Below are 144,179 nucleotides of genomic sequence, written 5' to 3' on the forward strand. Positions count from 1 at the left end.
GGCGCTGCAAGGCGGAGGATTAGCCTATTGAGCCGCAGCGCCAGCCATAGCATACGCATTTAATCTTTGTCATATATATGAATAATTTCAAGGATCCTTACCTAACTGAGGATCTTATCACCTTCTCCCTCGAGAGAAACAACCCCAAATCATGTGTCAGTGTGGCATATCTGGCTCAGGGACATTGCTCTGCTATATAAATGTTCTCACAACACTAAAACCCACGGTTTGAGTTCTGGCTCTGCTCCAACCCAGCTTCCTGCTAATGCACACCCTGGGAAGTAGCAGGTGATAGCCCACATACTTGGGTACCTGCAATCCACAGGGTAGCCCTAGGTTGAGTTCCTGCTCCTGGCTTTAGCCTAACCAAGCCCTGGTTGTTGTGGGTGTTTGGGGAGTGAGCCAGAGGATGGAGGATCTCTCTGTGTATCTCTCTCTGCCTTTCAAGTAAAATTAAAAACTCTTTTAAAATTTTTTAAAAATAATCCAGGGCTAAATGACAAAGTTAACTGACCACAGTATGTCTGATATAAATAATAAAGGGATGCAGAATAACAACAATGGAACTGCTCTTTGGTAAGCAAAGAAGAGAAAGCAGCATAAACACCATATGCCGTATACTGCAGGGCAGAAATCATAGGAATGGATGCCCTGGTGCTGGAGAGATTCTATGAGATTCTAGTCCTGCCTACAAGGCGAATCTCCTTTGCTCAGGGAACTCCATGACTCCCTTTGAGACAGGTATAAAGGGTCTCATTAACAGCCTAATACCAAGGTCTAAATATGCAGGCCTGGAAATTGCCTTAGGGATTGAGCAATCACAGATCCCTTTCTAGATGTGTGGTTTCCAGATAGCATAACTCCTTACAACTCTAGTAAGCTTTTAATGGAATCAGTTCTGGGAAAACTCCATTAGCTTGGAACCAATGCCAGAAATCTTAGCCAGTCACAATTTGTAAATCTGAATCCTGACTTTCAAGTTTCTGTCTCTTAGCAACAAACCTTGGTGCTCTGCCTGTGCTGCTAGCTCTCTGTTTCATGTGTCAGCCTTGGTCACTACTTTGGGACAATATGAGACAGTAAATTGGGGGGGCTCAGCAGAGCTAAGCTGGCCCCCAGACTGTATTCTATTAGATGAGATCTTCACATAGTGCTAATTACTCCTTTATTTAGCAGAGTGACACAGAGCAAGTATTTGGGAGCAGTCTCCATAATCCTCAGCCTTTCTCTAGTTGTAAAATAATTTCCTGTCTTTCTTTGTATAAATTGATAATAGGACAGAAGTTTGCAACATTTTCAATTCCAGAAATACACAATTATCTTGCCCTTAGTGGTCTTGGCTTTTGGGCTATCAGCAGATATATGCTGTTCTTTCTCTGCTTTTAAGCCCCAACCTGTCCCTTTTCTTTCAGGGTAATAGAGAAGACTGCAAAAGTAGACAACACCCTCCATCATTCTGATTTTTTTAGAGAATACTTTTCAATCCTAGACTTAGGAGGCTCATGGTGTAAAATTTCAAAGGTGATAATGAGCCAGCTGCTTTGCTAGGGTCTACCAAAAATTTGATCTTCCCTGTCTGGAAGCAGAGACTCCTCACACTTTCCTATTTCACCTCAACTCAAGTAATTTCACATTGTCAGATCTGTTCCTGGCAATCCCTACTTCTAGGTACCAATTTCTATGGTGGCCAAAAACCTCTTGCTTGCAAATGACAAAAATCTACTGTAAAGTAGCTTAAACACAAAGGAGAGCTGGCTCACATCACAAGTACTGTAGGCTTTTGCCACAATAGGACGTGGAGTAAAATGAGATCCTCAGGTCTTTACCTCTCAGCTCTGTATCTCTGGGTGTTGACTCTATTCTCACGTGACAGTGGGCCTTCCCAAGTGTGGTGGGGAGAAGGCCCTTGGCAGCCCCCAAACCTACAGCATCCAGGTACGGACATCCATTAGAATGAGAAGCATCTGTCCCACAGCAACCAGTTACTATTCCATGAAAAGTCTTTGGCTGGCCCTGATGGGTCATATGCCCAACTCATGTACTCCCACGGCTGAGGGTTGAGTGACAGGACATCTGCCATGACCATACGAAATGAGACAGAACATTCCTCCAAAGAAGACCACATCCTATTGCTAGGATAGGCATGGAGCAGATACAAAGAAGAGAAAAATGACACTGACTGACTTCCTTCAGGCTGAAATTCCTAATCTAACACATGTGCTACCTTCACTGAGAACTTGACTTTAGGGTCCACACAACACCTCAGTTCATTTAAAGAAAAATAAAGATAGAAAAATGGTTGTGATGCTCACACTCACGAAGATGTCTGATGCAGATATTTACATGTGAAGTAAGGAGAGATATCTCCATCCATGGGATCAGGACCAGGGAGCACTAAGACATGGTGTCCACCATGGCCTCCTATACGCCTGAGGTGGCATTCTCCCTGAGTGCTATGTTGCCAGACACAGGGACGACAATGTTGATCTTTGCATCCCTCCACTCACTTTTGGAGTGACCCTGAAATTGTGAGGTTCAAGTTCAGATGTTCTGCTGAGAGGCAGGAGTCAATCAGGCAGACAACTCCATTCAAGTCTACACCAGGCTACAGCTTCTGTGTGCAGGATCACAGAACAAGTGCAACTTGAGGGACAAGTTTTATTATAACAATGGGCTCATGATGGGCACCGCAGGGCACAAGCCCTGACTGCCAGACACAGGAAGGTACTAGAAGGTCAGGACAAGTGGTTTAGGACTAAGGACATGAGCAATGCCAGTCTTGAAAGTTGATTCTGTGTAGTTCCTAAAATTCCCAGGGAGGATGGGCTTGAGGATGAAAGAAACTGGAAGCAAAATGAGTGCAGCGGATTGTGTGTTGAAGTCACCATCTAAGTGTTCATTTGTTTTACTTTAAGGGTTTTTTATTTTTGCATATTTTGTCGATTATGATTTTGAAATGAAGAAAGTATATCTTGCATAATGACCTAGCATATTTTGCCTCAAGGCTATGATATTGCTTATTTTTATATAATTGGTATTCTAAACGTCATAGATTTACTTTCAGAGCACATAGAGCTCTATAGAGTATTTATCCAGTGGTTTTTCACTCTCATTTATTTTTTGATCAATGAAAGAAACCTTTTTCTCCTTCCAAATAAAACCTTACAAGAAATTCCAATCTGTAAGCTGCTGTCATTTATTCAACAAATATCAGTGTTCCAGACACCATGCTAAGCAGTGAACAGAGTGATACTCAAACAAACTCTATTAGGACCACTCTCATTGAAGCCAGGGTGGAGCCTAAAGGGTCCTGGGAGCCACCTGTCACCTCCTGCAACAGTTCTGGGGCCCCTGCAACACTGTGAAGATGGACTGAGGCCCCTTCCCTCACTCAGAAGGAGGACACCGAGGTCAGAAGGTAAACCATTCATGCAGCATTTCATAACCAAACTATCAGAGTGTAATTGCCTTTGTTATTTTCCTCTATTGCTATAAAATAAAGAGAACAGCAGATGTTGCCCACTTCCCCCTTTTTAAAAAAAGAAAAACCTACTCCTCCTACATCTGCCTTTAAAATTCTTTTGCTTCAGATGGAGGAACATGATCTTTTTTTGTTGTTCTTTTGGTACTCGCTTTATGCTGTCTTTTTGTTTCTTGAAGGAAGTTGACGTGGGAGGATGAAAGCAGAGTTAAGTTGGCAGAGTTAAGAAAGCAAATAATGGTCCCTGGGGTGGCAGAAATCTTAGGTAAAGGAGTAGGAGGTGACAAGATGTAATTATAGTAAAATTATAGAAGAAAATGTCTGAGAGTTGAAGATCAAGAGGAGGGTCACTCACTGAGGATGCTATGGGTAACCAGAGTCCAAGTTGGAAGAAGAGCACTCTCAATGAGGAATATGTTGAAGAGGCCATGGTTTGACAAAAAGAGATTTATATAATAAAGAAACTTCCTTGGCGTGGGAACACATTTCTTTTTTTTTTCTTTTTCTTTTTCTTAAGATCTATTTATCTATTGAAAAGTCAGAGCTACAGTCAGGAAGAGAGAGAGAGAGAGTATATGAGAGACCTGCCTTCCATTCATTGGTTCACTCCCCAGATGGCCATAATGGCCAAGGCTGAGCCAGGCCTAAGCCAGGAGCCTGAAGCTTCCTCCAGGTCTCCCACATGGGTGCAGGGGCCCAAGCACCTCAGCCATCCTCTGCTGCATTTCCCAGGCCATTAGCAGGGAGCTGAATCGGAAGTGGAACAGCTGGAACATGAACTGGCATCTATAAGGGATGCCGGTGCAGCAGGCAGCAGCTTTACTTGTCACACCATGATGTTGGCCCCTGGGAACACATTTTCTTCATGGATATTTTCTTGTCTTGCCACTTTTGCGATCAAAGAAGCACTCAAGATACAATCGTTGGTCAAACTGGTGATCTATCTGTGACTCTGAAATGGAACACAATGTCATTCAAAATATACTAATAGAACCTGTAACCGCATCACATACTGTGGGACACAAGGACAGACTAAAGGACTTACAGCCTTGCCCCTTGGGAACTCTCTAGATGCAGAGAGAGAAAAACCCCAAAGCAAACAAATATGACAGTGGCTCATTTGTCCCACCACTGTGTGCTCGGTACCCACTGTAAGCTAGCTGTTAAGCTGGGCAACTGGAAATACGTGCCAGCAACAGCAGAAGCATTTCCTCAACTCCTGGCACACACAGAGGTAGGACAGGCAGCCAAACAAATAATCACACGAACAATTGCCTCTGTGCTGAGGCTGTGAGGATGGGACCCAGGGAGCCATGCAGAAATAATATGAAGACTTTGATGTAGTCACAGAACTCAGAGAAGGCTCTCCCCAGATAAGTCTCTCTCCAATAGCAGTAAAGATCAGCCAGGAAAGAAGAGGAGAGAGGGCCTCCTGGCCGGAAGAAGCATCTCTGTTAAGGTCAAGGAGAGATCGTCGGTATGAGACTGGTCAGGAAAGGTGGGAGAAGACAGGAACTTGAAAAGCACATTGGGATTTCATCTTTATGCTAACAGTGATGGGAAATCACAAATTCTTCAAAAATGTTCTATGTAAGGTGTGCTATAGACATAGAGAGGATTTAATTCTCCTTGAGGGGTGGTGGAGTCTGAAAATGCTACTGAGAAGATGTGGCCAACGGGCTGGGATGTCAGATGAGTCACTATTTTTCCAGGTGATAAAACTGGGTAAAGCAGTGCTCACTTCAGCAGCGCATGTGCTAAAAACCGGGAAAAGCCTTTCCTGGCAAAGCCCAGGAGCCACCTGTCACCTCTGTTCCTGAAAAAGGGAACGCAGGAAAATAGGACTTGGACACGTTTGAAAAACATGGGCAAGTCATATGATACTCTGGTTGCATTGGCAAGTGTCTTCATGTGGCTGGAAGAAGGGCTCTTGGGTGTTGCTGAAAATGAGAAAGGAGTCAGAAATGATGTCAAAATGTTAAACTTGGACGGTTGAGGCATATGTCAGACATATGGAGGAAAGAAAGAAAAACAGATATGAAGGGAAAGACGAAGCCAGTTGGCCCCAGAGAGACAGTGAACTGGACTCTCAGTCTTCTACCTGTCAAGAATTGTTTCCCCTCCCTCCTCTAGGTAACTGGGTCGACAAAATTGCCTCTGCCCTCAGAAGTAGACTCTTTGCCTTGATGCCAGTATTTGGTAGCCTATATATTTTTTCCCATGGATCGTCAACCTAAGTCATGTGGACTCCTTCCTTCTTGCTTTCATTTTCAATGTTCTCATCCTGGGTTTTTGGTCATCCTGCCTGACTTTTCTACATCCTTGTCTGTCACTTCCTCACCACCAAATCTGACCTCTTTAGGCTGTTAAGACTTCATGGAGCCACCAGTACCATTTGGAGCCTTTCAATGCCCTCTCTACTACTTCCCCAGCCAATTCTTCAATCCAGTTCATCCTTGTCAATTTCTCCCTAGTACCACCCAGAATCTTGCCATATGGTACCATGCTCAAACCCAGTGGTTCTTAACTGGATTTATACTAGTTTATAACCTGGGTTTATACTATGCTAGTAGTGGTTCATACTACCCTCCAGGGATCTCACTATGACCCATCCTATCCTATATTAGCTCATTCACCTCTGCCCTTTAGACAGTTGAGGGGAATGCAGCATCTGAAACATTTCAGACATACATCACCTACACACACCAGGCTCCCTAGCAGCCAGTCAGTAATGGAATCAAATGAACAGAAACCTGATGCTGACATACATTTCTCAAGTTTCATGATTCTGGGAAAGCACTTTCAGTCAAATACTTTCTTTTTCAATCAGAATGGGGCAGGCACTGTCAGGGTTTCATGAGACAATATAGGCAACATATTTAGCCCGGAGGCTGACACCCAGAAAGCACTCATTGTGGGATTGTTGCTATTAAATACTTTGGCAACAAATATACACATTAATGTTCTTCTCCTTCATATTTTCCTGGGGCTGGGTTAGATGGCAACTGATTAATCAGCCAAACAAAAAGTGAATTATTTAGATCAGGAATGAACAACCTTCTTTTGTAAAGGGCAAGATAGTAAGTATTTTAGGCTTTTCAGGCATTATAATCTCTGTCACAATTACTCAATGCTGCTTTTGTAGAAAGAAATCAACCACAGGATATAGTAAACAACTTTGTCTGTGTCCCAATAAGCTTTATTTACAAAACAAAAGGACAGACTAGGTTTTAGCAAGTGACAATCCATGGTTTGCTAACCATTGCTATCCTGAGATGCTCTATGATGAGCTAACAAACCAACTATAAGTTGAAAATATCATAGTTCAAAAATACGATCAATACCCTAACCTGCAGAACATGATAGCTTAGCAACACAGAGCGCTGTAGAGCACTGATTATTTCCTCATGATCTCATGACAGACAGGGAAAGCTGCAGTTCTCTGCCACTGCCCAGCATCATGAGAGAGTATCCTACCACGTACTGATAGCGCAGATAAAGGTACCAATTCAAAATTTTGAAGAATATCTTCTATTGAATACATAGGGCTATGACAAGAATGTGAAGTCAAAAAATCATAATTCAAACCATCCTAAGTTGGGGCCCATCTGCAGATGTTTGCCTGTGACACCACATTGATCAACAGATTCTTTAACAAATATCCATTGAGAGCATAAGAAAATTGAGTACTGGGGATATAACAGTAAAACAAATGGACAGGAGTCTGTCTTGGAGATGGAATCTAAGTGGAGGAGGTAGATAGACATGAGATAAGCACAAATTTAAAGTTCAAAAGGTAGTTATGGCTATGAAGAAAAGCTAGTGATGCTGTGAGAATACTTCACAATGAGATTCTTGCTTGTTTATTTGTATGTTTGGTGGAAATTGGCTGAAGAAGCTTCTCTAAGGAATTGGTGCTGGAGCTGAGATCTGAAGGCTGAAAATGATTTCACCACATTATTGAAGTTTGGGGAGGAGACATGGAATAGCCAAAGAACTGAAAGAAGACTGTGTGTGCAGCAGGTACACGTAGTTCCAAATGTGATGGAGACTGGCAGGGGCCTTAGTAAGGACAATGGTCTTTAGTTTGAGACCAAGGGAAGCCAATCACAAGCTTATACTATGACCAGATTTGCATGTTGAAAATGTTATACTTCCAGATAGTGTTGAAAATGTATGGGAGGAGGACATACAACATTGAAATGAAAGAAATTTCCAGTAATGGATGGATTGTTCTTTTGAAAAAGGGAGATTGATTGATTTGATGATTTGCAAGTAAAAATTACTTTTCTACATCATGGAAAAGTCACTCAAACTCTTTCTGATCTATGGAAAATGAAGAAAGAAAAAATATTTGTATTTCATCAGTGCCAACCTTTTGATCTTCTCTGTGTTTCTCTTTAAGTGGCAAGATGCAGATAAATTTGCATAAAATTTATTCACACCTACTGACTCAACTTGTTTTTCAACTTGACTTATTTTCCACATGTGCAACATTTTGGCTCAGTTAGCAAACAGGTTGGATAATAAAATATCTCTCTGGTTGCCTGAATGAAAACACCATGAACCAATACTGTCTAGAAGTAAATTAAGAATTTTCAAAGATTAAAAATCAATAATCTGGCCAGCGCCACGGCTCAATAGGCTAATCCTCCACCTGCGGCGCCGGCACACTGGGTTCTAGTCCCGATCGGGCTGCCAGATTCTGCCCCAGTTGCTCCTCTTCCAGTCCAGCTCTCTGCTGTGGCCCAGGAGTGCAGTGGAGGAAGAACCAAGTCCTTGGGCCCTGCACCCGCATGGGAGACCAGGAGGAAGCACCTGGCTCCTGGCTTCGGATCAACGCGGTGTGCTGGCCGCAGCAGCCATTGAGGGGTGAATCAACGGAAAAAAGGAAGACCTTTCTCTCTGTTTCTCTCTCTCTCTCACTGTCTAACTCTGCCTGTCAAAAAAAAAAAAAAATCAATAATCCAACTGCTGGTTTTGTTATCTTTAAAATGAGGTTAAATAAAAGAAATAATCTGGGGCCGGCGATATGGAGCAGTGGGCTAAGCCTCCCCCTGTGGAGTCGGCATCCCATATGGGTGCTAGTTCAAGTCTTGGCTGCTCCACTTCCGATCCATTTCTCTGCTATGACCTGGGAAAGCAGTAGAAGATGGCCAAAGTGCTTGAGCCCCTGCACCCACGTGAAAGACCTGGAAGAAGCTCCTGGCTCCTGCTTTGGATCAGCTCAGCTCCGGCCATTGCAGCCATTTGGGGAGTGAACCAGTGGATGGAAGACCTCTCTCTCTCTGCCACTGCTTCTCTGTAACACTTTCTTTCAAATAAATAAATAAGAAAGACAGGAAGGAAGGAAGGAAGGAAGGAAGGAAGGAAGGAAGGAAGGAAGGAAGGAAGGAAGGAAGGAAGGAAGGAAGGAAGAAAGAGAGAAAGAGAAAGAAAGAGAGAGAGAAAGAAAGAGAGAGAGAGAAAGAGAGAGAGAGAGAAAGAGAGAAAGAATTTAAGGCAGGCATTTTGCAGAGTGGTTAAGATATCACTTAGGATGCTCGCATTCCTTATCAGAGGGCATAGTTTCAGTCCTGGCTCCATTTCCAATCCAGCTTCCTGTTACTGTGTACCCTGAGTAGACAAGAGATGAAGATTCAAGTGCTTGAGCCCCTGCCACCCACATGTGAGACTCACAGGAAGTTCCTGGCTCTTGACTTTGGTCTGGCCTAATCCTGGCTATCACAGGTATCTTAGAAGTGAACTAATGAAGGCCGGCGCCGCGGCTCACTAGGCTAATCCTCCGCCTAGCGGCGCCGGCACACCGGGTTCTAGTCCCGGTCGGGGCGCCGGATTCTGTCCCGGTTGCCCCTCTTCCAGGCCAGCCCTCTGCTGTGGCCAGGGAGTGCAGTGGAGGATGGCCCAGGTGCTTGGGCCCTGCACCCCATGGGAGACCAGGAAAAGCACCTGGCTCCTGGCTCCTGGCTCCTGCCATCGGATCAGCGCGGCGCGCCGGCCGCGGCGGCCATTGGAGGGTGAACCAACGGCAAAGGAAGACCTTTCTCTCTCTGTCTCTCTCTCTCACTGTCCACTCTGCCTGTCAAAAAAAAAATAAAATAAAATAAAAAAAAAGTGAACTAATGAATAGAAGATTCTCTCTCTCCTCTATCTCTCTCTTTCTCCCTCTCTCTCTCCCTCCTTCAAATAAAATGAAAATAAATAAATAAATTTAAAAATAAACAATTTGTCCATGTTCCTTTATGGTACCAAAAATATACAAAATCTAGAACAAAAGCTCCCATCAGTAGGTTGTTTTGCCTCCCCAGGGGAAATTTTTGATTGTCACAGTTTTAGAGAGAGGAGAAGAGGAGTGTACCACTGGTATTTGGTATAGTGGTGTGGGGAGCAACTCGGACTAGACTAAGTTACTGGAATTAAGACTTATTCTATGCATCTGCTCTCCCACAATATGGCGCTGAGAAGGGAGAAACAGCTTCTACACAGCTGCCTCCAGTTCAACCAAGAAACTGTAGGACCTGCTCCTGATTGGAGGAGAGCAGCGTGCTCGGCGTGTGGGTAGCAGAGTTGGGATTGGCGGAAGAGGACTATAAGGGAGGAGAGAGACAGCATGCACCAGGAACATCTAAGGGGAACATCTACCTGAGGAACACCTGTGCAGCCCCCGAGAGAGCCGGCCGGCGGTGTGCCGCTCCCCCGCGGAAGTGGGGAATGTGGCAGGGGGCACCGCCCTTCCACGGAGGTGGAGGGATGGTAGCCAACCCGGGAAGAACCAGCAGCAAACCCGGGGAGGGCCGAGCAGACGAAAGAACAACGCAGGGTCCTGTGTCGTTCCTCCACGAAGACGGGGAGCAACAAGTGGTAGTAATATATCTGCAACATATACAACACACATGCAGGTAGCCTTTTAAACATATATACAACACATCTCCCATCCCCCCAGAGGCCAGCTGTAGCATAGTAGATTAAGTCTATGCCTGCAGTGCTGGCATTCAATATGGGCACTAGTTTAGATTCCCTGGCTGCTCCTCTTCTGATCCAGCTCTGCTTGTGGCCTGAGAAAGCAGTGGAGAATGACCCAAGGGCTTGGGCACCTCAACTCACTTGGGAGTCTTGGAAGAAGCTCCTGGCTTCAGATCAGCCCAACTCTGGCTGTTGCGGCTGTTTGGGGAGTGAACCAGTGGATGGAAGATCTCTCTCTGTCTTTCCTTCTCTCTGTTGTAATTCTACCTCTCAAGTAAATAAGTAAATCTTTTTTATCTTTTTTTAAAGATTTATTTATTTATTTGAAAGGCAGAGTTACCCAGAGAGAAGAGAGGCAGAGAGAGAGAGAGTGTGTGTCTTCTATCCGATGGTTCACTCCCCAATTGGCCGCAACAGCCGGAGCTGCGCCGATCCGAAGCCAGGAGCCAGGAGCTTCTTCCGGGTTTCCCACGCAGGTGCAGGTGCCCAAGGACTTGTGCCATCTTCTACTGCTTTCCCAGGCCACAGCAGAGAGCAGGATTAGAAGTGGGGCAGCTGGGTCTCAAACCGGCGCCCACATGGGATGCCGGCGCATCAGGCCAGGGCATTAACCCAGTGTGCCACATCTCCCGGCCCCTAAATAAATCTTTTTTTTTTTTTAAAGAGTTATCCAGACCAAAATGTTAATAATGTTGAGGAACCTCATTGAGAATGATGTTAATCTACAAACTACCGTCAAGTCTTTTGCTCCTGGCGAACCCCGCAGCCCCTGCTTTCTCTCTGCTTCTCCTCCCCCTTCCTTTCCTCCTCCTCTTCTTCTTTCTCATGTTCTCAACTTCCATAGCATATAATCTAACTTCTGTGAGCATCTCTCTCTATGTACTTCATGTAACCCCATTGCATTTACTCCCCTTCTTTCCATTAATGTGTGTTGTCTGTGGGAAAGCAAATCAAACTAAGGTCTACTAAGATGTTGGTTGATGAGAATAGCTCTTGGAGCTCCTGCTTTGTGCAGAGTGTTACCCCGTCAAGAATATACTCCAGAAATATCACTGAAAATTATCTTACAGCCCAGTGCAACAGTGCCTTTCACTATATCTAGCAATTAGCCTCTGCCACAATACTCCTAATGAGCTTGGTTTCTCCATCTCACTTAGAGGCATTTCCAACTGTTAAACACTTCCTCTACATTTTGTGTCCAGATCTGCAGTCTTAATGGGTGACAGTTTGTGTTAACTCACCTGTAGGCCATCATCTGAAGTGAGACTATTCAGCTTTTTCAGAAGTCATCAAGATACCCCACGGGCACAGATCACTTCCACTTTGCTATATATTAGAATCCATAAATGATTGGCTCAGCGCCAATCCAATGACTTGTGTGTTCAGGATGCCAATCTGTATCTCTCACTGTGACTCACTCATCTCCTTGCATTCATTCCTATCCACTCTCCTCTGCCAATTAACCTTTAAACATGAAAATTTAGTCTTGTCAATCTCCTGTTACCAAAAAAAGAGAGTTCAATGGTTTTCCAAAATGTAGTTTACATTTTTTATTGGCCTATGAGACCCTTCATAATCTCTGTTCCACCGCCTCTCCCTCTGTCAATTTCATCTAATGCCATTCTTCCTCATGATAACCATGCTGAATTCTCTCAGTTCTTTGAGCATGCTCTGCTCTGGCTCAACCGTGTCTCACAGTCTCTTCCCTCTGCTTAGAGTGCTATTCCTTTTGTTTACTTAGCTAGCTTCTCCTTAATCTTCAAGTCTGAATTTCACCATAATCTCTCAAGCTTCCCTGTATTCAATATTAGATACATTAAAACACTAGAGAATATTTAACAATTTAAGTATCATACTTTTTCTTGTTAATGTTGGCCCTCTTCACCATACTACAAAGCAAACCATGACTGAATGTTTAAAAGAACCTTGCTTTTGGAGCCAGCATGACCTTGCATTGGGATTGATAACAGGTGTAACAGGTTAAGCCACCTCCGGCAATGCCCACATCCCATATAGGCACCTATTCAAGTCCCAGCTGCTCTGCTTCTGATCCAGCTCCCTGCTAATGTGCTTGGGAAAGCACTGGAAGATGCCCAAGTGCTTGGGCCCCTGTACCCACATGGGAGACCTGGATGAAGTTTCTGGCTCCTGGCCCAGCCTTGGCTTTTACAGCCATCTGGATAGTGAAGCAAGAGATGGAAGATCTTTCTCTCTCTTCCCTCTCCCTTTCTCTCTGTAACTCTGCCTTTCAAATGAAATAAAGTAATTTTTAAGAAAACCTTGCTTTTCAGTCAGTTGCAAACATTTTGATCTTTCATCTGTAGCCATATATCAAGAAGTTAATGTTCCCTCTAAGAAAAGAGTAGACTTCAGCAAAATTTGCAAATAATCCTGGCATCTCACAAGAGCACTGCACAGTGAGCCACATTTATCAATCCCAATGCAAGGTCATTCTGTACATTAGCCTGTTGACTATGTTACATAGCTAATGTGAGCCATCTCATTTTATTCTGCACCACTCTTTGCTCTAGCCATGGTGACAGCAATTAGCTGATGTAACCTTACCTTAGTTGCTTATACCTCTTTCATCTCTGGACTTTCATGATATGTCATGGGATGCCTGAGGGAACCTGCCTTAATTCACGAATATGCAAAAGATTCAGCACCCTGCAGGGCAACTCTTGGTCAATGGTTGACTGAGCTACTGTTCTCCTAGCAGCCCTACTACCTTGGGCAAACTATTCTGGAACAAACTCTGTCTTCTTCAGAAGATAGTGGCTGGCTCAAACTCTAGATGCCTACAGTGACAATCAAGCCAACCATATATCCTTTAATTGGTTTTATTCCTTTCCTCTTGTCTAAAGTCATCACCCATGTGCTCAGGAACCATTTCCAAAATAAATTGCGGACACATAAACCCTTATCTTTGGCTCTCGTTTTGTAAGAACTCAGTGCAAAACAATGGCATTGAATGTTGCAGGAGTTTGTAGGATCCACACAGCAAATGAATTCCACTTAATTCCAGAAATCCTGGATCCACCTCTGGTAGGCTAAATGATGACCTCCAAATCTGTCCAAATCCTAATTTCTGGAATGTGCCGTGCTACTTAACATAATAAAAGGGGCTTTGTAGATGGGATTAAGGCAATGATCTTCCAGAAGGGAGATTAGTTTGTACTATCCAAGTGGTCCCTAAATGTGACCAAATCCTTATAAGAGAGAGACAAGAGGTCAAAGTTAGGGAGAAGGGCAGGTGATAATGGAAGCAGATACTGAAGTGATGCATTTTGAAGATGGAGGAACCCCATTAATTCTGGTCACCACTAGAAGCTAGAAAATGCAAGGAAATAACTTCTCCTTTAATGACTTTAGAAAAAACCTTGACTTTAGCCAACTGTATCTGACTTTGGACTTCTGGCCTCAAGAACTAAGAAAATAAATTTGTGTTCTTTTAACCCTCTAAATCGGTGTTAATTTGTTAGTAGCTTTGATAATCTAAATAATCTTAGATTACTCTTAGCTCCATGCTCACAGTTTAAGAGCTGACCTTCCACATACTCTATTAATACTGCTTGGACTCTTGAGACATGAGCTGCAGCATAGCTGGCTCTTAATCATCTGTAAAAGAAGATCAAACATGTCATAAGTGATACAACTATATGCCTCTATTACTAAAAATAATGGTAGATGCTAATATAAGCCAATTGCTTACTTTGAGTCAAGTTGTTTGCCAATCATTTCTCCATTCTTTCCTTATCTTCACAGCAACCATTTAAGGTTGGTTTCTTCCATCCACCATGGTGAACATCTTCCTTATGAACCTCTAGATCAACTCTCTTCCCCTCTCTGCCTTACTCAGTGCCCCAAGAGGCAGAGCCCCATAGACAGCCTCAAGTGGCTCCATTTAATCTCTAGTTTCCAATTAGGTTTGGCCCAGGAGAGGCAACAACAGGAGATCTGGAGGGAGGACAGGGGTGCAATCTCTAGTACACTCCCTCCAGGGATGTCAGAGGTTAATAGCATTCCTCTCCTAATGTCAAGGAGCATGTCAGGCAGCTCCTACACACAGCCTGCTTCACAGGCTCCTACTTCCTGCTACCCCTGGGAATCGACCTATCATGTGTTGCCTTTCCAGAACACTGTCCAGACTTGTGTAAATAGGCTCTTTTAGATGCCCAGTTTGCATGTGCCTTTTGATTTCCGCCAGAACCCTACCTGATAATCTCCACTTTGCAGCCGTGAAAACTAAGGCTCAGAGTGGCTAGCACACTCACAGATATCATCTGAGTATAAAGCAATTAAAAAGCAAGGAAGGTTTCAGCTGCTTTTGCTGCAGTGGGCTAGCATTGCTGATCTCCTCCCAAACTTGAAGGAGAGAATCAAAGTTATCATTGTTAATACAAGGTCTATCATTAGCAAGTGCATTTCATCTGTCTGCATTTTTATCAGGATTGTTTCCGTTAAAGACTGTGTTCTCATTTCGTAAGTGCACTCTCTGATATTTTTTAATAATATATGCAAATTTTGTAAAAATATATAATTTCCTATCTTGTTTTGATCATCTTGACACCACATTTTCCTGTTACACAAACATTTCACAGTGTGGTTTGTCCTCAAAGACTGTGCCAATTGAGAGGAAATGTTTCTGTGAGTTGTCTGAGTTCTCTGCGGCCATTTTTGATGAAGTCTGCAATTCTAACAGCTGTGCCCTAAATAAGAAGATGGGCATTTCTCCAGAGATGAACCAATTCATCAAGAACCCATCTTGCACATAATACAAAGCTTTAATAATTCAGCCCCTATTGGGGGGCTGACCAGACTAAAACATGTTGTTTAAAGAAATTCAGCTTGATGTCTTTGAAATACAAACAAGAACATGAACTAGGTAAATAGAATGTGACCAAGCAAAGTTCTCCAGAAATCTGCTTGAGTGAATAGCTAAGAAAGATTTATAATTGGTGTATCAATTATTTCTATGGGAGTGGATGTTTTTATGAAGCTTGAGGGTACTTAAAAAGTTTGTTCTCATAAGTAATTTAAACATTCCTCTTGAAATACTGTTTGCACTATTAATTTATTTAGCAAATTAATCATAGAATCATAACATTTTAGAGCTGGAAGAGGCCTCGGAGAAAATCCAGTGCAATTCTTTTTGCAAACAGATTCTTGGATCACTCTTCATTCTGTACTCATAGTACAAGACCCAGCCCTCCGCAACCTCCACCTCAGTCAAGCGTAAACTTCCAAGACACTAGCTTTGGCACAACTGGATCCTTCTTGCCTACAAACGAAAGCCAGTTATAAATGATACCAGACAACACTCCTCCCCCTATCCCCCAAAGCCTTTATTCTGATCTACTCTCTCCTACCTATCTTTCCCACCAGAAGTGGCATGTCTCCAGGTCTTAGATTTCTTCCCACAGCTTCCCTTAAGTCCACTATAGAAGTCTCAGAGGAGGAACAGTTTTTGTGTCTTCCCTTGCTAATTCTTTTTCCAATCTGCAGCCCTCTGAAATCCCATTCCATTGAAATGACTTCTGCTGAGGTCACTGATAACAGTTCTCAAGACTCATCTTGACTTCAGCATTCTTTGGTGATATTTGAGATGATTGGCGTCTCCCTTCTTGAAGTTCTCACCTCCTTGACTTTTATTGCAGCAGCTCCTTGCCACTCTGATCACTCCTTCCCAGTCCCTTTTGCTAGCGTGCCTGTTTGCCATTGTCTTCTCTTTCTAACCTGATGTTCCTCGTGGACAATCAACATCCCTCCCACCAGTCCCTCTACCAGTAGTCTGTCCACTCTCAGATTTAAGCGTCTGACCCAAATCTTTCTCCTGAGCTAACCGCCTGCTGACACCTCCCGAAGTTCTACAGGCTCCCCAGACTCAGTAGATACAAGACAGAGCTATTATTGCCCACAAATGTGTTCTCCACTCAATTTTTTTCTGTTTGAGTAACCATAGCATTCTACACAGGTACTCAAGCCAGAAGTACTGACTGTTAGTAGATCCATATATCAATGGTTCCCCTTTTCTCCCAATACAAAACCCAAATTTGTCAGTATCACATATATGGGAGGCCTATTAAGATCTGTTTACTGCCTACTGTAATAGCTTCATTTCATAAGTCTCCTAGTCAGTCCTCATACTCACTCCAGCTACATTGTCCCTTCCATAACACTTAGACTAACCCTGACTCATATCCCAAGTGTGATTTTGAGTATTATCTCCTTTTTAAAGTTTGTGGGGCAACCACCTCCCACTCCCACCCCACCCCACCCCTGCTCTGGAAGATTCAGCCTTCCCTGTGTGTCTCCCTCTAAGACACTGAGCTACACGTATTGCTCCACATGTCTCTTTTTCTCTACAAGATTAAAAGCATCTTCAAGTTGGAACCTTGCATAGCTTGTCTTGATGCCCACCAGATTTAACCTAGTTGTTTGTACTATTTCTTCAAAAAATGTTTGTGAAAAGACAGCGACACTAAATGGATGAGTGCACTGATGGCTGGATAGATGGATGACTAATCGGACATAACTGGAGGTTTTTAGCTTCCTGAGATTTCTAGCACAGATCCCACTGAGCAAGGCTTTTGTTCCTAGAATTTTTTTTCTTCTCATTTTTTTTCAACTTTTATTTAATAAATATAAATTTTCAAAGTACAACTTTTGGATTATAGCAGCTTTTTCCCCCATAACCTCCCTCCCACCCACAACATCCGAACTCCCACACCCTCTCCAATCCCATTCTTCATCAAGATTCATTTTCAATTATCTTTATATACAGAAAATCAACTTAGTATATACTAAGTAAAGATTTCAACAGTTTGCACCCATACACATACACAAAGTGTAAAGTACTGTTTGAGTAGTAGTTTTACCGTTAATTCGCATAGTACAATAAATTAAGGACAGAGATCCTACATGGGGAGTAGGTGCACAGTGACTCCTGTTGTTGACTTAACAATTGACACTCTTATTTATGATGTCAGTAATCACCCGAGGCTCTTGTCATGAGTTGCCAAGGCTATGGAAGCCTCTTGAGTTCAATAAGCTCTGATCTTATTTAGACAAGACCACAGTCAAAGTAGAAGTTCTCTCCTCCCTTCAGAGAAAGGTACCTCCTTCTTTAATGGCCTGGTCTCTCTGCTGGGATCTCACTCACAGAGATCTTTCATTTAGGTTTTTTTGTTTGTTTGTTTGTTTGTTTGTTTGTTTTGGTTTGGTTTTTTTTGCCAGAGTGTCTTGGCTTTGCATGCCTGAGAAACTCTCATGGGCTTTTTGGCCAGATCTGAATGCCTTAAAGGCTGATTGAATTTTAAATGTCAGTAGCTGGGGCCTGCGCTGTGGCACAGAGGGTTAACACCCTGGCCTGAAGCGCCAGCATCCCATATGGACGCCAGTTCAAGACCTGGCTGCTCCACTTGTGATCCAGCTCTCTGCTAGGGCCTGGGAAAAAAGCGGAAGATGGTCCAAGTCCTTGGGCCCCTGACCCCGCATTGGAGACCTGAAAGAAGCTCCTGGCCCCTGCACCCACGTGGGAGACCTGGAAGAAGCTCCTGGCTCCTGGCTTCGGATCTGTGCAGCTCTGGTCATTGCAGTCAACTGGGGAGTGAACCATCAGATGGAAGACTTCTCTCTCTGCCCCTGCTCTCTCTGTGTAACTCTTTCAAATAAATAAATAAATCTTTTTTAAAAAAATGTCGGTAGCTTGGCTCCAGAATTCACCTAGGGTCTTCCCCAGAGGAGAAGGGAAGGGAATTATGATGACTGAATTAAGCCTGTGGAAAGAAAGTTTTTTAAATGTTGAAGAAGTAATGAAAAAAGTCTAGAAAGACAGTTGCAATCAGCCTACGATGAACCTTGAATACCTGGGTAAAGTATATGAATGTTGAGAAATCATTCTAGGCTGATAAATAGCAGAAGAGCATGGCTTTGTTATTGGTTCATGAACAGCAAGAGAAATAATACAATGAAAAGCATATCCCAAGAATTTTAATGTTGCCTCATTGTGCAGGAGGAACTAAAGACTAGAGTTAGGAGGAGGAGAGGCATGTGGTGGGGGTGGGGGTTTCAATGGACCAATTTAAAGCCTAAAGTAAGATTCTAGATGAGGTTATTTCGTAAGATCCAAGTCCAATGAAGAATCAATAGTTTGGGGGAAATTAAAGTTGTCTCAATTAAAGTAAACTATGCTAAGTAACCAGCTTTAAAAATGAGAGATGTTCAAAATTATTTCCTTAATGGTGCCTTTTTTTTAACTGAAAGTGAAATGGCTCTATGGCTCTGTTTCATAACTGTGGTTTCTTTTCTCTGGCTACTGATCTCTGCAGACAAACATCTTTGAGTTCTGTTAATAACAACCCTGTTAGTAGGGAGGAGATAGGAAGGATGTAGGTTGGGGACGAATAAAGATATGTGTTTCCCTATCTGATGTCTTCAATCTAAAAAGGCTAGACTCGTGGGAAGAAGCACATTGAATGACAAAAGATGCCAAGAATTCATAGGTGCAGAAGAGGGAATTTCATAGAACCAACTGCCCAGTGAAGGATAAAGGTTGGTGTGAAGAAGTGGAGGAAAGGATGTTTCTACAAAGAAACATGCTGTCTACAAAGAGCCGGGATGGAGCTGTCCATGATGCTTGTGCCCATACTGTCTAATCAAATATCCAGACATCAATGCAATCTGCAAAGATTTTGCAAGTCACATCATTCTTTGTTTACTGTTTTCAAATTACTCTCAAGACCTCAAAGAATCATGGCTACTGAAGTCAGAGTTCTGAAGCCTGGATATAGCAGTCAGACCCTATGCCACACTTACTATGTATACATGGGCATTTTATACTCTATCTCCTGGGTATTAAAATATGTCACATGGTTTTATCTGACTCTTGTGTAACAGTTTGTAAAAGTGGGCATCCCATCTAAAAATACTTGATACATGATATCTGTCTGGGTTGGAAATAGAAATGTAAGGAACTCCTGAAATCCAAACTGGAGAAGCAAAAGCTTTCACTGCCATGTTTACCTGAGCAAGTCTTTTGGAGGTTTCTTACACTAAAAGGTAGGATAAGTGAGCTGCGAGAAAATCAACAAAAGCCCTGGGAGTTAAGGAGAAAGGAGGAAGCTCCTCCCTCAGTTAACATCACCCAGTTGAATTGAGAGTTTCTGAATGATTAAGAAACTAAACTTGACTAAGTCAGAAACCATGTGGTCTATAACAGAGAACCTTCTAAATGAAAACAACATAAATTTACAGATGAAGCTAACAGATGAGTTCTGTAACCTCATAACTAAGTCTAGAACTCCTGTTTGTTCTCAGTTCTGGATAAAGTCCCTGAACTGAGGTCATTCCAGGACAAGAGGGTGAATGTTCACCCATTGATTTCTTGGAAAGGGAAACATTATCTATTGAAACTGAATCCTCTGAATTTTTTAATCGTGTCCCTATTTCAGCCAGCTGAATGAATGTGAAAAAGTGAATTTTCAGTTGCCTGCTTGGCTAGTATAAACGGTTTGTAACTTGTATTTTTTTCATGAGAAGGAAAAACATGCAATTCTCACTAGAAGAAACAGTCCTAACCTTTTCTTGAGTCTGCCATGGGCTAGATGCTTTAGAAAGGTCCTTTTATATACGGTCTCACTTTTAGAAATAGTAACAATGATGGAACCTGCTGGTATAGTTATCACTGATTAAAAACTTCCCAAGTGTTAGTCAGTGCTGTTGTCATGCTTCACCACGTAGTAGCATGTATCAACCCTTCTTTCCTTTTTTTCATTACCTTAAATTCACATAAAATTAATTCACACTGTGAATGTCTTCTCCCATTGTAGCATCATTAGCACCTCGTGTAAAGAATGGTTTCCAAACAATCTCAGCAGCACTCACGTGAGAACAACCATACTCTCATTATGTATGTAAATGTATGTATATATTAGAAGAGATACAACACTGTGCATCTTTCATTACTTTCTTTTTGAGCTCCCAGGTTAGTTGATATATATCACCCATTTATAAATAAAAAAACTTAAGAACAAAAAGATTCCAAGTCTATCATAACTAAGAAGGGACAAGAAGCCAAATAAGGGGAGTCATTTTGTTTAATGTCTGTTGGGCCATGTATATTTATTGCCCCCTGCTTATCAGGTATTTTGCTCTAGGAACACTAGTTCCAATTCATGGAAATTTGGGACTCCCACAAATTTCCTGTTTTGATTCAATTATCTGACTTTTTTTTTTTATTTATTTATTTGAAAGGCAGAGTGACAGAGATAGAGTGTGATCTTCCATCTGCTGGATCACTTCCGAAATGACAGCAACAGCCAGAGCTGGGCCAGGCCAAAGCCAGGGGCTAGCAGCTCCATCTGGGTCTCCCATGTGGGTAATGGGAACTCAAGTATTTGGGACCATCATCTGCTGCCTCCCAAATAAATTACCAGGGAACTAGATAGGTAGTAGAGTAGCCAGGACTCAACTGGTACTTCACTATCGGATGTGGGTGTCCCAGGAGGTGGCTTAACTCACCATGTCACAACACTTGCCCCATCATTAACTGATCTTACTGGTACAAAAATTCACATCAAGCAGCCGGATTAGAACTGGGCTTTTTTCTTTCACCTTCATTAGATAATGTAGTCAGAAGGACTCATAGTGTTGATGTGACCTTGGACAATTTTAAGAGGTCTATCAGTCACACAGCCAGTTTGCAGCAAAGCCCAGGGTAGATCCAAGGGGTCAAGTGATTTTTCTCTCATTGTTCTTTTCTTTTCTTTTCTTTTCTTTTTTTTACAGGCAGAGTGGACAGTGAGAGAGAGACAGAGAGAAAGGTCTTCCTTTGCCTTTGGTTCACCCTCCAATGGCCGCCGCAGCCGGCACGCTGCGGCCAGCACACCACGCTGATCCAAAGCCAGGAGCCAGGTGCTTCTCCTGGTCTCCGATGCAGGTGCAGGGCCCAAGGACTTGGGCCATCCTCCACTGCACTCCCGGGTCATAGCAGAGAGCTGGCCTGGAAGAGGGGCAACCGGGACAGAATCCAGCGCCCCGACAGGGACTAGAACCTGTGGTGCCGGCGCTGCTAGGCGGAGGATTAGACTATTGAGCCGTGGTGCCGGCCACTAGATCAGTTTTAATTATTTAAAACAACTATATTTTTGGAATTTAGATAATTTAAATGAATTAGCATTTAACTATTAAGTTCTTTTCAACAACAAAAACTTTATATAGCGTGATGACAAAGATGATATGTGAAGTACTAAAACATTGATATAAAGTTTGTAATTGTGGTTATCCATTTGAGAAAAATTGTACCATTGGCAATTCTTGTCGCTCCCCCTCTTCGTGGAGGAACGACACAGGACCCTGCGTTGTTCTTTTGTCTGCTCGGCCCTCCCCGGGTTTGCTGCTGGTTCTTCCCGGGTTGGCTACCGACCCTTCCACCTCCGTGGAAGGGCGGTTCCCCCTAGCCACTTTCCCCACTTCCGCAGGAGAGTGGCACACCGCCGGCCGGCTCTCTCGGGGGCTGCACAGGTGTTCCTCAGGTAGATGTTCCCCTTAGATGTTCCTGGTGCATGTTGTCTCTCTCCTCCTTTATAGTCCTCTTCCGCCAATCCCAACTCGGCTGCCCACACACCGAGTACGCTGCTCTCCTCCAATCAGGAGCAGGATCAGCTCCTGGAGGTCATCACTCAAGTTGGCAAGAGGCAGCTGCGTAGAAGCTGTTTCCTCCTCTCCCAGCGCCATATTGTGGGAGAGCAGGTGCATAGAGTAAGTCTTAATTCCAGTAACTTAGTCTAGTCTGAGTTGCTCCCCACAATTCTGACTTTTCTTCATTTAAGGCTCTGAGTGAGAAAGATGAGGTCATTTTTCTTGATGAACAGAAAGCAACATGAATGTTCTTCAGAGTCAAAAGATCTAGCTTTGAATCTCCAGTCTGCCACTTCCTAGCTATTGGAACTTGCACCAGTTATTAAACCACTTCAAGTCATGTCTTACCAAATACTGCACTCATTCAAAGTCTAAGTGCTCATTAAGTGTTAACCACAAACTTCTCCAGGTTAGGGCACTTTGATTTTGGACTTTGAGAGGTCCCTCCCAGGTAGTTGGCCAAAACCCCCAGCTTCGGAAGGCTTCCTCCACTTCCAGAGCAAGCACACCGGTGGTGGGCGCTCAGGTCACTAGGACGATGCCCTTTGGTGAGTTGTAACCTCGGTGTCAGGTTCCACGTGCAGAACATGCAGTGTGAACAGAAGGAAGCCCATCCAGGAGATGCTTCATTTCAGTCCTGAAATCAGCAGTCATCTCTACCCCGATGTGGTTGCTACACCCTGAGAAACTCTGGTAGACTCCTGGGAAGTATTTTTAATAGAAAACAAAAGTTTATTGTTCCCACTTTATGATTCCCGAGGGTGAACATGAACCCAGAATGCTGCCTAAATGCTCTCTTAGGCCCCAAACACATTACACGATCATATACAACCCACTCCTTGTAATTGAATCATATTACAGTCACAGTTTTCCCATTACAAAATATTGTCTTAATTTTCACTAACATGCTTACTCCTCAAGAATCTAACTAAAAACTTTTCGTGCTACTAAAATATGCCAGCCAAGTAAACATATAGGCTCTATCTTGCAGTAATGTTTCCTCTGAACTTCCTCCTTTTTCATAGGTGATTGACCCGGGGTACTTTCACATGTTGCTACTTTCCCAGATGTGAGTCTAATTGATGCTGAACCATATTTTCCTCAGCTTGTGAGCCTTTACCCCTCCATTAACAGGGCTACTGCCCTGCTACTGTTGTTCCTCTTAGAGCTGCTCAGTGATACTCCAGAGCTTACTTCAAAACTATTTGCCTTCACCATACCTCTGCTTCAGTCACACAGAAGAGAAAAAAAGGAAGCAATATCTACTGACAACCAACTATTCAACTTTTGAGGTGCCTATTACATGTGAAAACTCAACTAGATCCTGGCACTTGAGAGGTGATCTAGAACTAATTACTTAACATTTCTAGGCCTCAGTTTTTTTTATATGAAGAATGGAGATAGTAATAATATCCATCACACATGGGATGGTTGTCCAGTATGAAGAGAGGTCATGAATGTACAAAAGAGCTTGGGTAGGTTTCTGGCACATGTAAGGATCAGTACTAGCCGGCGCCACGGCTCAACAGGCTAATCCTCTGCCTAGCGGCGCCGGCACACTGGGTTCTAGTCCCGGTCGGGGCGCCGGATTCTGTCCCGGTTGCCCCTCTTCCAGGCCAGCTCTCTGCTATGGACCGGGAGTGCAGTGGAGTGCTTGGGCCCTGCACCCCATGGGAGACCAGGAGAAGCACCTGGCTCCTGCCTTTGGATCAGCGCGGTGTTCCGGCCGCGGCGGCCATTGGAGGGTGAACCAACGGCAAAGGAAGACCTTTCTCTCTCTGTCTCTCTCTCTCTCACTATCCACTCTGCCTGTCAAAAAAAAAAAAAAAAAAAAAAAAAAAAAAGGATCAATACTAGAAGGTAAAGAGGGGTCTGGCACTGTGGCATAGCAGATAAAGCCACTGCCTGCACTGACAGCATCCCAGATGGAGACGGGTTCCTGGCTTCTGATCCACTCAGTTCTGGCCATTTGGGGAGTGGAGCAGCAGATGCAGGACCTTTTTCTCTTTCTACCTCTGCCTCTCTGTAGCTCTTTCAAATAAATAAATAAATCTTTGAAAAAAATTTATTGTTGTCATTAAACAATGAGCAATACAAAGATACATAAGATATATTTCTTAACCTCAAGAGCCTTATAAAGATACAGAAAGTGACAAGACATAAGCATGTGATAAGATGACAACTCGAGAAATACTTGGATAAGTAGTGATACTGTTTGTTAGATGAGTGAAGGATACAGTACTTTGGGCTGGAATAAAACCTGGGAGGCTACAGGAGCAGACTAATCAAGAAGTAAGGAGCTGGGTCTTGACAGAAGAATTGGTGGTGAGGAAGATGAGAACATTCCAGACAGATGAAACAGCACTAAGCAACATAAGAGATGCAAATGTGCAATTGGCTGGAAGACTATGAGAGACAGAGTAAGTGGAGAATTCATGTCAGTATAAGCTTAAGCCAGATTTTAATATGCACTCAACGTAAATGCACACTGGCCTTAGCCATTTAAAATACCACACCACAAAACTCTGGAAGCTTAATATGGTGACATATATGGAATGGGTTTAGGAGAGGGAAACTGCAACAGGAAGTGAGTATCTTATTGCAATAGTCTCATTTTTAGGGTAAAGGGCAGAGATTTGGGTGACTGTCTGGAGGTAGAAGGGAAGCCAGATCAGAAATACCTTTCTGAGAGGGAAAAATTGTGTCCTAATTTAATAGATAAGTACAAGATGGGTGGGGGTGTTATACAAGGGGAAGGCAAGCACAGAATACACGAAGGCTTTAATCCCAGGAGAGAGGGAGGATGGAATAGCATTATTAATGAACTATGAGTATCATTCATTCAGTCATTTGTTCAAAAACATTACTTCTGCATTCCTTTTTTTTTTTTTTTTTTTTTTTTTGACAGGCAGAGTGGACAGTGAGAGAGAGAGACAGAGAGAAAGGTCTTCCTTTGCTGTTGGTTCACCCTCCAATGGCCGCCACGGCTGGCACGCTGAGGCCGGCGCACTGCACTGATCTGATGGCAGGAGCCAGATACTTATCCTGGTCTCCCATGGGGTGCAGGGCCCAAGCACTTGGGCCATCCTCCACTGCACTCCCTGGCTACAGCAGAGAGCTGGCCTGGAAGAGGGGCAACCTGGACAGAATCCAGCACCCCAACCGGGACTAGAACCCGGTGTGCCGGCACCACAAGGCGGAGAATTAGCCTACTGAGCTGCAGCACCGGCTACTTCTGCATTCTTTACCCCAGACCCTGTGCCAAGTCCCTGGAACCCAGAGACAAATACAGTAGTTGCTATCTTCAAGAAACTAACAGTCCAGTCGAAAGCAGACACTCACTTAGAGAAGAAAGATAAATATCTATTCATAGAATGATAGGTCTGAACAAACCTAAATGTCCTCTAGAGCAGTCTTCACCATGTCCCACCTGAAACAGACTTAAAAGGTGAGAAACTGCTATCCAAAGTCAGGAAGTGGTTGCCAAAATTCACACATCTAGTTACTGTCAGCTCAGAAGGTGAGCCCAGAATTCTTGATTTCACACTATGGTGCCATTTTTCCCCATACGTAGCACTGACTACTGGGGCCAGATGCTTGACACTTGATCATGAATTCCCTTATGACATTGGTGTCAAGCAAGGAAATGGAAGCCATGGCAAAGTGAAAATTGGGAGGAAGGTAAACTACTAATAATTCACTTCTCTCATGCTATGCTTTCCACCCAAGAAGAGCCTAAGTTACTCCCAGGGCCAATGCAGTCAAAGTTTGTGGCAATAGGGTACCATGCCCCATCCAGAGGAAAGCCTGCCTCTCCCTCTCCCCCAATGCCTGTACCCAGATATTCCTGGAGTTACTTCACCCTGTCTCTTCAACGTTGTCCAAGCTGGCTATTTTGTTTATATGACTAACACTATTATCCAAGGCCAGGTCCTCATTAAAATTGTCTTCCAAGTTTGCCTCCCCCCACTATAATCTGTTTTTTACAATCTGCCATCAAACAGCCAAATATACCACTCCTCTGCTTAAAAACCACCAAAGTTGGGGCCAGGGCTGTGGCATAGCTGGTAAAGCTGCTGCCTGCAGTGCTGGCATCCCATATGGGTGCCAGTTCAAATCCTGGCACTTCTGATCTAGCTCCTTGCTGATGTGCTTGGGAAAGTAGCAGAAGATGGCCCAAGTCCTTGGGCCCCTGCACCCATGTGGAAGACCTGGATGAAGCTCCTGCCTTCTGGCTTCAGCTTGACCCAACCCTGGCCATTGCAGCCATTTGGGGAGTGAACCAGTGGCTGGAAGACTTCTCTCTCTGCCTCTACCTCTCCCTCTCTGTAATTCTGCCTTTCAAATAAATAAATAAATTAAAAAAAAACAAATATTGAAGTTTATTGACTAGAAGATAAGGTCCAGTCTCCTCAGTATGACCAAAAGATCTCTCCCTTTCTGAAGTTCCTTGTTACTCCTATGCCTCTAAAAATCTAGCCACCATAGCCACCGTGATCTCAACAGCCCAAGTTCTTCCACCTTCCTCTGCCTTTGTGCCTGCTATGTATTTTGTCTTTTTTCTCCTTCTTGACACTTTATTTCCTACACCTTCTCGGAATATAGATTTCTATTCATCGTATTATTCATGACACACACAGTGACAAAAACAAGAGTATATATTGTCATATACAGAGATACGAACTATAGAGCCAAGTAAAATATATGCAAGTTGGCAAGTGATAGGAAAGTAAGATGAAGACAGAAGAGATGTCAGGGAACTAAGTGCTTCTCATCAAACCCTCCACATTTGCTGGCCTTTCACCCTTATTCTCTTAAGCCTTGGAGGCCTTCATGCATTTATGGATCTTGCTCCTACTCTAGGCTGTGAGTTCTTGAAGACAAAAAAAAATGAATCATTCACTTATCCCCACTTTCTTAAATAATGCCTGGCACTTATTAAGCTCTCAATGGAAAGCTACTGAATAAATAAGTAAACGAATTAATAAATGGATATTGTACACATCTTTATGTCTTCCCATATTAAATTTTTATATATAATGTGTCAAATAATAGAGAGAAAGTCTCAGAAAATAACTAGGTACTGAGAGACACAGTCACCCTCTTTGGGAAAACAGATTAATCTTTGGGAATACATCAAATTAAGTACCAAAAGGGAAAATTTCTAAAGAAAAAAAATGGAGAAATGAATCTGTAAAAGGGGAAAAAAAGAGAGTATTCAAATAGGAAAGACAGAGAGAGGCAGGAAAAGTAGGCAGAATGATGGCTTAATAGCTGTGAATCCTCAAGACATAAAACTCTTCTTGAGTTTCACATTCTCTGTGCCCTGCGTAGAGTAGATGTTAAGCTAACATTGTCATGTAGGGAGTTGAACAGTGGGACTAGCCACCACTGTCAGAAGCACTGCCAGTTGAACAATTTCCTTCCCTCAGATCCAGTTTGGGCCTCTGACCATCTTCTTACAATATTCTGTACTTGGGTTTACTTCAGTTTTAACCCATTCCTGGCTAGCTGTTCTTCTAGGTTCTAAAGCTCTCAGAAGCTAACCCTTTATCTACCTGTACTCACCTCGATTACTAATTCCATTTATAAGCACTCCTTTTAAATCTTCACATATGGAGGAAAAGTTTCATCTTGCCTGATTTACATAGAGGTAGCCTGAGTGTATGAAAATAAGTAAAATGACCACACACTTCCAGAAATAAGAAAAACGATGCACAAAAGTTTGAACTAAATGGAGTTGGGGCCTCATTAGGACGAGATGTAGCAGCCTGACCTGCAACAACTCGAGGCTTCAGTTGGGAGTCACCGACAGCACACTCTCTCCTGTTCCCTGTGCCTGAGTACAGAGAAGCTGGGTGACATGACAGCAGTAAAGAAAGAAACTGGAAGTCTCCAAGCTAGTGAGAACTGGAAAATGGAGTAATGTGAGCTGCACAAGCCAAAAAACTCATGCTAATGACAAGAACAGCACATGTACTAATCTTAGACAAATTATTAGTGAAAATTGTACGACCACATTGTAAATTCTCTTTCAATCATGTAATTGAAAAAAAAAAGTCCTACCTTATTTTTTAAAAGAAAGTGTCATTTTAAAATTCATGTTTGTCCTTTTTTTTAAGATTCATATATTCATTTGAACTGCAGCAAGGCTAAGTGCCACTTGTTCAGAAAAGGAAGTTACACTATGGAAACAAGGGCTTAGCAAGAGCTTCAGTTTTATTCTTTGTGGGGGTGGCAGAGTTTCTAGATTATAGGCATCAGAACTTAGTCTCTTTATCTCTTCCGAGCATCATGTCCTATCTCTACTATGCCTCAAAGTACGCACTGCTTTTAAACGTCTCTACAGCCAGCGCAGGCTGAAGGCCTTTGTAAGAACAGCATGCAGGAAGAGCTTGAGTTCGGTGAGGTGCTTGCAGTTTTAATAGTCAGTCCTTCCAAGCACCAGCGTTTGCTTTTGATGATGAAAATCATAAAAGGTGTGTGGGGGAAACCCAAACAATTTCAAATAAACCTAAACTTCAAAAGCTTGAAAACCCAGAAGCTGGTAATTTGAGTTAAAGATCTTTTGTGGGTTGAGCTTGACTTAATTAATGCAGCACCCCTGCCTTTACCAACAATGCTCTTGCAAAAAGGAGCCATGTAAAGTGTCTTTGGGAAATCATATGGAGGAAAATATTGGGTCCATCTGGCCAAAGAAAAGAAGGTGGAGAAGAGGTTTTCCAGCCATCTTCAAGGACAGAACATGAAATCGTGCAAGAACAATGGGCCTGCTGCTGGTTTTTTTTTTTTTTTTTTTAATCACCCTCTTTTCTTGACTTCACATTTTCCTTCTGCCTTGGCTGATCATTTCTGTGTCATGTTCATCATTTATCCTTCCTCTTCTTCATACTCTTCAAAAATGGAGATGATTCCCATTTCAGTCTTCTTCACCAGTTCTTACCTAGTTATTTTTCTCTGGTCATGTAAATAGTACCTCCATATATAAACAATACATCCCTGACTTCCTTCAATATCAAATTGCTAGCTAGAAATCTGTAATTGGTCAATCTGTCAGTACTTCAAATCCATCATTTCTAAAAGTAGATTCTATATATCCAGACTGCCTTTGTGTTTTCTCGGTGTGTCCCTACATATACCCCTATTCTTTTTTTTAAAGATTTATTTTATTTATTTGAAAGATAGAGTTACAGAGAGAGGTAGAGATAGAGAAAGAGGTCTTCCATCCGCTGGTTTACTCCCCCGATGGCCACAATGGCCGGAGCTGCGCCGATCTGAAACCAGGAGCCAGGAGCTTCTTCCGGGTCTCCCATGTGGGTACATGGGCCCAAGGAATTAGGCCATCCTCCACTGCTACCCCAGGCCATAGCAGAGAGCTGGATTGGAAGAAGAGCAGCCGGACTAGAACCAGTGCCCATATGGGATGCCAGCACTTCAGGCCAGGGCTTTAATCTGCTGCGCCACAGCGCCAGACCCATCCCCCTATTCTATATATAGTTTATGTTGATCAGGGTTCAGTCAAGAAAATGAAAATTGCATCAACTTGAAATAGACAATTAATATGGGAAATAATATGATTGGAAAATTGAAAGGGAATATTGAGGTATAAAAATATAATAACTGCAGGAAGCAGCTTCCCCTTTTAGGGCTGGTGGAACAGCAGGAAGAGGGTAGGGTGATCAGAACCTAGAATCTCGCACCTCAGAAGAGTGCACTGCCTTGCTGATGCTGGTGCCTCAGGTACTTGGGGAGGAGCCTCATGGTGCCCAGACTCAAACTTCTGAGAAGTGGGCGCCAGCCAGCTGGCACTGATGCTTCGGAGGCAGCTTCATTATGACTGGGTTCTGGGAATGCGAGAACAAGCTGGAAACCAGAAGCAATTGCATCTGCCAAGGTCAAAAATCACTATCATGATGACTCTGATAAGGAACACCAAGCAAAATATGAAGGAAGATGCTACCGCAAGGTGCTGCGCGACAACATCCAGGGCATCACCAAGCCCGCCATCCGCCGCCCGGCCCGGCGCGGCGACGCCGAGCACATCTCGGGGCTCATCTACGAGGAGACCCGCGGCGTGCTCAAGGTCTTCCTGGAGAACGTCATCCGCGACGCCGTCACCTACACGGAGCACGCCAAGCGCAAGACGGTCACGGCCATGGACGTGGTCTACGCTCTCAAGCGCCAGGGCCGCTCTACGACTTCGGCGGCTGAGCTGCCCCCGCGGCCCGAGACCCCCAACCGAAGGCCCTTTTCAGGGCCATAAAAAAAAAGTTTGCCTATCCTTGGTTTAAACTTCCAAGGTTGTAAAACTTCATTACTTTGCCAATTCTCTTCCCTTGACCCTCAACAGAGAATCACCTGTCAAGTTCTCCTGGCTACATCTCTATGATGTTATTTTTTCCCTAACCTTGTTTCTTCAGTAGTTACTTCTCCTCTTGTCCATCTCCTTTCACTCTACTTACATGCTTTGCCAGATTATTATTTGGAAAACCCATCCCTGGAAATGTCTCCAACCTATTCAAACACCTCCAATTCTCCCTGTATTTAGTGAAAAGAAAAATTAAATTTAAAGCCCTCATCCATGTTTTGCCCCATTTCTCATCACTTTCATGCACACTTATCTCTAACAAACTCTATTCTTCACTATCTATTTTGCATTGGTTTCATTTATTTGAGAACTTCAATAATAATAATAATAATAAATTCCTATATATACATAAGATAAAATCCAATTGAGAAATAGACTATTAAAGGGAGACCAAAAATGGATATCAAGGCATAGTGTTTATTACTATAAAATCTAGAGTGTAATATGTGGCTCATTTACATAATAAAAAGTGCACTGATATTCCCTACAATACTACCTCCCATTCATACCACAAATCATAGGAAAGCCCATCCAAGGGTAAAATTTGAATCTACAAAATAAAACATTGTGCAGAATCTCTGCCTCACACTGATAAAGAAAACAAGAGACTAACATTCTATGCTGGGAAGTTAGTGATAAATTATCTCAATGAAATAGATAAACATGGAAGAGTAGATGCCTCTGACCAGTAAGACAGAGTGGAATAAGAAAGAAGGTGGGTAAAAGGCAACAGGGTTACTTAAGGATCCTCACATTAAAAAAAAAAATAAGAAGAAAAAAAAATAAGATTGATGAGGAGATATTGTTCCCTAATCATATCTTTTTTTCTCTTATCCTTTGGGACTATGAAGATTGTAAACCAAGAGTGTGACTGTCCTACACAAGACAGAGCAGCTAGGCATCAAACAGGTGGTTCTCACCTTCAGACAGTGCTTTCTCAGTACCTCCTGCTGTTCTTTCTTACCCTCCTGTGACCACTGGCAGGAAGCATAAAATTGCTCCCTGACAGCACACTAATTAGATTAACTCCAAATCCACACTGTATCCAAGGCTGAGAATTTACTCCCTTTTCTTTTTCCCATCCCAAATTATGCCCAACTAAACCACCCAATACAGCTCACCAGAGGTTATGCAATATGATTAAATGCTAACACTAATATATTCCACTAATAAATTCTCGACAACATAAAGATGCCCAAAATTTGCATATAAACTCCCTCACATTGTGAAATTCCCTGAAGAAATTGAAGTCCAAAGATTAAATTCTCTTGCAAGTTATAGAGCAAATAATTTTACGTGCAAAAGAATTAACATCCTTAATTCTTCCTCCCCAAGTTATTATTCAACTTAGGCTCAGCTAAAGGGTTTAGGCTCAAACAGCTGGTCAATTTCAGAGAGAAGACAGTCTCCAGTCCAGTCTTGCCAGGATGCCAGTCAGTTGACTAATTATCTAAAGTTCATAGCTATGAACATAAACCCAATTGGGAGAAATTTATTACATCTGAAGGAAAATCCAAGTACCTATTATCTCTTTTCTGAGAGACATACTGAAGACATTGTAGATTTCTTAGAAAGTTTAGAAATGTGCAGTGATTATAGTACCAGTCACAGGTCTTACTTCCATTTCCTCTTCAAGTCTTGTTTTTCTGGTGCCCTGGTGCCATATCAAGTGTGGTATCTATTAAGACTATAATTTCTTCACCTTCTACTGAGTAAGCATTTTCAGTCCTATTGCACAATGGCTGCTCCCTCTAACAGAACTGATGCAATAGAATTCCTTGAGCCAGTGGAACCCATTTCCTGGAAAAGATATTACTCTACTCTCTAAATTTTTTCTGGGGTGGTCTCAACCTTAGCACACCTCTGAACTGAAGCTCCTGCTGATATTTCTGAGTATTTTCCTCCTAGGAGCAACAGCTGATTTTCCTTCCCTGTATCCTCAAAGCACTTACTGTCTTCCATCAGCTTTAGGGTGCTCCAGGCTTTGCATGGCTTTGCATTCTGCTCCATATTTTTCTGCAATAATAGAACACATTTCTGGTTGTTCACGTTGTTCTTCTGTTCTTTCAGAAAAATTTAGTTGTATTCAACCTGATGCTTCAATGGATATTTTCCTATGTATCACAAGTAAAGATATCATGATAGTTGGACCTTATGTCTTCTTTCCTTTTCTCTTGGCTTTTAGCATAGACTTTTTCTTATTTGCTTGCATGTTTTAAATGATCTCAGATTTGAGACAAGAAAATAATCAGTAAATTACTGAGCTACCAAAAGCTCTCATTGCTCATGTCTTACTCACTTTCATCTACCTGACCTGGATAATCCCGTTCCCTGGAGATATTTGCTCACAAGACCAATATTGAACCCAGGTCATGATTTTAACCTATAACTTTCCTATCTTTAATAGACCTCACCTTGCTAGGGCCTTCCTTAGAATCCTAATTTCACAATCCAAAGCCTGTGATGTCTGTTCAATCCAAGAATGGCAATGCTATCTTAAAATTTATCCAATGATCCTTTGAGTATTTTATGATGATATTTTGGGTCTTCCCCATCCACATACATCCAAATTCTGTTTGGTTAGAGATTGTCAAGCGACAATCTTCTGATAATTCCAACCATGAAATTTCATCCCAAGGTTCTAAGGAAGCCCATAAATCACATAACATTTAATTTTTACCTGGCTCAGATACTGACCATGTTTTATAGTCTGTTTTCTCTCCCTTAGAGTTTGCTAGATCCTGGAAACTTCTAGATAATCATTCTGACAAGTTCTCTGAAAGATTGCCTCCTTTCTTCTGTTTGATTACAATAGGTTACAGGCTTGATTCTGACCTATTAACAAATATAATGCCTTCCCTCTCTTAATTTACTATTTAGGAACAGTTAAACCTAGATTTATTGCCTTTCTCCTTTATAACTCTTTTCCGCCTCCATATTGTCATCATCCAAAGTGTCACCATTTCCATTAAGAAAATATCTTGTCTCCTCCAGCTTAATAGACTGTCTTCCTCTATGATCTTCATTCATCCATTTGTTCCATTTCAAAAAGGAAGATCAAGGCATATTTTTCAAACTACTTCAGTTTCTTCTGAATTTCTTGAGAAAATGTTATTCCTAGGCAGTGTCATAAGAGGAGATATTTTTAATAGCCTTCTTAGCCTTGGGTTTGAAATAATTTTGGTGAACTATTTCATCAATCATGTGATGAAATAATCTCTTTATAATAAAAATAACATTTTCCTCTTTAATATCTTCATTGAAGTATAATTCATATACAGTAATATGCACCAATTTTTGTGTTCAGTTTCATGAGTTTTGACGAATCAATGCCATTATGTAACAACCATTGCAATTAAGATGCAGAACATTTCCATAACTCCAAAAGCTTTCTCATAATTTGCTCTTTACTCCTGGGTCCAGGAAACCACAGGTTTGCTTTCTGTCACTATAGCTTTGCCTTTTCTAGAATGTCATATAAATGTAATTACACAATATATTATCTTTCATGTCTGGTTTATTTCCATGAGCTAAATGTTTGGAGGATATGTTCATGCTATTTCATACATCGGTAATTTTTCCCTCCATTTAGTCAAGTATTATTCTATTGTATAGATCTTCTGTGATTAATCTATTCATTCATTAGTTGATGGACATTTTGGTTATTTTCAGTTTTAAATTATTATTAATAATGCTTTTATGAACATTTACATACAAATTTTTGTATAGACATATGTTTTCATTTATTTTGAAAGGATTTTCATGAGAGGAATTGCATGATAAAATTATGTCAAACTTTATTTAAGAGATTTTCAAGCTGTTTTCAAAAATGACATTACCATGTTGAATTCCCATTAGCAATCTCTGAGTGCTCTAGCTGCTCCATACCTGGCAACACTTTATTTTTAACCATATTTAACAATATATAGCCAAATGCTTATTGGGATTAATTTTTAATTTTTTTTCTTATTGTTGGTTTATAAGAAGTCCATTGTCGGAAGGGGAGAGGGAGCGGGAGAGGGGAGGGGTGCAGGTGGGAGGGAAGTTATGGGGGGAAAAAAGCCATTGTAGGCCAGTGCCACGGCTCAATAGGCTAATCCTCCACCTTGTGGCGCCGGCACACCGGGTTCTGGTCCCGGTCAGGGCGTTGGATTCTGTCCCGGTTGCCCCTCTTCCAGGCTAGCTCTCTGCTGTGGCCAGGGAGTGCAGTGGAGGATGGCCCAAGTCCTTGAGCCCTGCACCCCATGGGAGACCAGGATAAGTACCTGGCTCCTGCCATCGGATCAGCGCGGTGCGCCAGCTGCAGCGCGCCAGCCGCAGCGGCCATTGGAAGGTGAACCAACGGCAAAGGAAAACCTTTCTCTTTGTCTCTCTCTCACACTGTCCACTCTGCCTGTCAAAAAAAAAAAAAAAAGCCATTGTAATCCATAAGCTATACTTTGGAAATTTATATTCATTAAATAAAAGTTAAAAAAAAAAGAAGTCCATTGTTGGACATATGTATGAAAAGTATTTTCTATGGTGATGGAAAATGTTTTGATCTTTAAATCCCATGAAATCCAATCTAGGTATTCATCCTTTTAACAGCAATTTGTTTGGAATTATACAGAGAAGATTAGCATGACACCTGCACAAGGATGACACACAAATTCGTGAAGTGTTCCATATTTTTTGATTCCAATTCAATCCCATCAAGGTGGCATGTACCAATGCCATCTCACTAGTCAAAGTGATCAGTTTCAGTTCACAATTGATCCTAATGAAAGGATTAAGAGTCAAAGGGATCACATAAATAAGACTAATGTCTGCTAATACTAACTGAAAGAATTAAAAAGGAGAGAACGATCCAACAAGGGAAGCGGGATACACAGCAGACTTATAGAATGGCAAATGTCCTAAACAGCCCTCTGGCCTCAGAATCAGCCCTTAAGGCATTCAGATCTGGCTGAAGAGCCCATGAGAGTATTTTAGGCATGGAAAGCCAAGACATTCTGGCAAAAAAAAAAAAAAAAAAAAAAAAGGAGACCTAAATGAAAGATCTCTGTGAGTGAGATCCCAGTGGAAAGAATGGGCCATCAAAGAAGGAGGTACCTTTCTCTGAAGGGAGGAGTGAACCTCCACTTTGACTATGACCTTGTCTAAATAAGATCAGAGTTGGCGAACTCAAAATGCTTCCATAGCCTTGGCAACCCATGACAAGAGCCTTGGGTGATTACTGACGCCATAAACAAGAGTTTGAATTGTTAAGTTAACAACAGGAGTCACACTTACTCCCCATGTAGGATCTCTGTCCTTAATGTGTTGTACAATGTAAATTAATGCTATAACTAGTACTCAAACAGTACTTTATATTTTGTGTTTCTATGTGGGTGCAATCTGTTGAAATTGATCTTCTGTGTATAAAGATAATTGAAAATGAATCTTAATGTGAATGGAATGGGAGAGGGAGTGGGAGATGGGAGGGTTGCGGGTGGGAGGGAAGTTATAGGGGAGGGGAAAGCCACTGTAATCCAAAAGCTGTACTTTGGAAATTTATATTTATTAAATAAAAGTTTTAGAAAAACAGCAATTTGTTATAGAAAATATATTTAGATTATACTTCACAGATGTGACAATAATAGATGTACTTCTGTCTACCTACAAAATAAAACTCAAAATTTAAAAAAAAATGATTACCAGTCTATGACTTGTCTTTCATTTCCATCATAATATTTTTCAAAGAAAAAAAATTAAATTCACTACGTTTAATTGATAACATTTTTCTTTCATGACTTCTACATTCTTTGGTTAAGTTCTCTGACAGGGTTGAGGATCTCTCATGGCTCATGCTTTCTAAAACTTCCAAATCAAGGGGCTTCAATACTCATGTATTATTTATTGTTCAATAAATGTCCCAATGGACATCACTCATCAATCAGGTTGGGAATATGTGGCTCAAAAGCTAGGAATGTTACCATCATATATTTCCCTACACATGCAATAAGAGCAAACTGGGATAATTGTTTCCTTCTAGGCTTCTCCACGTGGGACACCCCTTCTACACAATGTATGTACTGAGACAACCCTCTTTCCTTGTGCAAAGCCCTGCTCATCCTTTAAGACTCAATTCACATGTGGATTATTATTTAAGATTCCTGCTTGTCTTGTATTTCCCAGTCTGTCAACAATATAACATTTAATTTTCATCTGCTTTGTGTATTTTCCTTGTTATATATGGTCATTAGATCTCCACTAAATTATAGTTCCTTGCAGGCACAAACTGGGATTTCCACTTCTTAAAATTTTCCTATGGCATCTAGTAGACTGCCTTGCACAACAGATACAACAGATGTAACAGTTTTGTCCTTGAATAAACAAGGAAGTGGAAGGAAGGGATAAGGAAGAAGAGATGTATAGGGCTATCATAAGGAAGGAGGTTTGTTTTCTTATTCTCACTGAGAATTATTTGGAATTGTCATAAAGTGGAATAGGTCCTCATGTTAAGGTGAGCTCTCTGTCACTAACTGTGCCCAAACAAAAGCTGAATGGCTCTTTCAAGGTTTATTAATTTTTCCTTTTTGCAGAATTTTAATAGAGAAAAGTTGGCATTGACTAAGCGGTCAGACCAGGCTAGATGACACATACATTTCCTCCCTATTGAACATTCACTGTCACTCACATGTTGACTACTCAGGCTTTTGATTATCCTAGACCTGTGTTGTCCATTTCTCTTTTACGTGTTTATTATTTTAAGCCTGATCTTCCTCAAACTGAATGTAGTTTCCCATCTTCTCCCTACTTGTTATCAAACATCTAACTTTCACTTGTGTCCTTCAGTTACTCAAAATGACAGACTATTTCATCAACATTTGAGGTATAAAGAAGCAAACACAAAGCAATAGCCATCAAGAAATAGCAATTATTTCATGATGCAATTATGCAATGAGAAAAGCTTTAATGCATCTCTACCTGGATCAGGAAACAATCCAAACTAGGGGCCTATATTATGATTGGTTTAGGTAAGTAGATATCACCTGATGGAGTTGTGATGGTAGAGGAAAATATTGATTCCAATTAGGCTAAACTTGAGCTCTGAAACTTTATGACTGACAGCATCCACTCATTTTGCTCCGAATGCTTACCAGAAGAAACCCTAGGCTGAAGGTTGATGTTAGCAAGTTATTTCTTGCTGGAGGGATGATGATAATTGCATAACTCTCAGGTTTTAGCAGACCTGAAAATTAACTCAAGGGACATCATAGGGAGTAAAACGGTAGGGTGTGAGTCCCAGAACTTGGAGATCTAGTCTTCATTCCCACAGATTCTTTCATTCAAAAGACACTTGTGTGGCAAGAACTTGGATGAGGAAGGGACTACGTGAGTATCTCTTGGGTGAGGGGCAGGGTGGGACTGGGGAGAACAATGGCCCTGGAGAGCATGGGTGTTGGGAGCTTCTGAGAAGCTTCTGCCAACGTTGGCCTCTCTCTACCTGCCGCCCTCCCAGAACCTTTTCCCCTGGCTTCCTTCTATATCCTCTTCCTAGTCCGCTTCTGTGGCTAGAAGGATGGAAGGTAATAAAGGAGAATAGAAGTGTAGGGAGAGGACACACACTGTGTGAAGTTGGATTGAGTAGGAGAAATGAAGTGGAGAAAGAGAAAGGCAATACTTTCTGGTCTGCTTCTGACACTCACCAGGAATGCAATCATGGGAAATCATTTCACTTATTTGGGCCATCTATGAAGTTTGGTTGAGGATCCCTGGAGAATTTGTGGTTGAGAGCCTCTGCCTTGCTGAGATTTATAATTATAATAGTATTTTTAGGTCTCTGTGGAACACTGTTATTAAAAGAGAAGTTTTAGTGCCAAAATTTCCAAATCTATACATAGTGCATTTATAATATGCATTTCCATAAACTTTCTGAAGACCCCTACACTGACTTGGATTCAAATGGTGCAATATTTTTGCATCAAAATAGATAAATCTTCTAATTCCATTTGCATGAACTTTTTGAAGTACTCTCATATCTACAAAGCTCAGCAGAAAAGAGACTGCTGAATCACCAAATCTCTAAGGATCGCAGACCCCTCCTACTTTTTTCCTGGGATCAGATTTGATGTCTCAGACCTTTCCTTCACTCACATCTAATTATTCTAGAGATTGGAGAACCTAGACTATTGGATTTCTGTAACATTTTGATTAAATGGATCAACACAATTCTTCCTTTAGGGTGAGAGAATGGAGTTAGGCAGGGGAAAGCAGTTTGATTATTTTAAATCACTCCTTTGATCATCACACACCAATGAGATTTACTCTCAAATCTTTGTTTGGGAAATGTTAGACTGGATCCAGGCTTCAGTAGGAAGGGAGTCAATGGTTCCCATACTTATGTTCATTCACTTGGGTTTCTTTCTGTAAAAGAGGAGAGCTTCCCAGAAATAGTCATTTTTCTTGATTGTTGCTAGGAAATAAACTCAGACACCATAGAATTTAATACAGATCAGGGAATGGAGAAAAATAGATGATACTCAACCTGATTTCCATTAGATGGAAAACTCTGACCCAAAATAATTGAATTAAGGGTAGCTCTCTTGCCACTTTAATAAAGTGAACAAGCATTAAAAGCTAATGTCAACTTCTTTTAGGATTTTGGCAGGCTCTGGCCTGCCAGACGAAACAAGAAAAAAAAAGCCTTTATATCATGATGATGGGGACCCAGTGACACCAAATGCAGGGCAGGCCCCTGGAGAAGTATGGCAATGGACTCTTTTCTAACACAGGCTCAGACTGTACTGCATCTCAAGTATAGTTTGTCTGCTGGGAATGTGCTTACTTCAGTAGGTTAACAAGAAAAGGAACCACTGGACCTTCAGGTTCTTTTGGTAGAAGAAACGAAAATGCAACTAGAAATGAAGGAGTTGAGTTCTCCATTACCCAAGGGACTGAAGTCCACACTCCCTGTCTTCCCTTTGCCCACTCTAAAACTGAAAGTAATGAGCTTCAGCTAGAACTTAAAGTTCTGTTCATAGACTCAGAACCTAAACCTAGAATACAGCCCACTGGGCAGAGAAAGAATCTAAAGGAGATAATAATCAGAGTTCCCTCAAAGAAGGGTATGGAGCTTGAGAGCAAGAGACTTAAGAGAAGGGGGTGATGAATCCCAAGTACAGAAGCTCAGGTTGGAGTAGGAGGAAAAGTACTCGGGGCATTCCCCCACCCACCCCCAAAAAGCCTCAGTCTCTAGGTTACTTTCTTTTTGAAGCTCAAAGCATAACGTAGTAGACAATGTTACTCAATAGAAACCAAACACAAGGTGAGAAGTACAATACTTTCTCAGGAAGTTCTGGCAGAATGACCATGTACATTGCACACAAGTGTGTTTAAGGAGAGTGGGAGGAAGATATTGAGAGGAAGCTTGATGGTAGGGGACTCTGGTAGGCTGGATAAAGCTTGCAAAAGATCTACAGGTCCTAGTCTCTTGAAGCTGTGAAATACTGTAAATGGCAAAAGGGACTTTGCAGATGTGATCAGATAAGAGACTCGAGATGGGGAGTTTATTTGTGATTCACTGGTGGGCACTAAATATAATCACGAATGCCCTTATATGAGCAAAGCAAAGGGAGACTCAACTACAAACGATTAGGCAGCAATGTGACTGTGGAAACAGAGATAAGAGTGATGTGGCCACCAATTTAGGAATGCTGGCAGCCACCAGAAGGTGGAAAGGGCAAGAAAATGGGTTCTTCCCTAAAACCTCAAGAAGAGCCAGCAGGGCTGGTCCTTGGACTTTAGCCCTGTGAAATTGATTCTGCACTTCTGATCTCCAGAATCATGAGAGAATAAATGTGCATTGTTTTAATCCACACAAATTCCCAAGTTTATGGTCATTTGTTATAGCACTTACAGAGAACCAGTATAGGAACCACGTGAATAAGGAAGAGAGAGAGCATTATAATTTATTAGCTGCCTTGAATAGGAAAACTTAGGCAAGAGATTCAACAGGTATGTAGACTACTTGAAGAGGATTTAGAAGACAGTGAAGGAGGTACTACTACAAGAACTGCCTCAAAGTGTGTAAGAGGTATTCAAAGAATTAAAATAGGTGTTGCTTTTTTAATTTACTTTTGCTATGTTTTGATAAAGAAACGTCCCCATTTTATCATGTTCTCAAGACTAGGAAAAATACACTCTGCAATGAACGTTTATTTCTGATTAACTGTCATTTCCTTGTAATCAGAGTGAACTCAGAGGTACCTGGAGCTTTTATTGGGAATGATAAAGGAATTTATGTGACATTTTGGACTTCCACTGGGGCAATCGGCCCCAGGAGGACATTTTCACCATGGTTCCAAATTACTGGAATGGTGATGGGAGAGGCTACCACCTTCGTTAGACATAAGTTGTCATCCTTTTGGATTACATCCATAAAGCTAAAAGAGTGGAATAGAAAGAGAACACATTAAGAAGAAACCACATTTGAGGATTCAGTATTTTTGTTGAAGAACTACACTTAGATGCCATTTTTCTGTTTGTTATTCTATTTGTTAAACTCTCTTCCATGCCAAACTAGATATTCGTTTTTAAACTCTGCATCTTGGATAGTCCCCTCTTCAGAAAGGAGCTCAGGTGTCCATAGCTTAGTTGAAGCCTTTGCCCAACTCTACTCTCAGAGACCAGATTCTTGTGAACTTCCCAGATCACAGCCTGCAACTTCTGGGGAATGAAAAATTCATGGGAAGCACTATGCCAAGGAGATGAAGGGAGAAAAGATAGGTTTTAGTCATGGTTAAAGCATGTCCCTTGAAATAATGTAAGCATGGTAAGATTTGGAAAGAAAGAAAAAATATGAGTCCACAAGGGTTGTTGTTAGGACTTATTTATAGGTTGGGCCACAGACCATCTCACTGCCTTAGAACATATGGCAAAGTTGTGAATAGTTTAAATTCATATGCTAAATTCATAAGCACTCATCAACAAGGTAGAAGGAAATAAAACATGGCATGGAGTGAAAGACATACAAACGTAAATGTCTTTTGGTAAGAAAGACAGCAAATGCACAATGTTCTTCACCTTCCTAAACACAGACCTCTGCGGAGGGGATTAAATGATGCTACAGAAGCGTTTATTCTCCTGGAAGATAGGTTTCATACTGGAGGACTGAACATATAAATTAGTGTCGAAACAGGTGATCAATATTCCCCCTACATATTTGGAGCCTATCAGCTCCTCTCCTTTAGTTCTTTATGTAGCATAAAATACAATTTTTTAAAAGTTTTATTTATGTACCTGAAAGTAAGAGTTACACAGAGAGAGAAGGAGAAGCAGAGGGAGAGAGAGAGAGGTCTTCCATCTGCTAGTTCACTCCCCAATTGGCCACAACGGCTGGAGCTGTGCTGATCCAAAGTCAGGAGCCAGGTGCTTCTTCCATGTCTCCCACATGGGTGCAGGGGCCCAAGGACTTGGGCCATCCTCTACTGTTTCTCCAGGCCATAGCAGAGAGCTGGATCAGAAGTGGAGCAGCCGGGACTTGAACCGTGCCCATAAGGGATGCTGGCATTGCAGGCAGTAGCTTTACCCACTTCACCACAGCACCAGCCCCATTAAATACAATATTATGATCTATAGTAGACCTAGTTTATATTATGTTAAAATATTACACTGTACGCCAAAAAGATGTGCAAGTATTACATATTAATCAACATTTAAAAAATAAATACTTGCCCAAAACACATGAGATTCATACAGTAAAAAAATTTATATATAATGAAAATTATATATAGAGAGAGAGAATATGAGTCAGTTTTCTCGTTATCAGAAGGACAAATAAAAGAAAGGATATATCTAGAATCAATCATGTAACATTGCATGAATATTAATGGCATGAGTGCAAACTCATGGATTTATAAATTAGATAGATGGATATATATATATATTCACACATACATTTGTATACACATATACATAAATATGCATATATTTTCATCTATGTTTATATTTACAGCTGTATCTAATCCAGCTGGATAAACACATGGTCCCAGCTCTGTCCACTGACAGTGCCTGGGAGCAAGGAAATCTCAATATAAGAGAACATAACTCAGGACTAGATGTTGGCTTCTAAGAGCATTTTCCACTCAAAGAGCCCAGAGCTCCCTGGGCAGCTTGATTCCTGCACTGAGATGGGAAAAACTCAAGCTGAAGCTGGAATATTTGTTCTGCCAGACAGCAAGGAAATGCTGAAAGAATGATGAAGACATGACAGAAGGAAACATGACCCAGACTGAATGGGCCCCCACTGGCCAGGGTTGGGATCATGTTAGCATTAAAACAGAAAAATAATAGTGATAAAGTTTTATTCTATGTTTAAGATAGGACACCATGATGCCACACAGATATAAATGAACAACTGAATATAATAAATTTTCATGAGGAACAGAAGAATTCCAAAGCCTCAAAGTCCTTTCCCTCAAAATCTTTATTAACTCTGCACCAGGGAAGCTTGAGAGACACCACCTTAGTCAAGTGATTTCAAAGAATATGAAGAGTAGTGTAACAAGTCAAAATTATGAGCTACCCTAGGACACAACCAAAAGAGTACAACACTACTTTGTGCTATTTCTGCCAAAGACCAATAATCTGATTTAATCATGAAGAAAGCAAAGACTCAAACAGGTGATATTCTACAAAATAACTATTTGTAATATTCAAAATTACCAAGGCCATGAAGACTAATTTTTTTATTTTTTAAAGATTTGTTTATTTTATGTGACAGAGTTACAGATAGAGGGAGGAGGTACAGAGAAGGAGAAAAAGAGATTTTTCCATCTGCTGGTCCATTTCCCAAATGGTCACAATGGCTGGGGACAGACCAGGCCAAAGCCAGGAGCCTGGAACTCCATCCGGGTGAAGGCCATGAGTTTAAATTGAGGAACTGTCCAGACTTAAGGACACTAGAGACATAGCAACTAAATGCTAAGGGAGATTCTGAAGTGACTCTTTGGCAACAAAAGACATAGTGGAGACAATCTGTAAATCTCGAATGCCATCTGAGGGTTAGAGGTAGCAATGTGTCAACATCGATCTTCTGGTGTTGATGACTGTATAGTAGTTACAGAGGACAGTGTACACGCAAGTACTTTTCCAAGGTGATAGGACATTTAGTCAGAAACAGGAAAAGCATAGTCCTTTGGCTATGCTTCCAACTGTTTTAGAAGTTTGTGGTTACTTCAAAATGAAAAAGTAACTGGTTTAACCCATGTAACTCTCATCCTGAACAGAGTCAAATTTGCAAGTGCTGGCTAAGGTAATCCGCTCCCTGCCCCAAGAAAACACTGTGAGGTACTTTCAGTTGCTGAATATCAGACGTTTATTCTTTAACTTCCTACTGTCACTAAAATCTACTCCGTAAGTGGCTCCTCTGACAAACAGTTTCCATTTCACAGAAATTCTGTTCTGTAATAATTCACTTGGAAATGTCCAGTGCTGGGGATGAGAATGCCTCAAGGCATAGCGTGGGATCATGAGATCCTAGGGGCCACCACGGAGGTCGTTCTCCCCATCCCCCAGCTGCCACACAACAAGCTGCAAGTAACACAGGGACCATCTCTGCAAGGCCATCCAGGTTGAACAGAGAACATCACACTTGATTCAAATTACACATTCAGTACTATACTGTACACATCTAGCATTACACATGCTTAAAATAATGTAAGTATGCATAATGACATATCGGGTCTCACTTTGAAAGTAAACTATTAGCAGGCAAGTACGTATTTGAAAACTTCTAAATAACATCATTTTATCTAAAGTTTACAGTGTTGCTGCACACCCATGGGCTGCTGCAGAAGCCCTGGGCATGCAGAAAGTGGCAGAGAGAATAATCACATGTTAACATGGATGTAGGAAGCCAAATCTGATTCTAAAGATGCCCCTGCCAAACCAGAGCCAGGCTCCAGGCTGAAGGGGGTCCTATGGGAGGGAATTATGCTTTCACAAAGGCAGACAGATGCACTCTGATTCCGGGGGTAACTGCGGCCTCGGGGTCGGGGAGGGCGGAGGAGCTGGCTGCCCCTTGCTCAGGGGTGTCTGTCAGACCTCGGAATTCCACCCTGGTCTGCAGGGCTGTGTTGGGCTGAATGAGATCCTTTGGACCTGGTAGGCCCAGAGGCACCGCAGCTATAGTTTGGCAGTAACCTCCAGTTCTTGCAGCTTTCAGACTAAATGGATAATTCGGTCTGCCCCCAGGAGAATGCTTGCCAATTATAGATGTTTTTATTTGTTTGTGATTTTAATATGATCTATAAAAATAGCAAACTTTGTAACTAATAGCACCATGAACACATGCATCATGGTAGAAAACAAGATAATAAAATGAATTGTTTTTGACTCAGAGCAATGTTCCCTGCCACTAACGTCAACAAAGTAAATCATTTTAACTGAATTTGGGGGAAATTAGATAACTTTCTGGAGCAAAAATATCCTTATAGGGAGAATATAACCAAATTAGATCATGTATAAATAGATGTATACATATACAGGGGCAGTTTTAAAAGGTATGGCAAGTGGAAGTAAAAGATGTGTTTATTTTGGTTGAAAACCAAATGTTGAAACCCATGCAAATGAGTTGCTCTTCAAAAAGTTCATGAAAAATGCACTCGAGGAAAATACCACGCATGGGTGTAACAAAATGTTTTAACAAAATAAACTTTCCTTTTTTTTCCACAAATTTTTGATGTATCCTAATATACATACATATACACTTCTATTGCACATCAAAGTGAAAAAGTGTAGGTATTTATAGCTCCCTATTCATAGTGACTGCAGGCTTTCAAGTAGTTGGGTAAAACTATTTACAGAAAGAAAATCAGGGGCAAAAGAAGGCATCTAACTCTTACTGATGGGTCAACTGGGTTTCAAAAATCGGGAGACAGTACTGTAGGTATTAATGTATTAGGACAGTAGAGCCTATGTGAACACCTGAGAGATAAGATAGCTACAGTTTTGAAACATCTCTTCCTATTGCCTGATTTTTAAAAGGAATGCCAAACCCCATAGAAAGAAGAGGGTCTGTTAGTGAAGTGAGTGAAGTGCAGACAGATGCTGGCTCTTGGCTGTCCATTTTCTTTGCAGATTAAGTTCATTTTTGGCATCTTTAAAGAAAAAAAAAAGACACTTGTTTTACTGGGTGGTGCATTGCTAGGAGTGGGCCTGGACACAGGGATTCCTTCCCAGTGAGGTGTGTTTGTTGAGCGCACATGAGATGGACTTTCTATAAAGCTAGTTGCAAGAAGGTGTTTGTTCTGAAAGAAAGCAGCAGCACCAAGGAAATCTATGCAAATCCTGCTGGCTTTTGGAGTCACTGGCCCAGATTGAACAAAACACCAGCAGGAGATGGATGTGGTCCAATCAAGTCAAGTCGAACTCTGTAGTCCAGGAAACAAGGGACTCTCACTTCAAGTTGGGGGGAACCGGCCAATGTGTGTCACGCCCGGGTGCCAGAGAGTTCTGTACAAAATAACGATAACAACAAATTAGCATAAATGCTTTAAAAGCTCCATGTGCCAATTCCCTTTACCAAGGGTTCGCCTTCTCTTTGCTTCCTGTCCACACACACACACACACACACACACCCCATCAAAAACTCATCTTTTTGCTTTAAGACCTAGCACTAGTTTCATGTTCTCCATGGTTTTACCCAGCCCACTCTCCACTCCCTATCAGACATTCTCTGAATTCTGCCCACCTCTGATCCCAGCTGCTGCACAGTCTCCCTGTGCTGGCACAACCCCACCTACAGCTCAGTTTTTCTGCCTCTGGACTTTCTCTGAAGACTTCAGAGTGAGCTTATCCCAAACACAGGGCTCAGCTCAGTGGTGAGCGAGAGCTGATGGCCCCTGCAGGCCGCCTCAAATGAGTTAGGATTGAGCAGTGGGCAAAAACCCCACCAGGCTCTCTTCAGGGGGACAACTCGGGGAAGCATCGGAACACTTCTCAGAGGTCTGGAGCATGCAAGGACTTCTGGGCCTCTAGGCTCCGGGGACTGGAGCTGAGCCCTCGGTATCACACCTTCATTTGCTTTTCCTTCTTGCTTGCCTCTCTCTCCCTGCCCTCATCCCTTCTTCCCCGGGGCCACCGCCCAAATAAATGACCTGCCCTGAATTGCCTATTTGAGGTTCTGCTTGGAGGGATCCAGACTAAGACAGAGCACAGTACTCTCAGCACAGGGGTGGAGAGAAAGAATGTAGCTTCTCAACAGCAAAGTAATAAAACACCAGCTCATTGCAAGGGTCGGGACAATGGGATGGGATTAACTGTCTGGGGGAAGCAAACGAGTCACTAAATTCTCTGAGCATCAACTTCTGTCACCCAAAAACTGAAGAGCTGGAATAAAAGAGCATTTCTGACACCCTTCCCATGCGGATTCCGTGACAACGGACATTGTGTTTCCCTTCTCTGCAGTGGCCTTAACCACTGATGGTGACAGAAATGCAGTGGCTTCTGTCTCATTATGCGCCTCACATCAGGCCAGCCTCAGTCTAAGACTCAGAAACTTTCCACAACAGACGCCTCAGACTTTCCAGGCACTCCTTGGACTTGACAGTGTGCTTTCCAACACTGATCAAAAAAAGCCCCATCCAATGGCCTTTTGAAACCACCCAAGTATTCTAAACATGTACACTCTTTACATGGAAGTATCTGGACTATTTCTCTTTCTTTCCCTTTCATGCCAGCCCAGATCGCTCTTCCTAATCTCAGTCCCAAATTCCCACACACCCTCCCGGAGTCTCACTCGGTAACTTAACACTTAACTGATATCCAGTAATTGCTCATCATATGACTTAACGAACTTTTCAGCAAAGAAAACTTACAATCACGCCAGTATTAGAAACATAAATTAGAAAGCTGTGTTGATACAATCATGGTTTATGATCTTTTCATTTGTTTTTAATAGTGTTTCTAAACATGGTTGTTTACTTTGAATATATAGTGCAGAACGTACAAATTCAGGTAAAGTGAAAACCCAGATTTTCATAGAAAACAGGAAAATTAGGTTTTGTTTTCCTTCGCTTTAAAATAAAAAAATTAAAATTCCTGAATTAAAGCGAAAAAACTTCTTCCCTACTCAAATTTCTACGTGGAACTGTACCTGGCGGTGTAGGTTTTTTAGCTGTGTTCACTGCTGCCATGAACATGTACTCACTATTCGGGTCATGCACACTGGACTGATACTTCTGAAAGAAAAAAATCAGAAACATGGGTTGTCACCTGCTCTTCCCCATCTTCATCCCTGCCTTTTGAAAGTCTGTGTAAAAGGCCTCTGACTTTATGCTAAGTAGGAGAACAATCAAAAAAAGACTTTAAATAAAAAAGAGCCTGCCAATCAACTTCCTTCCTCATTTTCACCATTTTGTTACTTCCCCAGCCGTTTTAGATCGTGGGCCCAATCTCCTCTCTCTTCTTTATCCCTCTTTTCAGTTTCCAACCTGGCACAGTACACACACTGTCTGATCCATGATCTCACTGTGGATATACTGAATATAGCATCCTCACACAATATGCACAATGATACTGAGAACCTGTACTGGAAAAAGCTGAAAAGAATATCCCACGACACAGGGTGATTTTTGTTGTCCATGTTTTATAATTGTTGTTTAAGTTTTCATCTATTTGAAAGACAGTAGAGGGAGGGGTGCAGGGGGAGAGACAGAGTCAGTTTTCCATCTGCTGACTCACTCCCTGAATGGCTGTAACAGCTCCCACACATCCCTAAATGGGATGCAAGTGTCCCAAGAAGCTGCTTAGCCCACTGCACCGCAACACCCATCCCTGTGGCCAATGCTTTAACTTTCTAAACAACTTTTTAGTGATGCGATTTAAAAGCAAGACCTCTAGGCCAGCGCCGTGGCTCAATAGGCTAATCCTCCGCCTAGCGGCGCCGGCACACCGGGTTCTAGTCCCGGTCAGGGCGCCGGATTCTGTCCCAGTTGCCCCTCTTCCAGGCCAGCTCTCTGCTGTGGCCAGGGAGTGCAGTGGAGGATGGCCCAAGTGCTTGGGCCCTGCACCCCATGGGAGACCAGGAAAAGCACCTGGCTCCTGCCATCGGATCAGCGCGGTGCGCCTACTGCAGCGTGCCAGCCGCGGCGGCCATTGGAGGGTGAACCAACGGCAAAAGGAAGACCTTTCTCTCTGTCTCTCTCTCTCACTGTCCACTCTGCCTGTCAAAAAAAAAAAAAAAAAACACGACCTCTAAGAATTTATCATGTAAAGAAGTTGGCCATTTCCTTCTCAGCTATCACTGAAGCTCGTTAAGACTTTTTTCACTTACTAGTTGAGTGAAACTTTATTAATCAGTTGTTTTATCTTTTCCCTGACTCTCAGGAAGATGAACTCAAATTTGCAACCTGCACCTAATAATTTTTAAAAGTCAGAGTTAGGAAGCTGGTGCTGTGGCGTAGTAGGCTAAGCCTCTGCCTGCAGTGCCAGCATGCCATGTGGTCACTGGTTCGTGTCCCAGTTGCTCCTCTTCTGATCCTGCTCTCTGCTGTGGCCTGGGAAAGCAGTGGAAGATGGCACAAGCCCTTGGGCCCCTGAACCCAAGTGGGAGACCCGGAGGAAACTACTGGCTCCTGGCTTCTGATAGGCCCACCTCCGGCCATTGCAGCCATTTGGGGAATGAACCTGCAGATGAAAGACCTCACTCTGTCTCTGCCACAGCCCCCGGAACTCTACCTCTCAAATAAATTTTTAAAAAATAATAAAAATAAATTAAAACAATTTAAAATCAGAGTTATTTTATGCATTGACCTTTCTCTTGACCTTTTGTCTTCCCTTGGCCCTAATAGGCTTTTTTAAAAAATAATAATAGTAATAATAATAATAATAGCCTCTTTGGAAGCAACAGAGTCTTTTTTGGAATAAAGTGGTCAACAAAATAAAGTAATAAATAGGCTTCTGTTCTGCGTTATTAGTTAGGTATAACTTGGAGAAAGTGAGTTGTCTACCTTTTGACCAAATTATAGTGAGAGCATTATGTTATTCTGATGAATAAATAACCATTGGCTTTCCTCAGTAACTCATATACATGACCAGATAGAAACTGCTCACCTTTTTTGTAAGCCAGAAAATAAATACACATCCAAAAATGTAGACTACTGCAAAAGCTGCGCATCCTATGGGTAACCAGAACTTCAGCTGGCAACAGAGCTGTGATTCTGTGTTGGAAAACAGCTATGTTAATACAAACTCTGCGAATCGAATCCCCCCCGTCAGAGCTGAATCACTAGTTCTTTTACCAAATTGAAAGGAGCCACTGAATCAAATCAAGCTTCTCTTCATTAAGATTACAAAATCCAGGAAATTGTAACTAACAGCATCTCAGTAGTACAGAAAAGATTCAGAAACTAAAATCAAAAGACTATGCACATACACGTTTATAAATGTGCTTAATACAAACGGCTTTTCTGCTTGTATTTTCACAAAAAGAATAAACAGGAAAAGAATGGTATAAACTATGACTTTCAATCATCTTACTTAATCCCCAAAGCCCTGCACAAAACCAAACCTTAAACCTTAGGAGAATAGAGATAATAGGCATTAAGCCTTGAGTTAGGGTATTTTTCTTAATTTTTTTCCTAATTCCTAATGGTATATGTACTTTAAAGGTAATAAGACCTTTTTCTAACTTAGTAGCCTTTGTAATTAAATGGCACATTACTGATTAACACTAATTGTCATTATTAATGATAAATTTTATATTTTCATCAAAAATGTTTCCAATCAACTACATGTAAATGAATTTTGGCATGAAACATATATATTTGTTTTAATTGTTTTCATTAGTGAGAAATGTTGTCAAAATGTGAATGTACTCTTAAGCCAGAGAGATGAAAGCAACGTCTTACCATAAATATGCAAATATTCTCCTCTAAGAATCTCTACTTGAAAAGGAGGAGGATCAAAAGTTGATAGTTTGCAGAAGTAATAGCTGGCATGAGAACTGTCCAAATTATACAGAAAAAAAGAGACGCTGTTGTTGAATAATTGATATTGACAGAATTTCAGAGCCTTAATGGACACTGTGTTTCCACTTTCCTTTGTCTGCCTGAGGTCACAGAGGACTTGTTCCCCTTTCAGTAGCTGCATTTTGAATTGTTGGACAATCTCGGGGTATTTGCATACAATTTGAACACCTCCATTGTGAAATGTAAACATCTCATACTTGGCAGAGTCATTGATTTCTCCTGGATAAAAAGAAGGAAAACAAAGCAAGGGTGACATTTTATAAATATATTGCCCTAATAATGATATTTAAACATAGAAGTAATCTCTTCTCTTCATTAAGTCACCTCCACTGTACTCAAATGAAAGAATTTCCATCCAAACAAAGAACACAGCAAAAAGTAAAACTGTCCTAGAAAAAAAAAAAAAAAACTAACCAGAAGCTTGCCTGTCATACATGAATATATAATTTGTAACACATTAAGCACTAACCTGTCATACATGAATATATAATTAGTAACACATTAAGTAACATTTACATCGTATGCACCAACTAGTATGGTGTTTGCCCTTTGCATATTATAGACTAATAATAAGCTAATAAATTTGGGCTAGGAATGGGGTAAAATTCTAATAAAGGTGGTACAGTGAGGATGGTTGCAATTTTGATCAGATCAGGAAAATCTCACTTTGAAGATACTACTTTTAAACTTGAAATTTAAACATGAGTAGCACTCAGCCAAACAAGGAGAGATTTTGGAAACAAAACTCAACACGAAGGGTCATATATAAATGTGTATTTCAATGATACCCTATTGTAAGGCAGCAAAAAAATGGAAATCATTTTTAAATGATAGAAATATGTCTTTTCTGAACCTCATCCACTGAGACTTGAACCAAAGGCTCATGATAAAAGTAAGGCCTTAGATTTATGTTTACTTTTTCACCTGTTGAGATATATTTTAAGCTTATAGGAATACAATATTGCTTTTCTGAGGTATATGTGGATGACAGAAGGAAAAAACTGAAATTGCTTTGGTTTGGTTGCAGATTTTGAACTATTAACCTAGAAATGCAAATTGCTCTGGGGCCAGCATTGTGGTATAGCAGGTTAAACAGCTGCCTGCGAAACCAGGATCCCCTGTGGGTGCCAGTTCAAGCTCCAGCTGCTCCACTTCTGATCCAGCACCCTACTAATGTGCCTGAGAAAGCAGCAGCAGATGGCCCAAGTGCTTGGGACCCAGACAAAGGTCCTGCAGCTATCTGGGGAGGAAACCAATATATGGAATTTCTCTCTCTCTCTCTCTCTCTCTCTCTCCCCCTATCTCTGTCTTTCTCTCTCTCTGTATAATGCCATCTTTAAAATAAATAAAAATATATCTTAAAAAATCAAATTGCTCTTGCTTTTCTGTTTGTTTTTTTTTTTTTTTCCTTTTTGCTTATTGTGATAAAGTTGTATACTGGAACTGGGAGGAAATATTAGTATGATGGTTTCTTGTCTAAGTTTAAAAATATCTGTGTTTATTCCAGAGAGAGAGAGAGAGATTTATTTGTTTATTTGAAAGGCAGAGTTACAGGGTTGGGGGGAGAAACAGAGCGTGCTCTTCCATCCATCTGTTGGTTCACTCCCCAGATGGCCGCAATGGCCAGGGCTGGCCCAGGCCAAAGCCAGGAGGCAGGAATGTTATCCAGGTCTCCCATGTGGGTTCAGGGGCCCAAGGACTTGGGCTATCTTCTGCTTTCCCAGGTGCATTAACAGGGAGCTGGATCAGAAGTAGAGCAGCTGGGACTCGGAACCAGCACCCATATGGGATGCTGGCATGACAGGAAACAGCTTTACCCACTATGCCACAACACTGGTTCCTTGCCTTTATTCTTGTGAAGGCTAGAGGTTAATCAACTATGCAAAACATTTTTAAGGAAACACAAGTAGCTAGTGGTCCTCTGAAATGGAAGTACTATTTGTATATTTTTGCTCCTTATGTTCTAGATCACATTTATATACTAACAAATTATGTGGTATTCTGCTATTATCATTTAATATTATATCATAAGCAATTATTTACAAAGGCATAATAATTAACCTTGAAGACTATGTAACAGACCACAATGCTAATCTATCATAATTTAAAACTAATTCACTAACATTGAATATTAGGGTTATTGTCAGCATTTTACTTTTGTGTAAATATTATGACATCTGGCCAAAATGTGTAAACACTGTTGTAACAAAATGTATCAGTACATTGCTTTCTTAAGGAGCTGCTCCAATTTATAGTAGGATGAGCATTAAGCAGGAGGATCCATTTGCTGCAACTCTGCTTGAATTAGTTGTGTTAATTTAAGATTCACCACAATTACTTATTTTTTAAAAATCTCTTTAGTTTATAGCTAAATTTAGTTTATGGTTCTCATATTACTAGAAAACAGATTTTTAAATTGGAAACATGCTTGCAAAACTGAGCATAAATGTTCTAGTTTTCAGCGATGACAGTCTAGATGATTCAAAATAATTCAAACAAGCAAAACAGCTAAGAGAATTACACAGTGGATACAAAGAGAAGGAATTTCCAGGTGAAATTTGAAGACAAAACCAGAACCCAGAGACACAGCTTGGAGCTGCTTTTGCTCTATGAGCATATGTTGCTCCCCTGAATTCAATCTTTTTTTATGCCTTATCTTATTTGCAAAGTGAGAAATCTAGAAGACTATCTCAGAGTTAAATTCCTAGAGAACAAGTAACCCAGAAGTAAATCAGCCATCAAGGACATTAGAGCCTACCTTCAAATCACTCCAATTGTCCAGAAAAATCTCAATCCTTGAACCTTAAAGTGATCTCAGACTATTATCACACTTAGGCTTTTGAATGTAAACTCTTCCAAGGAGAAAACATTTATATCCCAAGTCTCAAATCATGTCTATAAATATTTATGTTATAATGCCATGTAGCAATATTACAATGACAAGCACACCATAAAAAATACTAAGACACAATGAAAAAAGGTCAGCAACAAAAAAACACCCTATAGAAACGAATCAAGGAACAATTTTCACATATGTATTATCAGATCCCCAAAATAAAAAGCTGTGCTTATTATGTTTAAAGAAATAAAAGATAGGGTTGGCACTATGGCATAGCAGGTAAAGCCACCGTCTGTAGCACCAGCATCCTACACGGGCGCTGGTTTGTGTCCCAACTGCTCCACTTCCAATACAGCTCTTAGCTAATGTCCCTGGGAAGGTAGTGGAGGATGGCCCAAGTGTTTGGGCCCCTGCACCTATGTGGGAGACCTGGGGGAGGCTCCTGGCTCCTGGCTTTGGGCTGGTCCAGCACTGACCATTTTGGCCATCTGAGTGAATCAGCAGATGGAAGATAGATAGATAGATAGATAGATATCCCTGTAACTCTCTCTCTCTCTCTTTCTCTTTCTCTCTGTCTCTCTCTCTGCCTTTGCCTGTCTTTCTCTGTAACTCTGGCTTTCAAAAAAATAAATCTTAATAAAGAAAAAAGAAACAAAAGACAATCTTGTAATAATATCTGCAAAGCACAGAAAAAATTAAGTCTTCACTAATTTGAATAGGAACCAACTAAAACTGGCAAAAAAATCATGCACTAACAAATTAAAAATTCAGTGTATAGGTTTAATAACACATTAGCACTAAAGAGAAAGCTGATGAACTGGAAGGTCGGGTATATAAGGTATATAAGGTATCAAGGATCCAGCCATAATCCACAGACTCAAGCTCAACAAATCACAAGTGTGATTAAAAAAAAAACAAAAACCCAGGCCAATTTAGTAAAAATCCTAAAAGCAGCCAGAGGAAAAAAAGAGTTCACTTTCAAAAAAGCACCTACTAGACTGACAAATGATGCTGCAACATAAACAATAAAAGCCATGATACAGTGAAATTATATGTCTTCATTGTGTGTCAACCTACAACATATTGTCTAAGAGGACAGTAAAGCAAAGTGGGTCTGTTGTGATTTCTTGAAAAATCACTAAAATATTACAAATAGAACATATAACCAAATGAATATCACAAAAGTCAATATAATATTTCATCTGAAGAGAAAGTTTGATTCAGGAAGGCAAACACAGGGGTGGAAAGGTTTCAGTGTGCTGACAATGTTGTATTTCTTGACCCACAGTGATTGCAGGAGTGAGGTAGTATACTTTAATCATATTCAGTAAATTGAACATTTATGTTTTATTCATTTTTCTGTAGAGATGGTTCACTTTATAATGAAACTGCTTTTAAGCATACAGAAAGAAAATAATGCTTGTTTCATTTTTTTAAAATAATACAAAAGGCAAAAGGGAAGAGCGCTGACAGCATGAGAACAGGTGCAGTCTGCATTAGCTTGCATTGGGGACTTATTTGAGAGTGAACTATGTTGCACTACTGTTGTTTTGGTGCTTAAATCTTCTACTATCCGCTGTAGCAGATAAAATCAGTGGACTGGTTCTCAGTTCCTTTAGAAATGTTCAGAGCAAATTTCCCAGAGACTTTAGAATGGTAACAAGTAAACCACAAAGAGATATTGGGGCAGAGGTATCTGTGGCTAGTATGTACACGCACAGGCACAGGTATGTTGACTTCCATTTCCCAAAACTATTTTGTCAGCAGCTTTTTTCCTCTTTTGCATTCACTCTACAATCTTTAACCCAACACAAAACGAAATATGACGGTTGGGCAGTGCAGTGTGGTAGAAAAGAAACACAGTGTTTCCAAAGGAAAGCAGAAGCAAATCCTGGCTCTACCACTGGAAAGGTTCTGTGACTACAGTACCCCTCTGGACTTCAGTCTCCTCACCTGTGAAATATAAGACTGAAACAAAAGCATATGAAAGTTCTTGCCTGCATTTACTTGCTATGAATGCAGTACCCAAACATATTCAGGTCAATCTACAAACTGCAAACAACGACAATACTTTGCTGTTGGATGATTATTCCTTGTCAGGGAGGTCATGTTCCCATAATCCTCCCAGTGCTCCAGTATAGTAATGGCTATTCCAAAAACTCAGGAGATATTAGAATGAATGAGACTGTTTTTCTTGCCCACAAGAGTATCTAGGTAGGGCAAGGAGGGCTGTGCCTCAGTTTATCTTGAATGACAATGTCGAAGGTGTTATGCCATTGATATCAACTGGGGATCCTAACACGTTATTCTTATCAGACACAATTAACTATTCATATGTTCAATTTTTGAAATATTTTAGTTATTTATTTTAAATCGGAGTTACAGAGAAAGGAGAAACAGAGAAAGAAAAAAGAGATCTTCCATCTGCTGGTTCATTCCCCCAGTGGCTGCAAAGGCCAGAACCTGAGCCAGACAGAAGCCAGGAGCTTCCTCCAGGTTTCCCATGTGGGTGGCAGGGGTTCAAGCACTTGGGCCATCTTCTGCTGCTTTTCCTAGGCCATTAGCACGGAGCTGGATTGGGAGCGGGGCAGTCAGGACACGAACCGATATGGGATGCCGGTACTGCAGGTAGCAGCTTAACCTGCTATGCCACAACACCGGTCCCTATTTTTTTCATTTATAACCTTAATAGCTGCCGGATTCACCTTTTTATTATTAAATGCAGTAATAGGAAGACTAGTTCAGATTTTCATATACCCATTGTGAGTGCATTCCATCTGGAAAATATTTGACAACTCTAAAATTTCTATTTTAATGCTTTCAACTATGGTATTTAACCAGGCACTTAAAGACTTACTTTGGCATCTATAAAATAGGTATGCTCAAATACCAAATCACAGGCCGGCGCCGCGGCTCACTAGGCTAATCCTCCGCCTAGCGGCGCCAGTACACCGGGTTCTAGTCCCGGTCGGGGCGCCGGATTCTGTCCCGGTTGCCCCTCTTCCAGGCCAGCCCTCTGCTGTGGCCAGGGAGTGCAGTGGAGGATGGCCCAGGTGCTTGGGCCCTGCACCCCATGGGAGACCAGGAAAAGCACCTGGCTCCTGGCTCCTGCCATCGGATCAGCGCGGTGCGCCGGCCGCAGTGCGCCAGCCAAGGCGGCCATTGGAGGGTGAACCAACGGCAAAGGAAGACCTTTCTCTCTGTCTCTCTCTCTCACTGTCCACTCTGCCTGTCAAAAAAAAATAAAAATAAAAAAATTAAAAAATTAAAAAAAATTAAAAAAAAAATACCAAATCACAGATTCTCCTTAGCTTTTGGTAACATTTGACAAATAGTATCAAAGGAGACTATCCCTTATTACCATTTAATGAATAGCTGATTTAAAGAAAATCTGAATACATTAGTGTTTTATAACTGCAGAAGCTGCTAGCTACAATCTTTTTTTCTATCTTCTCTGGGTGTTCTTATCTCCAAGAATAATATTCAGCTTGGAATAGTGATATGAAAGCACCAGTTTTATAGCTGTTATCTGTTCTGAATTGTTGGGTATCAAATCTGTTTCATCAATTCCTCTGTCATACCAATAATTTAAAATTATTAGTGTTCCCCCTAACCAATCTCTCTCATCTTGCTCTTTGTTTCTCTCATGTTTACATTTTCTTCAAAAACCAGCTCTTAATGTAAAATCCTCCTCCAAAGCACCATCTCTCACACTATTCTTCAACATGCTCCTCACTCTTCACTCCATTAATTTCTCACAGACACTATCTGTCCATATTTCGGGCATCTGTAAACATCCTCTTCGCCACACTCTTTGTTTTCTGTAACATGATTCAGTCACTTCCCATAATCATACACCATCACACCTTGTAGACTTAGAAATCATACAGCAAGTCCAATTCTTTTTTTTTCTGCAGGCAAATGAAGGCTCAGTCAGGTTAAATTACTTGCCTGACGTCACACAAGCTTTGGCTGCATAAAAGATTTATAGGTCAAACCACAGTCAAAGAGCTGCCAGCAACAAGCAATGGAAGTGTAACAGAAGCAGGCAACCACATGAAGTCAGACAGTGGTAATTTATGATTGAGTGTTACAGGATCACTGCTAAATTCCCTGTCTGAGGGAAGAAGGCTTGATTTCCTATACTTCTGTTTTACATCCAACAGAATCTATTCACTGCCCCTCCACCTCGGCTACAATTGGTCCAAATCACCATCATCTTTTGGACCACAAGAGTTCATAACGTTTTGCTCTCTGCCTTGTCCATTTGCAATCCATTCTCCAGAGAGAAGACAGAATGATCTTCTAAGAATCATAACCATATAGTGTCATGATCCTGCTTAGAAAACCTCCATGGCCTTTCCATCTCCCTTAGAATAAAATATAACTCCTCACCCTGGTTTCCCATAACCTATTTGACCCAACCCAATCCCTCTTGACATCACTTTACAGCAGTTATTGACTACACACAGTCAGTCACACTGCCATCTTTCAATGCCTCAGACATGTAGAGATGCTTCTCAAGGTTTTGAACTTGATGGTTCTTTGCCTGGAATATTCTCTCTCATCTTCCCAGGGCTGCTTCTTTCTCAATGTTCAAGAGTAATGACACTTTTTCAGTGACCACCAGCCACCCAATCCAAAGTATACACTCAAGTAATAATTGTTTCTTCTACATGAGATATTTGTCACTGATTTATCAGTATTTAAAATCATCTGATTTATTTGTTTGCTTACTTATTTATTGACTTGTCACAACACTATAATATAATCTTTAAAATCAGGGACTTTGTTGGTCATTCACAGACCCATCCCAAGTGTCTACACAGCACCTGCCGTATAGCAAATTGCAATAAATATTTAACAGATGGTTGGATGAATGAATGGATTCATGGGTTGACAAATGAGTATGTAGATCTTGGTATTGTCAATCTAAGGAAACAAAGCATGGAATATAGAATATAAGAACCTAAAGTGCTCTTAGAAATAAACGTTAGATTTTTCATTTTACCTCTTGCATTTACATTTTTAAAGTTAAAACTGGAGCCAGCAAAATGTCCAAAATTACATAGCTTGTAGCTGGGATATGATCCTAGGTTTAGGTAAACTATGTTGTTTTTCTTCTGGAAACAAGTTAATCAAGATATATGAGTATAATCATGCCTACAAGACACCATCCCAACTGTGATATCAAGTTCTAATGAGAATCACCCATTGGAGCTTTTTTTTTTTTTAAAAAAAGATTTATTTATTTATTTGAAAGTCAGAGTTACAGAAAGAAAGGAGAGGCAAAGAGAGAGAGAGAGGTCTTCTATCCGCTGGTTCACCCCCCAACTGGCTGCAACGGCTGGAGCTGTGCCAATCCGAAGCCAGGAGTCAGGAGCTTCTTCTGGGTCTTCCATGTGAATGTAAGGGCCCAAGGACTTGGGCCATCTTCTACTGCTTTCCCAGGCCACTGCAGAGAGGTGGATTGGAAGTGGAGTAGCTGGGTCTCGAACAGGCACCCATATGGGATGCTGGAGCTTCAGGCCAGGGCTTTAACCAGCTGCGCCACAGCACTGGCCCCTCACTGGAGCTTTAAAAAGGATTCTTTACCAGAAAATATCCACCAGGCTCATTAACACTTGTTTAAATGGCTGATGACTCTTTCGGCTTTTTTTTATGCCCAAATAGGGGAGGAGAGTTTTAAACTGATTGATTCTCCAGATCTCCCCAAGTAAACAAAATTTGCCTCCTATCTGGCTACAGGGACCCCTGGACCAATGGTTGTTCTAGTACACTCAGAGGTTTATAAACCATAACATTTTAGTGATATATGGTATAAATACCTTGTTTATTATTTAGCATTTAATACACTGTTAAAATATGAATAAGAATATATTCTGCTGAATCCTGATGATGAGTAAAACCACAATATTTATATGGGGTGATTTCTTTAGGTTTTAAAAATGTTTAAAGGATAAGAGTATTTGCATATTCTTTTTGTGGATGGAGCTGTTAAGAAAAGCTCTGAAGAAAAATATCTTCCACCTAAGTATTGCACTGTGGTTCAGAACAATTTATTTCCATGTTGATTCTTATAATATCTGGACAATTTCATTTCTCCCATATAAGATGGTCTTTTTAGGGCACATCCTAGGACTGTGGCTGAAAGTCCTTTAGAGAAAGCACTGAAAGAACCCACATAATCTAGGGAGTATGAGGTGAATCAACAATGTGATTTTATTCTCTTTAAGGAGATTCCTAACCACAAACCTCCACAAAGATCACCAAGTGATAGAAAGATAAGATCTCCAGAGTTGGCAGTTGTTGATAGTGCTTATTAACCCATTCACTGTAGTCAAACAGTGATAAGCGCTAGCTTAGCACAGCACATGAACCTAGATAAAGTTGAATGGAGGTAAAGTTCTAAAAATTGCCATATCTATACTAAGCTTTAGTTACACTGATTTATTTGAAAGGCAGAATGACAGAGAGAGAAAGGGGAGACACAGAGAGAGATCTTTGATCTGCTGGAATACTCCAGAAATGCTGCCCAATAGCCGGGCCTGGCCATGCCAAAGCCAGGAGCCATGAACTCCAAGAACTTGGGCCATCATCTGCTGCTTCCCAGTGGCATCAGCAGGAAGATGGATCAGAAGCTTGAGTAGTTGGGACTCCTGGTGATATGTGATGTGGGTGACCCCACGCAGTGACTTAACCCACAGCCACAATATCTGTGCCATATTTGACGTCTCAACTAAGAAATTCTGGAATTTTCTAAAATGTGTGCTTCCTACCACTTTTTTTTCAATCTTCATAAAAGGCAATGTCCTTTTTTTATTTATTTGACTGGTAAAGTTACAGACAGTGAGAAAGAGAGACAGAAAGGTCTTCCTTGCGTTGGTTCACTCCCCAAATGGCCGCCACGGCCAGCACTGCGCCGATCCGAAGCCAGGAGCCAGATGCTTCTTCCTGGTCTCCCATGTGGGTACAGGGACCCAGGCACTTGGGCCATCCTCCACTGCACTCCTGGGCCACAGCAGAGAGCTGGACTGGAAGAGGAGGAACCAGGACTAGAACTGGGCGCCCATATGGGATGCTGGCGCCGCAGGCGGAGGATTAACCAAGTGAGCCACAGCGCTGGCCCTGGCAATGTCATTTTTAAATAATTCTACTTATACTAGCTATAACTTTTAAGATCTCTATACTTAAATTACTCTTCAAAAGAACCCATTGTCTAAAAAAGAGGTTGGAGTCAAAAAGGACATAGAGGGTGGGCAAGATAAACTGAACCAAATATAAATTCCTAGCTTGTGGAGGAAAGAAAGCCAAAAAATGTGAAGAAAAGTGAGGAGAAATCCAAAAAGACAAAAGAGTACACATGAACACACATACATACACATACACAAGATGTATGTCATTATTACTCTCTGAGGAACTCTATAGGAGAGACAAAACAGCCCTTTGTTCTCAGGAAAGTTTGATTTTTCTCCTAGTTAAAACCAGTTTTCTTCTAGAAAACAGAAAAATCCCAGAGGTGTTATAGAACTCTGTAACAATATTCACAGAGTAATTAATTTGCAAATAAGTTACTTTATTAGTTATTTCCTTGATGCTGATATGAAATTATCATACAAGGCAATCACATGAGATTAAACAGTCGACTTTGTCCCACAGAGGGAGAGAACTTTGTCAACATCCCTGAATGTCCACGGTGCTGCTCACTCATCGGCTGTGCAAAGTTGTGTGAGCACATGAACAAAACTGATTTACACCTGTGGCTGCAGCTCTCATTTCTGATTCAGTAACTCACTTCTTTATCTCCAGTCCTTGTGTCCAATTTCCTTTTTGGCATTTCTATGAGGATATACCCTTAAACATCAGTGTGTGCCATTTGCACACTAGACTTAATATTCACTCAGCAAACTCAAACACTAGCTTTTAGGGAGTCACTAGTCTGATCCTAGAACCTTCAGAATCTTCTTTTCTACCTCTCTCTGACTTTCCTCACCCAGTTGGCCTATGAGTCCAGTTGATTCCAGGTTTTAGATATTTCTTGATGTTGATCCTTTTCCCCCATGCATACTGTCAATACATACCATTCCCATGTCATCCCTCACCTATAGAACAATCTTCACACCAGTCTTTCTCCCCCCACTCCCTCTTCCATGCTTCTCTCAAAAATCATGTTTCTGCATTTCTACAAAGCATTTCACTCTCCAGCTTTAAAGTCTCCATTAGTCCCCTGGTGCTTATAAGAGGAAAGAAAGAAAAAGAGAAAAGAAGGAAGAAACTAACTCTTTGGCAAACGACAAAAAATGCTTTCACAATCTTGTAGACCATTCATTCAAACCATACTAAAAATTTAAGTCATCACTTTCACTTCATTCTTCTGTTTCCATAAACTAGCCTATTTTGCCTTTATCTAACAAGAAATCTTCATTCATTCTTTAAGAATCATTTTAAATGCCAACTAATCTCTTGGGGAATTTCTGAGACTCCCAGAGAAAGACTCCTATCTCTAGAATCTCAAAAATAAGTTGTTTAGACCAAGAGATTTATAATACATATTATCTTAGATCATAATTAATGTTATCTACATTCCTCATTTAGCTACGACTTCCCTAAAAAAATTTCCATCATGGTTGCCTAAATAATCCTAAAACCTGGAACATAGAAGAATCTCAATAATATTAAATGAATGAATGTTTAGAAGAATTAAGCATGGCTGGCAAATATCCTTGGAATGGGTCGAAGAGAGGAGTGAGAAAGTAGAGCAAGATTCTATGTGCTGAATATTGGAAAACTTGCTTCCCAATCCAAAAGCAAAGACTCAGACTGAATGATCCCGGCCAATTATCTGAAGCTCAGTAGTTTTCAGGGTTCCCATGGAACAGCAGCAGCAGCCACTTACAAGTGGTGAGTACTCATAGAGAGCAGAGAGTGCTAGGTTAAGCTAATTATACACAGTGTATCATCTGACTCTCATAACAATCTTTAAAGTCAGATTTTTTTTAAGTTTGAATTTTTCTTTTTAACTGACATAAAAATTGTACATATTTATGGGGTATTATGGGATATTTCAGCACATGTATACATTGTGTAATGTCCAATCCAGGTAAATGTAACTAACTCCTCATTTAACTTTTTTTATGGTGAAGCATTCAAAATGTTTCCTTCTAGTTATTTTACTGAAATCTATAGTATGTTAACATTGTTTATAGAAAAAGACAAAAGACATCAAGTGCTGGTGAGGACTCAGAGAAAAAAGGACTCCTCACACTGTTGGTGGGAATATAAATTAGTAGAGCCATCGTGGAAAACAGTATGGAGGGTTCTCAAAAAATTAAGAACTTTCACAGGATTCAGCAATCCCAGCACTGAATACATATCTAAGGGAAATGAAATCACCATAAGAGACGAGACATCTTCACTCCCATGTTTACTGAAGCACTATTCACAGTAGCCAAGAAATGAAAACCTAACTGTTCATCAATTGATGAATGGATAAAGTGTGGTACATATACACAATGGAATGTACTCAACCATAAAACAAAGATAAAAGGATGAAATATTGTCATCTGCAACAACATGGATGGAACTGGAAATCATTAGGTTAGGTAAAATGATCCAAACAAAAGTTGCCTATTTTTATCCCTATTTTACAACCTGGAATTTAAATAACTGGCACAAGGTTATAGAGTCAATGTGAGGTAGGTCATAATTTCAACCTAGATGTTCTGACACCAGAGTCCACACACTTAATGAATCTCTTAGTCTAATAACCAAATCCAACCTCCTCATTTTAGAGAAATTAAAGCAAGGAGCTAATGAGACTTGCTGCGAAATAAGAAACAAAAATAAGCTTTTAACATTAGGCTAGATATGGAGATGATGTGCAGATATTCTTTTCCTTCAATATGTGTTATTGCCATAAATCCTTAAAATAGCATTCCCATTGATAGCACATAAGTATTCTGTGTTTCAAAGCATTATCAATCACCAGAAAATATTTTAAAATTTCTTAGAGATGAAATTATATTATGCTTAACACATTCATTTCCCTGGACATTTTCATTCATCAACCATTGTGTAATAAGCTGCCTTGTGTATTTGAACCAGCAGCAAATCCTGGGTCCTTGCTCTGACAGAGTCTAAATTCTTAACGATTATCCTATAACTTACCTGCCTACAGAATAGATAAGTTACAGAAATTGAATCATATATATAAGAAAACATCAGCCTAATTAAATAAGGGCAGAGACTAATATGAGATTTTTTGCTTTAGTCATAACTAGTACAAAATAAACAGAACTTTGTGAGTGCAGTAGAGGCACTGTTGATGCTATATGAAACTGATTCTTTAATGCAGAGTCCTAGGAGAATATAAACACTAACTGTAAAGTCGATTCTCAGACTCAAAAGTTACTTTTAAATTATCTTTAATTGCTAATTGGAAGCTCTGTGCCTCCATCAACACGGCTGGAACATATTATATCAGCACTGGTGGTCAACTGAATCAAAACTCTTGAGTCCATTGCCCTGCTTAGGGAGAAACCTATTTCTTCTTTGCTTTTCCTCAAGCAAAACAGATACATCTTTATGTTAGGTGAGACCCACAGAAGTCCATATCCCCACTTTCTCCCTCTCTCCTTAAAACAGTCTTTGTTTTTGTTCAACCTTAAAGGCCAAACCAGTGAGGGAAAAATCATTTTTGACTAACAACTTGAATTTCTGTGTTATATTCTCCACATACTTATGTCCTATTTTCCAAAATATAATTTTTGAATTCTTATGCTTCAAATGCCAAAATTCTCATTTTATTTAGAATGATCAAAAATTGTCATTTAACAGCTTTTTCTCCAGTAGCACAGAGGTATGGTTTACAGAAAAAAGATGACCTCCTTTTTAGTTTTTGCAGCCTATAAATGGTTTTTGTTGTTGTTTTGCAGAACTATACAGCTTTACAGTTACAAATTTATTACACTTCATAATTACAACTTTAGGAACATGGTGATTCTTCCCACCATGCCCTCCCACCCATACTCCCAAACCCTCTTTAAAATACATTTCTGTTACAGTTACAAAGCCCAGCAAGTCATTTTATGTAGAAAACTCAACAGTCTTAGATTAGGGAGGTAGCATAAGTTGTAGGGTTTGGTCACTTTATAACTATGAACACTAGAGTGAATTTTTTATTTATGACTTTAATTTTATTTGAAACATAAAGTGGCAGGCACAGAGAAATGATCCATCTGCTGGTTAACTTCTCAAATACCTACAACAGCCATGGCTGGGCCACACCTAAACCAAGAGTCTGGGTGGCAGGGATCCAAGCACTTACGTACTTATCTGCTGTCTCCCAAGATGCATCAGTAGAAGGCTGGATGGTAAATGGAGGAGTCAGGACTCAAACCGAAGGCAATGACTTCACCCGCTGTACCACAAGGCCCACCCCCGAGGGTGAATTTCTTAGGTCATATAACACTATGGATATTACTGTGAGCAAACTTCAGATGATAAGTTAGAGCCTCCCTACACACCTACATTTTGTTTCTACCAAGAAATGGGAATATGATTGGAGTCATTTTAAAACTATGTTAGTCCATTTCATCTGAAGGTGCTGTGGTTAACAAGCACGGGCAGATCACAAAAGCCAATTTGTTCACTAATAATGAAAAAAACAAATGACTCAAGATTTTACCTGAGAGGAACAGGCATTTCTAGAAAGGGTGAGGTGGGTGGAGGTTAAAAAAAAAAAAAAAAAGACTAAAACAAACAGCAGGGAAGGGGAATGCCTGAAATGAAGAAAAAAGCTTAAGTCCAGAGAGAGGTCTTACTCACTCCTAAGAAAAATCAGTGAAAATACACGTGCAGAGAAATAGAAAGAGAGAGAGGCAGACACTAGTGGGGTTCCTGAATTCCAGTACTAGAATGAATAGCTCTCAAGAATACACGATGCTAAGGATTAGCCACAGGACAGAAAAAGGAAGCCTACACTCAGAGAAGATACCAGTTCCCTCCAGGGTAAAACAGACATCTTTACGTGTGCTGGACTTCAGGAAGTCGGGGGAATTTGAAGAAAACAACATAAATCTTTTGACCACTGGATCAGAAAAGAAATGTCCAGAATGATGTTATCACTGAAAATGTTTGATGTGCTCTAAAGAAAGTTACTGAAACAGAAAAAGAAAATACTGCAAGAGGAAACCTAGCAATTACCTGCAACTGTATGTTTCAAATTAAGTCAACAGAAACCAGGTGTGGGGCCGGAGTGCCCTAAATGGGGGAAGCATGAGAATGGGAAGGGAAGAACATTCTGGAGTCCCCGTATCAGTGCAGGGGACAGGGGTTAGACATACCAGGAAGGGCATCGTCATTATTTATTTTAACACAATAGCAAGTAAAAAGACATTCAATTAAGATTCCCTGAACATGATAATGGCTTGGTAAATTAAGGAGAGTAGTCGAGGGGCCAGCGCTGTGGTGTAGCAGGTAAAGCTGCCACCTGCAGCGCTGGCATCCCATATAGGTGCTGGTTCGAGACCCAGCTGCTCCACTTCCTATCCAGCTCTCTGCTCTGGCCTGGGAAAGCAGTAGAAGACGGCTCAAGTCCTTGGGCTCCTGACCCATGTGGGAGACCCAGAAGAAGCTCCTGGCTCCTGGCTCCTGGCTTCAGATCGGTGCAGCTCCAGTCGTGGTGGCCATCTGGGGAGTGAACCAGTGGATGGAAGACTTTCTCTCTCTCTCTCTTTTTATCTCTGTAATTCTGCCTTTCAAATAAATAAATAAATCTTAAGAAAAAAAAGAGTAGTCAACTGTCCAAATTCACCAAACAGCTCAAAGAAACTATCAAACCAACACAAATTAACAAAAGGACTCAACAACAAAGGAAAGTAAGTTGTAAATAAATGTAGTATTGAAGGAATAAAATCAAATACAGGCTCATGATGCTGAGTGGGAATGGCCTCGATTCCTGTGTCCCAAGAAAGGACCGACCATCTGGACTTCTTCAACATCCAGCATGCATACTGGAAGGAGGCCTTGCTGCGGCACCTGAGAAGCTGGAAGCTCTCACAGGCCAGCCCGCCCCACCCAGCAGGCCTCTCTGAGCGCTGGGGAGGATCAGGTGCTGAGACACACAGGAGTTGTTCCTCAGGTGGGGGAATCCAGGCATCCCCACAGCCATACTGAGTGAGAAAGCAGGGCCCTTCCCCCGGGACACATCACAAGACAATCACGTTTATTCATTCCCCTCTGGAGCATTTTCACACTGCTTTCAGAGGGGGTGTTCCAAACTCAGACCCCAGGAGGACCCCTCAAGGGCCCACAGAATCTAGGAGCGTCTTCTCAGTGCGGTCAGAGGTTCAGTCCTCCCAGACCCTGCTACAAAGAAGAGCCTCCAACTGTGCCAGAATCGTTAAAAGAATAAGACTTCACAAAATTTTGCATTGAGATCCGTAGAAGGCTGGAAATCACCAAGATTTCCCACAGCTTTTTTCAACTTTTTATTTCAGAATAAATTCACAGAACAAAAAAATGTGAAGTAGTGATGAGAGTTTTCAAATACCCTACACTCTGCTTTACCTCTTGCTAACATCTTAGATTAGGGTGATGTATTTGTCACAGTCTGTAAACCAACAGTCATAATCCACCAATCAAACAACAAAATTGATTAGAATGTCCCTCCCAAAAGATTTTTGTTAAATCACTGCTATTTCAATGCTGTGGAAAAAACATGGATGCTGGAGTCCCCACACATTAGTGTTTAATTAATGTGTAACAAACCACTTAGCCTTTCCTACTCTGAGATTCTTTTACCACTGACTGAAGATGAGAGTGCCTACATCTCTACAGCATGGGAAAGACTTCAGAGTTCGTAGGATTTAAAATATGACAAAGAAGATCTGCAGGTGCTTAATTGACTTGAGTTTGATTCTTTGTGTTGATTGCTTTTTAAATGGTAGTTGCTCGATACGTACAATGTGTTGGTACTTTGAGCATGATGATTGTTTGATTGTTAGCATACTTATTATCAGCCAATTGAGTCATTCTCGCCTCAGTTCTGCCATCTGTCACACAGGAAGATGATACGCCACATTCCATGATTTCCCGTGTGATAAGAGAGTATTGGTTCTATTCATATAAAACTCATGATGAATATTATTCCAGAAATACTATTTTTTATAAGCTTATTCCTTTGCACTTGCTCTTTCCACACTAGGGACTGCTCTTCCCCAGCCTTCATACCATTCTCCCTCCTGACTGCTTCTCGTTCTTCCAATCTCAGCTCAAATGCCACTTCCACAGCAAAGACAAGGAGCCCCCTGCTGCCAGCCTCATTTCCACACCTCCTCCGTCCGGCCAGCCTCCGTGGTTACATTCTCTCATAGAACTGAATTCTGCCTGTAATTACCACTACTTCATGGGATGACCCGGTAGTCCCATCCAGTTAGGTTCAGGAGAGCAGGGCCTGACCTGGTTTTGCTCAATGCTGTATACACAGCAGCTGGCACAGTGCCTCCTGGATGGCAAGTGCTCAGTGCTCAATAAATGAATGGATGAATGGATAAAGAGACACCAAATCCAAATCTATCTGTGCGCTGTTCGTGTTGCTATAGGACTTTTATGAGGTTGTAGAAAAGACAGAAACAAGCAAGTAACCCAGAACTGTCCTTGGAACATTTACAAGTAGACCCTAATACCTCATTTAATATCATCTCACTTCTCCCAGCTTGAAGAACAAGGCTCAGAGTTAAAGAAAATGAATTTAATGCAAAACGTACAGAGTGAGGAGCAGAAACATGTTCACATGTGAAGTTACCTTGTAGGTAGCATCATTTAAATTGTTCAGATAAAATCTGATATATACCTTCTAAGAGAAAGAATCAAAGACTCCAGAATGATTTTTTTTTTAAATGTCCACAGGGGTTGGGGAGTATTTTTCCATAATCCACTCCGCCTTGGCCTTTTAGGGTGACCCTAATACTTAGTGTCAATAAAAACTCCATGGTAGCCTGGGCATTTCAGAAAACAGATCATCCAGGCAAGATTAAAATCAAAATCCTTCTTTTCAAAACCCTTCCATTTTATTTTCTACCACAGAAAGAATCCCCAACCCAAATGGCAGGACTATTTAATTTTCATTCTGTTGACACAAGTCATTTTGCCTTTCATCTTTCTCTGAGAACAGTAAGCTGGTCTTTTACTTTATCCACTGACAGGTAACTCCAAGCAGGTAATTTAAAAATGCAGTGGTCCCTTGAAACATAGTTTCATCTTAACACACGGTATCAAAGGCAGCATGTAAACTCAATGCCATCCACGGTGACACGGGTGACATGGTGCCCTTGGCCATGATCTGAAATTGTTCCTACTTTCAAAAAACAAAGCCACTTTATATCTGGTGCCCAGTTTTTCTACCTTTGATTTTCCTTAATGTTCACATGGATTCTAAGTTAATAAAAAATGTTCAGTGGGCCACTTACCCGTTAGAACTTCAACCTGGAAGCAGAAGAGAAAGAAATACCAAAGGTCTGACTTCATGTTTGCCAGAAGCACGCACCCTCCTCCTTCAGTCTTCAGAGCTGACAACGAATTCATGTTCTCGGTTGTTTTCTATTTGCTGGAAAGGAAGTGGGTTTTGTGGGAGTTGATGTAGCGTGACACTGCCAATTCAGGGGTGGTGTCTCCTCATTGATATAATTGGCTGTACAGGAGGCATCACTGCTTATGGGGAGTAGGCACTTAATCCAAGGATTATTGATAATTTTACAGATAGGAAAACTTTGCTCTTCCTCTGGTTCCAACAAAACAACTTAAAAAAACAATGCCTACTCTTTCAGAACCACCCTACTTCTCTGATTCAGTAGTTCCTGGGGATGATGACAGGACTGAAAAACGCCCCCAAGGTGAATAATGCATATATTTTGACACATGTCTATCTGGTGTTATTTACTGCAGAGAACAGAAAGCCTTTGAAATAGGACGAGAAATGCATGAAGTTATTAGAGAAATGGAAATGGAGAAACCTACAAGAAGACTAGCATAGAAATCTGATAAATCATTTGTATGTGGCCTTTATTGCAGATTGCAATTTTCCAAAGGATGGCATCATTTTAAACTACTTCAGCCCTGCCTTGCCTGTTTCAATGGTCTCCAGAAGAAACTGGGATTCTGCACCTCCAGGCTGAGAAGAAAGCAAGGACGTTAAAGATTCTGGAGCTGGTGTTGTGGCGCAGCAAGCTAGGCCGCAGCCTGCAATGCCGGCACTCCATATCAGAGCACTGGATGGTGACCCAGCAATCTGCTTCCAATCCAGCTCCCTGCTAATGTGAGTGGGAAAGCAGCGGATGATGGCCCAAGTGCTCTGCCAACCAAAAGGGAGACCTGGAGGGAGTTCCAGGTTCCTGGCTCTGGCCTGGCTCAGCCCTGACATTTGCAGCCACCTGGGGAGGCAAACAACAGACAGAAAATCTCTCTCCCTCTCTCTCTGTCATTCTGCCTTTCAAATAAATGAATCTTTTAAAAAAAAGTTAAAAAGTCTTTCATAGTCTCTCTATCCCTCTGGGGAGATAAAGTAGACAGTAACAACAATAAAGGTTTTATATGTACTTAAAGTTTTATATACAATAATATACTTAATGCAATACATATATAAAATAAAATGTACATTAACATACATTTAATATGTATAAAATATACTATGAATCTAGCAAATATTACATTTATGTTTTACATGGTATTTAATTGGATTACTATTTATATAGATTTATGTTATTATACTTTACACATGTATTAATTAATTTCATCCTCTGAGGTAGGAGACCACTAATCTCTCCATTTTATGGATGAGGAAAACTGAGGCACAGTGAGGTTAAAATACATGGCTTAAGTCACAGTTAGTAAGTATCAGTGCTAGTGTTTTTAGAGGCTGCCTTCCACAGCTCCCTCTTAACTAAGCAGATGGATCCATCCACTGATGCTAAGGCAAGCTGCTCCTGCCATCCAGAGGGTCTGCCCCAGCTTCCGGGACTCTAGGACCAGGTGTGGGCTTCTGGGAGTGACCAACTCTCAGTCCACAGAGACAACATCCAGTTGAGAAGTTGAAGCCAACTGGGCAAGGCAATCAAGGTGGAAGTCCACAGCAGCTAAGATACTAGACCAGGGGCCTGAACTGTGGCATAGTAGACTCAGCACCTGCCTGTGGCACTGGCATCCCATATGGACACCAGTTCGAGTCCCAGCTGTTCCACTTCCGATCCAGCTCCCTGCTGATGGCCTGCGAAGGCAGTGGAAGATGGCCCAAGTGCTTGGGCCCCTGCACCTGCATGAGAAACCTGGGAGAAGTTCCTGGCTCTTGGCTACGGATTGGCCCAGCTCTGGCTATTACAGCCATTTGGGGAGTGGACTAGCAGATGGAAGATCTCTCTCTCTGTCCCTCTCTCTGCCTATAATTATGCCTCTCAAGTAAATAAATAAATCTTTAAAAAAAAAAAGACTGGGGCTGGTGCTGTGGCGTAGTGGGTAAAGCCACTGCCTATAGTGCCAGCATCCCATACCAGCGCCAGTTTGAGACCCAGCTGTTCCACTTTCAATCCAGCTCTCTGCTATGGCCTGGGAAAGCAGCAGAATGGCCCAAGTCCTTGGGCCCCTGCACCCGTGTGGGAGACCCAGAAGAAGCTCCTGGCTCCTGGCTCCTGGCTCCTGGCTTTGGATCAGCACAGCTTGGGCCATTGCAGCCAGTCGAGGAGTGAACCAGAGGATGGAAGACCTCTCTCTCTTGCTTGCTCTCTCTCTCTCTCTGCCTCTCCTTCTCTCTCTGTGTAACTCTTTCAAATAAACAAAAAAAATTTAAAAAAAAAAGATACTAGATCAAGGCCAAAGGGTTCTTAGAGTGATTTCCTTAAGGTGCCCACGTTCCTTCCCCTTCGGTATCTTGTTTAGGGCTCCTGAATCCCAGAAGTGGATGTGATGTAAGTTATTTGAAGCAACTACGCTAACCTGAACAGCAGAAACTGGGCTACCAGGATGCCCTGGGAACTCACTACTCCAATTTCCTCCATTTCCCTTCCACTGTACTCCCTGCCCCCCTCCTCGGCGGCTTCAAGAGAAGGAGCTTCCAGACCCGTGGGCATCGTGCTGGAGTCCTTTAACTTCATGGCATCAAAGCTGCTGCCAGTTCCAGAGTTCCAGAGGTGAGCCGAGCTGAGTCACAACCAGGAAGACGCAGGGCAGACGCCAGCAGTGAAGGGCCACATGCTGAGTACACACTGTGTGCCGGACACTGTGCTGCCCACGTGGCATCCCGCTCCACTCCCGCTCCGACACAGGTCCCATCCTTAGCCTCCTTTCATGGATGAGCGAACTGAGAGCTACAGAGATGACCTACCCCAGGGGCGTGTAGCTGAGAAGTCATGGAACCAGGTCAAACCCAGCCAGTGAGGCTCTGGGTTTCAGAGTCTTGGTTTCCACTTCCAACTGTCACGCCAGTCCTCCTTCGCTAATCAGACATTACTGGTAACACCTCACATTTTTGTGGTGGAAGGGTACTCAGGTCTCAGAGCAAGTTCCAATATACTTGAGTGCAAGGAAAATAAGCTTTCCTAATAAAATTTAGGTGCAGTAGTTCCACCTCTAAGGAGGAAATATTGCACAAGTTATGGTTGAATTCAGCATGCGCTCAGCAGGTTGTGTGTGTTTTCATTTGATATGAATCTGCTCGCTTTTTCCCAACCATCATGCTTCTTGGTTTGCAGGACACTGGGTGGTAACTGATCTTAAAGTGGAGCAGGCCTTGCTTCTCTGTAAACAGTGGTTTACACCAAAATCCCCTACATCTGATCTTTCTCATCTTCTCAAAAATCTCAGTTAATACAATTACTTATGCTTTGAAATATTCAGAACTGCTTTTCCTGTGCCTGAAAAATAAACTGCCAAAACTTTCCATTCACCCCACAGGAAGCACTTTTTGGTTTGCTTTTAGTTTATCATACATTTTTCATTCCATGACTTAAGAGGGTTTGATTTATGTGTGCAGATGCCTGGGGTGAGGGTGGGAAATGGAAAGTTTGGTACATTAAAAGTGGATGTTTATTATTTCTTGCTTTGTGGGCAACCAGTTTTGAGGCCCCAGGCTCACTTTTCTGAAGCTCTGCAAGTGAATCCTTCTTTTGCTTTGCTCAAAACCTACTGAAAGCAACATTTGTGTGGGCAGAGCTCATACAGGAGGTCACTGAGTCTAAACAACAGGGTTCAAAAGCACCCCAAACATGCCTATGCTTCACCTAAACTTGGTTTGCCATTCTAGATGGACAGGCACCCAAAAGGAAGTATCTTCCCTTAACCAAAATTGTTGCTCCTCCTCCATCGTCTGTGGGGTGGAGTGGCAGCTCCAACCACCAAAGCATGTAGCCAGCCCTCGACTACCTTCCACTGATTTCACCAATAAGCCCTAATTATTCCACTTCCCAACTGTGTCCCAGGTATTTTTGCTTCCTATCCTCTCAGGGTCACTACCTTAGATGAAGCCTTCAGCATCTGCCTTGAAGTCGTTCTGCTCTCATTCTTGTCCTGTTTCAGTCTGTCGCCCCACTACAACCAGAGTAGTCCTTGTAAAACATAAATCAAATTCTTCTCTGCCCCATTGAGCACCTCCTACTGGCTTCCTGTTGGCCATAAATAAGGCCCAAATCTTCCCAGTTCCTTTACGAAGGGCAGCTCCCTACCCAATCCAGCCCCATCTCTCGCCATATTTGCTCTTTCTTCCTCCTACACTGAAAGCATCACAAACTCTTCTTCCCACTTCCAGAAGCCTTCTTACTGTGCACAATTTCCCTCCTGATCCACGCGTCCTTCTCCTGCAGAAATCCTACCGCCCTTCAGGTCCTTGCTTATATACCCAACAATTCAGTGAAGATTGCATCCCCGACCCATCTCACACATCATCAACCACTTCCATAACCACTGACATTCGGTGGCTTTTCTGCACCCTGCAATGTCCCTCTGTATCCTCAATCCTTTTTTTTAAAGATTTATTTATTTATTAGAAAGAGTTACAGAGAGAGGTAGAACCAGAGAGAGAAAGAGAGAGGTCTTCCATCGGCTGGTTCACTCCCCAGATGACCACAATGGCCAGAGCTGCACCTATCTGAAGCCAGAAGCCAGGAGCTTCTTCCAGGTCTCTCATGTGGGTGCAGGGACCCAAGCACTGGGCCATCTTCTACTGCTTTCCCAGGCCATAGCAGAGAGCTGGATTGGAAGTGGAGCAGATGGGACTCGAACCAGTGCCCATATGGGATGCCGGTGCTGCAGGCCAGGGCTTTAACCCACTGTGCCATAGCGCTGGCCCCTATATCCCCAATCCAAATATTCATCAAGCTACTGTCATGGCCTGTTTGCTCTTTTTCAGCCCCTCCAAGGCTGTAAGCAACATCAGAACAAGGACTGAAGATACACTCTTTACAGCCATATCTACAGGGCCTAGCACAGTCTTTGGTACACAGTGAAGGCTTTGTAACTATTTGGTGAATGACTGGGTGTTTGAAGAATCCTTGACTTTTGAAGGAACCATATTACCTCGGGGATTCTCACCAATGACTGTTTTGCTCTTTGAATGATAATGCAAGTGCACAAATCATCAAAATGTAGTTGTATTTCACATTGAAATTAATTCAATAAGTATAACAATTCATCATCCTGAGTCATCTCTTATCTGATCAGTTGTTCATCCCTAATCATCAAACAAAAGAATATTTGATTTTAACAGCCAAATGTTTTCTCATTTATTCATTAATCCACAAAGCCCAGAAAACTAATTGTAAACTTCCATGAGAGATGAAAATCATTGTCAGATGTGACTATAAAACAACATGATGACTATTTTTTTAGAAATATCCCTTCAGGGCTGGCCCTGTGGCATAGTTGGTAAAGCCACTGCCTGCAATCCTAGCATCCCATATGGCTGCCAGTTTGTGTGCTGGCTGTTCCTCTTCCAATCCAGCTCCCTGCTAATGCAGGGAAAAAGCAATGGAGAATGGCTCAAGTGCTTGGGTACCTGCCACCCATGTGGGAGACCTGGATGAAGCTCCTGGGTCCTGGCTTTGGCCTGGCCCAGCCCTGGCCATTGCAACCAACTGGGGAGTGAACCAGCCAATGGAAGATTTCTGCCTCTCTCTCCCTCTCCTTCTCTCTCTAGAACTCTGACTTTCAAATTAAACAAATAAATCTCTTAAAAAAAAAAAAAAAAAACCCTCCCTTCATTCCAGGGATCCCATTCCTTTCAGTGTCTCCAGGGTTCCTGCTCCCTTAGTCCTATCAGCCCCTGGATCACCACCCTTAGCTCCTTCCCTTTGGTTTACAAGCATACTAGAATCTTCCCAATCACACACACACACTGCTGTCTACTTCTGTCTTAGTAAAGACAAGTCCACATTCCATCTTTGCTCTTCATTTTTTCCCTAATTGTTCCTTGACCCACTGTAGATTGGCTTCCATCTGTCATTCCAATGGAAGTGCTTTTCCTAAGCTCACCCATGAGCCCGACACTGCCAACTCCAGTGTTCACTCTCTCCTTACTGCTCTTGACCTCTCTGATGCATTTGATGTTCTACTTTATGTTTGATGTTACACTTACTTTATGGAAATAGTCCCACTCACTCCTGACTGAGTTTTTAGAACTAAGAGATATCTGCTAATTTTAGGCTCCCTTGCATGCCTCGCTAGTTATTCTATTCTGAATTTAAAGTCCAACTCTCAGAAGGAAATCTTTCTCCTCTCATCTCAAGCAACACTTCACTGAAGTCCCCATTAGGCTCTAGAAATGGGCAGAATCGTTGCCTTCCTCTTTCTTTCTTCCCATCTCTCAGGTCCCTTTCTTTGTGTGGACTCCTTTACCAGTTCTTTTAATTCTGCTCTCTTTCTAAATGGTGATATTGCCATTCCCCAGAATTCAAACTCCAGGTCTCCTTTTAACTCTGTATACTCCATTTAGTTCTATATACTTCTCTTGAGTGATCAAGCAGATGAGGCCATTTGCCAATCAAAAACAAAATGGGCTAAAATACTGTCGCCACTTGTCTTCTGTGTGACTCTTGACCTCATTCTGAAAGCTGTTTCAAACGTGTTTTGAACCACAATAGAATAGGGGAATAAGTACACAATCATTCCCAAAAGATTTTTAAAAAACCCTCAAAACTTATAAGGATACAGGGCCACATAGATAGGCCTAATGAACGAGGTAGAGTGATGAAGGGGCAAGTTGAACAGCTCACAGGAGGAGGCACAGCCAATCGGCTCCAGCTATACATTGCCACAAGGGAATATCTTCTGACTTTATCTGAATACACACAAAAGTCTAGTTTCTGTTGCTGGAAGTAATGTGATTTTTAGATCTGCAACTTATTCAACAGAATTAAAATACAATGTAAGCCAACATTATGAAAAGCAAACAAAATATATCTGAAGATCCACTTTGGCCCATGGACTATCAATTTTCAACCTATGCTTTTGAGGGTAACACTTGCTATGCAGTACATATTTACCCATATTCATATAAAGTCAGGGGACCCTTGCTCTAGACCTGACTCTGTCATTTGCCAGCTGTGTGGCCCTGAGTCAGATGCCTAACCTCTCTGAGCAGAACTGCACTCATATGTAACCTCAGAGGATTCGTCTGAGGATCAAGTCATGTATATGAAAGCTCTTGAGAACACCTACATGATGCCAAAAATCTAGTGATGGTGGTTTGAAAGTTTCACGACACTTTAATATGCTTTGATATTAAAAAAATCTTTTTACATTTGATTCACCTTGACTTTTCATACGCAGGATGAAGACTGGTGACTCCCTTGCAAAAAGCAGGCTTTTATGTGTGCTTTTGGTAGTCATATGACAACAGCCTCACTGGCCTCCTTCCAGTGGTCATCCAATAATCTCTCCCCAGTTGTCAATGTGTTTTTTTAGGATATAAAATGATAACTTCAAACTTAACGAAATTCATTCCATTTCGAAAAATGCTTTTTTTTCTTTCTTTACAAGAACCTAAAATTGGCAAAAGAAACCTCTTCTTCAAATAATATTTAGAGCCTAAGTGTCCTTCACTCGAGGGGCTCAGAAGGCTGGAACATATTATTAGAATGCAGTGGAAACTACAGAGGTTAAGTCAAATCACACTGAGTTCCTCAGGCTGTGCTTTGTGTGAATGGATGACACCTACTGGTATAAACTGAAAATCCACTTTCTCTCTTTAAGAAGAAAAAGAAGGCAGAGAAAGAAATTCACAGTGAGCAGAATCCAATACCGTCAAAAGCACAGTGGCCAGAAGTGCAAGCCAACGATTTCATGGAATCATAAGAAAGTGTTTACAACACAGTAGTGGAGAAGCCAAAGTGTACGTCTGCCGTATCCCTGAGCTATTACTTGAAAGTGTATATAAAAGTTTAGAAAGAAAGCATGCAGAAATGATACATTAAAAAATGAAATGATAGGCACCAGAATATTTATTTAGTATTTAATTGGCAAGTATTAATCAGTATTTTTTTGTTTCTATTTTTCTGCACTTTTGATATTTTCTCCTACAACCATGCATCATTCTCATAACAGGAAGAAATAAACACTCTGTGTGGGATGTTGTTTATTCTTCCTTAAAGCCTGTTATCTTACATGTGAAGAAGTAAAATGTCTAAAGCACAAAGGTAGAGGTGATTAAACAGCTTTATGGGCCAGTGCTGTGGCACAGTAGGTTAATCCTCCGCCTGCGGCACTGGAATCCCATATGAGCACCAGTTCGAGTCCCAGCTGCTCCTCTTCCAATCCTGCTCTCTGCTGTAGCCTGGGAAAGCAGTGGAGGATGGCCCAAGTCCTTGGGCCCCTGCACCCACATGGGAGACCTGGAAGAAGCACCTGGCTCCTGGCTTCGGATCTGCGCAGCTCCAGCTGTTGCGGCCATCTGGGGAGTGAACCAACGGAAGGAAGACTTTTCTGTCTCTCCCTCTCACTGCCTGTAACTCTACCTCTCAAATAAATAAATAAAATCTTAAAAAAAAAAAAAAAGGCCGGCGCCGCGGCTCACTAGGCTAATCCTCCGCCTAGCAGCACTGGCACACCGGGTTCTAGTCCCGGTTGGGGCGCCGGATTCTGTCCCGGTTGCCCCTCTTCCAGGCCAGCCCTCTGCTGTGGCCAGGGAGTGCAGTGGAGGATGGCCCAGGTGCTTGGGCCCTGCACCCCATGGGAGACCAGGAAAAGCACCTGGCTCCTGGCTCCTGCCATCGGATCAGCGCGGTGCGCCGGCCGCAGCGCGCCGGCCGCGGCGGCCATTGGAGGGTGAACCAACGGCAAAGGAAGACCTTTCTCTCTGTCTCTCTCTCTCACTGTCCACTCTGCCTGTCAAAAAAAAAAAAAAAAAAAAAAAAAAACAGCTTAAGAATGAGCTTTAAAACATGGCCAGCCAAGGTCTCTGTTCTTGCAAGACCCACTGTAACCAAATATTTCACAAATGAACCTGAGGGTCACTGCCAAACTATCACGGGTTCTCTCTGCCCAATCTCACTGCTCCCCGAATCCACCGGAACTTTTGATTCTCTTCAGTATCGAATGCCTAGAGCTCTGTTACTACTTCTAAACCCTAGAAGCATCCCAAGCCTAGTAATTCACAGATTTCATGAGCCATTTTATTTTTAAAGGCAAATGGAGGATTAATAGATGCAGTTACAAGTGCTAGGAGAATGTCTAGATGTAAAACTAATCTCATACTTGCTATCAATCTCCATCTCCATTTCTTAATCACTACTTCACCTGTGAAGGCAGACTTTTTTTTTTTTTTTTTGGTGGCTGTAAGAAAAGAACATGTAGCGAGAGTACTTCCCTTTAGTGAGTTCTGAGTCACTTGAGAAGAGAGGTGCGAGGGTCTCACAAAGGCTCTGGGAATTTGACAGAATATGAACAATGACAGCTGAGATAGGTCAACAGGTAGCTGTTTTTGGATCATGTTGCATCAAGAGATGTCACAAGTGTCTTTGAAGTTCGATGAAGAATATGGAGTGACAGACCAGAATTTTTAAGAGATCAAGGCCAGTAAAAGTGACGATAACAGAAAATGTATGGATTCACAGTTGCACAGCCTGGTACAGTGTGCAATGACTCGTTCCCACTGTGTTAGAATGGAAGCCGGAGTCTTGGAGAAGTCCAATGTTTAGCCCAAATGTAGTTGAGACAGAGACAGAACCAGAACCAGAACTCAGACATGCCTGCTTCTACATTAGTGCTGTTACATGTGCCTCGAAAGAAACAGAGAAACAAACGTGTGGGGCTTACGGGCCTTTATCCTGAAGGCTCTACCTCTGTTTATCACAGTTCACATTTTCCTAGGCTGAACGACAGCCACTATAAATAATTCTGGACTAGGCTTCTCCTCAGTTAACCATTGATCATTCTCCACATCTTAGATGCACTGAAGTGTCTAGACTTGCCTGATGTTAGTTTTGTATAAGTCATTTGATATAAATTTGGCAGGTGCAATTTTAAAGCCAAGTAAGTGAAGGTCACATTTTAGTTTCCAAACCCCTACCTTAAAGTTTTAGAATCGTTTAATGACAGATACACAAGTCATTGGGAGCTCAACCCCAGAGCTCAAAGGACAAGAAGCTTCTCTGAATGACACACAGATCAAAATCCCCAAGGAACAGGAGGCGAGTAGAGTGAGAACTATGAGAACATTGTCAGAGTGACAGCGATGTTCATACAGAGGAATATCTTTAATAAAAAAAGAATAAAGAAGACTGCTCAGCTTGCACATGTTAAACCATATTATGAAGTTATAATAATCAGATCTTTTTATACTGGCACACAGGTAGACAACCCAAACAGAATACACATATAGAATAAGGTTCTTCTGCATATAAGAAGGTAAAGTCTGATAAAGTCAATACATGAGGTAGATTTAAGCTGCATTTAACAGAAAACATTCTCTCTAGTTCACCCCAAAAGGGATTTGTTACCAGGTACTATAAAATCTTTGGGAGGACTGAAGAAGCAAATTCTACTCTTTGCTTCCAGAAATAACTCCCAGCCCCAGACTTACACAGGTTTTAGCTTGACTGTACAATCTGCCATGGCTACCTTTGTGGGTTTCCCTGTCAGGAATCTACTTACACTGGGGCTTTCCTGCGTGTGCCATAATGTGTTAACAAAATACACATCTTCCGCTAATGCAGTTCCAAAAGCAAGTGTCACATTGGCATGTATGATGGGAGAACCAAAATTACTTCTGAACCACAACAGCAAGAGACCCTGGAAAAGGCAGCTTTTAGATTGCTAGCCTCTGCAATACAGAAAACCTCACTTGGAGGAGGGAATGGACCTAGAGTCAGCCAATTCCAGTATCCATCAAAAACAGCATTTCACACTGGCTATAAGGAAAGAGTGGTTTCATAACTGCTGCCAAAGCATTTGGGTAAGTAGTTGGAGAAAAGTTCATGTAGAAATAAGCTACATTCAAATGTAAAGGTTTAATTATGAAATTCACATTTAAAAAATGAAAGAATATGAAAAAATATTTTCTGAGGACAAAAGCAATAAAAGAAATCCCATATACACATTAGTAGGTTGGATCTAAAAATAGTTCTCTTCACATAAAATAGAATGACTGCAATTCAAACAAATTAGGAACAATACTTACAAGCCAAAGGATTAAAATTCTTATATTTAAGATATTTACACAAATTGAAAGAAAGCATTAAGAAACCACGGATAAATAGGCAAAGGACTTGAATATAAAAATAAAAATATAAAAATGCAAACATTTAAGAATGTGTGTATGATAAAAAGTAACAAATATAAAGAAATGTGAAGTACAAATATTAATATATTGAAAAATCAAAGCTAAAAATAGTCATAAATTATTGGTGAAAAGTATAATTCTCAATAAAGCTTAGTAATTATAAATTTTTATATTTGCATAATATTTAAATATGTAATGTAAAAGCTACCAGATATATGGAAAATTGACAAAAACACAATAGTTATGAGAGATATCTCTAAGTCTTTGACAGTTCTAATAAGCCAAAAGTATTAAGTAGAGGGAATTTGAATAAAAATGTAAAACTTAAATTTATTAAATGCATATTAAAATTTAGCATATTAGAGACTACATATGCTTTTCCATCACATATGGAGCATCTCTGAAAAGTAATGGTGTGTTAAGACTCAAAGACATCCAAAATATAATTCAAAGGCCGAAAGTATCTCTCTTATTTGACCATTATTCCATAAAACCAAAAAATGACAAAATTTTAAATGTTAAAGCATAGCTGCTTGTAAATTTTAAAAGTCACTCTCTGAAATGATTCTTTGACTGAAGACTCAATAATAAATTCCAATAACAGAGTATTTGGAGAATATGACAATAAGACGCAACTTACCAAAACATTAGATGTGGCCAAAGCTACCACTGGGAAAAAAATGAATTCACACAACTTTGATTCTTTTCACTACTAAACAAGAATGAAATGACACTAACAAACAAATCATTGAAATTAATAGATACAAAAAAGAAAAGTGAAATAAGGTTTTCCAAAGCCTAAACTCAAGAAGCAGGCCTTTCCCTAAAGGCAGATCCACCCGTGTCCCACTTCAGTACTCAGCTCCAGCCCTGACTCCACTTCCTGCCCATGAAGATCACTGAAAACAGTGGTTACTGCTCAAGCGACTGAGTTCCTGCCATCCACAAAAGAAATTTGAATTTAGTTCCCATGTCCTGGTTCTGACCCCAGCCATTGCAGGCATTTGCAGGTTCTCTCTCTCTCTCTCTCTGCCTTTCAAATAAAATAAATATAATTTTAAAATAATAAACAGTGGTGGTGAAATAAGTTTATGTTTCAAAATTAAATGTAAAAAAAAGAACCATAAAAAAGAATTTGAAGAAAATTCAGATTAGAAAAGTAAATTCTAACTGTCAAGAATGATAAACTCCTTCAGTTACTTCTCAGGCATTCTCCTTATCTGTATTGTTATTTCTGTTAAAACGATGATCGTGTGCTTTAAAATAACAAAACATTTTTGAGAAAATACATAGATGAATATTTGCCTGATGGGGTAAACAAATAACTCTAAATTTAAAAACAAAGGAAAAAAACTGTGATACATTTAATTCATAAAAACTCACAAATTCCCATACATCACAAATTTATAATTAAAAGTAAAATGGTGAAGAGTAAAAATATTTGCAACTCATATAACAGCAAAAAGCCAAAGAGATCAATCTAAAAACATCTTACAAGTCACTAATAATAAGATGGGCACTCTAATTTTGCAAACTGGCTTAAAAGCTTCAATGGCTAATTTACAAATAAAGAAAGGCAAACCTCCAAAATCCACATTAAGAAAATAAAAATTTAAGCTCACTAGTAAGCCAAAAGAAACGATATATATGAAATCTGGAGACACAATTTTCCCACAAAGTTGGCAAAAACATTTCAATGTTATTTGAAGGATACTCAACGATGTTTAAAAGAAATTACATAAAATCTAGCGTTCTGTTTGGTAAGGAGATAGGTAATGGGCACTTTCACCCACAGCTTGTAGGAGTCAGCACCGATAAAACTTCTGAGGGGTAATAAACAGGAGAAGTCTTTTAGTAATCATTTTGTATTTATTTATTTTGAGAGGCAGAGAGAGAGAGAGTGGGGCAGATCTTCCACCTGCAGACTCACTCCTCAAATGCCCACAAGATCCAGTGCTGGGTCAGCCTGAAGCTTGGAGCCAGGAACTCAATCCAAGTCTCCCAAGTGCACAACAAGGACTTGATTACCGGAGCCTCCACCTGCAGCCTCCCAGGATGCACATTAGCAGGAAGCTGGAATGGAAAGCAGTGCCAGGACTTGAAGTCAGTCCTCAGATACGAATGTGAACTTGCCAAGTAGAGTCTTAACCACCAGCCCAAATGCCTGCCCCACATTACACTAAAGCGCAGCACAGCACGGTCTCCTAATCCACCAGCACTCTCTCAGGAGGCTTGATCCATGGCTCTGCCAGGCATTTCCAAGGAGGCCAGACTCACCACTGGCACTCAGGTTAGGACCCCAAACCCACGCACATTTATACGTCTCCATTATAAACAAACTTATAACTACACAAACTGTAAACACGGAGATACTATTGTATCTTCTGTCTGGCCATTTGGAATATTCCAGATGGCTATGTGAATTTTATTCTCTTAATCGTTTAACAATAGAGAGACAAAGCCTAAAGAGTAATATGTCAGGGTATGTATTTGCTCCAGCTTTGAGAAGTTTCCATGGAAATAGCCTTAGATACATACAGCCTGAAAAAGAACAACAGCAAAGCAAATAGGACATGTAAATGTTTATCCTTCCCGGACTAAAAGGAAAGATTCCCCAGAATATTTTCACAATAACTTAAAGATATATAAGCAACAGCAACTTCTAAATGTGCTATATTTTTCATTGCTCCTGCAGATTGTTAATATTACACAAATTATAAATTAATGTTACATGTTCCTGTGGATGGTCTGTGTCCGCATTTTGCATTCACAATGGATAGGTAACATCTATTCCCCAAAATTTGCCAGCTGACAATCTATAAGGAATTTCATTTTTCTGCTATCAAATGTATTTTTTTTTTCTGACAGGCAGAGTGGACAGTGAGAGAGAGAGACAGAGAGAAAGGTCTTCCTTTGCCGTTGGTTCACCCTCCAATTGCTGCCGCAGCCGGCGCACCGCGCTGATCCGATGGCAGGAGCCAGGTGCTTACCCTGGTCTCCCATGGGATGCAGGGCCCAAGCACTTGGGCCACAGCAGAGAGCTGGCCTGGAAGAGGGGCAACAGGGACAGAATCCGGCACCCCGACTGGGACTAGAACCCAGTGTGCTGGCGCCGCAGGGTGGAGGATTAGCCTAGTGAGCCGTGGCGCCGGCTCAAATGTATTTTCAACCATGCTAGTCTTTGTCTTACAACACAAATCACAGAAATGAAGGAACATGTAATGATAAATGAGATGTATAGAGAACAAAATAAAGAAAGATTGACTTTAAGACCACAAGAATGTATTAGTTGGGAATTTCTATTATAAATCACAGAAACCCAAATTGGCTTAACAAAGAAAATGAAGCATTGTCTCATGAACTAAAAAATAAGTGGAAGGGGATTTATCTTTGGGTGCAGTAAGATCCAGGAATCTCTTTATTTGTATCTTTTTTGCTGTTTTCTGTGTTGGTGTCATTCTTAACCAGCTTCTTCCAAGAATTTCTATGTTTAAATCTCCCAGCTTTGCAAATACAACAACTAATAGAGTTTTGGCATCAGCTAAAGACCTAGCTGCAATATAGGTCTCATTCCTATTTTTCAGCAATCACTGTAGCGAAGGAAACGCAGAGCTCTGATTGGGTGGACCTGCTCATGTGCCCATGCCTGGAGCCAGAGGTAAGGTGAACTTTAACCCCGTGAACTGAGTTGCAAAAAAGTAGTCCCTTAAGAAAAACCAAGGTGCCATTACCAGAAAAGAGGGAAAGTAACGTAGCACAGACAAAAACGCCAGAAGTTTGCACAGATGGGAAGATGCTTTCTTTACCTGCCATGGGAGATAAAATAAATGCTCAAGATACAGTATGAAAACTCACGGTGGTAGATGTATAAGGAAACTTTTAGACTAATGCGTAGTGATTGGCAGAAACTTTTCCACAGTCCCTGCATCAGCCCAAATATTTGTAGGAAAGGAGAAAACGGGAGACTGCAGTTAGCACTCATTATTTTGACATGGGCTAGGCAGGCAGCAGTGAGGAAAAAGGAGCTAAGAGACTTCCAGGTGTCTCCTTGCTGCAGCCAAGCAGCACCGAAAGCCCCACCCCTGTCTGTGTTGCTCCAACATGCTACCGGCTCGGAACAGCCACTTCTCATGCACCTGAACCTCCCTTCCTCATCCCGGCCCAGGCGCCATTCTAACCACAAGTGCGCTGAGCTCCAGGTGGGACCCCTCCAGACCGTCCCAGAGATCAGCGCTCGCACCGAGCCCGGCCAAGCTCCGCCCTGCTTGTATATTCAATTAGGACAGCAGTCCTTACCTCATTAAGGGGCAACCCGAACTTCAGTGGGCACAGCAGCAGCAGATGCCACCCTTTCCTCAAGAGGAGAAGCTCCCACACTCAAGTCTGCATGTGTACTACCTCTTTAAATAAATCCTGCTCTCCCACTGCACTTGATCTAGGTCTCTGCTTTGAATTCCTCTGAAATAAACCCAGAGGGAAGCCTGTTTCTCCAACTGCTTGGTCAAAGGCCTGGCACAGTTCACGCTCCGGTCCTCAGATTCAACAAGAAAGGAAAACCTTGGAGTGAGCCCTTTTCCACCCTGCTGTGGACTCTGGGAAGCTGACCCTTCCACCACCGGACCACAGTAACTTCCCCAACCCCTGCCTTCCGTTTCCTTCCAGTCATGGGAGCTCTGGCCAGAAATTAGAGACAGCAGGAGGAAAGTGAACCCAGAGTATTTACTCTCTGAGCTATCTCCCTTGGAAACCTCAGCTCCTGTAAGAGATCGATGCCCCTCCCCCTCTCCCTCTCATACACACACACACACACACACACTCTCTCTCTCTCTCTCTCTCTCTCTCTCTCACAGCGACTCCTACAGTTCTACAGTAATCCTCCTTCCCTCATCCCCTCCCCTTGACCTTTACACCTAGAAGGCGCTGGTCATGACTTCCTGCTGTTGCTTGCCCTGGGAGGTTTCTCCATCTCTTGTTTTTCTTAGTCCTGTTCACACCTCTGCAGTCTCTTAATTAACTTTCCAGTTGCCCCTACTGGAGTTTTCCACCCATTTTCCTTCCAGGAGGGTAGGCGCTGCCCAGTTGATCCAAGGACCAATTCTGTAAGGAGATGAGTTTGGTAAGTGCCTGGCTCCATATTATTACTTCTGGGGTGAGGCCAGGAAAAGGTCTTTAACTCACTGACCCTTATCTACCGAGCTATGCGCTGATGCCTCAATTTCCTCTAAATGCAACCAAAACCTTTCATTACGCTGTCACAGAGAGGACACAATGTGTGAATTTCCCTGACGTAAAACAGCTTTGCTGTATCAATGACTGAAAACGGATTCTTTCTTGAGAAATAGCTTTGTTGACAGAGATAGAAGAGCCAGGCTGCCTGACTCAAGACAGTGGTCCCACCCCAAAGAATAGTCGCCTGGAAGAAATGAGGTTACCCACTGGGCTGACTGTGGCTCTCAAAGATCAGTTGTTGACATCGTAACCCCCAGTACCTTAAAATGTGACCATATTTAGTAGGGCCTTTAAACAGGTAATTAAGGTAAAATGAAGTCATGTGGAGTGAGCCTCAACCCGTAAGACTGGTGTTCTTATAACAAAAGGGTGGGACACAGACGCACAGAAGTAGAACTGCGTGATGATGTAGAAGTCAGCCATGTAAAGCCAGGGGTCCTGGAACAGGTCCTTCCCCTGTGGTCCTCAGAGGATAAACAACCCTAACAACATCTTGATCTTGGATTTCCAGGCTCCCAAACTCTGAGAAGTTTCTGTTGTTCATACCCAGTCCACAGTAATTTACTGGGGAAGCCCTGGCAAGCTCTTACACCCACTCCCCATTTCCTAAGGTAAAGCCTTCTCTCTCCACCAGACCAAGAAAACCAAATCAATCTATTTTATCAGCAAGATGAAGCAACAACTGGTGTGTATAAACTCTAAAGTAAGGGGATTATTTTCTTACCTACCCTTTCATAATTATATGCTATCTGATCCATCATTTTGAGCAAATTAGTGCATTTATTTGGTTGGCTGTTTGGGGAATTAATGCTCAGCAAATACTGGTGCATTTGGGGTTCACTTCCTATCCTACCAAATACTGGGACAAAGCCTTGAGCAAGAACTTGGCATTTCAGGACATAATGTGTCATCTCTTCTCACACAATGATAGTATTCAAGAACCAACCACCCAGCAAAGAGGTATAAAGTCTCCAGGAAATTTTACTAATGTGAAAAGAGTAAAAAAAAAAAAAATGAATTAAATAAATGAGATCCCTGGATTGCAGAGGTCAATTCCCTTCCTGAGTCCTAGGTATTAGTACTCCAACAAAAGCTATTTATGGCCGGCGCCGCGGCTCACTAGGCTAATCCTCTGCCTTGCAGCGCCGGCACACCGGGTTCTAGTCCCGGTTGGGGTGCCGGATTCTGTCCCGGTTGCCCCTCTTCCAGGCCAGCTCTCTGCTGTGGCCCGGGAGTACAGTGGAGGATGGCTCAGGTGCTTGGGCCCTGCACCCCATGGGAGACCAGGAAAAGCACCTGGCTCCTGGCTCCTGCCATCGGATCAGTGCAGTGCGCCGGCCGCAGCGCGCCGGCCGCGGCGGCCATTGGAGGGTGAACCAACGGCAAAGGAAGACCTTTCTCTCTGTCTCTCTCTCTCACTGTCCACTCTGCCTGTCAAAAAAAAAAAAAAAAAAAAAAAAAAAAAAAAAAGCTATTTATATAGCCTTACCTGGGAGTGCTGGGTCTCTTGGAATCCATACCCTGGCCTAACTCAGACACCTTAATTTGCAGGATTTGCTTGCTAAGGATCAGTCTATGCAGTTTGTTGTCAGTCACTGCCCTGTCTGAACAAGGAAAGTCAAAACAGCTACAGAAAGCCAAGCAAAGAAAGAGCCCCAGGCAGTCATCGTTATTTTTCTCTCCCTAGGGATAAATGCTCTCTGGATACCTTCTGTTTCTATTGCAATTATTAAAAAGTAATGAGATTCCCTTCTGAAATTCGTGCTGGGGAACCCACTGCCTTAGAATAAATGTAAAAGCATCAGGTACGTTTGGCACTGATTAAAAACTAACTCAAAATCAAAACCAAATTGTTAAGGTTTTAAAGGTCTCCGCCTCAAAAACCAAATGTCAAAGGTAACAGAAATGCCACTAGTGGAATCACTTGTTTTATTCTATCTCACTTTAGTTTCAAGTTCCAGAGCGGCTCATTTTTACTAGATTTACTGAGGTGCCATGCTCTTAACAATAGTTTACTCGAGTTTTCCCTTCAAATATACAAAATTAGAAGTGTTACTGCGTCCCTAAATGTGATTTTTTATTACATTCCGTGCCCAGGAATTTTTCCAGCGAAACACAACTTGATTTCATAACAGAAATGCTGGATTCCCTTCACAGACTCTTGCTTGGCTACAAACTTTATGGGAGCAACAGTGTTCATTCAAAGAAGCTGGCTGGCTGGCTGGCTGGTGCGGAGATTAAGTGCCGGTTTCCAAAGCAAGGCCTTCTGGGTTGGCATCCTGGCTTCCCCACCTTACCAACTGATGGTTCCATGGTCAAATGCAACCTCCCAGATCCCAGCCTTCTCATCATGTAAAATGAAGATAGTGACAGCCCCTAGCTCATTACTGTATCCTAGGAACTAAGTTAACACAAGTAAGGCACGTCATTTAGCATCTACTCTGTTTTATTTGCTCAAGAAATATTAGCTGCTGTTGTTGTCAAGGAAGCAGAAAAATTGTATTTCTCATGCTACTCATCAAGGGCAAGTCTCAACCCCACCGCCTACGCCTACGCCATGCATTCAGCCAATGAGCAGACTGGGGCCGCCTTTGTGAATGAAAGGGTGACCTTGCGTGGTTTGCCAGCCAACACCCCCAGAGGGCTGTCAGGGGCTCTGAGCTGGGGATGTGTTGTGGTGAGGTTTTTGGCCTAAGCTTTCTTGGTGGGTTTGGCTTTGACGCAGTTGAGGTTGTTTACTGTTTCTAAAAAAACATGTCAGCATATTTCGTGTTCTGCCTGTAAGATTTAGTAAAAACCTAAAGCTATTCCTTAATGGATATGCATTAACATCTGAATATAGAAATAAGACAACTAATGGGAAGAGTGAGAAAGAAAAGAGGAGCGAATGAAGCGAAATGCTGAGCTTGACATTCAGGTTGGAGGTCAAACAAGTTTTCTTAGACTAATGGATAGTGGGAAAAACTCCCTTAAACCTTTCCTTCCTTTCCAATTCCATCCAGAACATTTGTGGAAGAGAAGGAAATCATAATTACTTTTTTAAAAGTTTGCAAAAATTACTGCAGGGGATATGTTTATGTAGAGTCTCGCATCGGCAGTGTTCTTGCTGAATGACCCAGAATTGAATGCTGTAATAGCAATCCGTCAAGAACATAAGTTAGGAGCCAGCGCTGTGGTGTAGTAGGATAAGCACCAGCCTACAGTGCTGGCAACTCATATGGGTGCCGGTTCAAGTCCCAGCTGCTTCGCTTCCCATCCAGTTCCTTGCTGATAGCCTGGGAAAGCAACAGATGGCCCACGTGCTTGGGCCCCTGCACCCACCTGGCTCCTCGCTCCTGGCTTCTGGCTTCTGATTGGGCCAGCTCTGGCCTTTGCAGCCATTTGGGGAGTGAACCAGCAGATGGAAGACCTCTCCCTGACTCTCTGTAACTCTGCCTCTCAAGTACATAAATACATCCTAACAAAATAAAACAAAAAATGAATGTAAATTACCTAAGTCAGATTTTAGAAAATTTCGTTGTACTCCCGCATTAATGCATAAAACAGGCAAAATGGCACATACCTTGAAAACCCACCCTCTCCAAGGGCGTCAAGGATAAAAGCATCATGGAAAGTAGTTCCCTCTGGTCACTGTTCACAGCCCTGCAGTTGCGCAGAATTGGAACCGGAAATTGCGAACGTTACCTTAAAGAGATTCCAACACAGGGAAGGAAGGGTTCAGGTGTCTGGGGTCCTCCGCTGAAGACCTCGCTGCCAAGCCCTAGCCGGTGGCTGCCGCTCCCGGATTGGTCAGACCGCTGAACGCCAGCTGAGAGACGAGCCGTGATTGGTGGGTGAGGAGAGCCGGAACTGACGCCAGAGGGTGCGAGGTGAAAGGGCAAAACGTGCCGGGTGCAGAGGGCTAAGATGGGCCGAACGGGGACGAGAGACGGCCGGCGGCGGAGGGAGAGAGAACTGTGAGGAGGCGGGCAGTACTTGTGGGGAAAGACGTGACGGGGAGGTTTCTGGAGAGACCGGTCGTCTCCCAGTCTTCCAGACGTCCTGGAAGGTCCTGGGTGGCTTTGTCTGGGTTTTAGCTATTTCCCAGTGCCTCTTGGGCTGTGAGAATCTTCATATTTATACTTTTAGTAAACTTAGTTCTGATAGTTTTTATCTGAAGGTTAAATAAGTTCAATTTCATATTAATCATAAAGTGGAAAGCCACTGGTGTTTGCCGTGAGTAAAAGGTGATGACAAAATAGTAAGAAATAATTCATGAAATTCTAGCCAAATACTCTTGGGGTGGGGGAAGTTTGCTTGGTGTTAGGGAGGTGTTAAAGGTATCAGGGCACCAAAATGAGACCTCGCCCTTGATGTAATCAAAAAGAAGCGAGATAGGAAAGAACGCGCTCGTTTTGCAAGGCAGTGTCTGAAGTCACTTCTGCTCGGACCGCCTAACAGTGGTGCTGTCCGCTCTACCTTAGTGCTTCATTCTCCTAGAAGAGCTATGCTTGTATAAATTAACCCAGTTTTCCTTGAACAGCCGTCAGTGTTACTAGAATCTCGTTAACCTGAGGCGCCCCGCCCCGCCCCGCCCCCCTTCGCCAGACTAAATCATTTCCCGGGTTCTGAAGGTTTACAGTAGAAGGCCCAGGACTAGAGCTGGGAGACCCCAGAGGAATGCCAAGGAGGCGCTGAGCCCCTGGATAACAGCCCCATCGCTGCACCGGCCCCTGTGCCATCCGGGGTGGCAGGCAAGAGACACACGTGTCCTGGAGACTGACTGGTCCAAGTTGAAATGTGCAGTGTAAAATACGCACCAGGTTTTTAAAAATAGTACAGAACATTCTTCTTATCAGTTTTATGCTGGTTGAATATTACTTGTTTTATTTGTGGAAGTTAATACATAGTATACAAATTATGTGGATGTCACACCGTTTGATATGTAGTTATAAATGTTACTTCACTGAATTATGCCATGTACATAAGAATACACCCTTGTTTCCCCATGCTATGATCATTGTTATGAATCCCTCATTTGGTGATATTAATATTCCTGTTTGCAAGATACTCCTGTTTGCAAGAAAAAATGGTATATTCGTATACATATATAATACCTACATTTGAAGTGAATGTGGCAAAATGTTAAAAATTGTTAAATTTTCAAACTAAAAACTTTAAAATAATTATCTTTATGCTGATTACACATGTAAATGTTATTTTGGATATATTGATTAAATGTACTAGTAAGATTAAATTCACTTCTTTTTAATTGTTAAAGTATTTTATTTGACCAATTTTAGACTTCTTACAGAAAAAGGGCAAAATTTTAGAGCATTCCTACATGCCTTTTACCTAGCCTGCCTTTAAGTTACTATTTATATAACCACAGCAAAATTATCAAAACCAGGGAATTAACAGTGATATAATCCTATTAACTAGACTACACTCGAGTTTCAAATTTCACCGGTTTTCCCACTCATGTCTTCCCCGCCCCCGACCCCCTGTGCTGGTTGACACCATACATAGGTAAAAAGAGCATGTTCATAACAGAAATATATGGGTTTAATCATCTACACTCTTCTAGGCTCTTTGATGTATTTTGCTTTCAATACCAATGACACCAAAGGTTTATTGAGAACTGCTCTGTTAATCGCTTTTCTAAATACTTCGCATGTATTCAGCAATTTAATCCCCGTCTTATCTCTGCTTTGCAGCCAAGAAACCTGAGGCATGAAAGCTGTGAATTGCACAAGACCCTCATTGAGCTCCAGAAGTGGCAGATCCAGAATCTGAACACAGAGGGAACTCCAGAGCCTGGACTTAGAGCCACTACACTCTTTTAAAGGTACAGCATCAGTTAGTTCCCATTCTACATCTCAGCCTACCCACTGTCAACTCTCTCTCTTCATTTTTCTCTCTTCCTGCATGACAGAGTGGGAGAATGGATGTGGACTCAGTGAGTGTCTGTCCACTGCGCTAAGAATTTCACAGCACAGTATCTTGTATAATGCTCACACAGTTCCATTTTACAGATAAGAAAACTGAGGTTCAAAAATCCCAAGGGGCAGTGGCTTGGATTCCCTTCTTTGACTCTCTGGCTTTCTGTTCTATGCACCTACTCCCCAGTTAGCTGAGCAGCATACATGTTTTGAGTGCTTCCTAGCTTTGAGAGATCAGTGCTCCCAGGGATTCTCTCCAAGACCCTGATGCGCCTTTGCAGGCAGCAGAAGGGGAACATAGCATCCCTTTAGCACAGCGTACAAAACTGGGTAAGTGCCAGATGTCGGTAGCCTGTTCACCTAGGTAAAGGATGTGCGATAACTCTTGTTAGCCACACTGTCTGGTGGAGAAACTAGAGCGTTTGACCTATTTGTAACTAAGCAGGCTAATTCCTTTTACAAGCAGTACAAAGACACAGCCTAGAAAGTGAAATTACAAGGGGTAGGTGCTGCAATGCAATGGGTTAAGCTGCTGCTTTGTGCTTCTGATCCAGCTTCCTGCTGATGCTCCTGAGGCACAGCGGATTATGGTTCAAATACTAGGATCCCTGCCACCCATGTAGGAGTTCTGGCTGGGGTTCCTGGCTCCTGGCTTTGGCCTGGCCCAGCCCTGGCTTTTGCAGACATTTGGGGAGGGAAGCACCAGATGGAAGCTTGCTCTCTTGTCTCTGTTTCTGTCTGTGTCTCTCTGTGTCATTCTGCCTTTCAAATAAATAAGTACATAAAATCTTTTTTTTAATGGAACTGCTTATTGTTGAATGCGGAGTCTGTTATATTAATCAATGCTCACGCCAGTGGCTGAGTGACAGAATATTCTTTAATGAAAGGGTAGAACTGGGCACCACTTCCTGGGGCTGTGCCTTCTAAGTGGAGACTGCGAGAGTCTTCCAGTGACTCCTGAAACCATACCAGTGGGGCTGCCTCAAAAAATATTTTAAATGGTGATGTGATTGAACGATTGAAAGGAGTTATATGCAACTAAGCATACTTTGATGATAAGATGAAGGAGTGAGGTCTCCTTTTATTATCTATTAAAAAGAAAAAAATTTCTATTTCTAGGGGTTCCCTGCTCTGTAATCCCTTTCCTTCACATTATAGAGCCTTCTGTAGTTCCTAAAGATAGCCACTAGATGGAGCTCCTGAACCACATTTAACTCCCCAAACCCACAGCTGCACAAACGTTTTTGTTCCTTTTTGGAAGGAAACAAAAAAAGAAAAACTAACTCCATAAGCCTGCATGCAATGCAGTGTAATGGACAAGATATTCTTAAATTCTTTTATAAAAACAGTTCTAGGAATAGGCCCAGGGAACAAAGAATTCCGTCTCACCAACAGAAGCCATGACTTATTGCCTGGCGTACCCTGACACCTGTCCCTTGAATTGTTCTCTTGAGAGGATTTTGTGTCTGAATTGAAGGAGAGGACTGCCAGGAACACTGCCTGTTTTGTTTTTGCTTTGCTTTGGGGGTGAGGGGTACACTTCCATGCAGATCGGAGAATGAAAGGGGTGTTCTGGGAGGGTTATGCTGGTGAGGGCAGTATTTTGCACGTCTTCCTGCACACACTCCACCATCCCAGAAGCTTGCGTGGCCAGCGGTGGATCTGCACCCCAAAGGGCAGGATGAGTGATTTTGAATAGACCATGCATGCACACCTAGGGCAGAAACAAAACAAGGTGACAAAGACTGCTAAGTACAAAGCACCAGGCATGGCCCCAACACCCTGCGGGACCTGGCCTGAGCCACCGGAGGAGAATGAAGAGATCAGATGGAGGCTTGCACCAAGTCGTCGGTCCAGTCCGTGCTTGGCGTTGAGAGAGCGTAAAGGATGGTGAGAGTCTGAGGCTGGCCAGTCAGTGGACCCTGAATTCACAGGCTGGGCTGCAACACTGGCAGGGGACCAGCCTGCGCTGAGCACCTGCTGCACACAGGGACTCCCGAAGCTCTTGGAAAAATGGAATTAAAAGAAAATGGTCATTTTTTCATGAACTTTTTGAAGACCACCACACATCCATTCAGAAGATAGCTCATTTTTTCTCATTTAAAATTTTTCATTGATGTATTTTTATTTATGTGAAGGGCAGAGAAAGACAGACATCTCCCATCAGCTCATTCAGTCTTCAGATGCCTGCAGCAGGCTGGGCCAGGCTGAAGCTGGGAGCCTGGAACTCCGTCGAGGTCGCCTGTGTGATTGACAGAGAGCCAGCTAGCTGGACCATCACCGCCGCCTCCCAGGCTGCTCATTCACAGGAAAGCGGCAGCGGAAGCAGAGCTAAGACTCAAACCCAGGCCCTCCGATATGGGCTGCTGCTGTCCCAAGCAGTGTCTTGACCACTGTGCCAGATGCCTCCCTCTTACTTTGCTCTCAAAGCAGTTCCAGAATGAAGACTGGAATCTAGATAGCTCACAAGACCCTGCTCAGAGTCCAGCAGGTAGCGAACGGCAGAGCTGGGCCAGTTCTCAAAGCCAGTCCCCGTGCACTTGCGGCAATTTCTCCTCAGTGCTTGCAGTGTGTCGGCGTCAGTGCATTGTTGCATTTTACACCCAGGACAGGTGTAACCAATCGGTGTTACTCTGATCCCCACTTTGAGGATGCAGCAGCCAAAGCACCTGGAGGTCAGGAAGCTCATCTAACAGAACACACCTAGGGAGTCACGGGCTTTAGATTCAGAACCAGGTCAGCGGGTTCTGCACTGTTGCTCTGAACCAAATCACTGCCCAGAGTCCCTTGGCCTTGCGGCAGGTGCTCAGGCTTTGGCCCAGTTACAAAGCCTTGGCCCAAAGGTCTTAACTGCCAGAAGGGAAAGGAACAGGGTTTGCTTTCCCCACGCTGGGAGTGAGACTAGGTAACACTTGTTTAGAGCCTCCTAATGGCCAGTTTCTGTGTTTCTGCTTTCTATGGATGACATCATTTGGATCTCACAGTCATCCCAAGAGAAAAGAATCATTACCCTCACGTTTAGGTGGGAAAATCTGCACCAGAAAGATTGCTTAACATACCCAAGGACAACAATTAAACGAATAGAGGCAGAATCAAAATGTAATGGCTGTTTAACTTGAAGGAATTTCCATGAAATACTGTTGAATGAGAAAGCAAAATGCAAAAATATATAGGCAATGTACATACATAAAAATATACTACCATGGAGAAAAATGTAGGATGGTACATATCAAATTGTTAATCTGGCTTTTAGGGATGATGTGTTAAGAATGCAAAAACATTTATGCATCCATGAAATATACACAGATGTATATTTAGCCTAGGGATTGAAACAGTAGTTATGATGCTGTACCCCAGGACCAGCACTGCGGGTATAGTAGGTTAAGCCTCCGCCTGCAGCACCAGCATCCCATATGGGCATCAATTCAAGTCCTGGCTGCTCCACTTCCCATCCAGCTCCCGGCTAATGGCCTGGGAAAGCAGCAGAAGATGGTACAAATCCTTGGACCCCTGCACCAATGTGGGAGACCTAGAAGAAGCTCCTGGCTCCAAATTGGCTCAGCTCCGGTCGTTGCGGCCATTTGGGGAGTGAACCAGCAGATGGAAGACCTCTCTCTCTGACTCTACCTCTCTCTGTAACTCTTTCAAATAAAAATAAATAAATAAATATTTTTAAGAAGTCATGAAATACATACAAAAGGGCAGTATACAGAAATTAATTTAAACCAGTTAATTGATAAAATTCAGTAGGCAATCTAATAAAATCTTTTGGTTTATACTTCATTATTGTGGATGAGTTCTTCTAATGCTGTATTAGAAATGAAAGTAAGCATAGTATTTTAAGATGGAAACTCCAACTATTTTCAAATTAATGTCAAACAAGATTGAGAATCCAAATACCATTCTCTCCTACTCAGCATTATTCTAGAAGTTCTCGTTAATGCAATAAAATAAGAAAAAGAACTAAGAGGTAAAATCTTCAGAAAGGAAGACACAAAATTGCACATGAAGATAATTATGTTATAAAAGAGAAAATAAACAAATGCATCAACATAACACAGCCATCACACAACTTAGGACCAACCCTAACATGTTAGTCAGGATTGTCTGGACAAAGAGCAATAGAGAAAATGATTTATTATAAGAAGTTGGCTGGCGTTATTATGGAGACTAAGAAATCCCACAACCTGCCACCTGTAGAAGGCATAGGAAAGATGGTAATGTAGTTGTGGTCTAAACCCAAAGGCTTGAAAGCCAGCCAAGCCAGTAGTGTCAGAGCAGATCCAAGTTTGAAGTCTGGAGAGCCAGGAGCTCTGATGTGAAGGGCTGGAGATGGCTGTCCCAGCTCAAGCAGGGAGAGCAAATCCCCCGCCCTCCTCCACCTTTCTGCTCTGTTCGGGCCACAAATGGATTGGGTGATGCTCACCCACATTGGTGAAGGCAGTCTTCTCTGTTCAGTCTACCAACTCAAATGCTAGCCTCTGCAGGAAACACCCACATGGACACACCCAACAAGTAATTTTTTAAAGATTATTTATTTTGAAAGAGTAGGATAGAGAGCAGGAGTTTTTTCACCCACTGGTTCACTCTCCAAATGGCTATAAGGGCCAGCATTGGGCCAGGCCAAAGCCAGGAGCCAGGAGCTTCATCCTCACCTCCCACTTGAGTGGCAGGGGCCTCAACACTTGGGCCATCTTGTGCTGCTTTTCCCATTAGAAGGGAGCTAGATTGGAAGTGGAGCAGCTGGGACCTGAACCAGTTTCCATATGGGATGTTGGGATTGCAGGCAATGGTTCTACCCACCCATGGTGGTCACATGCTGGCCCCCATCAATAAAGTTTTATCGGCATACTGGGCATCCCTTAGCTCAGTCAAGTCAATACATAAAGTTGACCATCATATTAGATACCTTTTTTTTTTTTTTTTTTGACAGGCAGAGTGGACAGTGAGAGAGAGAGACAGAGAGAAAGGTCTTCCTTTGCCGTTGGTTCACCCTCCAATGGCCGCCGCGGCCGGCGCGCTGCGGCCGGCACACCGCGCTGATCCGATGGCAGGAGCCAGGAGCCAGGTGCTTTTCCTGGTCTCCCATGGGGTGCAGGGCCCAAGCACCTGGGCCATCCTCCACTGCACTCCCTGGCCACAGCAGAGAGCTGGCCTGGAAGAGGGGCAACCGGGACAGAATCCGGCGCCCCAACCGGGACTAGAACCCGGTGTGCCGGCGCCGCTAGGCGGAGGATTAGCCTAGTGAGCCGCGGCGCCGGCTTAGATACCATTTTTAAGTTGTCAAAACTTATTGATACTGTTTCACCTCCTCTGTTACCTACTACTGACCATATTTCTGCACTGCTACATTTCCCTAAGCCTTAAAATTACCATATTCTTCCTTTCTCTACCCATAATCATCAATTACTTTTTCCTTTGGTAGAGGGTAAAGGAACCCCCTCCTCCCACCCCTTATTTTGCTGAAGTATGACTAACCATTAAAATTCCCTTACTATGCCAAAATGTTTCCCTTTTTGTTGATAAATATTTTTAGAGCAGCTTTAGGTTCACAGTAAAGTTGAACATAAATCACAATAAGTTGCCTTGTATGAGTGTCCCTACAGTCCACACCACAGAGCTGTATTTTTTACCATCAGTGAACTTGCACTGATACATCATCACCAATCAAAGTCTATAGTTTACTTGGACTCCCTCTAGGTGTTGTACATTGTATGGGTTTGGACAAATGTATAATGACATGTATCTACCATTTTAGTATTATACAGAATAGCTGCACTGCCCTCAAACTCCTCTGTGTTCTTCCTGTTCCTCTCACCCTCTCCCCTCTCCCCATTCCAACTCCTAATCCTTCTCCTGTCTCTATTGTTTTGCCTTTTCTGGAATGTCATATAGTTGGAATCGCATAGTTGGTAGGCTTTGCAGATTGGCTCCTTTTGCTTGTGATATGTATTTAAGTTTCTTCCATGTATTTTCTGAGGCTGATGGCTTATTTCTTCTTAGTGCTGAATAGTATACTGTCACCTTAATGTACTACCATTTATTCATTCATTCACCTACATCTTGGTTGCTTGCCGGTTTTGACAGTTATTACTAAAGCTGCTATAAACATCTTTTTTTTTTTTTTTTTTTTTGACAGGCAGAGTGGATAGTGAGAGAGAAAGACAGAGAGAAAGGTCTTCCTTTGCCGTTGGTTCACCCTCCAATGGCCGCCACAGCTGGTGCACTGCGGCCTGCGCAGTGCGCTGATCCGAAGGCAGGAGCCAGGTATTTATCCTCGTCTCCCATGGGGGTGCAGGGTCCAAGCACTTGGGCCGTCCTCCACTGTACTCCCGGGCCACAGCAGAGAGCTGGCCTGGAAGAGGGGCAACCGGGACAGAATCCAGCACCCCGACTGGGACTAGAACCCGGTGTGCCGGCGCCGCAAGGTGGAGGATTAGCCTAGTGAGCCACGGTGCCGGCCTGCTATAAACATCTGAGTGCAGGTTTTTGTGTGGATGTTTGTTGTTTATTAATTCTGGTAGATGCTAAGGAGTATGGTTGTTGAGTCATATGGTAAGAGTACACTTGGTTTTGTGAGAAATTATCAAACCGTCTTCTAAAGTGGATGTACATTTATGCATTGCAACCAACAATGGGAGTTCCTGTTGATCCAACCTCGCCAGCATTTGGTATTGCCAGTGTTTTTGATTTTGGTCATTTTAGTGGGTGTTTGGTAGTATCTTGCTTTAGTTTATAGTTGCCTTATAATTGACATGTGATGTTGAACATCTCTTCACATGCTTATTTGCCATATGTATATCTTCTTTGGTGAGGTGTCTATGTAAATTCTTGCCAGTTTTTCATTGGGTTATTAATCTTCTCATTGTTGAATTTTAAAAGTTCTTTGTATATTTTAGATAACAATCTTTTACCAGATGTGTCTTTTACAAATATTTTTCGCAGTCTATGATTTGTTTTTTTCATTCTCCTGATGTTGTCTTTTGAAGAGCATTAATCTTAATGAGGTCTAGTTTATCAATTTTTTTATTTCATGGATGATGCTTTTGGTGCAATACTTAATTTGATTTTGTCCAAAACAAATACTTAATTTGCTTTTATTTTATGTTATATTCTAGGGGGTTTATAGTTTTATATTTCATATTTACATCTATTATCCATCTGAGTTAATTTTTATGAAAAAATGTAAGGTCTGTGTCTAGAATTTCTTTTTTTTAAGATTTTTATTTATTTATTTGACAGGTAGAGTTACAGAGAGTGAGAGAGAGACAGACAGAGAGAAAGGTCTTCCTTCTATTGGTTCACTCCCCAAATGGCCGCCATGGCCGGCGCTGCACTGATCTGAAGCCAGGAGCCAGGTGCTTCCTCCTGGTCTCCCATGTGGGTGCAGGAGCCCAAGCACTTGGGCCATCCTCCACTGCCTTCCCAGGCCACAGCAGAGAGCTGGACTGGAAGAGGAGCATCCAGGGCTAGAACCCGGCGCCCATATGGGATGCCAGCGCCGCAGGCGGAAGATTAACCTAGTGCACCAGTGCACCAGCCCCTAGAATTTCTTTTTTAAACAGGTGAATGTCTAGTTGAATTGGTTACAAAAGACTATCTTTCTTCCATTTATTTGCCTTTCCTCTTTTGTCAAAGATCAATTAACTATATTTATGTGGATGTATTTCATTTATGTGGGTCTATTCTTATCTGCTCATCTATTTGTTGTTATTTCATCTACTTCACTCTGTCAATATCACTAGCTTCATAGTAAGTCTCAAAGTCAGGCACTGTCAGTCCTCTGACTTTGTTCTTAAATACTGAGTTGGCTATTTTGTATCTTTTGCCTCTCTATATGATATTTAGAGTCAGTTTGTGGTTATTCACAAGGTAACTTGGTGACATTTTGATTAGGATTGTGTTGAATCCATGTCAAGTTGATAAAGAACAGGAATCTTAACAATATTGAATATTTCTATTCATGGAATATCTGTTTAGTTCTTTGCTCATATATTTTGAGTTTTGTAACATTACATGTATAGAATTTGTAAGATAGTTTATTATATTTATACATAAATATTTCATTTTGGAAGGGTGTTATGTTATATGGTAATGTGTTTTTAACTTCAAATTCCACTTGCTCATTGATGGTATCTAGGAAATCAGTTGACTTTTACATATTAACCTTGTATCCAGCACATTTTACAATAAGTTCCTGGATTTTTTTTTCAAATCTTTCAGATTTCTACTTGGACTGGCATGTTGTCCTTGCATAAAAACAGTTTCATTTTTGCCTTCTCAATATGTAGGCCTTTTGTTTCATTTTCTTGTTTTATTGCATTAGCTAGGATTCCCAGAATGGTGTTGAAAATAGTGATAAAGGAGACATTCTTGCTTTGTTCCTGGTCTTAGTAGGAAAGCTTCAAGTTTTTAATCATAAAGCGTAACATAAAGAATTTTTGTAAATGTCCTTTACCAAGTCTAGGAAATCCTCCCCTTCCTAGTTTGCTGAGTTTTTAATCGCAAATGGGTGGTGGATTTTGTCAGGTGCTTTTTATGCCTCTATTGATAAGGTCATGTGATTTTTCTTTTTTAGCCTGATGATATGATTTTTAATATTGAACCAGTCTTGCATACCTGCGTGACTTCACTATCCCATGCTCATGTGGTATAAATCTTTGCATACTTTGTTGGATTTGATTCATAACATTTTGAAAGTGTTTGCATGTATAATCATGAGATAGTGGTCTTTTTTCTGGTAATATCTTAGTTTGGTTTTGTTATTAGGGTATGTTGATCTCATAGAAGGAGTTAGGAGATATTTCTTCTGTGTTTATCCTCTGGAAAAATATGTAAAGTAGGGGTATCATTTCTTCCTTAAATGTTTGCTAGCCCATCCCAATCTGTTCTGTTCTGGAATGTTATTAATTATTGATTTGATTTATTTACTAGATATAAGCTCATTCAAATTGCTGCTTCTTATATGAGCTTTCATAAAGTCTTTCTTTTAAGAAATTGGTCCATTTCATCTAGGTTATCAAATTTGTGGGAGTTTGTTAGTAATGGCTTTCTTAGCCTTTTAATGTCCATGGGCTCTGTATTGATGTCATCTTTTTCTCATATTAGTAATTTGTGTTATCTCTTTTATTTCTTAGTTAGCCTGGCAGAAGGACATTGAAGTAATTGATCTTTTCAAAGAAACAGCTTTCGATTTTGTTGATTTATTATTTTCAACTTCATTGATACATGTTCTACCTTTTATTATTTTTGTTCTTCTGCTTACTTTACATTTAACATCTTCTCTCTCTCTCCCTCCCTCCCTCCCTCCCTCCCTCTGTCTCCCTCTCTCCCTCCCTCTCTCTCCCTCCCTCCTCCTCTTCAATGTGTTCAGTTTTTCACTTGTTGCAAGAATGCAATAGTGACTTCTAAGTTTCTAGTATGCTGGACTGCAAACCAGAAGTCTGTGTGTGTGTGTTTGTATTATATTTTCTTTATATTTTAATATGTATTTTAAATACTTGTTAAATTAGGCAGTAATTAATAGAATTTCAGTGAATGAAGCAAAATCAATGTTTAAAAAATACAGATAAATGTCAAGTTGGTCACCGGTGTATTAGCCATGATTCTCCAGAAAAACAGAACCGATAGGGTGTGTGTGTGTGTGTGCGCGCGTGCATACACACACAAACAGATTTATAAGAAATTGGCGCACATGGTAAGAGAGGCCAAGTCCCAAGATCTGTAGTCAGCAGTCGAGGGCGCCAGCAGAGCCAATGGTATCACTCCACTCCAACCGCTGTCAGACCCAAGACATAGGAAGAGCCAATGTTTCATCTAAGAGTGAAGGCAGAAAAAAGGAAGGTCCAGTTTGAAGGCAGTCAGGCAGAAGGAGCAGTTCCCTGTGACTGAGGAGAGTCAGTTTGTTCCATGGAGGTCTTCAGTGGGTTAGATGAGGCCTGTCCACATTGGAGAGGGCTATCTGACTCAGTTCACCAATTCAAATGGTAACATCCAGAAACACCTCACAGATACACTCAGAAGAATGTTTGACCAAATATCTGGGACCCTGTGGTTCAGTCAAGTTGGTACATGAAATTGACCATCACAACCACATGGAAAACTAGAATTGCCCTTGCTAAGAATTGAATGTCTGAATCAGCTGGGTTGTTTGATAGCATCTACCCTTCCTGTGCAGAGTATTTAAAAGTTCCAGATGGTTTTTCAAAGTAGATCCTAGGGTGACGGCAGCAACAGCATGGAGCTCTCACTTCAAGATGAGGCAGGGATTGGTAATGCTGGTTGCTGCCAGGGTGAATCCTTTCTCTATAGGAACAAATGGTGAAATAAAATAGAAAAGCAAGGACTAAGTGGAACATTAACATTCCTGCATAAAGGGTGATAAGAAGTGTAGAGGTTCATGCATATACATATGTTTGTGTTTCATGAAATATTGTTCAAAGTCCCACATGGGAGGCCCTAAAAAACTCCTGGCTTTGGCCTGGCCCAGCCTCAGTATGTTGGAGCCATTTGGGGAGTGAACCAGTGGATGGAAGATCTCGCTCTTGCTCTCGCTCTCTTGTTCTCTCTCTCTGTAACTCTGCCTCTCAAATAAAATGAATGCATCTTTTTTAAATAAATAAAGACTGGGACTATGGTTTTGAAACTGCCCATCACAGAGTCAGTGCTTTCACACAGGTCCCTGGGTCACTCAGGGTATTGAAGATGAAAGGAGTAGGTCCCATCCCAGCTCATGTACCCACCTCAAAAAAAGAAGCTCCACTTGAAACTGCTTCTTATGTGGATTTTTATGGAAGATTTCATTTGAAGAAAGAATTCTACAGTTTGAATCACTTGGAAGTTTCTAGACTGCAGAGTCTCTAAAGTCCCCCAGGCTCCAACATTTCACGAATCTATAAACACCGAGGAGTTTAATCACACACCATTTGTTGAAATCTGCAGTGCCAGAGCCCAGTTTCTACAAATGAAATCATAACATCTTTCATCAAGACTGAAAAAGCTCTTGAAGGTGGGCTGTAATTTTTCTCACCTAACTTGAGTCTTTCTCTTTAGAGTTGACTTTTAAGAGCAAAATTCTTAGGAAGATAATTTGGTGCTGTAGAAAGAATAATGGTTTGTAAGTCAGAAAACCTGACTTCCAATCCTAACTGTAGTATTTTGTGCGAGGTAGTTAATCTCTGTAGGTCTTCACCCCTACCCTTGCCTAAACACAGAGTAGAGAACTTTTTTGGCTTAAAAACTGCAAAACAGAGTGCCATTCAGAGCAAGAGAGTCACTGCTTTGATTCTAAATCCAATGTTTTAAAAAACTTGAGATACTAGTACTATTTATTTCACAGTGAAGATAAAGGAAAAAATATGCTAGGCTCTCCAGAACTTTTGCCAGCGTCTATCATCTTGAATAAATATTCATAAAATAACTGAAGTCAATATGACATTAAAAATGAAGTAATTCCAACAGTAGATACACTTGTCCAAATCCACATAACATATAACACCAAGAGTGAATCATCCCAGTGTTAACCAAGGCCTTTGAGCGATAATGATATCTCAATGCAGGTTCATTATTTGCAACCAATGTACCACAGTGCGGATCATGGAGGAGATTCTGCATGTGTGAGGATGGGGTATATGAGAGCTTTCTGTACTTCTCAATTTTGCTGTGAACCTAAGACGATTCAAAAAATACAGTTTATTAATAAGTACTTGGAATTGCAAAATAAAATGTTGTCTTTAAATGAAGTAGTTTGGACTCATACCATGGGTGCTATTCTTCTTTGTCAGATTTGTATGGGTTGAAGCACATTTTTCTAAGGCCATGGGACAGGGTTGATTTATAGACCATGCTTAGAGAACTTGGAAAGTTCAAGAGCACACACTGATGTGAAAATCATATGGGGGTTTTGGGTAGGTCATCAAAATGTTTTGTAATCCAATAGCTGGAATAATCCTCCCGAGGTTACCAGGGCCAGCCTCAGAGTTTGAATCATGGGCAGATGTGAATTGAGTTGGCCAGCATTCCAGAGACAGAAACTCGAAGCCAGATCTCAGTAGGCTGTTCCAAGGTTAATTAACTGCTCCATTTTATGAATTCCTTCTTGTTGCTCAATCAAATGCTCAGCAATTTTAAGCTAGTTCTTTCTATTTTGATCACTAAAAATATTCAAAGTCCATGCCCTTCACATTACAACCACTCTCCTTTTAGAGATGATACTGGGACTCCAAGTAAAGCAAACCCAGATCCTTCAGGCTGTCTTCTACTTCTTCCCCCACCACCTTTTTCTAGTTCATATTAGATAACACAGTCGAGGAGACAAGCTTGATAGACGAACGAAAGAGAAAAAGAGAAACTACAAGATGAATAGAGATACAGCAAGGTGAAACTAGAGAGCTAAAAAGCCTTGTAAACACAGCTAATGTACCATCCATCTGTGGTTTCCAGGGTCTTGAATTTCCCAAGATGAACTTTCAAGGGTAAATTAGTTAACCAGTAGGGAACTCAGCTTTTCACTTTACCAGGTAATGACATCAAATAACTAAATTTTGAAAATCAACTGTAAACTACTGTGATGAATTCATAGGCAGAACATTTGACACCAAAAAAGTAGGGGGAGTATATTCCCAAAATAATGGCATGTTCTCTACACTGATTTTGAAGCTCACTACTTCCAACTATGTTTTTCTCATTTCATTGCAGGCAAATGATACTTTGCCAAAGGAAGTACTCCAAGGCCCTGACATTTGAAGTGCACTAAACTACTCCGTTCTGAACATGCAGTTGAACAGAAAAGCCCCAAAGGCTGCAGGGAGAGGATGGAAATACCCAGGCACATGTAATTCTGCACAGTGGGCAGAGTCTTCTTCATTTGAACCCTCTTCAGAAAGTGAGTGCTTCAGTGAAGAAGGGCACCAACCAATCCTCGTTATGCTTTCAGTAGATACAGCTGGTTTTTCACATTGATCTTGCATTCTGTACTCTTGCTGAACTTAGGAATCAGTGCTTATAGTTTTTGTGGTGTGGATTCTTTAGGGTTTTCTATATAAACAATATGTCAACTGCAGAGGTTTTTTTCTTCTTTTCCAACATGGATATCCGTACTTCTTTTTCTTGATGACTTACCCTGGCTAAAACATTCTGTATAATATTGATTGCAAGGGGCAAAAAGAGACATACTTTTCTTGTTCTTACAGCAAACATTTTTCATATTTTCACTACTGAGCAAGATGTTAGCTATGAATTTTTCACAGATGTCCTTTATCAGATTGAGGAAATTCCTGTCTATTCCTAGTTTGATAAGAATTTTTTTAACTTGAAAGAATGTTGTGTTTTGTCAGATACTTTTGCTCTGTCTATTGAGATGACCCTTTGTTCTGTTAATAAGGTACGTTGTGTTGCTTGATTTTTGTATTTTCAACCAACTTTGAATTCCTGAGATAAATTCCATTTGATCCTTATGTATAATCCTTAAATGCTACTTTCAGTTTGAAAGTATTTTGTTGGGATTTTTTTTTGCATTTGTATTCACAAGGGATATTGATCTGTAGTTCTCTTGTGATATCTTTATCTAGTTTTGGTATTAAAATGATGTGGGTCTCACAGAATAAGCTAGAAAGTATTCTTTGGGGGATACTTAATCAAGAAACAATGGAGAGAATCAACAGAAAACTCTCAAAATGAGACACAAAAATCAAGAGAAGCTATTCTTTATTAAAGAAATAACTTGCTACTAGGCATTTTGTATACTATCCTGTGAACAAATATATTTTCAGGAAGTTAGAATTTTATACAACTGGTAGCTACATGGTAAAGCTAGACACAAGGAAGTGACCATTGTCACACAGAAAATACCTGCATGAACCAATGACTAATTCCTAATGGGAAAAACCTGAAATTTACTCCTAAAATCCCACTGTAGGTTAGAATTTGTTGAGTAGAATTGTGTTCACATTTACATAAAACATGTATAAAATGTTCAGTCCTTAATCACAGTTCAGTTGTTTTCAATGAGAGTGGCAGAAACTTCTAAGTGTCCATCCATTTTCTGTTTTTGGCTTTTCAGTAATAGAAAAATGGAGAGGGACACATAATTATGCAAAGAATACATTTCTCAATCACCTTTGCAGGTAGATAGGCTATGTGTCTGGATTCTAGCCAATAGGAAGTGAGAGAAAGTCCTATACAACTTAAAAGTTGTGCCCTTAAAAAGATAGGAATATGATCATCTCTCTTCCTGTTCCTACTTGCAGGAATGTGAAAGGGTGAAAAGTGAAGGAGCAATTTTAGACCACAAGACAGAAGCCATATGTGGAGCATGGCAGAGCAAGGATCTTGGATCCCCAATATCATTAATTTTCTTGAATCATTTTACTCAGGTCATTAAATAAGAGAAAAACAAATTTCCTTCTTGTTTAACTGGCCTTTGTGATAGCAGCCAAATTAGTGTCCTAGCTAACATAATCTTTGTGTAAAATTCCAGGATAAGACAAGAAAATTCTGAGCTATTGTTGAAGACTAACATTTTAATCTAGCAGACTTTCAATTCTAGTCATGATTTTTATATTATAAAAAAGTGAACAAAAGAAAGATAATATCCTTTCAGAATTCTGCCTTACCAAGGATTTCTTCCACCATTTATTTCTCTCTTCTTGCCCTTTCTTGAACATAATTTAATCAAATCCCCTTTTCCCCCCTCCCCCCACAAAAACTGCTTTCATCAAAATCAACAATGACCTCCAAGAAACCAAAATTCGGGGCTTACTCTCCACCCTGTGTGTACGTGGCCTGGCAGCGTCTGATGCAACTGTGTGTTTTCTCCTCTTTGAAACGTCTCACTGTGTTTCCAGAGCGCCTCTCGCTCCGGGATTTCCTGCACCCTCACTGACGGCTCTGTCTCAATTTCTTCCACATCTCCCCCGCCACACGGAGTGCTCCTTGGTGTCGCCCGGAAATCTGTTTTCCGTCCACATGCACTTTCTTGGTGATATTATGCAGTCTGGTGTCAGTTAGATGCTGCAAATCCATTTTCATTTCTGTCCAGCTAGAATGTAAACCTTATGAAGGCAGGGTTCTCTATCACCTTCTTCTGTGGTATGTCTCCATACCCAGAAGTAGGCCGGGTGTGTTTTGATGCAGCATGTAAATTATTTGTTGAATGAATGAAGAAATAGAAGCCACTTTGCCACCTAAGTAATCTCCTTCAAGTGTGTAATATTTACCTTCTTCTTGAATGTCCTACTAAAGGTCAAGGAGAACCCACATGCTTGCTCAGTGTGTGAAGTACATGCAGAATAAATTTCAACTCTGTTTCTGGGGGCACAGCCAGACTGTTTCATTAGCATTGCTTTTGCCAGCTATACAGAGGGGGTAATGATGATGATTTCCTAAGTTGGTTCTAAGAATTTATAGCACTGCAGAATACAGAATGGCATGCCAAAGTCAAGAATAGGCTTTAAATAAAATGAATGCTTGTTAGTATTCAGCTCTTCTTGTCTGCAAATTCTAATCCACAATATGAACTCTTAGGCCCATAAACAATGCTCTAATGACGGCACTTTCAAAGCATGGTTACAGGGTCTCGTTTTCTTCTGGGTAGAGTTACCAACCAGTTGCACTCAGTAGGATGCTAGAGCCTTCAGGAAAGAGCACGTGTGTCTAATTATTTACATGCAGGCTCAGTGAGTCCTGAAACAACCTGTGCTTACCCACAACTGAGCCAGGGACACCAATTGGCTCTTCCCTGTAGGAGCGAAGCTAATAGTGTACCCAAGTTTAATGCCTGGTTGTTGTCTGAGTGAGCAGCTCTGAGTATCTCTATGTCCTTATGCACTCATATGTGTGTAAATGTGTGCCTGAGAAAGTGTGTCTATGTCTGTGTTCTGAAAACACTTTGTTCAGATCTCCAGGAAAAGCAAAAGCTGATGGACTATTATCTGAAAATCTATAAGTAAGCATATAAAGCAATATATTCAGGAAGGAAAATACTTCCTTTCTGGGAACCTAAATTCTCAGAAATGGTATCTTCAGGGCTTGGACTTCATATCTCATTGCCAGTGCTTCAAGTTGGCAGTAGAGAGCTCCCACTCACATCTGAGAGAAATGGAGGGAATGAGAAGAGATAGTTTTGGGGACCCTATTGGTTGTCTACCAAAAAAACACATTTCCTACTTTCAACAGGTCTCAATTTCTGTGCATATTTCCAATTCAGCCCTACATACAGCTCACATTCTACTTAGCCAAATGCCACAAACTTTTCCTTCAAAGAACCAGATAGTAAATATTTTAGGGCTTGTAGCTACCTATGTTCCTGTCACATATTCTTTGGTTTTTAAAAAAAAATTTTGCTTGGCTTTGTTTTTAATAACCCTTTTAAAGTGTAAAAACTTTTTTTGTATCTCATGAGTCAAAGATAGGGCATGGGCAACTGGATTTGAGCCACAGACTATAGTTTGCCAGTCATGTCTGTTTCCTTGTGCTAGCTCCATTCCCCTTCTGAGTAGATACTTTAGAACAGAACAGCTGATCCAATTCCAGCTAATGAGATGCGATGGAAAAAAACCTGCTTGATGGCTCTAGGGAAAATTTTTATTTATGTATATTTGATGTGTATAACATAATGCTTTGAAAGATTTATACATAGAAATGGTTACTGTAGTCAAGTAAATGAATATATCCATCATCTCACATATGTACCTGTGTGTGGAGGGGTATATATGGTAAGAATACCTTAAATGCATTCTCTTAGCAAATTTTCAGTTTACAATACAACATTGTAACTATAGTCCTAACATTGTACACATTTCCTCTTTACATTTACTCATCCAAAATACCTGCAACATCGTACTTGAGGGTTTTTGGAACTAAAATAATATTAGTTCAGGTAATCTTTCTAAATAGCAATCTAAGAGGGGGGTGAAGGGGAAAAGGGGAGGGCCAGGGTACACAGGGCTCTGAGGGACTGCGTGTTGCCACTTTATCATTTAAGTATTCTCTTTTCCCCTCCTCTTTTCAGTCCTATTCTCCTTACTTTCTGAATCAGTTACAAAGCTCTGGGATGCAAGTAACTGAAAATATCGATTCAGGTTGGCCTGAATAGTGATAAAAATTACTATCTCACAACTGTAGCTGTAGGTTCAGCCGCAGGATGGGCTCCTGGCATGGGACAGGTACCGCTCTGCTTTCACTTCCTGTGAGCCTCCTTGTCCTGCTTCCTCGCCGTGTTAGCTAACTGGCCAGAGAGCTGCAGCAGACAGCTAACGGGAGGTCCAGGAGAACCAATGGGGAAGCTCCAACCTGAGCAGACGGGCCTGGGACTCAGGAGACCCAATAGTGTCATTGCAGTTTGAAGACAGTAATCTCAAGACTCAGAAAGAGCTGACGTTTTTAGTTCCAATGCAAAGGGAGAGAAAAAAATCAGTGTCTCAATTCCAAGTCAACCAGGCAGTAAGAGTCCTCCCTTACTTGGAATAGGGTCTGCCTTACTGTGCTAGGCAGCCCTTCAACTGATTGGGTGAGGCCCACCCATGCTAGGGAAGGACATCTGCTTTACTCAGTCTAATGCTTTAACTGTTAACCTCATCCAGAATAACATCTAACCAAATCTCTGGGCACTTCTTGGCAAGTCAAGTTAACAAAATTAACCATCACAAGCTATCATCCTTGAATTCCTGGGTCTGCATATACAAAGCAAGCAGAGTTGCATGTATAGCCTCCAAACTTATCTTTGATCTTTGCTTCTGGCCCAGAAACTAGGGAATAATGGAGTGCTAGGGGAAGCAGAGGTCATGGCCTCCTTTCTGAGCCTTTTCTTTTAGCACTGGGGAGAGCATGGAAAAATTAGAGTTAAAGATGATATTTCTGTTTACAGTAGGATTAGAAATTTAAATCCTAACATTTAAGAGTAATATTTTAAAATAACAAAAAGACTATGACTTATAAACTTTTACTCTTCAGTTTTATTAGTTTATTTAACGCTACAGAGTAAACAGCCTTTTAGGCCCTTATGCTTGATTTTTATGTCCCCAGATGAGCCAGGTAAAGAAAAATGAGACTTAAATGTACAATTCCACATTAAACTAGAATTTTCAAGAGTGGCATGATTTGGGAGTAAAGCATTTGTGTCTGAAAATTTACATGTGCCTGTGTAATTTTAAATATATATGAATTTCTTCTACTTCTCATTTTTGTGTAATAGGAGCCGTGTTTCTAGGGATCTGAGAGTTTAAATTATTTTCATAAAAGAGTATGAGCTACCTTTATAAAAGGTGGAGCATGTATCTGAGTGAAATGAAATGGACATCTTTTCATTTGATTATCGTTTAGCCCCTGCCTGTATTCCTGCTGAACTATGGTCTCTACTTTTCCCTTATTGAACTCTTCCTTTAGTGGAACATTGAGCCTTTGACTTTAATGTAAATTAAAAATATGTTATCTCAAAAATTAGAAAAGATAGACTTTTAAATCATAGAAGATTTTGAAAGGCAGGAAGGTTTATGAGAATAGCATGGTGTCTGTGGTTTTTCTAGAAAGGATCCTCAAATTTTGGTAACAAGGAGGCATTTTTCATTCTCCCAAAGCCTTCTTCTCAGGAGGATAGGGGAGCATGGAGCAGGGAAAGCCACAGTTAAAACAGTGCAAAAGATAAGACCCTTCTTTACTAAATGGAATTTTGGAAAACCACAGAGCTCTGTGCTGGAAGTTATAAAGATCTTGGCACCCCAACAGGAGATGATTAAAGAGCCACTGTTGGATTCATTGGTTTGACACCTGACACCCTGCAAATATTCAAAAGTAAAAATAACAGGAAGGAAAAATAAAGAGCTCTATAGAAGTCACACAGCGTAGTAAGAGCACAAAAAGCATTAGAAGTAATGTCAGCACTTTCTAATGGGAAGTGAAAGACACATGAGGAACTCTATTTCAAGAAATCAAGCAAAGCTCCGTGAAAATGAGGGTACTGTTCATGAACTTAAACATTTTTTTTCTGGGGCTTTTGGGTTGTGGACAGGAATTATTTTTAGACAAAGTGCATTTTGCTATTTCATTGCTCGGGCTGCATACTTAGTGAATTTTCAGGCCATCAAGCAGATTACATAGCCTAGAAAGCCCGAGAGGCAGGAAAGAACCTTAGCCATTACACAAGAATGTGATTATATAGATCCCACCAGCACGGTGTCAGCACCAATAATACCACAAGTGTAACACACCTAAGTAACAATATCCTGTTTTTAAAAAATTAAAGAGAAGACAGTTAATTGCCACTCTTTGCAGATCAAATCTGGTTACACCCTTCTAGACGGAAAACTTTCTTCCTACCAAATAATGCATCTAGAAACCTTCTAAAATGGTGTGTGTAAACCCCATCCTACCTAAGAATTCATTTCTTCACCTTCTGCCAAGTCAAAAGAAGTAACAACCGGTTTCTGATTCTTTCAAGGCCCACAGAAATAGCCCTGTGAACAACAGAACAAGTGAACAGTGAACAAGGGTTCACTGATCTTCAAAACTATGGCAAGGGGTAGGAACATAGGAAGCAAAATATTTGGAATTGGACAAATTTTTTTTAAATTTTGGTATTAAGTAAAAGAGAATAAAAATGCTCAGCATCTGCTTACTACCTAGGCCATAGTCAAGGAACTGAACCATTATCTGCTTAACAGGGGCAGGCTGTCAATATTCTCCCTGTTTGAATGCCTTCTCAGCACCCCAACAGGGTCCCCTCCAGAGACCTCCATGAGCAAGCCAATGGGAGAGTGGTCAGAAGGATCAGAAAGCTTAGCTAACAGTTTGCCAAGCCAGATTCATTACATTAAAACAGATACACTGTATATTTTAACGTCAGATATAAATTTTGGCTGCTTTTCATTGGTGGTTGGGTTTTTGGGTTTTGTTGTTTTTTTGTTTTGTTTTTTTTTTTTTTTGTTTTGTTTTTCCAACAAGAATGAAATCTTGTGGGATTTAGAGACTTATTCTGTAATTAGTATATGAGAAAAACATCTTTGTGCTCTGGCTGCTTAAAATGAAACTATTGGTAAGGCCAAAAACAGGATTACATTTAAAACTCACAGCTACATTGAGAGGTACAATGATCGTCTGTCTATCCTTTGTATGTGTGTGTGTGTGTGTGTATGTATGTCTGTATATATGTGTGTGTGTATATATATATATAAAACAAAAACCCAGTAAGTTAAGACTCACAGAGACAAGTCAGCTGCCCCTGCACAGTGGTGATTTAGAGCTCTGGCTGGGAGGCAAGTCTGTCCTGGGTCCAAAGGGGTCTTCCTCTCCAGTTACCATTAGACTTTTTTTTTGAGTAGAGGGAGAAAAAATATAAAACTTTGAAAGAGATTCATTTCTTTTTAACTTCATTGTTTCATACAAACTTTAAGTCTCCTGGACCCTTGGAAAGTGTCAAACATGTTGTAAATACCAATAGCTAATATGTGCATTACCAATCTAGTGTTAATGAGATCTCACATTCTTAAGCCCTAAAATAGATGCTTATTTGTCAAATTTTCTCTTTTCAGGGTGAAATTGACAGAGAAAAATCATGGGAAAATAAAGCTATTGTTCTTTTTTCTTTGCTTACAAATGTGTTTCACTGAAGATGAGTTTAAAAGACACTTCTTGCCTGGATCCCATGGGTTTTCATGATAGCCAGTAGGAAAAAAAAAGAAAAAAAAAAAAAAAAAAGACGTGTGGGAGAGACTGCGTTACTAACCTCAGCAGGAAAGGGGTCGTGTGCTGCTTCTGCTGTGCGCTTGCTAAGTCCAGTGTGTTCTGTGCTTTGAGCCAGTGCCAGTTCTGAAAAGGGCAAGATGAAGTATCTGAGGCTTGACCAGAGAGGTTCACTTGGTGGGTGGGGAGTTGATGTCCTTTTTTAGCAGACAAGTTAAATGCCAGTGGGCAAGAGGTGGTAATATAGCTCCTCAGGGAGGTATAGGCAAAGTCTGTTGAGGAAGGAGAGTTTGGATGAGTTCGATCTCTGCTTGTGTACTTGTGAGATGGGCAATGGCACAGTCAACACCCCCGTGTCTCAGGCTTCCGATCATGAAGTATTGTAGGTGGGCTAGAGAGTGTAACCATTGCACTCTGGTTTCCCTTCCAGCATGCCACCCTCATCTTAAGGAATGTGCGCACACTAGGAAGATGGAGACTTCCTGACCGCGTTCCTCAGCAGTGGTAAGAGAGGAGACAGTTACCTCCTCAGGTAAGCCCTGGTCAGAAAAGAGTGGGACACTGGAGTGGAGAGACACGGACCCAACCTTTGTCTTCAGTGACCCAGACCGAAGGCTTAAAAAGCCCTCGGAATTCTTGCCTGGCCCCACAGAAACTGACTGTGTCCACCCAAACTGTTGGTAAGGAATCTTCAAGAGCTGAGCCTGCATTCTGACTCATCATAGTTGTTTCCTGATCAATAATTTTTTTTCCTCAGATTTCCATGAGTACAAGTGCCCATTCCTTAGTGTTCTGCCTCCCTCTTTAGATAGGTCCCAGGTATGAAGCCAAATAAACTCAATCAAAGGCCATCCACCCTCCACCGCATTGCGCCATAGCAGACAGCGTTATTCAGACTCTCTGATGCTGTAAAATGAAATACATTAGGCTTCTTTCAGATTCACCCAGCTCAATATCTACAATGAATTACTTTAAGAGTCCCTGCAACTTGAGGTGGGGCAGCAAGCAGAACTATTTTCCTGCCCTGATTTTGTCACACAGTGGGCAATGACAAGAAATGTCCAGTTCTTCAGTGCATGTTTGTCCTGATCTCATGCATTATCTGTGTTTCTCAACTCTGACTTGTCAGGATCCCCTGGGGAGTTTTCAAAAAATAATGTTGGTGTCCCAGCCCTGGTGCTTCTGATTCAATAGTCTGGTTGTAGTAAACAGTTCAGGTGAAGAACTGCAAATCCCAAAAGTAGTACATTCTCCATTTTTTGGAAAGATTTTATTTATTTATTTGAAAGGCAGAGTGCCTCTGCCTCTCTGTAATTCTGCCTTTCAAATAAATAAAATCTCTTAAAAGAGAGGGAGCGGCAGAGGCACAGAGAGAGAGAGAGGTGTCTTCCATCCCTGATTCACACCCCCAAATGGCCGCAGTGGCCAGAGCTGGGCAGAACTGAAGCCAGGAGCCAGGAGCTTCTTCTGGGTCTCCCACATGGGTACAGGGGCCCAAGCACTTGGGCCATCCTCCACTGCTTTCCCACGCCATAGCAGAGAGTTGGATCAGAAGTGGAGCAGCCAGGACTCAAACCAGCACCCAAGTGGGATGCTGACACTGCAGGCGGTGGCTTTACCGGCTATGACACAGTGCCCGGCCCCTGAAATCCATTTTTATAGGTAGAATTCTATGGCCGTGTCTGAGGGAAGTGGCTTAGTGATGTTTCCTGCTCTTGCCTCTTACATACATCTTCTTTATATTTGACTTAGAATGGTTCAATGACTTATTTCAAAACTCAGAAAAAGTCCAAATTCCATTTTAGGTAGATCTGAATAACTACAGTCCTTTTCATCCTGTTACAGTTGAAAAGTGCCTTCCTGATGTACATCAGATGTTACTTTTCCCATTTTAAAGATGAGAAAATCAACACCGTAAGAGATGGAGTGATTTTCCCCAGGGTCAAACAGGGGGAAGTGGCAGAACTGGTAGAACCCAGGTCTTGTCTCTGTTCTTCCTACCCTAGCCCACTGTCAGGGTTTCTTTGCAATCCTGTCAAACCAGTACTGCAATCTAATACTGTTTTCTGTCATGCTTTTTATCTTAAAATGCATCCAGGAGTCTTGTTAAAATACAAAATCTAAGTGATTATGTTTTTAATTTTAACTTTAATTTCTATTCTCCTGCAAATGACACCAATGCTGCTGGTCCTTAAGCCACATTTTGAGTAGCAAAGTCATTTTAAAAAAATCACAAAATATGTCCTTTCAAATAATACTGAGCATCACTTGTCTTCTGGAAGCCCCTGATATAACACACATGTCCTGCAGTAAACCATCAGATCCTTGGCGCGTCCCCCTGGCCAGAATATGTGTTACTCTTTCTGTAGCCAGACTATCATTATACTCATATCTGGAACTGGACCAACAGCTGGAGTTGCAGCAGCCACTGGCTGTAATTTCTCTCTCTCTCTCTCTCCCTCTCTCTCTCTCTCTCTCTATTTCTATTCCTCCCTCCCTCCCTGCTTTGCTTCTGATTCTCTCAGGCCAGCCGGATAAGACCCATGAGGCCACTGGGCCATCTGGCCATGCAGCTGGCCTGGGCTTCTGATTCTGAGAACATTATGGTGATTCACTCTGTGCAATCCAAATCCTTAGATGACATCTTCAGTTCCTGGAAATAAACTGCCTAGGCCCAGTTACACTGACAAAGAGTTTTGTCTTTGAAACCCATTAAAATAGTGTTTTACTGACACTAATGGAGATGTTCTTTTTCCGTTTCCCCTTATTCTTAAAATAACCAAATTGCTAATTATATGTGTAGTATATACAACATCCTGGAGAGTACCATGGACAGAGACCCCAACGATGGATTCGTTTCCATTCTTGCTATGGAGTAGACAATTTGGGACAAAACTTTCAGCTTTTTCATCCTTTAAAAATTTAGAGGATGGAAGCCTGCACTGCTCTCCAGCAGTCTTTTCCTGGTACTAATGTCCTTGACAGTGGCTCTATCTTTACAAAGTGAAAGAAGAAATTCTTTTAGAGAAAAATTTTCTTTCTTCCTACTACTTACTTACTTCCTACTACTTAAGTGTTTCCTCCTGCCCAATTGTTCTACAAGTCATTTGAACATTACCCATAGTACTACAGAGCCATCCAATCTTAACCAGTCATTTTTAAGAACTGCTCACTTGTATGGCATCCAAATTGAAACAGGCATCGCTGAGAATGCAATTATGTCTTGAAATACCAGAGTCCATCTCAATTCCTGAGTATCAATTAGAGTCTTCTTTCTTCCTGATTATCTTTGCTCCCTCATATTGCTGGCATTTTGATGAATATGTAAATTCACATCCGTGGGGATGTTGAAGAATACTAGTTTGAAATAATCAGTTTTTCCCTCCTAGTATTACTCTGTTTCCCTTCTCTCAGACAGTCCCAATCCCATGTTCCCATAATTTGCCTCTGCCTTCATCGTCTTGAAGGCAGAACATGTTTGAGAAAAAGACAAAACTATCCCCCAAGAGCCTTTTTTACCTTTACTTAACAAAAGTCCTTAGGATAAGGGAAGTTTCAAAGAAACCCAAATAGCCCCTAAAGACTGTCCCAGGTGCCAGGGAGAAGAGAGCTGGGACGAGAGACAGAGAAGACCTGTGCCTCAGTCCTAGTACCACTATCTGAAAGGCAGCAAGCCCTCAGAGGAGAAAGGAAATTGGCTTTAGGGCACACAAAGACCTGTGGGGCCAGAGATGCCTCACTCCAAATTCATCTTCCCCAAGCTGGGGAAGTGACTGAGAATCAGCATTCCTGAAAGGCCAAAAATATGGAAAGATAGCAGTGGACAGGTGTAGGGGCACCTGACAGAACCCTACCCCCAGGGTCTTAACATTGCACAAGATCCAGAGAAGTGTGACACAATCCTGGGGAGATGTGGGAAAACCCCAGTCAGGACTGAGGTTAAGATTTCTTTCCACTAGCCTAGCAGAATGAAGCTCACAGCCAGAAATTAAAATCTGTAGTTGAGTTACTAAAATGAAGAAAATTGTTAAACACATGATTCCTCCCTTACCCTGCATGAGCAATTCTAGTTGGAATCTACTCCAAAACAGGGGGACTCAATGATTGTCCATTGAATGTGCTCCTTGCAAGTTGAAGAGTCCGTGAAGCAACGCATGGCACACAGTAGCCTCTTTGAACGTCAGTGTCTGGTTCCCTGCTAGTCTGAAGAGCCAGTGTATTCAATAAAGCACTGAGACTGCTCCCTTCCTATATTTCATAGTCAAAGTTTGAATACAGAAAGAAAACTTTTGACTCAGTAAAATGTGAGTGAAGAGTGAATCCTTCCTAATAGTTTTTCTTCTAGATCCGTTTTCTCAAATTACTCCATCAAAGATCTAGCATGAAAGAATTCAACTCTTTTTACCAGAGAGCCAACCCTGGCAGGCAGACAGCTGCTATCTGTGGTTTTACAAGGACTGTAGAGGCGTTAACAGTTTTGAAGCCCTAAGACCAACTGTGAAATCTGGAATGCTGGGGTTCCAAGTGAGAAGTTTGCCTTTGGCAGCTGTGCTATAACCAAGCATGCCCAGGTGTTAACTGAAATTGAAAACAGCCTTTCAACAGCCTGGGTCCTCATTATTTTTTACATTATAGTTCATGTTGCTAAAAATAGTCCTAAGCCTCTCCCTTTTGATAATTTGGGAGGGGAGGTATTATACTGAGAAGCAGCCAAATAATCACCACCTTCCTCACCAAGTTCAGGGCACACTATAAAGAAGGAAGCAGATTTCCTCCGGGTGGCAGCCATATTGGACTGTGTCTGTCACAGCCATGATCTTTCTCCTCTCTGCTAAGACACACTTCAAACAGCAGCTTCTAGATCTCTTCTTGTCTGAAAGTGACATAGTTTCACAGTTTAGAATCATTAGTAGTCACTGCTTAAAATTACTAACTCATCACCCGCCCACCTATCCTGTTTTGTCACTTTCTTTCTCTTCAAATATTTTTAAATAGGACTTGAAAGTTAGGATATAAAGCAAGAACTACAAGGAAGAGATGCAATTTCGATACTCAGTCACAAATGGCAGAGTTGTTACCTGAAGCTTATTCTAATATCAGCCTTCATGCCAGATAGGAATGCCTTCATTAATGATGTTTTGAATCCCAGCTATATTTAGCTCATGGGGTGGATGATTTTGCTGGTTACTGTCTACATTAAACACCAAGCAACAAGGAAAAAGGCGTGAGATGAATTTTTTCTGTCCTCTCCTAGTACAGTTCCAAAGAGTCTGCAGATACTCAATGACTAACAAGAACTTCACATCTCTATTTCTCAAAGACAATTAGAAAAAGGAAGTCAGGTACCCACAAGTTTCTAACAAGTTAGAAACATGAAGATACAATATAGGGCAATTATAGAAATGCTCTTAGTCAACCCAGACCAGACACCCTTCTGCAGACTTGGTTAAATCACTTGAAAATAAGTTGTTCTGTTGTTCTGTCTCTGAAATAATTCCTGTTGCTGAATGTCCACACAGTCACACAATTCTTGGCTGTTTGACACTTGCTCCCTAGTTCTTAACTCCAAATGCAAAGAAAACCCTTCAACATCTTTTTCTCTTGCCTGATGTCTTTACTCAATCACCTCTAGAATCCCCCCTAGCTAGAAACAGCCTGCCTAGTTTTTCTCCATCTTTCCAATTAACAGTGAACAAATCACTAATATACCTCAATTTTCTCATCTTACAAATGAAGGTAATATTAATTTCTACCTCAAATTATTCGTATGAAGATAATCTAAATTCAATTCTAAAAGTTTAAGATACTTCTGCTACATGCAATCCCTAAATGTAAGTATTATCCTTGGAGATTCCAAAAGATTTTCTCTCTCTCTCTCTCTCACACACACACACACACTCAAACACACACAACACACACACAAAACCACTTGCCAAATTATATAAATGTCATTTTAATGACTGTATCATGATTGCGCTAGTGCCTATAGGCTAATTCTATGGTTTTTGTCTGTGTCTTCTCTCAGTGTGGTTATGCCACTACCATTCCCCTAAAGTTCCTTGGACAAGGTGGTCTTTCTGATTCACCAAACTCACTTATAGTTTCTTCATAAAACAGTCAGTAAAAAACTCACTGGCATCAACATTGAATCTAAGCTTGACCCCATTGACCCAGAAGACATCCCACCATTTCAAATCTGAGAAAGTACTCTCTGTTGGCCTACCAATGACAGGAGAAAATTCTGAGTCTGCAGTTGGACAGAGACAACAGAGGACTGTTATACTAGGTGCATAACCAACAAGGAGGTAGCTGGAGATTTTTCAGATTTAGCTTTTCTGATAGAAGCTGTTCCAGAGAATCTTAAAGTATGGTTAAATTGCAACAGAACCAACAGATGCTCTTTTCCTCTCTCTTTGCCCTCTTCTCTAAGACTATGATTTGAAACCAGACAGACTACCAAGGTTTATGTCAGTATAAATTTCTTTAGCAGGGAGACAGTAATTCTCAGATAAAAGTTATTGTTAAATAAACAAATAAGCAGAAAATATATAAAGTTGGGGAAGATACCACAGTTTCAAAGTAACTATAGAATCAGCCTTGTTCCTACTAAAAAATGGCTTCAGCGATACTGAACAGGCTCCTTATTGGTTCCCAGTCCACATTTTCAATAGTCTTCCAAGGACTCCAGCCAACAGGCAGCCAATTCGTTTCTCACAAATGTTTGATCACATTCTTTCAGCATGGCCTGTCCCTCAACAGTTTCCAATCTTGAATTCAGAGCAATTCACCTTATTGTTTTAGACTTGGACTAACACAGTATGTCAAGATTATAAATAAGTGATTTAGTCCTGACCTCTTCTTGAGCAGCCATAAATTAAAAAATGATCTCTACCTGTTTCCTCTCTTCAACATTTCTCACCTCTCCAGCCTTGATCTCAATTCTTCTCTTCTGCCTCACAAAATCTCGTGCCCATGCTTTTCTTTTTTACTTAATGACTATATGTGGTAAATGACTAGATTCTGTGTAAGCCTCTAAGGAAGATAGGCTATGAAGAATGTTAATGCAAAATGCCCTTTTCAAAAATAATGAAGAATTTGCTCTGTTATCACTTTGCTAGCTACTGTGAGAGATTCAGCAGAAATATGTCACACAACCTTGATCTCAGAGAACGTATAATGATTATTTATCTTCTGTAGTGCACATTAATCCTCACTGTATCATGTTCTAAGAAAATGGTTAGTAAATCCCAGACAAGGAGAGTGATGTATGGCATCATACGGTGGCAATAAATGGATGCTAAATACACCCCCATTTTCCAACCCAACAAAAGCATTAAGTATGCCTAATAATAAGTGGGTTTTTGAATGAGAAAAGCTATCACATCATATGCTAGAGTTATCAATGCATGTATACACAGGAATGAGTTCGGGGCTTTTCTCTAAATCCATGAATTTGAAGTTCTTTTGCAAATTCTTGATAAACAGGCCAAGTTCAGGCTATGTGTCCTTTACAAAAAACTTGACATCTGTTTCTTGTAATTTATTAAGTGGCAAAATGCCATTCTACTAATTCTATGCAGCTATTGTTTAACTTGGCTCTGTTTTTAGCAGTCTGAATGGTATTCTTTCAGCTGAACAATGTGTTTATTCATGTAGCTATAGCTGTTCTGTTATTAGCAATGTGTTTCTGAAACAGACATCGTGTCTGGGAGAAAAGAAAATGTCCAGAAGACAAAGGTAAGCATGTGTTATTTTTTCCTTAGTGCTCTTTGCCACTGTAAAATCTAAACATACCATCCTCCCCAGGACACCTTTATAGAAGTCTCCTATAGCTTCTTTACAGAAGACAGCAATAAAAATAGAAGGCTATCTGAAGATTAGACCTAAATGGATGAGCTTCAATTCTGCATTGCTCAAACATTGATATCGACTTTTATGAAATGTCTCTTCCTTATGGAAAACAAAATAATGTTTCTACTCATTTTGCAATGGCAAAAATGCCTAAATAAATCCTTTAGCTTATATCATATGAAACTTTTGGTTATAATTTTTGGTACAGCTTCTGATTCAGTGCACCATTTTGTAGTGTGGGAGCCTAAGAGTTTGAATAGTAGTCTAGAAAGCAATTACAAAGAACTTCCTGTGAAATATTTCAACAGAGATGAGAGGGATTCTTGGGTCTACCCCACAAGAGTTTGGCATGGGAAAAACTGAATGACTTCTCCTGAGAGAATGGACTTAAGCTAAATGATGCCCGAGTCCCTTCATGCTCTAATGTTGAGTGATTCCATACTAATGATATGACTGTGCTTTTAAAAAGTATTGTGGTGACAAGATTTTCTAAGGTGATAATACAAAGCAAATCTGAATAATGAGTGAAGCTGCCTGTCAATCATAATGTAATTCAATAGGTGAAACAGAAAGAGGACTCTTGAGAAATGGTTGGCCACAAGGTACAACACCTCATCAAATTTCTTGCTGGCAAAACCCTCTTGCGTTGCTGAGAAGGTCTCATCTGCTGAGCTTTCACAGATTTAGAAATATGGACTCAGCAGTTTGCAAAGCCAATATGCAGTTTCAATCGTGTCACTTACAAGAAGAATTTGATAATCAATTTAGAAATGAATTGTACTCCTTTTCTCTCTTAATTAGCATACCTCACCAAACCCATTCTGACTGTTCCAAGTGTGTGGCCTCAAGTCTTATTTGTTGTGGAGCGTATTTATTGAATTCTTTCCCGATAACAAAACTCTGAGGTCTTGAGGGGAGGGAGAAGAGAAGGACATCTATTAAAAAATAAATAAATAAATAAATATACTACCTCGCTAAAAAAAAAAAAAAATCAAATGACTTACCTTTCATTCAGTAACAAAAATTAACATTCTAGAAGGACCTAAGACTGAATAAATTTTACTTGCACATTTCAAAACTTACAAAGCAATAATTTTATTATTATTTATGTTTCTTCTCAAATATATCACAGAGATAGTACCATGATAAAAAATGAATCGTAAAATAGATTGAAGCAGTAAAAACATTTTGTAAAAAAGTCTTGAGCCAGTGTTGTGGAGTAGCAGATAAAACCTCTGCCTATGTTGCTAGCATCCTATATGGTCGCTGGTTCAAGAAAATCATAATTAATATCCCTAAACCTTGATTTTGTCATACTAAGATTATGATCTTACTGTACAACATACTTCTTATTATCATTACCTTCAACTACTAATGATGTACATGATATACATGAAAATACTTTTGAGACAGCAATGTGTTTCTCAAATGGAAGATAGTGAGAAATTTTGAGACCAGAGAAGTTTCATGAAAGTCATGAAAGACAGCTAATTAGTAATGGGACTGGTACTCATAGCTTCCAGCCACTTGAAGAACTCCTTTAATATAATTTTATGCTTGAGATTTTATCTTAAGATATACAGAATCCCATTCCACAGCTTGATAATTATCTAAGAAGTAGAATTCAGTTCCCTACCTAGTGAGTAAATGCACATCCTTTGAAACTGTCTCCTTATACTGATCTCGAGTTCATTCAGTGGTGATCTTAGCCTTGTTTCTGTATCCAGCCAGGCATTTATTTCACTGAAGGTATTCGTTGAAAACCTGTCCTCTACCAGTAATTGTTCAGAGTTCAAGCCATCACAGTGAGAAAAGTAGTCATAGTGAAAAGAAGTTTTCCATACACCTCAACACCACCAGTAACAAACTCTTTAACAGCCTACAAAGTACTGATCATTGTAACTTATATCTAGGATTATGTACATGATTAACCAACATGCAGCTTGCAGAAAGCTATGCTTTGAATATGGTTTGTCCTCTACTGGTTTGTGTGCTGAAGGCTTGATCCCCAATGTTATATTGAAAGGTGATGTAATCTTTAAGAGGGAGCTCATGATGTCATTGGGGGGGTACTACCCTTGGAAGGGATTAATGGTCCTTTTGAGGGAGTGTGTTAGGTCTCACAGGACTGGATTAGTTACAATAAGAGCAGGTGGTTATAGAGCATGTCAGCCTAAGTTTGGTGTCTTCCACCCATACCACTCTCACGTACATTCTCACCATGTGATGCCATCACCATGTCATGATTCAGCCTGTACATACTATATCCTCACCAGATATGGCCAGCTGAGGTCACTATATCCTCACCAGGTATGACCACCTGAGCTTATAATTTCAGATTTAAAAACAGTGAGCTAAATAAAGAGTTCTTTGTAAAGAATGTAGTCTCTCTTATTTTGTTATAGCAACACAAAATGAACTGAGACACTCAGCATAGTTCATATCCAGGATATGTAGAGTTGAAATATCCCTTCATATGAATGAGAAATACTCCTTAATTCTGCCTTTAGGCTCCTCACAAATGGAGGAGGGAAGGAAAAACAGAAGAAAATGGCTTTTCTATAAGCCTTTTCCAATTTCAGTTTAACTTTAGGTCTCTTTTCCCCTAAGTTTCCATCTTTCAAGTTACTAATCAAATCATAGCACCAAAGCCCATAGTACATAAGAATCTCCAGGGGATAGCCTTGTACTTCCTGCAGGTCACACCTCCTTATAGCACCCTCCTTATTTGTTGTTAGAACAACATCATACACTGATTACTTATCTCTCTGTCTTTTGTTGATGTACTCATACACAACTGGGCATTTATTGCTGGTATTTTTGTAACTTATTTTTCTTCCCAAAGAGCACTTCTCTACTTGTTTTTAATTGAAATTTGGCTTGTTTATGTCTGAAAGCCTCTGCAGCTTATCAAGGTCACTCAAAATTCTAGTGATAACTCTCTTGGTTCTCAGATCTAGACGGAACCTTGGAGCTAGCAAGTCTGTCCAACAACCTTATACTATGGAGAAAAACGTAGATCCAGAAGTACACAATGACATACCCAAGGATATGTGATGTATCAGTTCAGATATCAACACAAAACAGAACTCATTCAGATGATCTGACCATGGAAATTTAAATAAAGAAATCACTTACAAAGAGGTAAACAGGATTAAAGGAAAATAGTGCATATTGAGACTCCCAGTGGCCAGCAACAGCAGACATTCCTTACTTTCCCTAGGGCTCTGCAAGAAACGGAAAAAGTGTTATTAGAGCCTAATGAAAGCAGAAGAGGAAGAGTCTCCCAACAAGAGCTATAGTGAAGAAAGATGGAACTAGTGCCCTGGACACTGTGTCAAAGTAGAAATGAGTAGAAGTAACCCACCACTCTGTCTTCCCACTCTTCCACTTCCATGGCACCTTCCATGGATCAACTGCCAGATAGCACGGCAGGCAGATGATTGCATCCATTCAAGTCAGCTTCCCCCGGCACAGAGGAGAGCAGGGAGAGACTGGAAAACAGATTTACAGGGGCAAAGGGAGAATAACCAACAGAGGTAGTGAATTCCAATGTCCAGCCTTACCATACATCTCCATTTTTTTAATTTGGAATAACAAATACTAAAGGAAAAATGAAGGAAAGGTGGAAAAAAAAGCAGGAAAAAAGAATTTCCCTAGGCCAGGCAATGTGTATAAAGTATAGACAATGGTATTTGACTTACAATGATGATTTTTCCAACTACACAATAGTGCAAAAACAATACACATTCAGTAGAAATATTGACTTCTTGTCATTTCTTGAACCAAAGATATGTGATAAAATGCTGTCTCATGATTCTGGGCAGCAGCAGTGAGCACAGCTCTGAGTCATGCAATCAGGAAGGGAAACAGCCACTCCTCTGCAATGTACTATGTTACTAAGAATGATGCTCGATAGGGTAAGTGTATTGAATGCTTCATCTACGCATGATAGAATCAGCTTACAATGGGTTTATCAGGTCATAATCTATCATTAGCCAAGGAGTATCTGTACTCTGTGGAGTCATGAAGAAATGATAAAAGTATATTACAGTAATGTAGTCAGTTCCCTATATCCTTGGGTTCCACATATGTATAGAGTTGACAATTTTGGACTAAAAATATTCCCAAAAAAGTTGTGTCCATACTGAACACATACAGATTTTTTCTTGTCATTATTCCCTAAACAATATAGAATAGCAACTTTTTTTAAAATGTTATTTGAAAGGCAGAGAGATACAAAGAGGCAGAGGGACAGAGACTTAAGAAGACAGATCTTCCATCTGCTGATTCCCTCTCCAAATACCCACCAGCCAGGACTGGGCTAGGCTGAAGCCAGGAACCTGGAACTCCATCCAGGTCTCCAAGGGAGGCAGGAACACAAGTACTTGAGCCATCATTTGCTACTTTCCAGAATACACATTAACAGGAAGCTGGATCAGAAGGGGAGTAACCAGTACTCAACCTGGCCATTCTGATTTGGGATGCAGGCATCCAAAGTGATGATCCAAAAGCTCACCCCTATAACAACTATTCATATAGCATTTTCATTGTATTAGTTGTTATAAGTAATCAAAAGTGGTTTAAAGAATGTGGGAGGATGTGCATAGGTTAGAGGCAAATACTTTTATATAAGGGGCTTGAGCATCCACAGATTTTGGAACCAATTCCCCAAGGGTGTTGAGGGACAACTTATTACATTTATTACTATATATTTAATGTTGGGCCCATCCTAAGCCCTTTATATACACTAATTCTTTTAATCTGCAATGTCATTTTACAGATGAAGAAACCAAGGCATAGAGTATTATACAGGACAGCCCTTATCCTGTGCTGCGGAGGCCACGCTTTAACCTTTACTCCACACTGTCTCCATAAAGTAAAATGAGCTCATTATGTGTTGGGAAGATAGTAACGTGAATGCAGGAAAACTTACTTATGAGAGTTAGGCAGTCACAAGTTGTCTCATTGTAAGAGCATGAGAACGAGCTCAGGGGCAGGGAATTCCTCTTGGGCTGCAGCAATCAATGTGACTATATTTGTTAGCTCTTCATTACAACAACAAAATACCTAAGACAAGCTACTTATAAAGGAAGGAGGTTTGTTTATTTGGAGGTAGACCCTCCAAACCTGGTCAGGCCCCATTGGTTTGCCTGTCTGGTGAGACCAGAAGATGACAATGACAGAGGAATAGTCACATGGCAAGCCAGAAAGCAAAGAGTTCGACCCAACTCAACTCATGAGAGCTACCCTCTAAGGGTGTGTCTCAGTGAACTAAGGATCGTCTATGAGGCCCATTTTTCACTCTCTCTGCACTAGTACCATAAGACCCTGGGGTTTAAACTTTAAGTGTCTGCTTGAGTTCAGGAACTATGTCCTACTTAAACCATGGAAGTGACTATTGAAAAGAGCCTAACCCAGAAATGGCTGCAGGTAACTGAAAACTTGCTAGACAGAGCAAAGAGCAAAGCTTAGGACTCCTGGTTCACCAAACAAGCCTCCTTGCCCTTGACAGTTCTCTTTTCAGAGCTCCACAGAAGGGTTCTCACAGGAAGGGTTGCCCGTTATGGATGTGGGACTTCACAGTGCTCTCAGCTCAGGAAAAAGTATCTGTGCTTTTGTCAAGTGATGAAACTCTCCTACACTCATTTTCTGTATTCTGTAAGAAGGCCAGTGACGAGTCATTTTTAAGGAACTAGACAGAGACTTGTAACTCTGTACACAGGAAAACATTCAAGCCATTAAAAATAGGAAAAGTAAGATTAACTTCATGTATTATGTTGTTCCCCATTATGCCACTGTTGAATATAATTTAGACTTGAATAGATGATTGCATTTACTCTCTTAACTATCTTTCTCTGAGAAGTGCACAATATTTAGTAAAAATATTAACAGTGATCTTTTCGTTCAAGGACAATTTGTATATATTTCAACCTTGAGGAGAATAAGCATCCCCTTTGGTATTATGATGTTGCTGTGTGGTTTTCAATTACGTTTCTGTTATGTTCTACAAACAGAAAAAAAAACAGCCCATGTCTAATTTAATACCTACAAATTTCCACATATGGCCACAGAATACTGTAGAGGCCAGTGGATAAAGATTTTGTTGCATGTTTTCCAATTCTGACTTAAAATCTGTTTCTACCACATTCTTTTTTATTAAAAATTTCCATTGACTATTTTTTTTCCAGAGAGGGTAATTATAAAATAATTTTCTCAGTTTCACTAGGCTAAAAGATGTTTGATTTGAAAGAGTTTACAGATTAGGCAGCCAAGTTAGACTGAAATAGTTCAGCTGCAGCTGCAGATTCATCGAGACTAGTTTGATCCCAGTGTATATAATGCACCAGTGAAGATGGAAATGTCTGAGATTGGAAGAGAGCAGCTCCACTCCCAGAGGAGCAATGAAGTTTCTTTTATGTCTGTCCAAACTCACAAATGCAACCTCACTGTCTTCTTAACCTAAGTCTATGCCAACACACTGAAAGGCACACAGCAGAGTACAGGATTTAAGGAAAAGAACCCAGGGTTTGAAATCAGACTGACATGTATGCAAACTCATCTTTACAGCTTGTAATGAAGAGACCTTAGGCAAGTTATTTGACAAAAGTCTAAATAATATCATCTTGTCCAAAGATTAGGATAGACTGGCTGGCACTGCGGCTCACTAGGCTAATCCTCTGCCTTCGGCACCAGCACCCCAGGTTCTAGTCCCATTTGGGGTGCTGGGTTCTGTCCCGGTTGCTCCTCTTCCAGTCCCACTCTCTGCTGTGGCCTGAGAAGGCAGTGGAGGATGGCCCAAGTGCTTGGGCCCTGTACCTGCAAGGGAGAACAGGAGGAAGCACCTGGCTCCTGGCTTCAGATCCGCGTAGTGCGCCGGCTGTAGCGGCCATTTGGGGGGTGAACCAATAGAAGGAAGACCTCTCTCTCTCTCTCTCTCTCACTGTCTAACTCTGCCTGTCAAAAAAAAAAAAAAAAAAAAAAAAGATTAGGATAGACAAACACTTCCATGGAAAGGACTCTTTCATTAGCCACAGTGAACTTAATCTAAAGAAGAGGTTAAGTCCATAAACAAACACTGAAACTGCAGAGTGGTCAGAGCCAAAAGAGTAAAGACAAAATGCAGTGAGAGTAAGCACACGTGAGAGTTTAGGAAGGCATGACAAAGGAGGGGACATTGGAGGTGGGTCTTAGAAAAGGTTGAAAGTAGTTAAAATCCCTAAGGTTGTCAATGACATCTTGAGTGCCAGCTGTGATAACTGCCCATGGTTCCTTTAGAGAACTTTGTTGAAAAAGAATTCAAGGATACGGTAGTGTACCCAGGCAAGGTGTCCAGGAGAATATAGTCCTCCCCAGCTTACGAGTTCAACTGAATATTGGTCTCAGTTAACTTGCCCAGATTTCTAATTCTCGCTGACACACTGCCTAGCCTCCACCTAACCACAGGATCCTATTCTCTGTACCTCCAAATGGTGGCAGGAATCCTAATGTGAATCAACTGACCCACCAAAAGGTCAGTAGTCTTCTGGCTTTGAGTATTTCCTGTGGTACCAGCCTGCCCAGTTAGACCTCTGTAACAGTGATACCTACTTGAATGGAACATGAACCTATCATAAGTGCCTTCCTGGAGGGAACCAGTCCTTCAACCAGGTCCATGTCCCAGTCCCCTGCACTACCTTGTTCCCTGATTCCTTCCCTTCCCCACTAGCTCATGTTATGATGTTGATGAGAATCTAGCAGACTTGCCCTGAGCCAATCTGGAATCTAGGACAATCCCATGCAGTCTCCTTGGCCCTGAATCCACGCCAAATGTAGGAAGAAAATAATGTTAACAATATCACTACCACCCCATTCCATCATGTGCTGTTGTGGATCATTAGAGCTGAGCACTCCAGGAAGTCCACAAAGCAAATCTAATCCATCTTTAGCCCTTAACACATTGAACACAGGTATCGTGCCGTCCTGGAATCATCTCTGCCAGTCACAAAAATTCAAACACTATAAACCCTCTAACTGGCTCAAGTACAGTCTGCCACTCCGATTTGCATAGGCTTAAAGCACTCAGCAGTTCCTTGGTGATACTCCTGACTCTGCTCCCCCATAACCAGCTTTCACTCATGCTCACTGCCCATCCACACCCACACAACACACCTGCTACCAATACCACAGATCCAGAGTGCAGCCCTGGTTACATGGATCCAAAATGGAACCAGAAGAGTCGAGGCATCTAAGGATGAAGGGTAAAGCCATGGCCACCACAGAACCAGAGTGGGACCATGCCATGACAGATCCCCAATGGAACAGTTGCCACCATGGACCCATAAGGGAGCCAGAATGAAACCATTTCCTGTTAACGCTCATTCCCAACAGAAAATGTCTTTTGTTTTTACCCCAGATATTCTCACACTCCAACTTCTGGTAGAATTTACTTCTACATAGCTATCTCCAACATAGTCTCAGCTGAATGATCCTTGGTTCTGACTGAGCCTCTCTCAAGTTTATACATGGCCTGTGCCATGAGTCCTGCTCTAATTTTATTCACTGAATACTAGCCCACTTACTTCGCCATTTTGTGGAATCTGTAGAACTCTGTCTTCTGCTGTTCTCTGTGTTTTTCCCTCAAGGAGACTACCATTTCTCAACATCTCACAACTTCAACTCAAAGTCCCTATCTCCTCTTTACCCTCCACACCCTCATCCCCTGCTCCAGGCTCATTATCATCCTTTTACAAACTAGCACCACTCCCAGTTCATGGGTAGACATGCAGTGTAATGCCCATTGGCCATTACTTTTTATTACCTCCAGCCTGGTTTGAATGGGGAAATCACCCCCACATGCAGAGAGCATGCTATAGGTTACATGAGAGTGTTAGCACCTCACTGGCTGTATTCATTATTTCTCTTTTCCCCCATCTCTGAGACAAGCATCAGTGTGAGGGCCAGAAAATCATGCCAGCCAGCAATATGATGTTTGACTTCAATGCCAGTGCACAGGAAAGTAGATACTGGTGAAACTGTAGACTGGAACCAATGGTCCATTATTAAGTGTCCCAGCTGAGGCAAACATTTGGCATAGCAGTTAGGATGTTGATGGGAATGCTCAAATCCCATATTGGAGTACCTCGGTCCAAGTCCCAGCTCCTCTCCCAATTCTGATTTCCTGCTAATGTGCACAGGTGGGATCTCGCTCTCTCTTTTATATATATATATATATATGAATTTATATATATAATTTATATACATGAATTTATGTATGTTATATTTATAAATATATAAATATAGGAAATAAATAATGTAATATAAATAATATGTATATGTTATATTGATAATAATATAATAGTACAATAATTTTATACTATATACTTTTTATATTTTTATACTATAATATTATAGTATATTAATGATAATCTAAATATAAAATAAATGTAAATATATATATGAATATAATAATTTATATTATCCACTCCGATTTGCATAGGCTTAAAGCACTCAGCAGTTCCTTGGTGATACTCCTGACTCTGCTCCCCCATAACCAGCTTTCACTCATGCTCATGAATATAAATTATTATATTCATATATATATAAATTCATTACAAGAATTTACTCTAGGTGCCAGCACTGTGGTGCAGCAGGTTAAAGCCCCCATCGGCAGTGCCAGCAGCCCATATGGGTACTGGTCTGAGTACTGGCTGCTCCACTTCTGATCCAGATCTCTGCTATGGCCTGGGAAAGCAGTAGAAAATGGCCCAAGTCCTTGGGCTCCTGCAGCCACGTGGGCGACCCGGAAGAAGTCCTTAGCTCATGCCATCAGATTGTCACAGCTCCAGCCATTGCAGCCGTCTGGGGAGTGAACCAGCAGATGGAAGACTCTCTCTCTCTCTCTCTCTCTCTCTCTCTCTCTCTCTCTCTCTCTGCCTCTCTGTAACTCTGCCTTTCAAATAAATAAATAAATCTAAACAAGCAAAAAAAAAGAATTTACTCTAAACACATTCTTGAAAGCAGACATTCAGATTAGCAGTTAAGATGTGCATACCCTATATATGAGTGCCTGAGTTCAACTCCTGGCTCCAGCTCCTGATTCCAATTTTCTGCTAATGTGAATCATGAAAGCTACTACTGGAAGAAGTAGTAATGGCTCAAGTAATTGAGGGCCTACACTCACATGGGAGACCTGAACTCTTAGTTCCCAACTCCTGGCTCCAATCTGGCTCAGCTCCAGTTGTGGGCATTTGGGCAGTGAACCAGTGGATGGAAGATATTTCTCTCTCACTCTCACTCTCTCTCTCTCTCTCTCTTTTCTCCACTTTCTCTGCCCACACACACACACCCTGCCATTTGGCAGTTTTGTGACTTTGGCAAGTAAGAAAACCTCTCTTAACCTCAGTTTTCTCATCTGTAAGGTGGAGCTGATGGCACAACCCCTTTTTGCGGGAGCACTGTGAAACTGCTTTAGCTACTTCACATCCATGTATGTAGTATTTGGGGCTTCGTTAACTGATGTCCTTTCCCTCTTCATTCAGAATAAGGAAAAGAATACAAGAGAATCATAGTCTTAATTCACAAACCCAAGCTTCCTTTCCTTAATGTTTGGCTGTGCTTGAAGAAAACTTTGAACTGCTAAGGGCAAAAAAGATGCTTGCAGGAGACTCAGAACTGCACTCGAGTTTCTAGCTAGCTGCAAAGAAGGAAAGCAGAACTCATTTTCAATAAGTTGAGGGAAATAAGCTAACAGAGGAGTGACTGCAGCATACACTAAAATGTTGTCAGGGTACAGCAAAAAAGAAAAGACAGAGTCCTTCACAAAAGTACTGCTCATGAGAATTCATTTGTGTTGCTTTCTAAAATTTGAACTTGCCTCCTGAGATATAGCTTGCAATTCCCCAAGAGAGAGTCTCTTCTTTTTGTTCCAGTAGATAATAGCACTTTGTGTTACTAATATCATGTTTTTGAAACACCATGGGTTGCTATGGTGACATGATTGTGTATGATAAAAAGAGCATGTATCATCTCCATGGTTGCTACATGACTTCCAGCAGAACTGAGAAACTTTCCCAGGGTTCTGCAGGCTTTGCTGACAGACTGCTGACTGTCATGGTCTGTTCTGTGTTCCCAGGAGTGTTTTCCTGTAGGATTGCTAAGGCCAGGCCAAGGACATTGCTAAGGTCATCTAAGACTCTTGCAGGAAGCCCTGGAAGGTTAAGAGAGAGAAAAGATGGAACCAGTATCAGGCTGGCAGTGGTGGTGATGATCACACCACAAGCTTAACAGGAGCCCTGGGGTGGTGGTGGGAGTGACTGGTTCTCTAGGGGGGATGTGAAGGGGTGGCAGTGACCCTCTGGAAGCAACCGAAAGGTTCAGAGCATCACCCACTGCAGAGCCCTGGGCTGAAATCGGAACATGTGACTTCTCAGGCCAGTTCAAATCCTCCGCAGCTCTGTGAACTTAGACAAGTTTCTTGATGTCTCTGATCCTGATTGTTTTTCTAAAAAGTGAAGATAATTTCCAAGATCCTTTCTCTAATCCAAATTGTCTAGGGTGATTGGATCCTGAGTGAAACCTGAGCTGCTAAAAGTACACTCCAAAGACCCACTGAAGAATGGGGTCCCCAGGCTCAGCTTCAGGTTCTATAAACGAGAAGCTCTGGGTCTGAAGCACTTTCTAAATGTTCCAGATTATTTTTATGCACAATAAATATAAAAACATCCATGATAAAGTACACTCTTGAAAGCAAATATTTCCAAGAAGGGTCTGAATGTCCAGCTCCACGCCATAAACACTAGAGTAGGTTGAACAACTTCTAGGAAAGTTGCTTACAAGACAAATAATTGCCTCCTCCTCAGGACCCATTAGCCCTCAGTGCTACAAATCAGTGCAGATGTTCCCAGGAATAGGAACAAGACTTTGTGTTAGATCGGAACAGTGGTCACAGTCTTCATGTCTTCTTGCCCAGAAACTTCTGAGGAGGACCGCCAGCACAGTCCTTATGCATACCGCATTAGATGTATAAACTGTCCTGCTGATAGGGTTGTCAGAGTTAAATACAGGGTGTACTGGATTTTTATTTGTTTGTTTTTGTGGTGTTTCTTTGAACTGAACCTTGCAAAAACTATCTACTAATCCCTATCCCAGTCTAGAATCAAGGAAACATAAAAAAAGAAAAGAGGAGCCTTTGCTCCTTTTTCATCAAGAGGGTGTGTCATTTTTCTGAACTGGAGAGAAATTTGACCTGAGACATGAGATAGACACATGTGAAATAAAACAAGGCCTCACAGGAACCTGAGTCATGGCTTTAATCAGGCACAAAAGAGAAGTGAGGCAATCAGAATAACTTTCAGAGCAACCCTTTTTCTCTTCTGCTTTGAGACCTGCCAAACAATAACTCAAATTTATAAATTGTTGAACTTCTTCATTGGCTTTGTTCCAGGGAACTAGACAGTGACATCAACATTTGCAAGTTCAGCTCAACTAAGTTAATTAAGTGTGTATCACCAGTGGATATGGAAGAAGTCCCAGACTGGGTATAAAAAGATAGTTGATTTTAGCAGCAACCCACAGTTCAAAAGAGAGAGAATGAAATTGAAAATTTTAAAAAACATACTGGAAGTATTTAAAGATAAAAGAGAAATGTGTGGGGCAGCATAGTCCCCTGTAGTTCACATTCCAGAGTCTTTTTTTTTTTTTTTTTTTTTGACAGGCAAAGTTAGACAGTGTGAGAGAGAGACAGAGAGAAAGGTCTTCCTTCCATTGGTTCACTCCCTAAATGGTTGCCAAGGCCGGCACACTGGGCCGATCCGAAGCCAGGAGCCAGGTACTTCTCCTGGTCTCCCTTGCGGGTGCAGGGCCCAAGCACTTGGGCCATCCTCCACTGCCTTCCCGGGCCACAGCAGAGAGCTGGCCTGGAAGAGGAGCAACCGGGACAGAACCAGCACCCCAACCAGGACTAGAACCCAGAGTGCTGGCTCTGCAGGCGGAGGATTAGCCTAGTGAGCCACGGTACCGGCCACACATTCCAGAGTTTTAAAGGCTTAAACCCAAATGTAGATACATGTACACACAGTTCTGCTGACCGAATAGGGAAGAGATTAGGCTGAAGCTGCCTAAGGGAATACAGATAGGTTCTGCAAAGAAAACAGTTATCCTTACCCTGGTCTGGGATGTCCTAGCTCCCCAACTCCAGTAGCTCATTCTGTTCCCCTAACAAACACTCGTGCCTGAGACATGTGGTGCCTGGGACATGTCATCCCAAGGACAGGTGGTTCTGGGCAGGAGGGTGACAGTGCACAGGCTCCCCTTCCATGGTAAGCTGAGCCCTCATTGAGAGATATGGAGCCTTTGTGCTTCCCCACGACTCTGATCTCACAGGTGACTATGATGATGGTTAGAACACCATGCAACAGTTGTCCTCTGATTTGGTGCAATGCATTCTCTGAGTACTGCAGTCAAACGATATATGCCCACAAGCAAAATGAGGACTAAGCTTTCATTTGGCGTCTACCCTCATATTTTCTTTTGCCCTTGTCAACAGAACCTCAGATCACAATCTTTCTTCCCTAATTCTTCTGCCATAGGGGAAACTTCTCTGAGCTTCCTATTTTATTTTTTGCAAGACTGAGACTGAGTGAAGAGGACAATACTCAATGAATAGTAAATGGCAGAATCTCAGGAAATGCAGGAGACACTAAGATTATGTAAACTGGTCTATTATCTAATGGTGTCTGAAAGGAACCTCTGAGGGCCCTGAGACCTTCTCCATTGACCTCTCTGAAGACATTTGCAGGAATGGAAATGGGATCGCATTCTACACAGGGGCTACCAAATTGTGCATTTCTTCCCAGCTGCCAAGAAAGGCCAACAGAGCAAGCAGCATTGTCTTCCACATAGTAGGAGCTCATTCTAAGTAATAACCATTATCTTATTTAGAAAGACCTACTCATTTATGGAATGATTAGATTTTGCTGTCTCATTTGCTTGTTGGACCTGCTGGAGAAACAAAGAAAGATAAAGAGCAGAGCAAGGAAAAGAGAGATTGAGAGAGAGTGAGTTGTCCAAGCATCAATTCTCTAAACTTGATGGATACATGAACACTAGGAAGCCTCTTGAAAGTATAAATTCATAGCCTTACCATCCAAATATTTTGTATCAGTGTACCTGGGGTTAAGCCCTTGAATCATTGTTTTTAATAAATTACCTAGTGGATTCAGTTACAGGTGGTCCATGACCACACTGAGAATCACTACCCAAGATAATAACAGGATGTTGAGTGCAAGAATATAAAACCTTAAGTGGAAACCAAGCAGGCTGAAGTTATCAATTGGTAAACCAAAAATCAAGAAGCTCAGTGGGCCAAGCCCAGGTTTATCAGCTGATAGCAACCTAGGACCACAGGTGTGTTTTCCCCACATTTGCGACACAGTCCATTTGGAAACCGCAAGGAAAACCTCCATTTGCCACAAAGGCAGACCACAATGGCTGCTAGGGGTGCAGCTGACAACCTCAGGGTTGCCATGGCAACCCTAGTAGCTGTGCCTATTGAGCTGAGAAAGCTGTAAGAAAGAGGAGGTGCTAAACAGCTTGCCACGTGATTATAAGGGACTGCCACATCTATGTGAACTCACATTATGTCTCTAACAGTTGTGAAGAAATTAGAAGGAAGGAGGATGTCTTCTTTCCAAGAATGGCATGTAGGTAACGGGCTGGGGTATAGCTGATTCATGAAGCATTATTTTGTGTTTTTCCTGTTTGTCTCCAGTATTTCTGATATTGGAGACTCTACCAACTACTGAGTAAATCAATCAAAAACAAACTCAAACACAAGGATCATAAAGATATATCTGATATATGACCACCACCGATTTTTATTTAATTAAAAATATTATACACGTTGTTGCATTTTCACGGAAAATATTGAGTTAAAAAACACCAACAGTGTTAGTTTTCAGAAACCATGCACACATTCTGCCACCTGCTGCTTTCTTCCGTCCATGACACTAACCATGTGTGTGTAAGGAATCGAGCCCATGGAACTGGAGCTTCCTATTTGGTTCCACTTACAAGTCTCTTGGATTGAGCCATCGTCTTGACCACAGTGTTCTGTTGAACAGATAATACCAGTATGGGCTTCCTTGCAAACCACTGGAAGGAGCTGGCATAACAGCCCAAAGCTGTGTCAATTTAAATTATGTTTCAGTACAGTTGAGTATTCCAGTGACCTCCTCCAGTTTACGAACAAGTTAGCAAGTGACCTTGTATTCTACCTCATGTATTAGTGTCCTGAGCGCCTCCACAAAACTTTCCTAGAATCCGCAATGGGAAGACACTGCCATATAGTGTTTGTATTCAGACGATCAGCAAATACGCAAAAGCACATGTGACCCCCATGCACAATACTATCAGATTAAAAAAAAAAAAACATATTGGTACAATACAACCTTTGCAATCACAGGCCAAAACAGCCATGTGAGTATTTTTAAAGTCTTCATGTATTTATATTTTTGTTAAGAAAAATAACATGACAAAATTTAACTCGAAAAGATCATTTCAGCTGTAAATGTCTCACACGTCAAAAACAAGGTGTGGACAACATAGTCTTCTCCCTCACTCCCTTCTGCTTTTTCTTTGAACTGTGCCATTCCTTAACTTATTGACTTGAACTTACATTGTAATGCTGCATCCTCATTTTGCTCCCAAGTGATGTTTTAATAAAACTAGATCAGACATGACTGAACTCTGCTTTCCTGCTCCTTTGCTTTAAATTTTAGCATGCTTAATTTGGATTCTGCATCCATCTTTATATTAAAGAGGGATGAATTGCCCCAAAATACACAAACAAATAAAAATAGCTGGATTGCCAAAAAGTTACAATTGCCTCAGCTCTTGGAAATTGGAACATGGTCTTTCTTCTTCATAAATCGCCTCTCAATTAATAGGAATAAAATAAGGCTGGAATTGCTTTTCACACTCGGGCTCTGTTGGGGGCATTTTCACATAGACCCCTGTTGTGAGAGGGCTTCTTTTCTTTAGCTGTCAAAGACAAGAAGAAACAGTCATTATTATGGAAGAGTACAGAAGCCTAAGTAGAATAGGGCCCAACAAATATTGTTGCGGTCCCCCTTTGAAAATGAATGTTCATAGCAAACAATTATAAACCCCAGGATGCTTTCTTGATTCAGCTATTAACTGCATTTTAGATAAATTGCTCCATGATTTTGATGTAAAATAGCTGTCATTTTCCCTGACTAGAAGATAGATGAAAGAGAATTGGAGAAAACTTCCCAAAGAACACTCATTTAGAATGCCTGTGATACTTGACTGGATCTTGTCTGTGAGGGACCAAGGTTGATGGTATAATAAACATTTGCTATTTTGTTTGAGAGCTGTATTTCTCATCAGCACCCTTCATATTTTCTTTACCACTTTTTCTCTGTCTACAGTAGTTCCAAGTATTTATCACCTCAGTAAATTGAAGTCTAGTCTACTAGCCTCTGTTTAGGTAACAAAGTAGGAAGAACCTACAGCAATATAACATCATTGTCAGACTAAGAGGAGGCTCATACTAGAGAACGTGTCTTTATGCATGTGAGAGAGACAGAGAGGTATAGAGGAGGAGGAGAAGGCCAGGGAGGAAATGGGGGTGGGGTGAGTTTACAGTGGCAAAGCCAGCCTTAGCCAGGGTTGACTGAGAGAGACTGTCAGAAAGAAATTCTAACAGGCACCCTGATTCCATACCTCTGCCTTTTCCACCACCAAAAATGGAAGTAAATAAAATCTAGGTCTTTCATTTAATGAGCAGGAGGGGAAGGCAAGATACCCTCATCAAGAAGATTGCATAAAAGGAACAGGTGTCATGCGGGCGGTGACAGCTTAGATAGGGAAGCCAGAGCGCAAAAGCAATGGTTTCTAGGTGAAGTAGCGGGACATTTAAGAGAACCAAATCTATCCAGGTGGACCTCTCTAACAGTATTTTGCCCAGCCTATCCCAGTATTTCAAGGGTTATTAACTTAAGTTCAGTCATCATGCAGACAAAGAACAAGACAGCTGCCCCATGTTGTTCAAATGCTTACTCAAACTGAAACCCTGTTCAGGAGCACACAAACATTCAATGCCAAACACATTCAACTAAAGTATTAGTCATCCTGAAACCTCAAAAGTCAATACCTAGGGGTCTAGTGTGTTCTTTACTACTGTCCTTCCTCCTCTTCATTTATTGCTTTGTCTCAAGAAAACTAAGCTGAAAACCATCGTTTGGTCAACTGATGCTACTAAAGGCATTCCCAATAAACATGGAGCATTGTCAGCAACACACTCACCATTTTGCTCAAAGAAACAGCTGTGATGAGGAAGCTGTAAAAAAACAACCCCGAACTAATGGCTGCAAGGATCCAGAGGAGGAAGTCAGAATCTGGACATGGTTCTGGATCTGCACAAAAGACAAAGCAGAGCCTCCCTGTAAACCTTCATTAAATCCTAGGGCCTTCATGCCCCATCAGTTGGTAATTGACTCTTCCCCTAAATTATATTGGTAGCCCAAAGATAAGTCTGGCTGAGACTACTTCCATAGGAGTGTCATATGGAAGGAACGAGGCCAAACTTCATGCAGACTAACACTCCAGGTGAGTTCCCAAACCTGCCAGGAGAACTCACTTTATCTTATAGTCACAATGCTGTTTAGGTTGCCATCCATGATAAGCAAGACTACTAGATGGTAAAGAAGTTATAGAAAATTTCCATAGTCTTAAAATTACACCATGTCAAACTAAGGAACAAAACTGTTTTCATGCAAAAAAAAATGCAAAATGTATCAATTAAGAGAAATGGCTTTGCTCACCAATGACATAAATCTGGGTTCCATTGCCCATGCCCACATAGTACGGTGGTGGATACATGAGCTCCACCTTGCAGATGTAGAGCCCCGTGTCCATGGCACTCAGCCCTTGGATGGTCAGGTTCACTTTGTTTCCATGGGAGATGCCAGTGCAGGTAGAATCATCAATGAAGGTCAACTCATTCTCCACGGTGTACGTCATGGCGCATACTTCAGTCATCTGGCTGTTGGCCTGCCGCAGCACTGTCACCCGGACCTCGGTGGCTTTGTGAGAAGATGCATACTCACACACAAAGCTGGCGACACCTCGGCTGCTGGCCAGAACCACTGCAGGCTGGGACACATGCAGTGCTAACATGAAAAAGCCAAAGGGAACTCAGTGAACTTGTGCTCATTTGTGGCCAGACACAAGCAAAACCTTCAACTGGGGAAGGTTTACCTTTGATGAGCACTCTCCAGATTCTCCTTAAAGCCCTCCCCCTCCCTTCAGCAAACCTATCATCCTCTTTTACCCCTTCACCTCTCCACCCATCCCAGCTTCCCCTCCATCTCAGTGTTTTTCAGCTGCTGTCCATAAATATGTTTCCCTGTTGGTAAATAGTTTCCTTAAAAATATTTATTGGTGTTTATTTGAAAGGCAGAGTATCAGAGAGAGAGAGAGAGACAGATCTTCCATCCACTGGTTTACTCTCCAATGGCTGCAACATCTGGGGCTGGGCCAGGCCAAAGCCAAGAGCCTGGAATTTCATCTGTGTCTCTCATGTGGATGGTAGGATCCCAAGTATTGGGGCTATCTTCTGCTGCTTTCCCAGGTGCATCAGCAGGGCGCTAGATCAGAAGTGAAGTAGCTAGCATTTGAACTGGCACTCCCGTATTAGATGCCACTGTTACAGGCAGAGGCTTAACCTGCTGTGCCACAACGCTGGCCCTGGGAATTAGTTTCTTGAAGATTACTGGTTATGGCAGGAAGAACGCTGATGTGACAAACAGAGGCCTTGTTCTGGTTCTTTGATCAAATATATGATTTTGGGCAAACCGTGCTCCCCTGTGGCCTTTATTTTTCTCACATACAGTGAGAGATTAGATCAGCTGATTATCAAAGGGCTTTCCAACCTGATATTCTGTTTTGTTTTGTTTTGTTTTGTTTTGTTTTTGACAGCCAGAGTGGACAGTGAGAGAGAGAGAAAGGTCTTCCTTTTGCCGTTGGTTCACCCTCCAATGGCCGCTGCGGCCGGCGCACCGCACTGATCTGATGGCAGGAGCCAGGTGCTTCTCCTGGTCTCCCATGGGGTGCAGGGCCCAAGCACTTGGGCCGTCCTCCACTGCACTCCCTGGCCACAGCAGAGAGCTGGCCTGGAAGAGGGGCAACTGGGACAGAATCCGGCGCCCCGACCGGGACTAGAACCCGGTGTGCCAGCGCCACAAGGCGGAGGATTAGCCTAGTGAGCCGCGGCGCCGGCCCCAACCCTGATATTCTAAGACTATGATAGAACTACAGGAACTATATTCAAGAACTACAGTGAGTAATGGAGGAAATTCTAGAAGTTGGGTACAGAATCTTGCCTTTTCTCTAAGCACACCTCAGCAACCTCTGCTGGCCCTGTACCTCTGTCACCAAAGAGCAGCTGAGCCGAGGCTCACTGTGCCAGCTAGGCCCTCTCCAGTGGGAGATACTGTTAGATGAGGGAAGCCACAGAGCTGAGGGCACCAGGTCGTTTCCTCTCTAGGTTGAGGCAACCCTGCTGTTAACTTCTGTGGGCTTCCCCTTGCACCGCCACCACCGCCTCTTCCGCCCTCCTTGTCTCCTTCTCATGAACACTCTTATCCTCCTTTGTTCTTTCTTTTCCTTTTGACTTCCACAGGATAAGGAGACCTGTTCTCCATACAAAGAGTTTACATCATCTACAAAACTATGGCTTCACTTTAAATGATCTTCCTGTAACTAACCTGGCCCCTCTCTGGTCAGCCTTCCAAGTCACACCCAAAACATGAATTAAATGATTTATTCATCTGTTAAAACTCTTTGACACTTCACTAGCATTGATTAGAAAGACAAATGAAATAAATAATATCCAGTGCCCTCCATATTCAATCCCAAGGCATCCCTCCAGTCTGAGTTTAAAGGGCTCCTTTTCCTGCCTATATATCATCCTAAACAAAGGACATTAGTCCTTTCTACCACGCACTTACACCAGGCAGCATCTGCCATTGCCATGATTATTCCAGCAGCTCTGGCAGGGTAGACAGCAGTCTCCTTTGCCAACCCTCGTTTCTACTGTCAGAGGAGCCCTCTGAGCATCCTTTGCACTGTGATGACTCCGTTGCGTAACTAAATCAGCTTCTGCCCCGTATTAAAGCTTCTGTGAGCTAGTCTTACCTTCCCCATCTTCTGCCTCTGGCTCATAAACTCTGGGGAGCTGTAGTTATACCCTGCCTGATCAGTGGCTTCATGTCAGATGGGCAGGATATAATCTTTATTGGAGATGGACATTCAACCTAATAGTTAAGACATCAGTTAAGATGCCCACATTCACATCAGTTTCTGGGTATAATACTCAGCTCCAGCTCTTGATTCCACCTTCCTGCTAACACAGGCCCTATGAGGCAGCAATGGAGGCTCAAGTAATTGGATTCCTTTCACCCACAAAGGAGGCTTGAATTGAGTTCCTGGCCCTGGCCAAGATCCAGCTATTAAAGGCGTTTGGGAAGTGAACCAGTTGATAGGATCTCTGTCCACCCCCTCCCCAACCTCTCTCTAATAAATAATCTTCTTGTATAGACTCTAAGGAAACCCAAATTTCCTATCCTCTCGGTCAGCCTGCATGTGCCACACTAGATTAGTCACACTCGATTTTCCAGGAATCCACTGTGGGAGATTCCTAGTTAACAGTTGAAATAAATTGGCTAAAAAGGAAATCTGAATACTTCTACAGGTATTTAATCTTTGCATGTTTAAAACATGTAGAATAAGTTGTATGAGAATGTTACTTCTCCAGTAAAATTTGTATCATCAAATATCTTTTGAGCATCTATTTACTTCATAAAAACCACATGGTTCCCTAATCCAGAAGGTCTAGAGAGCGATAAGGTGGCGATTCAGTGGGAATGCTTAGTATTTTAAACTGGGTCAGTCACAAATCAGGTAAGAACTCTAAAGAGTCTTATTTCCTTTGAAAACTGGGCATCTACATCTGAAATCCACATGGCCAGGCAGCAATTAAGTACTTTGTGCCAGCAAGACTAATAGCTTCTTTCCTTTTTGTTTTGCAATTTCAAGCTACTTCATTTTAAAAATAATTGGCTAACTTGCTTTTAGAACTGATTAAGGGTCCTTCAGAACCTTGAATTAGCTTTAAAAGGTGTTTATAGCATGATTTCCTTAAATTTTAAGCAAGCTGGCTTATTCATTTATAAAATGAATTAGAGGATGTTAAAACCTTGAACTGTATAGGAAAGGAACTCTTTCTATGATTTCTGTAAATCAATGTTTTTAAAAGTAAAATCTTGATATCAGGATCAAAATTATTATTCAGGACTGCAGATGTCTTTTCCCTTTTAAATCTCTTACCTTTACAGTGTTTGCTTCCAGTTTTATTAAAGTGTCTGAAATTGCCTGTGTCTCCCAATCCAACTCACACATATTCATTATACTGCTGCTAAATACCTAGCACTGTGCAGTGAGCTAGGTCTCCACGCATTTACTGCTGCCAGCTGCTCCCTGCTTGCCTTGGAAGACAGTCACCCAAGCTAGGAGACTGGAGTCTTACCTTTAATTTCTGGCATCCTCTAAATCACTGTCCTTGACTGCTGAAAGAAATGAAACCCAGGTGGGAGAAACACCTCCTCCACCTTCATGCTCCAAGAGTCTCACTCACCTTTAGAGAAGACCGGGAGGAAGAGAAGAGAAAACAGGGCAGCGCAGGACCAAGTCCTGGAAGCCAGATCCAGCTGAGTCCCCTGCCTCTGGAATCCAAGGCGAGCCATGGCTTTATGGGCGCCGTATTGGGTCTTCAGGAAGCAGAGCGAAACCTTTCAGGATCCTGAAGCTTTGAAATGTGTTTGAACCCACACAGAACCAAGGACTTTATATAGTCGGCTTTGATCCCAGATAGGTACTACACATGTGCACACACAGAAGGTACCTGAATAGAAAGCCTTTTTGTTTTGGTTTTACGAGAAAGGAAGCCGTGGGTTTAGCTGTTACGTCGAAAAGACAACCTCAAACACTCAAAGTAAAACTGAACAAAACAAGCCAATCCATGGATGGAAAATGTACTCAATTTGAAACTGAAGATTCGTGTTCATTTTGAAGATCTGGATAACTAAGTGGAGACTTGGAGAATTTCCTGGAGTACAGGGGTCCCCCTAGATCTCAGTTTTATCCAAATGTCTGGGCATCTTTACCCACCCAATTCATTTTGTTGACATCCCCAAAACAGCTGAACTGCCAGCTCTCTGATCCCTTGGGCTAAAGACAAAATTAATCCATGGACATCATTATTAAAAGTTCTGTGTTCTGAGGCACCATGCTTCTAAGGGTCCCTTGGCATGCTTTACAAAGAACAGTTTATTTCTGCTAATTCATTCAGCATTTTGTTGAAAGGAAACACAAAAATTCCAATAAATAAACCGAAAAAAAATGAGCAAGAAAATTTGCATCTGGCTTTGCAGATTAGGAAAGAAGCAAACATTCTTAAAAAGACTCAACTCAACAAAGACAAAACAGAGTTGGAGATGGTCCAGGAAAAGTCAGCCAAAATGATCCAAGAGAGTCAAAACTTCCATAAGAAGACATATTTGTCTCCTAATAGAAATTTTTGAGACAGAAAACTCCAAAAGCTACAGTTAAAGATGATTAGAGTTCTTAAATTTATGGAAGCTATAGATGGGATGAATGTTTATTCAATAAAAGAACACTAAACCTCAAGGAATTTCTTCAATCTGGAGAGTGTTCAAACAATGAAGGAAATATTTGTTGAGAATCTATATTATATCAGGAATTCTGTGTACTTGGGAGTTAATGAGGACGAGACAAAAACATAAGTGATGCCTTAAAACGCTTCTAGAGCGCTGACGTGTCAGGAATGTGAGCAGAGAGTAGTGTTTGCCTGCTCCAGTCCCTCCTGGTATCCCTTTGTCCATGCATCTCAGCACAGCAAAGGAGGCTCTGCGGATGTGGCCCTAGGCTTCCCTTTGCAGCCTGTCTTCAGCACTCCTTCATGTGCTCCTTTTTCTGCTTGTCATTTCTCTAACGTGCCTCTCTCAGGTCTTACCACCTTTACCCAGACTTCCTACTGCCTTTTTCCTCCCATTATCTTATTTTATCTTTCTTGTCCTTCTCTTCCAGGACTGAACTAAGTTGTCAGCTTCTCCAGGGAGCCTCCCCTGAGCTGCCGTATAGCACCTTACAGAGACCCTCAGCCCACAGCTCAGCAGACAATAACTGCCTAATGGGCACTTACTATGGTACAGATCTCAGACTGGGCACTGGAGGGTTTTAAAAAATGAAAAATATATGTTCCTGCCTCTCAGAGGAGTCCACAAAAGTGGCAAGGACAGACAGATAACCCCTTGATCCTGATAGAGTGAGATAAATGCTGGGATAGAAGTTTATTTGAAGCCACGGGGGAACAGAGCCCTTGGTTCAACCTTCTCAGAAGAAGGGAAACTTGGGATTATTATTGAGTACAAGAGCAAGGGGTGGATATTCAGACAGAAAGAACAGTGTGTGTCAAGGGTTTTTAAAAAGGACATGAGAAGCTCATTATGGCCAGAGGAGGCTAGTCTGGGTTTCAGCAGCGGGTGGAAGCTGATGCTCTTACCAGTGAGGGCCAGCGAAGCATAAGGAGGAGATCGACATGAGTTCACTTTTGATGGAAATTCCTCCTTACACAGAAAAAAAAAAAGACTGGGGAGCATGGGTTCAATGAGGGACAAGATATAACCAGGAAAACCTGGACAGAGACTATTATAATACCCAGGCATCAGGAATTGGAAAGTTTTTTTCTGTGGAAGGTCAGATAATAAATACATTTGGATTTGTAGACTAACAAATCTTTATTGACCCTACTCAATAATACCACTTTAGGGTGAAAACAGCAATAGATTATAAAACAAATGGTTATGACTAGGTTTGAATAAAACTTCATTTGCAAAAACAGGTGGAAGCTGGATTTGACCTTCCAGCCACAGTTTGCCTGTCCATGGTCTAGAATAAGGTAATGACAGTTGTAGAGACAAAGCCCCTAAGGACCCACTCCACAATCAGCACATGGAGGCAGATTAGAATGACACCAAATTTGTGGCTTGGGAGATAGTGTTGTGCTTCCAAGAACTGTTCAAAGGTTTGTCAAGTTTCATCTTATTCAAGTCTCCCAACAATCCTATAAGGCAGGGGTTATTATTTTTCCCATTTTATAAGGGATAAAACTAAGGCAAAGTTAGTACTAGAGCCAAGATTTCAAGCCAGTGATACTCTTAATCACTACACTCAGGCAAAGCTTTATGGATTTGAAGCCACTGGATTTGGATCCTAAAATGAAGACTTGCGAACTGTTGACCTGGTGCTGAGAACTTAATATCCTCTAGATAATGGCATCTGATTCTCAAGGTTATTGCAAGGATTGATATAATGAATGCA

The 144,179-nt window shown here is 41.5% G+C and overlaps 3 protein-coding genes, 1 long non-coding RNA gene and 1 other non-coding gene across 12 annotated transcripts; 3 read left to right on the forward strand and 2 right to left on the reverse strand.

Moving 5' to 3' along the window:
• Positions 1-29,924: 29,924 nt before the first annotated feature.
• LOC149127309 (histone H4-like) lies at positions 29,925-30,347 on the forward strand (the record flags this gene model as incomplete). The annotated part of the gene is made up of 1 exon (XM_089328529.1): positions 29,925-30,347. A coding segment is annotated over one exon (423 nt), but the record flags the coding sequence as incomplete, so codon positions are not given.
• Positions 30,348-35,020: 4,673 nt separating this feature from the next.
• LOC127491875 (U6 spliceosomal RNA) lies at positions 35,021-35,124 on the forward strand. The gene has a single exon (XR_007920808.1). It is a non-coding gene; the product is annotated as a U6 spliceosomal RNA (small nuclear RNA).
• Positions 35,125-43,303: 8,179 nt separating this feature from the next.
• ICOS (inducible T cell costimulator) lies at positions 43,304-89,101 on the reverse strand. 4 transcript variants are annotated; one of them, XM_089330008.1, is made up of 6 exons: positions 88,957-89,101; positions 68,756-68,892; positions 50,327-50,665; positions 49,530-49,636; positions 47,572-47,656; positions 43,304-45,929 (listed from the first exon to the last, which is right to left on the reverse strand). In XM_089330008.1, the coding sequence occupies exons 2-6, from the start codon at positions 68,868-68,870 to the stop codon at positions 45,907-45,909; spliced, it is 669 nt and encodes a 222-aa protein (XP_089186134.1). In that variant the 5' UTR covers positions 68,871-68,892; positions 88,957-89,101; the 3' UTR covers positions 43,304-45,906. The 4 variants fall into 4 exon arrangements, with proteins under 4 accessions (XP_089186134.1, XP_008257233.2, XP_089186136.1 ...); XM_008259011.5 differs by having other exon boundaries at positions 88,835-89,101; XM_089330010.1 differs by lacking the exon at positions 68,756-68,892.
• A 5-nt stretch (positions 89,102-89,106) lies between these two features.
• LOC103348861 (uncharacterized) lies at positions 89,107-113,175 on the forward strand. 4 transcript variants are annotated; one of them, XR_517127.5, is made up of 4 exons: positions 89,107-89,228; positions 90,969-91,099; positions 103,890-104,076; positions 112,297-113,127. It is a non-coding gene; the product is annotated as an uncharacterized LOC103348861 (long non-coding RNA). The 4 variants fall into 4 exon arrangements; XR_016231932.1 differs by lacking the exon at positions 112,297-113,127 and adding an exon at positions 97,333-97,460 and having other exon boundaries at positions 103,890-104,785; XR_016231933.1 differs by lacking the exon at positions 103,890-104,076 and having other exon boundaries at positions 112,297-113,175.
• A 22,352-nt stretch (positions 113,176-135,527) lies between these two features.
• CTLA4 (cytotoxic T-lymphocyte associated protein 4) lies at positions 135,528-141,667 on the reverse strand. Of its 2 annotated transcripts, NM_001082685.2 has the most exon segments (4): positions 135,630-135,737; positions 137,025-137,134; positions 137,543-137,890; positions 141,415-141,571. In NM_001082685.2, coding segments are annotated over 4 exon segments (672 nt in total). In that variant the 5' UTR covers positions 141,524-141,571; the 3' UTR covers positions 135,630-135,632.
• Between the last annotated feature and the right edge of the window lie 2,512 nt (positions 141,668-144,179).

Source organism: Oryctolagus cuniculus, chromosome 3 (genome assembly GCF_051225735.1).
Source record: "Oryctolagus cuniculus isolate XC-2025 breed Fujian yellow rabbit chromosome 3, ASM5122573v1, whole genome shotgun sequence".
NCBI classification, from domain to species: domain Eukaryota; kingdom Metazoa; phylum Chordata; class Mammalia; order Lagomorpha; family Leporidae; genus Oryctolagus; species Oryctolagus cuniculus.

Excerpts from the sequence above, each read along its gene's own strand:
- ICOS (XM_089330008.1), bottom strand. The coding sequence starts at position 68,870 with ATGAATTCGTTGTCAGCTCTGAAGACTGAAGGAGGAGGGTGCGTGCTT. Across the intron at positions 50,666-68,755 it reads CCAGGTTGAAGTTCTAACGG|GAGAAATCAATGACTCTGCC; the intron begins GTAAGTGGCCCA and ends CTTTTTATCCAG. Across the intron at positions 49,637-50,326 it reads AGAATATTTGCATATTTATG|AATCACAGCTCTGTTGCCAG; the intron begins GTAAGACGTTGC and ends TTTCCAACACAG.
- CTLA4 (XM_008258924.5), bottom strand. The coding sequence starts at position 141,523 with ATGGCTCGCCTTGGATTCCAGAGGCAGGGGACTCAGCTGGATCTGGCT. Across the intron at positions 137,891-141,414 it reads CCTCCCGGTCTTCTCTAAAG|CACTGCATGTGTCCCAGCCT; the intron begins GTGAGTGAGACT and ends TTTTCATGTTAG. Across the intron at positions 135,738-137,542 it reads AACCCAGATTTATGTCATTG|CTAAAGAAAAGAAGCCCTCT; the intron begins GTGAGCAAAGCC and ends TGTCTTTGACAG.